The sequence below is a fragment of the Spea bombifrons genome, chromosome 6 (genome assembly GCF_027358695.1).
Source record: "Spea bombifrons isolate aSpeBom1 chromosome 6, aSpeBom1.2.pri, whole genome shotgun sequence".
Lineage (NCBI taxonomy): Eukaryota > Metazoa > Chordata > Amphibia > Anura > Pelobatidae > Spea > Spea bombifrons.
This window is the reverse complement of record NC_071092.1, coordinates 26554234-26698412: the sequence shown is the minus strand read 5'-3', so window position 1 is coordinate 26698412 and position 144179 is coordinate 26554234. Positions and strand designations below refer to the sequence as shown.

The window sequence follows — 144179 nt, the reverse complement described above, 5'->3', positions numbered from 1 at the left end:
TGGCCCCTACCCTTGGGCGTCAACATCTGTCATACACTGTATGGCAGCGGACACCAGTTTTAAAAGTTTTGGAGGCGATCAACGATCACCTCCTAAACTTCAATGGTGTGTCTGAAATGACTCGATCACGAGGCATTCAGCGACACTGAACACTCACCCCAGGATTTCGCCACTCGCAAGATGAAAATTGGAAAAGTTTGCCCGAATGTCTCCAGACCCTCTAGAAAACTCTGGCTCCACTTGCAGGTTGAATACAGGTAGTGCATTCAACCATGCAAGTCAATGGAGCCCAGCTTTCTAATCAATATGTGATTAGTAAGATATTAAATGTTATTAATGGTAACATTTCATAATTATTACTCATCAGAGGAACCATCCAATGTAAGAAAAAAAAAAAAAGTCCAAAAAGAATAACATAAAAAGTTTATTATTACGAGATAAGTGCTGAAATTAGCGCTGTAATCTTCCCAAAAATCTTGACATGGAAAGAGTTAAAGTAAAAGCATTTCAAATACCCAAGGGGTATCTAATTAAAAAAAATGAATGGTTTGATGGGGTAAATTTGAGTCACCGGGTTCAAAGATAGGGCATAGGCACAGACTGACCAAAATGGGGGGGGGGAGCGCACTTCCCAAAAAGTGGCCTTTTAACCCCAAACTCCAGACAAACCCATGCATGGGTGGTATCACTGTACTCGGGAGATGGTGCTGAAGACACATTGGGGTGTTGTTTTATAGTGGCGTATACCTGGAGCTATAAATTCATATCTGAAGTACAATTTGTTTTTAAAAAATACAGACAAAATTACTACCACAAACTTTAGCAAAGGCTGGTGGTAGAATCTTATGCCTGGAAAGGGTTAAAATACTAGCATTTGAAATACCTTGGGGTGTCTAGTTTTCAAAAATATATGGTTTGATGGAGTAAATTGAATTAGCCGGCTTCAAAGATGGACCTATTAGGACATGGGGCAGTAGGCCCAGATGTAAAAGTTCCAAGTTAAAAAATGCGCACTTCCTAAATGTGGCATTTTGGTCTTGGTGACTCTTTCAATGGATCCAGGAGACGTGTCGGTGCTTAGAATGTAGGCTTCCAGTCGGCAATCAAACAACTTGGTAGACATTTAAAATATTTCAGTTTCAAACTTCAAATTGTTGGTATCCATAACAGGATTTACAAAACCATGCTCATGCAGGAATGCTTACTATGTCATGTCTTACTATGATGTCAGTTGTTTACAGCTTTAGCGGTTGTATGCAGACTACATTTTCTGGCACTTCTATATCAACCCTGTGTTGGCTATTTAGAAGAGCTGTACCTCTACATTATTATTAGTATTATCTAAGAAATCCCAGAACGTGGGAATCCTTCCATAGGATATCGATTTCAGATTTCCATCATTACAAACCAACAAGCAAAATGTCAAATGACGGTAAGAGTACTATACATTAGTATTTTACTTCTTAGTACAATTCAACAGATAATCTTTGCATGTTTGTTTTTCCTGCGATTACAATTTTGGGGAGTCTATTGCCTATACCTATATTCATTGTCAAAACATTTTTAATAATTTATACATCGCTTCCGGCAGAAATAATTGACCGAAGACATGATGTTGAAGAGGGGGAACAAGAGTCTGAGGTCATTGACTTGACTGGGGGAGACCAGGGAGAAGAACTGCAACTGTCATTTGGAAGCGGTCCGATAACCTCCCCATCACATGGCACTCCGCCAGTTTCAAGACCCAGGGGCAGAGAGAGGATGAGAACAATGCCTAATACTCAAGACTCAAGGCAGAGAGCGAGAAGCCGTTCCCCAGTAAGGTCCATCGCAAACCCTCTTGTGGACGCGCACGATTATGTGAGGCATCCAGGGGCAAATAGGAACAACATCCGTCTGAGATTACCTGGCAGGATTGTTCAGAGACGGGTAACTGGAGAACAAGACATTCTTGGAGACTGCAGTATTTGCTTTATGGACTATGAACGTGGGCAGCCCATAATCGCTCTGCCATGTCAACATCAGTTCCATAGTCGCTGTATAATACGCTGGCTACAAGAGAACCCCAGCTGCCCTTTATGCCGCCACCGGATCATGCAAAACCCAAGAGGAGAGAGAATAGCTCTTATGGTTACAGAGACTACGACCATACGTCGGAGAGGCAGACCTGACATCGTCAGAATAAGAAGATATGAAGTTGAGGAATAAATCTGCTTTGGACTCATGGCCATTTCCAGCCGCTCTACTATGTGGCACTTACCATAAAAATAAAACATTTGTATTATTTACCAGAATTTCGTTTTTATTTATAACACTGTCAATCCTATTAATAGAATGATGTTATACAACACAATGGGTAAAATGAGTTCTCAGTTAATTATTTATTGTATAACTTTTTGGTGGAAACTCCTAATTTATAATGCTACAAAACGGGAGTCATATACCATACCTCCTATGTGTCGCATTTTTGGATGGGACAGTCCCTGCCGTTACAAGCAATGGTGATCATGAGCTGGTTGTTGCCAAAGAGGGGCCCTGCAAAACTTAGGCCGCGCACCCTATTAGGGGCAGCCCCGGCTGTAGAGATAAAGCCACTTTGGAATATTGCACCAGAACCTCATTTTAAGATGAAGCCTTTCTCCGTGTTTTGGGTCACTAAATCAATGTGTTCGTGGATTCGGATAGCTGTGTAACACCTCCAAGGAAAGCAGCTTGTGGACACAAACTCCGCGGCTGACGGGTAGGAAGTTTACTGTTGAAATACGGTTATGGTGCGCCAATCACAATAGAGTGTGCGGGGTATTTAGAGCACAAGGCAGAACCACGTGACTACTTGGCCGGTGAGCGAGCGCGGGCACGCCGTACTCTGAGGACGGGCACGGCATTTTTGCACGCGCCTCGGGACCAGCTGAGACGGGATCGCGTAGGGGAGCTGGTGATGGCGGAGGTTTCTGTCAGTGAGTGAGGTGCTTGCTCTCCTCTTCTTTATCTGTCGCTTGTTTAACCACTCACCTCCTGCCCTCTCCTCAGACCCACTGGAGAATGGGGAACGAGGCCAGTCTTTACGCGAGGGAGGGAGGAGCGGGAGTCGGGCAGCATCAGCCGCCTCCTTGCCCCGGGTCCGGGGGTTCAGCACCAACCCGTGGACAGCTCCCATTGCTAAGCACGGCTGGAGCATCACCGACCGGGGCTCGACATGGCGGTGTCAGGTATGGAGACAAGGGATTGGGGGTGAAGAAAAAAAGCTGTAGGGACACAGAGCAAGGGGTATGGGCTTGCCCCTTACAAAAAAATTACTGCAGTTTTTCTGCAGTTTTTTGGACATGAAAAAACTGCAATACTGTACTTTTACTGCAGTATTACTGCACGTTTACTGCAGTTTTACTGCATTTGTACTTCACTGTACTGCATTATTACTGCGTATTTACTGCGCTTTTTTTTTTTACTGCAATTATACTGCATTGTACTTCAATGTACTGCAGCTTTATTGCAATTGTACTTCCGTACAAAAATAACTGCAGTAAAACTGCAGTACAGTGAAGTACAAATGCAGTAAAACTGCAGTAAATGTGCAGTAATACTGCAGTAAAAGTACAGTATTGCAGTTTTTTCATGTCCAAAAAACTGCAGAAAAACTGCAGTAATTTTTTCGTAAGGGGCGGATCAGCTGGGAATGTGTAGCAAGGAGCATTAACATGGGCATGAATGGAACAGAGCAATGCTCCGCCTAGCGAAGCCCTGGGATTACGTGGAGTTTGTAATTCATGGTAGCATTGATTAGAAGACTACACCTTAAGGGTTTAAGGGCAATTACGTGTCTTCCACACGTAGCCTCGTGATGCAGTCCAGGAGCTGTCATGGGGGATTCAGAATGGGATACCTCCTCCCTCTCCCGTTTGTAGAGTACACCGCAGGGACATTGGATGTTATATTTTTAGTGCATAAGAACATAAAAACACATCACTACTAGAGCCAGTTGTTTTTTTTTTTAGTGAAGGAGTTCAACCAGTGGATTCTGGGAAATTGACCTATAATGTAACCTATTTTACCCACTCTGCATATTTCATTCTATTGATCTCAGGGCGGTTCTCCGAAGCATGGATTTAGTTCTGGGCTATCATTCTAAGGCAGGGGTGTCCGAGGTTTTTGTGCATTGGGCCACTTCATCAGAAATGTATATGTGCGTGGGCTGCACTCATTTGTCACTGTGAGAAAATATGGCCTTTAATAAAATATGCAGCTTAAAATAAAGTAAATGACACAAAACCTTTACTTTTCCTCTCAATGATTTCTGGGCCTAGAAAGTTTTGTCCTCTCAAGTCACTACAAATTCAGGATTCTGGATAAGTACAAATGAAATAGTTCTATTTATTCTAGGAATGCACCCGAAATGAAAATTCTAGACCAAAACCGTAAATTCAGGGTTCAAATTGAAAATGACCCCTCACCTTTAATAATAATTTAAAAAACCCACACTTTTAATTAAAGTAAGGTACACACCAAAATTGTTACTCGATTATAAGACAACCCTGATTATAAGATGACCCCCCAAAACCTGAATATTTATTCAGGAAAAAAGCCTGAAGATAAGACGACCCTATAGGAAAAAAGTTTTGCTAGTAAATGTTAATTCATTTTAACTATGTAAACGATTTTTTTTTAATAAAAGCTATGATTGAGAAAAATATATATTTTTTATTTTCCAACCTGCCCCAGTTATGCACATCTGCCCCCAGACTTGTCACTGTGCCCTAGAAATGCCTTATACCCCCATATGCCACTGTGCCCCATGATATGCCTTTTAACCCTCTAAATGCCACTGTGCCCCATGTTATACCTTTTGACCCCCTATGTGCCACTCTGCCTCCAGAAATGCCTTATACCCCTATATGCCACTCTGGCATTTACGGGGTTAAAAGGCATATTATGGGGTAGAGTGGCATATAGGGGGTCAAAAGGCATATCATGGGGCACAGTTGCATATAGAGGGTTAAAAGGCATTTCTGGAGGCAGAGTGTCATAAAGGGGGTTAAAACGGGGGTTTAATTTAGGAAAAAAAGAAAAAGTCTGAATATAAGACTACCCTTTAAGAAAAAAGGTTTACTAGTAAATATTAATTCACATGTAAACTATTTTTTCATATTTAATAAAAACTATGATTGAGAAAAATACATTTTTGTTTTTATCTCCTTTTACTTGCCAACCTGCCCACAGTTATGCACATCTGCCCCCTTATAAACCACTCTGCCTCTCCAGAAATGCCTTATACCCCCCATGTGCCACTTTGCCTCCCAGATATGTCTTTTAACCCTTCCTATATACCACTCTGCCTCCCTGATATTCATGTTAACCTCCATACGACACTCTGCCTCCTTGATCTTCTTGTTAACCCCTATATGCTAGTCTGCCTCCAGAAAGCTTTTTAAAGGCCCGTGTATGCCACTGTTACCCTTCCCCAACTTACCAGTGCTTCTTTAGACTTCTTCCCGTGCTCCAGATTCCTTGGTGTATAGTGGGGCAGCCGGTGGAGGTCCATGCGGTGCGCGCAGAGAACCTGAGCTGCTGTCGACACTTCCGCCAGGGCTTCTATGAATGAGCACCTGAAGGTCACGTGATGCCGGTGCTCCGTCATAGAAGCCCCGGCAGAAGTGGATGTTGCAGACGCCCACAGGCAGCACCGCGGGGGATCTGGATCTCAGAACACACCAAAGTTGGACAAAATTCAGCAATAAATAAATATATATATATATATATATATACACACACACATATATGGGGTCTGCACATCACTTACAGCCAGGCCCGGACTGGGACAAAAAATAGACCCGGGCATTTAAGACTGAGCAGCCCATTTTTATTTATTTATTTATTGTTAAAGCCCACCCTTCATGTACCATCTTTGCATTTTCCCAAATCACTTAAACATTCATGATAGACACAAACACTTACTCACTCATTCACACAAATCATTAGCACATACTCATTAATGCAGTCTCACAAATCATTCAAGCAATTCATCCACACATGAATTCATTAATTCTCTTACGCATTCACACAATTCATCCACACATTTATTCATTCATTCTTGTACGCATTCACACTACCCCCTCTCCCCATCCCCTTCTTGTCTGCCCCTTCTATGTTCCCCCTTATCACTATGTACCCCCTTCCCCACTTCTCAATATGTACCCCCTCTCACTATCTATCCCCTCTACCCCTTTCTATCTAACCCCTCTCCCCCCTCTCACTGCACCCCCTCCCTCACCCCCTACTTACCTTGTTGCCAGAGTAAGCAGCAACTGCGACCGGGTCCGCCACTCTAGGGGGCCGGCCTTAGGGGTTCGCAGCCGCACAGGGCTTAAATTAAAACATCAGGGTTTTTTGTTGTTTTTTAAAAGACTTTATTTAACATCCTCTATGTTAAATAAAGGTAAACAAACTTTATTTAACATGAAGGATGTTAAATAAAGTAAACAAAAAAAAAACCCCGATGTTTTAATTTAAGCCCTGTGCGGCCGCACACCCCTAAGACCGGCCCTGGTTGGGGCTGCCCGGCCCCCTAGAGTTGCGGACCCGGTCCCCTAGAGTGGCGGACCCGGTCGCAGTTGCAGCGGGCTTAAGGGGCATATGCCCCTTATGCTCTGTGTTAATGCGGCCGCATAGGCCCAATCAGTCCGGTCCTGACTGAGCCTATTTTAAGGTAGGGGCCTGACTTGCAAAAGGTCACTTCTCCATTATAATACTCTTGGATCTCTCTGCTGCTTTTGATACTGTTGATCACCACCTTCATCTTGACTCACTTGCTTCTATAGGCATTCGAGATACAGCTCTCTCCTGGATCTCCTCATATCTGTCTAACCATTCCTTCTCTGTCGGCTTCTCTGGCAAGACATCATCACCTCATTCACTTTCGGTTGGCGTCCCCAAGTCCTTGGCCCCCTGCTGTTCTCTCTTTATACTTAATTTCTTGGTAAACTAATCAACTCATTTGGCCTCCAATATCATCTACATGCAGAAATAGTCTCTGTATTACTAACTGCTTTTCTTCTATTAATGGATGTCACAACTCTTCCTTGGAACGTAATCTTTTAAAAAATGAACTCATTATGTTCCCTTCTTCCATCTCCTCTCCACTACCTGAATTCTCAAATATCACCATTAACAACACGACTATCTCTCCTACTAATCAGGCCCGATGCCTTGGGGCTATCCTTGACACCAACCTCTCCTTCTTCTCTCACATTCAGTCCCTCAACAGATCCTGCCGCTTGCAACTAAAAAACATCTCTCACATCCGCCCATTCCTCACCCAAGAATCCATAAAAACTCTGGTTCATTTACTTATCATTTCCCATCTTGACTACTGCAACACTCTTCTGGTTGGCATTCCACTGTCTTGACTCTGTCCTCTGCACAGGGGCGTAACTAGACGCCTCAGGGCCCGGGGGCGAGAATCTCCACCCCCCTCACTGCTGGCAGCATCAATACACAAGGGGGGCAGCTGGACAGGTTTTTAGCATGTACTGGCTGACTTGGCATGATAGGAGTGTGATTGCTAACAGCAATCACAGTCCCATCATGCCTAGGTTCCAGCACTTACACATCCATGCTTTCACACACACACACTCATTTATTCATATAATCATTCATTCACAGATTCATTCTCTCAATCACACACACTCATTCAAACACCCTCCCCACCCCCTTACCTGCACTGCAGCTCCTCGATGCCGCTTACAGACTTCAGCAGGGGGCGCGGCCTCCCTCTGCCTTCTCTGCTAAAGCACAGAGGAAGTAGGATGTCACGTGAACTCCGCTTCCTCTGTGCAGTCCAGAAGACCCTCCCACAAGTAAGTAGCAGGGCTTGAGGTGCGGCTCGCGTAAAATCGGTTGCCCTGGCTGCCGATCTTACGCGGGCCACACCTCGTGGTCTCGCGGGCCGCATTTGGCCCGCGGGCCGCATGTTGGACGCCCCTGCCTTATTTAAAAAAAAAAAAATGAATAAAGATTTCGGGCGGCCCCTTGGCTTGGGCCCCCCTGCCGCCGGGGCCCGATTTCGGGCGACCCCTTGGCTTGGGCCCCCCTGCCGCCGGGGCCCGGTCGCAGTCGCGACCCCTGCGACCCCGGTAGTTCCGCCACTGCCTCTGCAGTCTGTCCTAAATGCTATTTCTAGGCTTATATTTCTTGCACGCCACTCCTCTTCTGCTTCCCCACACTGCTCCTCCATACATTTCTGCTCATCCACTCACACTCAACAGTCATTGATTGTTGGACAAGCTGTGGTGTACTTGCCTTGTGTAGTCTCCATTTGTTTTTTCCCCGTGCCTCTATGCTGTTTTTTTATTCTCCTGGCTTTGGATCGTTTACTGGATTTCAATTCCTGACTGCTACCTGCCCTGAACTCTGATTGCTACCTCACTTCTGCATGAACTCTGCCGGTCCCAACCTTACGGTTGTTTACCATACCGCTTGTCCTCAGCCTGCCTCGACCCTCTGGACTGTCTCGAACATTCTATTTGCCTCACCATTGCCTGTAGGTTTGCTCCTCCTGCCTCAACGCTCCTGACCAGGATTATAGCAGAAGCTTTTAGTTGTCCAGCTTGTTGCTGTTCTATACAATAAAATGGATTGCAATAAAATGAATGTGGTCTCTATGCTTCTGGCTGAGAAATCTGTTTTTGGATGTTTCTGTCCCTGAACAGTTTCATGGAAGCCTGTTTACCTTGATGTGTTACATAGTGAGTACTTCTTGCCATTGCAGAATTAATTTCAGGCATGCAATGAAGCCTGTACAAGAGGTTAAGTACAAGCATGATTTATAACAAAGGTTTTATCTTTCTTTCAAAATGTATAAATAGCTTATTAATACATAAATGATAGTGCCAAGATTAGAATGAGGCATGGAGGCTAAATATATATGTTCACCATTTACAGAATCAGTAATTTTGTACACGGCTGCCGGGGAGTAGGAACCAGGTCCCCTGCAGCGCTGCAGGGGATCTGGATCCTAACCCTGCTGCTTACTTGCAGCAGGGCTAACTGGGAAAAAAAAAACACCTGCGTCGGGCGATATGAATTGTGGGTCCATCTTTAAAATCAGACCATTTTAAGATAATGGCCCCTGGCGCCAACGTTATGTGTTTTGTCCATAGAGCCCTTGGCAGCTTTAATCAGGAATTAAGCTCAAGTAAAAGGGATCACAGTTGTGAATCAGTCGTTTATGGTCACATTATACGCTGACCATGTGACTCTCACTATGACGTCTCCACTAACTTGTATACCTTCAGTTTTGGACATTATAGAAGAGTTTAGTAGTTATTCCGGCTATGTGTACAGATTTATCGACTACCTTGGAAATAAATTATGCTTTGATCTAAAATACTCTTTGGATTTACATTATTCGATTTTACTATCTGAACTTTGTGAATTAACAAACAGTTGGAAGCGTATAGAAGCTTCATAGTTTGGCAGATTTAGCAGACATTTCTTCTGATTGCACTATCCTCCCTTTCCATGAAATTAAAGATAGATTTGAAATCCGTAATAAGGAGTGTTTGCCTAATTTTAGAATCAGAAACTGTTTGGGATTAAACCCAATAACACCAGATATCCTAAATCAATGTATTAAAGCACAGGATGACTCAAAACAAATTTCCAGATCAAGACTAGTCCAATCTGCACAGGAGCTAACAAAACCTAATAAACTCCTGAAATGGAAGAATGATTTTCATAAGTCGTTCCCAGAGGATAGCTGGTACAGATCATGAAATATGTTCAGAGAAGCAGTTCACTGTGTCTTTCTTCAAGGTTTTCCATCGCTTGTATATGGTCCCTTCTATACTAAGGACATTTCAACCAGTAAACTCTGGTATATGTTGGAGATGTAAGAAAACAAAGGGCATTCTATATCATATATGATGGAATTGTGACCATATAAATCCCATTAAATATAAAATCTCCAATCTATTAAAACATTTTCTAGGCCACAGCAGGGATCTCCTCTCACCTTAGACATTTTTAATGTACTTTAGAATTCACTTCTGGCACTAAGCCTCAGCAATTATTAGCAATATATTAGTAAGGGCTAAATTATGTAAAGCAATGAAGTGGGTACCACAGATAGCTATTCCTGGGAACAGGTCTTAGAACAAATCAAATATTAATAGGCTATGTAAAGATATTTCTGGGTCTCCTACTCTTAAATAAATACCAGAAAAGTGTCTACCTTGGTAACAACACAATCTGCGTTGTTTTTTCTTTTACACCTTTTATGGGAACTATTCATCTGAATAATATTATACATTTACTCCAAGACTCCAGTAATTTTAACATTATATCAACTTTATTCCATGATCATTTGTCGTACGTGTGTGTTGAATAGATCAAAATATTGCAACATATTTATAAAAAGAAATTATTGCAACAAGTATTTTGGATATACTGTAATCAGGGTAACAGAACAGGGATGAGGAAGCGGACTCTTGCAGACTCAGGTCCAGAAACAGGTATGCATCATAACAGGCAGGAAGAGCTGAAAGAACACAGGAACCAGGATAGCACAGAAGCAGACGAGCTGAAAGCGCTGCAGTCTCCACTCTGAAAACCTCTGGCCTTTTGCCTGCGGCTATATGTCAGGGACTGGATCCATAGAGACGACTGTAAAGACCCAGAGCGCCCAAACATGGAGTTCAGGAGGTATTGAGCAGTAGTGGAGTTGGACAGGGCCTGGTGCAGGGTGACTGCTCTCTCCCGGTGGGCATCCAGGGTTGTGCGGCCACATACCAGGGCGCTGACATAGCAGCAGTCCGGAACAAAGCAAAACTAAACTTGGCTGGATGTGGAAATCTGAAACAAAACTTGGAGATATCCTGCAAGCTCCCTGGAGCAGGCATGAAACACTAGAGGCACTAGAATCATGTGCAGGATGCCACAGGCTGGGAGTAGGGAAGCTAAGCAGATTATATAGCGGAAACACAGCAAGCAAAGGGGACAGAGAAAGCAAGGGACAGGGAGACCAAGCAAGGGACATAAGCAGACAAGACATACATGATACAGGGCACAACAAAGGACAGGGAACAAGGCCCGGGAACACAGGGGAAGGAGTGAGGAGCCAGAAACCTCGGACGCTTCTCCTTTAAGCAAGGACATCTTAACTGGGACATGGGGAGAGGAGAGAGGAACCGAAATCCTCAGATGATTCAGGGAAAGGAGAGCAAAGGTACATAAAAGACAGACAAACATGAGTAGAGGAGCTAGCCTAGGACTATGTGATAACAATTGGAGATTTTGTCACATCATATAGCCATAGCATGCTTAGCCCACCACTACGCCTCCAATACTCTGTTGTTGGAGTACTCCAGTACTCCAATATTCGGTGGGTCCTAACGCTAAACCCTGCTTACTGAATCACTAATAAGCTGAAACCAAACATTGAATCTAAACACAAAACCAAGAACATACCTTTAGACTGCAGACTGAGACAAACATGACAAATGGGTGGGGCACACCTTATAAAGGAAACAGAGTTGAAGCAAAGAGCAAGACTGGAATAAAGGAATCATTAGCACAGAACAGAGCATATAGAAATCCAAAAACGGATTACAGCAAAACATGGGAACTGAGGCATGGCAGGGAAAAACAGAGGTATGCAGCTCCGCAGCCTGGATGGCCCCTGACAAAGAGGCAAGAGAAGGAGCAGGAATTTGGGAAAGGAGACAAAGATGCAAAAGTGGTTAAGATAGTGAGTAAGAGAGCTTGAGTAAGCGTGTGAGAGACTGCGAATGTGAAAGAGCATGATAGAGCGAGTGTGAGTGAGAGTGCATGAGAGTGAAAGTAAGAGCGAGTGAAAGTGAATGGGCAGCGCAAAGCAAAAAAAAAATGTTGATGGGAGTTATGCTGTTCCACCGTCTGACTTACTTTATAGTGATGGGAGTTATGCTGTACGACTGTCTGTGTCTCATACTTATGGGTGTCTGGCTTGTTATGTTATGATAGGAATCGTGCTAGATCTGGATCGCTATAAAATGATGGCATTTCGAACACAGTATTGATACAGTTAAAAAAATTGGTGTCCATAAAGGTTCTTCAACTCAGTATATGTTTTCTGATTGTAGATGAACTGATGCGTTTCACCTAATGACTTCCTCAGAGGTATATGAAAATAGGTAAAAAAATCATATCCTTAAAGACAAAACAGGAAATAAAGAAATGGAAAAAGGAAAAGACATGGGGTTACTAAATCAAAGGACTTAATTGTGTATATTTGTTACTAATGATACATCAATTGTGTTTTATATTATATACTTACATTTAAGTGAATAGATCATTTAATCATTATGGAAATAATATGAAAAAAAGATTGTTTATTTTATAAAATACGTTATGAAATATTCATGTTACTTACTTTGTTACTTGTCCCCTTCCCTTTTTGCCTTCTGTATCCCCTTTATTGATTTGTGTTTAAAAAAAAAATAATAAAAAAGGATATTAAAAAAAATATTGAATTTACTTACAATGCTTGATGAAACCTAAATTTTCTTAGTAGCTATCCGGATACCTTTACGTATCTCGGCACGTAACTTGGTACAGATATCAGTCACGCTAACTTCTCATTCCTTTCGGTGGAAAAAAAAACACTTCAGCTATCAACCTGCCCCTAATCACACTCTGGTAAGTGTTCAACATCATTGTCGGTTTTTAGGGACTTTAACAGTGAAGACGCTATCCTAGATCTATATTTAGAATGGTATCTCAACTCGATCACACGGGCATTATCCAGTTACATCTTCATCCATTCCTCCAAGAAACGAAGTGTATCCAACCCTGGATCCTCAGGTGTGACTAACAGTGCCACTATTTATATGATATACAAAGTGTAAAGGTAACCCACTTCTCAGGATATACGTGTACCTCCCAAATAAAATACTACCAAAATGATCAACCTTCAAATGATCCCAGAAGACATAGGAAGTGTTATTAGTATTAAAACTCAGCTGTTGCCCCCATGTGGACCAAGGATAGAATATGTATGCATAGTATGTATGTCACTTGTGCACTCATTTTCGTATGAATTTGATTTTTAAAGAAAATTGTATGTTTTGTGCGTTTGTATAAATCAACGAAAATGAGGAGGATCTTCAACGAAGCTAACGAAAACAAATTGCAAAAGTGACGAAAATCCGTTGCCACGCGTAGCCACCATTAGAAGCCATTTTGGTGCCATTACAAGCTCATTGATTGTTATGGCTGTGATTGGTAGGTCCAACAACCTATGGGAGTTTTTCCTTACTTTTTTCACGCTGGCCAATCAAGATTTACATTACCGTATTTGCTCGATTCTAAGACAAGGTTTTTTTCAGAGCAAATGCATTTTGGGGGGCAGAGTGGCATATAAGGGGGTATAAAGCATATCTGGGGGGCGGATGTCCATAACTGCGGGCAGGTTGGCAAATAAAAGGAAATAAAAATAAAAAATGAATTTTTCTCAATCATAGCTTTTATTAATTATGAAAAAAAATTTTACTTGTGAATTCATATTTACTAGTTAAACCTTTTTCTTATAGGTTAGTCTTATATTCAAGCTTTTTAGGGGGTCGTCATAATCAGGGTCTTCTTATAGTCGAGCAAATACGGTAGATCGATAATAGATTACATAGACGGTAGATATGCGATATTAGAACTCACCATACTCTCAGGGCATGGTTTCAGACCTCCTTGTGAAATCCTGCTGTTGCTTCTTTTGATGTTGTTGATTCTGGTGGTTGTGTATGACCCTGGCCCGGCTTAGTGATTTACCCGGTTCCTAATCCTGTCTTCTGTTCCTGACTCCACTGACTTCTGTGTTCCTGACCTAGCTCGTCTGACTACCTGTCTTGACTTTGACCCCTGGCTTGTATTTTTGACTAAGATTCCGGATTGTGCTTACATTTATTTTTGCTATTTTTCTATTATTTAATAAAAGCTATTTTTTATATCAGCATCTCCTGTTTCCGTCTGGTTTTCTTGGTACCCTGACACATACAGTGAAGGAAGAAGTTATTTGATCCCCAGCTGGTTTTGTACGTTTGCCCACTGACAAAGACATGATCAGTCCATAATTTTAATGGTAGGTTTATTTGAACAGTGAGAGAAAGAACAACAACAATAATCCAGAATAACACATTTCAAGTAAATTATACATTCATTTGCATTTTACTCTGGGAAAATTGTATTTGATCCCCTATCAATCAGCAAGATGTCTGGCTCCCAGGTGTCTTTTAGCTGAGATTAGGAGCACTTTCTTTAAGGAACAGGGCAACCAAGGGAACCAAGGCACACAATCCATTAAATAGTTACTGAAAAGGGAGATAACTCTAGTCGCCACTAGAGACATTAATTGTACATATTCCGCTTTCTTTAGAAACTTATACATGGCAGCAGTGGCGTACCTAGAGTATTTGGCACCCGGGGCGGATCCTGTATGTGCCCCCCCCCACACACTTTAAAACTACCTGGCCGAAACTGAATATGACCCCCCCAAACACCATAAAAAAATCTAACACTTTTATTTAAAGTAAGTAACACACCAAAATAGGACAAAACAATTAAATAACAATATATATATATATATATATATATATATAATTGTTAACAGCAATCACATTCCTATCATGCCCAGGCACACCCAGATTCCAGGAGGCACTCGCAGACTTGGCATGATAGGAGTATGATTGCCCTATCTACCCCTTCTCGCTCCCTTCTGCCCTATCTACCCCTTCTCACTCCCTTTTCCCTATCTACCCCTCCCTCTTTGAAGTTCACTTACCTTTCAGGAGTCCTGCGGTGGGGGTGCAAGGCCTCTGTCTCCCAGCTCTGCCACTGTATGGAACAGTATAGAGTGATGGGAGTTATGATGTACTTTAGAACATAATTATATAATGAAAAATACATTGGAAATGGTACAGCATAACACCCATCACTCTCACACACTTACCAATCCACACACATACACCAATCCACACACATACACCAATCCACACATATACACCAATTCACACATATACTAATCCACACACATATACTAATCCACACACATACCAATCCACACACACATACCAATCCACACACACATACCAATCCACACACATACCAATCCACACATATACTAATCCACACACATACACCAATCCACACACATACACCAATCCACACATATACACCAATCCACACACACATACCAATCCACACACATACCAATCCACACACATACCAATCCACACACATACCAATCCACACACATACACCAATCCACACACATACACCAATCCACACACATATACCAATCCACACACATACACCAATCCACACACATACACCAATCCACACACATACCAATCCACACACATACACCAATCCACTCTCACTGTATGCTTTCCTACCTTTCCTCTTTTCTCCTTACAGCTCCTTTTCCTGCTCTTCGCTCCTCATCTTCTTCAGTTCTTCTGTCTTCTTCCGAGGGCACGGGGTTCAGAGGGCACAGACAGCGGTGGGCGCGGCTTCAGTGTTGTGCGCCGGGATCTGACAACAAACCCCGGCGCACAACAGCTGTTGCCGCGCGGATCGCAAGGGAGGGGTATCGGAGGTCTTTAACAGACCTCCGGCTCCCTTGAGTGATTTTAACCCGGGTTCAAGGGAAATCCTTGAACCGGCTTAAAATCACTCAAGGGAGCTGGTGGTTTGTTAAAGACCTCCGATACCGCTCCCTTGCGAGCCTGCTCCTCCAGCGGCGGACATTACTGTCCGTCTCTGGAGGGGTGCCGGGTGCCGGCAAGTTGGCACCCCCCTGATGAGCGGCACCCGGTGCGGACCGCCCCCCCCCCGCCCCCCGCTAGGTACGCTACTGCATGGCAGATCAGGATGATAGGGAATTAGGTATAACATCACTGCAAGAAGTGAAATTAGACAAACTAACAAATTAACAAAGGGAAAGTCGAAATGCTATTATAACAGAGGAAGAGGTAAAACAAACTATCCAATCTCTATCCAACGGTAGAGCCCCTGATCCAGACGCCTTCCCCACTGAATATTATAAATTATTCTCCCACCAAGTGATACCAACCCTTACGACATTATACAACGATATCTTTCAAAATAATTGCCTCATACAGACATTGACTCTACTAATACCGTAATCGAGCAAAGGCCTAACAAAGGTACAATCTTATCGACCCATTTTGCTCCATAAGAGGACGTAATGATTTTAAGCAAATTAATTGCCACTAGATTACAAATATTGTTAATACACCATCGATTTTGTGAAGGGCTGCCACTCAGGCCGGGGTCAACCGTACAGACCTGGGGGCTGTAGTGGGGTCAGGGAGAAGGCCTTCAACACGGTGGCATGGCCACACTTATACAGGATATTGAAAAATCGATTCTTTGGACAGAACTTTCTGAACTTTACCTGCAATTTAAATGCAAACCCAGAAGTCATTGTCACAAATGGGTTGAAATCAGAGAAGATTTATTTGGGTCAGGGGGTCCAGCATGGTTACCCCTTGTCACCACTCCTTTTTGACTTGGCCTTGAACCCTTTACTCTGCACCCTGTTCGCCTCTTAAGATTTCAAAGCTATTTCATTCAGCACAATGGAACAAAAACTAACAGCCTCTGCTGATGATATTCTCTTACAGTATATATCTCTGACCATCTACCAACCCACATGTCCTCTCTTTATCACATACCTGCAGAGGGTAATACGGATTAAAATGAGAAAACCCTGTGGATTAAACACAGGGTTGCATGTGGTTGTTGGGATGGAAATTAGGCTGCAAGGGTTAATGCCAAGGGGTGAAACAAAGGACACCTTCAGAATGTGCTGGTAGGCGCTCGCACCACTTAGTTTTACCGCCTTTTTGTGTTGAAAAGCGCTCGCGAGCAGCTCGCGCCGCTTAGTTAGCCTGCGCTTTTGCATGTGCTGCGCTCGCGGACAGCTCGCGTTATGGTTTGGGCGGGTTTTTGCGCTATAAAAGTGGAACATCTGAGGCGTCCGTTTCACTTACCGCGTCTGGTGAGCGGCGGTTTTCAGCAAGGCCACGGGGAGCAGCATGGAAGAGCTGCTGAATTGTCGCCTGCCCGCCCTCCCATTTTTATTTATAAAAAAAAAAAGATAAAAAGAAAAAGAGTAAATATTGTTTTATTTGTCGTGGCTTTAATCGGAGTGAAGTTGCTCTCTGCAAAGGGAGTGAACAATGGGGGTTTTTATAGGTGTCAGGCTGACCGGCTTTGGGGCAGTTGGCCTGGTTTTAAATTATTTGATTACTCTGTGGTTTGGGCCAAGAGTTGTGGTTTGTTTGATAGTTGTTGATACAAATTGTTCTGATTGGTTATTGTGTATTAATTGGTATAAACTAAATAAAAGACCACGGCTTTTGTTCATCCAAATTGTTTCAGTTGTCATTTATTTATTATTGCTTACAATTGGTTACAAACATTTACACCATACAACCACATGAATAAAGACTGAAGCATGTCATTTAGACACATCTCTTTTTTCCCTCCAGACACTCAAAGTTTTGGATTTTGTTGGGCAAAAACCTCAATTAGTTATTCATCAAGGAGATTACAAATGAACTTAAATTATGGAAACACTACACTCTAACACTAACATAAAAAAATTGTTCCCCAAACTGCTTTACACTAAGCAATCCCTACCTTTACTAATTAAACCAACAGACTTCAAATTGTTAGATAAACATTTGAATTTGGATCTATGGAAGGGAAAAAAACATTTTCCCATAGATTCACAGATTCTCATGAAATTGCTACCTGTGCTTATTTGAGCATGTTCTGAACACCTGCACTGTTCGTTTTATTTGTGTGTCCACTATGTACAGTGAGGGAAATAATTATTTGATCCCCTGCTGATTTTGTACGTTTGCCCACTGACAAAGACATGACCAGTCTATATTTTTTATTTTAATTTTATACAAACAAATACAAAAAAGACTCAACATTAATATATAGAAAGTCTTAAGATTACTTAGTACAAAAAAGTTAAAATACAGACAATGGAACCTATGCCTAAGGAGGAGCATCGGTTTGCTTCAAACTTGATCAGTCTAGAATTTTAACGGTAGGTTTATTTGAACAGTAAGAGACAGAATAACAATAAAAAATCTAGAAAAACGCATTTCAAATAAATTACAAATTGATTAGCATTTTACTCAGTGAAATAAGTATTTGATCCCCTTTTAATCAGCAAGATGTCTGGCTCCCAGGTATCTTTTATACAGGTAACAAACTGAGATTAGGAACACTCTATTCAAGGTAGTGCTCCAAATCTCAGCTTGTTACCTGTATAAAAGACAGCCGTCCACAGAAGCAATCAATCACATTCCAAACTCTCCCCCATGGCCAGGACCAAAGAGCTGTCCGAGGATGTCAGGGACAAGATTGTAGACCTACACAAGGCTAGAATGGGCTGCAAGACAATCGCCAAGCATCTTGGTGAGAAGGTGACAACAGCTTGTGCGATTATTCGCAAATGGAAGAAAAACAAAATAAAACACTTACCCGTTATGCAGTAGAGAGCTTCGAGACGATGAATGGGGGGCACCACTATGTGGTGAAACCGAGAACAGGAACCAGTTCAAATAGCAATGGGTAGACAGCAAAAGATATAATCCAGGTCACTGTCCAGGGGTCAAGGGCAGGTGGCAGACACAAAGTAATCCAGGTCACTGTCCAAGGGTTAGAGGCAGGCGGCAGACAAAAGGTAGAAAACAGGGTACAAACCGGGTCAAAAAAGCAAGGTTCACAGGGACAGGATAACAGCAGCAGGGAGACACAGAATGCAATTAAGCAGCTCTGAATAACTGAACACCGTCATCATGGTTCCAGGGCTTTTATAGGACCAGCAGGCACCTCCCCCGTAGCTCCACCCCCCGCTTGTTCCAGCAAACAAGGGATTAATGGAAAAACACTGCCCCCTGCCTGTTCCGGCAACGAAGGGGTTAAGGGAGGTGGCCTCCTCACAGCACACGGAAGCACCGCCACCTCTGTTAGCAGCCGTGCCTCTCCATTACTGCGGTCTCCAGCTCCCTGCGAGTGAAGTACTTGGGGAGAAGAAGAACGACCGCCGCCTCGAGGACCAGCACCCCGCGACGTGACCGTGCCGCCCCTCCTAGTGCGTGCCATGGAGGTACGGCAGCAATGAGAGGTAGTTACATGACATTTGGTCTGGGGCTCCATGCAAGATCTCACCATGTGGAATTTCAGTGATCATGAGAATGGTGAGGAATCAGCCCAGAACTACACGGGAGGATCTTGTCAATGATCTCAAGGCAGGTGGGACCATAGTCACCAAGAAAACAATTGGTAACACACTACGCTGTGAAGGACTGAAAAGGTCCCCCAGCTCAATAAAGCACATGTATAGGTCCGTCTGAAGTTTGCCAATTAACATCTGAATGACTCACAGGAGAACTGTTGATAGTGCTGTGGTCAGATGACACCAAAATCAAGCTATGTGGCATCAACTCAACTCGCCATGTTTGGAGGAGGAGGAATGCTGCCTATGACCTCAAGAACACCATCCCCACCGACAAACATGGGGGTGGTTTTTGGTAAGGGGACAGGACAACTTCACTGCATCAAAGGGACGATGGATGGGGCCATGTACCGTCAAATCTTGGGTGAGAACCGCCTTCCCTCAGCCAGGGCTTTGAAAGTGGATTGTGGATGGTTATTCCAGCATGACACTTAGCAAAAACACACGGCCAAGGCAACAAAGGAGTGGCTCAAGAAGAAGCACATTAAGGTCCTGGAGTGGCCTAGCCAGTCTCCATACCTTAATCCCATATAAAATCTATGGAGGGAGCTAAAGGTTGGAGTTGCCAAACGTCAGCCTGGAAACCTTAATGACTTGGAGAGGATCTGCAAAGAGGAGTGGGACAAAATCCCTCCTGAGATGTGTGCAAACCTGGTGGCCAACTACAAGAAACTTCTGGCTTCCGTGATTGCCAACAAGGGTTTCGCCACCAAGTACTAAGTCATGTTTTGCAAAGGGGTCAAATACTTATTTCATTGAGCAAAATGCAAATGAATTTATAACTTATTTGAAATGTGTTATTCTGATTTTTTTGTTATTTTGTTTAAATAAGCCTACCATTAAAATTATAGACTGATCATGTCTTTGTCAGTGGGCAAATGTACAAAATCAGCAGGGGATCAAATAATTATTTCCTTCACTGGTGACAGTAGGTTCTCACCCTATTGTGAGTGTGCCTTGATGTGGCGGGTGAGCTTAATTATGCTTTGGCCAATTCATATTACCAAAACCTCTCATTTACAGTATCTCACAAAAGTGAGTACACCCCTCACATTTTTGTAAATATTTTATTATATGTTTTAATGTGACAACACTGAAGAAATGACACTCTGCTACAATCTAAAGTAGTGATTGTGCGGCCTGTATAACAGTGTAAATTTGCTGTCCCCTCAAAATAACTCAACAGACAGCCATTAATGTCTAAACCTTGGCGACAAAGTGAGTACACCCCTAAGTGGAAACGTCCAAATTGGGCCCAAACTGTCTATTTTGTGTGGCCACCATTATTTTCCAGCAGTGCCTTAATCCTCTTGGGCATGGAGTTCATATTATGTTTATATATACAGTGACCAACTTAATTAGGGTGAGATGCACAGACAGTTTTTGTTTTTGTGTACAATGTGCTACCTTTTAAAGGGCCTATATGCTTCACACGAAAAGTAACAGAAAGTTCCCGGGAAACAGTCTGCTAAGCATTTTCCTTTTGTGTCTTGTGCTATGTATAAACTTAGAGAAGGGATCAAATATTAATTACACATGCCACATCAGACACAACAGCAATATGTGAGATTTATGCATGTCCTTTAAACAATGGCCAATGTGGGCACCCTATTAAAGGGTAACCATATCTGGTTGTTAAATATATATTGATTTTATATGTTGCTAAAACAATGTCCTGCAGTATGTAGGATGCATAACTTATTCTAAGGAAAAACCTGAAATTGTAAGGACTTACCTACCTTTTCGGTCCCGCTCCATGGCTGCTCCCGCGACGCTTCCTCCTCAGGCGGCTTCCCGTGCAGGCAGTTTCCACCGCTACCCGGTCGGCGTCTTCACCGCATGGCCGACCATGCAGCAAACAGGTACCACCGTGTGGTCAAAACTTAATATTGCACGTTACATTTGTAACATGCTTTTACAACCTCGGGTGACCTCTTCATGCAGGACACGCCTCCTCCTCTCCCTACTTAAACCTGGACTTCCTCTACTGGGTCACCCTTGGTTGGTGTATTTTGCTTCTTGCTTGTGCATGTTGGCTTGTTGACCTCGTTCCTGTCTCTCTGATTCGGCTCCTGATTCCTGCTCGTGTGGTATTGATTCGGCTTGTTGACCTCGTCTCTGGATTCTGATTCGGCTTATCCTGATGACCTGTCTGACCCGGTTGGTTCTCTGACTTCCTGGTTCCTGTTTGGCCTGGCTCACTCCGCCATCCAGGGGTCCTACCTCACCATATCAGAAATACTAATAAAATGAAAGCACAGTCAACTTATTCTAGGGGAAAATTTGAAATATGAAAATTATTTTTTAAAGTATATATTTAAATAGAATATCCTTAAACAGTTTAGGTTAAATGGAAAACCCAGTTACTCTGCTATTAGATGATGATCACTTAACGGTATTATGACTGTGACCCAGTGACCAGACTTCTCCTTTAAGCACGGACACTCATGGAAGAGATATACTGTGCTGCATTAAAACCATTACTGCTCTGCATGACACATAGTTTTATTTCTTCTGAGCACATGGTTGCACTACTATATTTCCCTTTTAACTAGGGGTGGACATTAAAAATAGTCACTGGATGTGGTCCCCTTACCCAAGTGTGAAAAAGGTAGTTGTACATTTTTTATGTATAAATCTTGTCCTATGAAAGGATGGATAATAGGTCAGGGCCATGCTGCACTACTAATAATGAAACACAAAGATATGCAAAGCCAAAAACAGAACAGATAAACTTTCATTTTTTATTTTGATGATAATCCTGCAGTTTGGCTTCCAATTGCTGTGACAGGAGGTTGGGAAAGCATGATGCGGTTCTGCTGATGTTCCTGTGAAATGAAGATGAAAAGACAATTTATGCTGAAGAGTTGTATGTTATCAATTCACACAATTAAAAATGAAATATAGCTAAAGTACGAGTTTGGCCTGTGTAAAACACACACACTACTATTCCCATCACTGGTGGCCAGGATGACAATGGGGTTCATGAGATTTTTAGGCCTTAAAACATGTGCATTGTAGGTGCAAAATAGTATTACAAAGGTGTAAGTATCTATGATGTACCTATAGTTAAAGTTAAAGAATGTAACCCCTTATTATGCGTCCCTCTCTTTGATGTGTTGTGTAATGGCTTTGTGCACAATCTACACATATGTACAACTATATCATTTGAAAAAAAACCAAAATGGGGTTTCTTGAGAAAAAAATATTGTGCTACCATTACGCTTACTATTATGTTTGGTATACATATATATATATATATATATATATATATATATATGTTTTTTTGAGTACGTTGATCATGATAACTTGATGAGATTCACTTTAAAGTATTTCATAGGCTCTTTTGAGCTGGAGTTTGGTATATCATTTTTTTGGGAGTGGTTCCACCTGTAGTCTTTGGCCAAAAGTCTATGCTGCTCAATAAAGAAAACAAGCTTAACTTAACCCCTTAAGGACAATGGGGGGTCCCTAAACCCATTGAAAATGCATTTTGAGCCCGTACATGTACGGGCTTTGTCATTAAGGGGTTAATGGCATGGATATTTACCATCAGCCATGCTTTTCAGACCTGCTATTCGAACTGCTCCAGCCAGTCTCTCCGGCAGACGATGGCGTGCCCGGCTCGAACGCCGAAACTCCAATCATCAAGCGTGGCACTAAAAAATAGATTCTGTACCTAGAAAGGAAGATATGTTTGCCATTATTGAACAGGCCACCCAAGAAATACGTAGAAGCCTCAAGGAAATCGAGGCATTCAGCAACACCAAGATCGGCATCATGGGCCATGTCTGGCCCCTACCCTTGGGCGTCAACATCTGCCATACGCTGTATGACAGCGGACACCAGTTTTAAAAGTTTTGGAGGCGATCAACGATCACCTCCTAAACTTCAATGGTGTGTCTGAAATGCCTCGATCACGAGGCATTCAGCGACACTGAACACTCACTCCAGGATTTCGCCACTCGCAAGATGAAAATTGGAAAAGTTTGCCCGAATGTCTCCAGACCCTCTAGAGAATTCTGGCTCCACTTGCAGGTTGAATACAGGTAGTGCATTCAACCATGCAAGTCAATGGAGCCCAGCTTTCTAATCACTATGTGATTAGGAAGATCTTAAATGTTATTAATGGTCACATTTCAAAATTATTATGCATCAGAGGAACCATCCAATGTAAAAAAAAAAAAAAAGTCCAAAAAGAATAACATAAAAAGTTTATTATTACGAGATAAGTGCTGAAATTAGCGCTGTAATCTTCCCAAAAATCTTGACATGGAAAGAGTTAAAGTAAAAGCATTTCAAATACCCAAGGGGTATCTAATTAAAAAAAATGAATGGTTTGATGGGGTAAATTTGAGTGGCTGGGTTCAAAGATAGGGCATAGGCACATACTGACCAAAATGGGGGGGGGAAGCGCACTTCCCAAAAAGTGGCCTTTTAACCCCAAACTCCAGACAAACCCATGGGTGGTATCACTGTACTCGGGAGATGGTGCTGAAGACACATTGGGGTGTTGTTTTATAGTGGCGTATACCTGGAGCTATAAATTCATATCTGAAGTACAATTTGTTTTTAAAAAATACAGACAAAATTACTACCACAAACTTTAGCAAAGGCTGGTGGTAGAATCTTATGCCTGGAAAGGGTTAAAATACTAGCATTTGAAATACCTTGGGGTGTCTAGTTTTCAAAAATATATGGTTTGATGGAGTAAATTGAATTAGCCGGCTTCAAAGATGGACCTATTAGGACATGGGGCAGTAGGCCCAGATGTAAAAGTTCCAAGTTAAAAAATGCGCACTTCCTAAATGTGGCATTTTGGTCTTGGTGACTCTTTCAATGGATCCAGGAGACGTGTCGGTGCTTGGAATGTAGGCTTCCAGTCGGCAATCAAACAACTTGGTAGACATTTAAAATATTTCAGTTTAAAACTTCAAATTGTTGGTATCCATAACAGGATTTACAAAACCATGCTCATGCAGGAATGCTTACTATGTCATGTCTTACTATGATGTCAGTTGTTTACAGCTTTAGCGGTTGTATGCAGACTACATTTTCTGGCACTTCTATATCAACCCTGTGTTGGCTATTTAGAAGAGCTGTACCTCTACATTATTATTAGTATTAGCTAAGAAATCCCAGAACGTGGGAATCCTTCCATAGGATATCGATTTCAGATTTCCATCATAACAAACCAACAAGCAAAATGTCAAATGACGGTAAGAGTACTATACATTAGTATTTTACTTCTTAGTACAATTCAACAGATAATCTTTGCATGTTTGTTTTTCCTGCGATTACAACTTTGGGGAGTCTATTGCCTATACCTATATTCATTGTCAAAACATTTTTAATAATTTATACATCGCTTCCGGCAGAAATAATTGACCGAAGACATGACGTTGAAGAGGGGGAACAAGAGTCTGAGGTCATTGACTTGACTGGGGGAGACCAGGGAGAAGAACTGCAACTGTCATTTGGAAGCGGTCCGATAACCTCCCCATCACATGGCACTCCGCCAGTTTCAAGACCCAGTGGCAGAGAGAGGATGAGAACAATGCCTAATACTCAAGACTCAAGGCAGAGAGCGAGAAGCCGTTCCCCAGTAAGGTCCCCCGCAAACCCTCTTGTGGACGCGCACAATGATGTGAGGCTTCCAGGGGCAAATAGGAACAACATCCGTCTGAGATTACCTGGCAGGATCGTTCAGAGACGGGTAACTGGAGAACAAGACATTCTTGGAGACTGCAGTATTTGCTTTATGGACTATGAACGTGGGCAGCCCATAATCGCTCTGCCATGTCAACATCAGTTCCATAGTCGCTGTATAATACGCTGGCTACAAGAGAACCCCAGCTGCCCTTTATGCCGCCACCGGATCGTACATAACCCAAGAGGAGAGAGAATAGTTCTTACGGCAACAGAGATTACAACCACACGTCGGAGAGGAAGACCTGACATCGTCACAACAAGAACATATGAAGTGGAGGAATAAATCTGCTTTGGACTCATGGCCATTTCCAGCCGCTCTACTATGTGGCACTCACCATAAAAATAAAACATTTGTATTATTTACCATAATTTCGTTTTTATTTATAACACTGTCAATCCTATTAATAGAATGATGTTATACAACACAATGGGTAAAATGAGTTCTCAGTTAATTATTTATTGTATAACTTTTTGGTGGAAACTCCTAATTTATAATGCTACAAAACGGGAGTCATATACCATACCTCCTATGTGTCGCATTTTTGGATGGGACAGTCCCTGCCCTGTGTCCTAGCAGAATCAACACTCCTGCTGTTACAAGCAATGGTGATCATGAGCTGGTTGTTGCCAAAGAGGGGCCCTGCAAAACTTAGGCCGCGCACCCTATTAGGGGCAGCCCCGGCTGTAGAGATAAAGCCACTTTATATTATATTGCACCATAACCTCATTTTCCGATGAAGCCTTTCTCCGTGTTTTGGGTCACTAAATCAATGTGTTCGTGGATTCGGATAGCTGTGTAACACCTCCAAGGAAACCGGCTTGTGGACACAAACGCTGCGGCTGACGGGTAGGAGGTTTACTTTTGAAATACGGTTACGGTGCGCCAGCTACAATAGAGTGTGTGGTAATTAGAGCAGTAGGCAGAAACACGTGACTACTTGTCCGGAGAGCGAGCGCGGGCACGCTGTACTCAGGGGACGGGCACGCCATTTCTGCACGCGCCTCGGGACCAGCTGAGCCGGGATCGCGCAGGGGAGCTGGTGATGGCGGAGGTTTCTGTCAGCGAGTGAGGCGCTTGCTCTCCTCCTCTTTACCACCAGTTTATCTGTCGCTTCTTTAACCACTCACCTCCTGCCCTCTCCCCCTCTCCCCAAACCCACTGCAGAATGGGGAACGAGGTTAGCCTGGAGGCGGGGGAGGGAGGAGCGGGAGTCGGGCAGCATCAGCCACCTCCTAGCCCCGGGCCCGGGGGTTCAGCACCAAACCGTGGACAGCTCCAAGGGCCCAGCAGCGCTGGAGCATCACCGGCCGGGGCACGACATGGCGGTGTCAGGTATGGAGACAAGGGCTATGGAGGACACAAAGCAAAGGGGTATGGGCTTGCGGATCAGCTGGGAATGTGTAGCAAGGAGCATTAACATGGGCATGAATGGAACAGAGCAATGCTCCGCCTAGCAAAACCCTGGGATTACGTGGAGTTTGTAATTCATGGTGGCATTGATTAGAAGACTACACCTTAAGGGGTTAAGGGCAAATACGTGTCTGCCACATGTAGCCTCGTGATGCAGTCCAGGAGCTGTCATGGGGGATTCAGAATGGGATACCTCCTCCCTTCTATGTTCTCCCGTTTGTAGAGTACACCGCAGGGACATTGCCTCCCACTGCACACAATCCATCGCTGGGTACGTTACCGTCATGTGGCACATTGCAGGTCTGTGGGTCCCATAGCAGGAGCAATATGTGTGTCCACCTACATACTGTTACATACCCTGGTCCTTATATATTAATAGGCTCCACACATCCTTCCTGACTCTGTACACACCTTAGGATTCCATTTACTAAGTGATGGACGGAAGGTGAGTTGTAGTGAAATAAAAAAACCCCATCTCAAACGGTTGCATTGACTGGGTAGTAAGGGATCAGTCTGGCTTTCTCTTGACAGAAGGGGCAATTGGTATTATAAATGCATAAAATTACATTTTTCCTCTCATCTACTGATTAGTATTTTTACTGCTTCATGGCCTTCTGCTGAGCAAATTGTAAGAAAACAGAATATGCTGCAGCTATTTGGAGATATTCAAATTGTGTCCACAATTAATCAATGAACCAATTAATCTGAATGTGAAGTAGTAACTAACATGTTTATAACATGAAGCTCTAACATGAAGCTACCTAACTGCATTAAATTAAATCTTCAATCTTCTCCCCCTATAAAGGCATCCGATGGGCTAGTCTACATGACATTCATTTTTGATCTTCCCATGTTGGCATGTAACCTGTGGGCGAGCTTCATGCATACCATTAGGTTGGAGTATTGTTTTCACATTTAATGATTTGATATTTTATGCTTATTTTTCTTGTGGATTGTCATTTAATCCAGTCATGGAATATGTATTATTTTTATGCTATTTTTTGCTTCGTAAATGTATTGTTCCATTACGGTTGAATATTGACATCATTCCTCAGTGGAATAGCAACTCACAGAGGAGCCTGTTTTTCCATTGATATGGATTATTGTTCATTAACCCTTCCTACATGTCATATGATTCTTTAACATTCTTTCCCTGAGTGAGAGGGATAATTAAATATATTTTACAATTTACAATTTTACAATACAAATACTGCTGCAGCCAGTCATTGACTTGCGGTAGTGAAAGAGTTCAACCAGTGGATTCTGGGAAATTGACCTATAATGTAACCTATTTTACCCACTCTGGCTATTTCATTATAGATCTTCACAGGGCGGTTATTTGAAGCATGGACTTAGCTCTGGGCTATCATTCTAAGGCATGTTTCCACAGTACGAAATTTTACATTCACTGCATAGTTGTTTATTGAATATCTGGAAAGAAAGAGGCAGAGGAAATGAAAAGAGAGACAGGGAAAGTTGGCACAAGGAAATGACATGGTGAAAAGAGAGACAGGGCACTGATAAAGAATAATTGGAGTGCAAAATGAAAGAAGGAAATATTGAAATCCACCTTGTATATGTTATGATGCATATAACCTAGCTTCCACCTCCTTACTTATGTATCATGTTTTTTAATATCAAGTTAAACCTTGGATAAAATATCATGCACTTGACATACAGTGGCAGATACACATATGTGGTGTAGTGAGAAGCTTAATTAACATAAAGATCTTGTTCTGACACATTCAAAGCATTGCACAATAATATAACAGGGTGTTGCTTAAACCAGATGAAACATACCTGAGGGTTTACCACCCCTTTGCCTTGTGGGGTATGTGTTTAATTGTAGAATTGGTATATCTGGAAGACATCTTCCATACTAGAGTCTCTCTTAAAAGAAGCTTTTAGTTGTCATGTACGTTGCTCTTCTATGCAATGAAATGGATTGTAGCCTCTATGCTTCTTGCTGAGAAATCGCTTTTTGGATGTTTCTGTCTTTGACTTTCATGGAAGCCTGTTTACCGCGATGATTCTCCATATTGTATTTTTGAATGTACGGTTTTGCAACACATGCACAGATCCTTCTGAATAGATAGGAAGATGACTGGTGTTGCATAGTAAGCACTTCTCCTCATCGCAGCATTAATTTCAGGCTTGCAATGCAGCCTGTACAGGAGGTTGAGTACAAGCAGGCGATAAATGTTAAAGCAGGATATAACAAAGGTTTTATCGTTGTGTCAGAATGCGTACAATAGTTTATTAATACATAAATAACAGTGCTAGGTTAGAATGAAATGTAATTAATACAAAATATTAATAAATAATAGTGCCATGATTAGAATGAGGTCAATCAAACATTGACCATTTACAGAATGAGTAATTTTATACATATTTGTATGAAATCAGTGGTATTTGTATATACATGTATGTATGCACGTTTATGTGTACATGTATGTTTACATATTCCTAGTGTTTTTTCCCTTGCAGGGCTTAGAACTATGCCCACACAAGGCCAGGAATCAAGCATTAAATAAGCCAAACCTTGTGCAGTGTAAGAGTCCAACTCAAGCTTGGCTTGACAACCAGTGTTGTTGCCGAACCAGACCTGCCTGCAACAGGAGGAAAAAACTAACACGTATTTGACGGAAACCCTTATGTATAGTTGTTAACACGGGCCAGCATCTGAATGAGAGGTTTTGAGCCAACGTTTCTCTGGCTTGTACGCCTCCTCTCTTTTCTTAATAATTATGCAAGGAAAAGACAAAGATCAGGGAGAAGACTTGGCTCGCAATCTTTATTTCAGTTAATCCCAAAGGTGTTTGATGGGGTTGAGGGCCTGTGAGGACCAGTCAAGTTCTTCCACACCGTTGGTGTAACGGTCAGGTGTCCCAATACTTTTATCCATATAGTATAGCTTTTGGCATAACTAAATAAACAGTGGCAACCTTTGACAGAGGAATTATTTAGCCAGTATCCTGTCCTAAAGTTTTCTTACTTGTCTTTACACAACCTTACAAAGTGTGCCTGAACATATCAACAATCAAGAACTTAACAATGTTTTATATATATATATATATATATATATATATATATATAAATATATAACCTATTGGTGGGAATCATTATGCAGATGCTGCAGATTCTAAGAAAAGGAAGTTTACAAGTAAACAATATTTATTTAATGTATTGAACTGTAAATTATAAGATTTTGTCGAGAGTGGGTTTAAATGGTTTTATGTATCCTAAGCCTTTAACCTAAGTCTTTTGAACCCATTGAAATAGGAATATGATACCTTTTCAGCATGCTTTACCTTTTCGTTTGGCAGATTCACGCTAACAGCAGAATAATAATAATTGGATTGAGGTTACATGTTAGAAAACGCCAGTACTAGAAATTTTAAGCAAATTCTTTTAACTATTGTACATGAAATATGCATAATTCGTAACATATACATACTTCAAATGTATGTGTTGAACCAACATTTTATTACTTATTAAACTTATTACTCCTATCAACCTAAAACTGATACACATGATCTCAGCTGGTAAAGCTTACCTCATTTCTTAATATAGATGTGTTTTTTTTTTTACCACTAATTTAAAAGAAAGAAAATAAAAAAGCCACCTTATTGAAGCCATTATAAATTGCAGAGATAAAGCATTTAAATGTCATTCATTTTGTTTAGTTACTCATTAATGCTGAAACCTGATGATATGAGTGTTTTAATAATCATTGTTTTTTTCTTACTTTTGGGAAATGTAATGCATTTGCATATAAGTCATTTCATAGTAATACTTTTTTTTTTAAAGTAAAGGGAAGGGTTTTATAACAGTTTAAAAATAAAGATGGCAAATCACATGGGCTGTTGAAATGTGGCCTTTTTTTAAAAAAAACTTTAGTTGTTATGTTTATAGGTATATTTAATTATATGTGTTTATTATTACTAAAAAAACTACATACAGAAAGCCAGTTTTTATTAATTTATCTCCTAATGTCCCACTAATGGCTTCACGCTAATACCACTACGCTAGCACTGCATGTAATTTACCCCAGTAGGTTTCGTAACACATCCATTTCATTGTATGCCTGACAGAATAATTTATAATAGGAATCTCCCTCTATTTTAGCCAAGAGGCGCTTAGAGTCATGCTGATAAATCCTGACATGTTCAAAAGAAAGAAATATAAAGCTTTGTTCACAGATCATTGTTTATTTCATTAAACAGCTGTTATTTCCCAATGCTCAAAAAGGAAGGTTGTTCTTTCAATTAGGTTCGCAAAATAATTTGATTGATATAGTTTGTAACTTTTTTATTTTTAGGAAGCTATATAAGAGTCATGTCTCTTGCATCTCTTTTTTTCCTTTGTAATGTATGGGATCGAATGAACAACTCTTTTTCTGTCGTACACAATCACATCATGATCATAAACCATCATGAACCTTGCAGATGCCTATGTAGAAAGCTAAAGTAAAGAGGAGTGGCAGTAGGTGGTAATATCCTGGACCCTGGTTGTTTAGTAGAATTATGCAAATACTTATGAATCTCATGAAAATATATGTAAATGTAGACTTTTGAGTTGGTTAAAACAGCATGTCTCCTATACTCAAAGAAAACACAATGAAACCATAATGGGCCATGATTTTTGTTCCTATCTCATCATGCTGGACATACCAGGAAACTAAGCATAGCCTGTAATGGAAATGGACTGTTCTTTCCTTAACAATTGTTGTAATTAATATTTATTTCACATTACAGTATGGTTGAAAGGCACCATTAGACAGTAACAAAGTATTGTGAGTATCTGGAAATATAAGACATATAGGATATTTTAGACAAAGCTAAATTTTGGCTCTCGCTTGCCTCAGCCTTGTTTCTCACTATAGCAAATACTGTATGTTATGAATTTATGAGTAAAAGTTGCTATACAATCACACTTGTTTTATTGAGCAATATTTGGTTGACAGGCCTTGATAGACACTTATCTAATAATTTAAAGAGCTTGTTTAAAATGTTAATGACCCTTCTAAAACAGTCAAAACAACGGTATATCAATTGGCTTTACCAGATTATGACATATCGTGTATTTTGCAAATATGTTTACTTTTGTATCGATTATACTGTCAGGGCTCGGGTAAGCAGGTCAGGTAGGAGCCCAGTTGCAGTGGATACCAGAGGCTCAGTTTGTACCACACAATGCATTATTACCAGAAGGAAGGTATAGACAGGCGAAATGAAACACACCACAGGCTGAATAGTAATACAATATGGTCTGTATTGGAGAAGCTGGCAAGACATGCAAGTACAGGCTGTAAGTCTCTTGGCAGAGGGTGCTGAGGCTGGAATGTTAACACAGCAGGAACTCGGATAGGGGATAAGCGCCTCAGACTCGGATAGGGGACAAGCGCCTTGGACTTGAATGGGGGGAAGGCGCCTCGGACACACGGCTGGAAGGTCATCAGACCTTGTGCTCTGCCAGAGGGCTTCCAGCCGTGCTCCTGCTGTGTGCCCTGCCAGAGGGCTTCCAGCCGTGCTCCCGCTTTGTGCCCTGCCAGAGGGCTTCCAGCCTTGCTCCTACCTCTTGCCCTGCCAGAGGTCTTCCAGCGTTGCTCCTACCTCTTTCCTTGCCTGTGCGCTTCTAGCGTTGCTGCTACCTCTTGCCTTGCCGGTGCGCTTCCAGCCTTGCTTCTACCTCTTGCCTTGCCGGTGCGCATCCAGTTTCCTGCCTGTACTGAGCTTGTCACCCCAAGTTTATTTCCTGCTAGTTCTCAGAACACCTATAGATGGGGCCCAAGAGAAGGACTAAGGCTAAAGTGGAGCGCAGCCCAGAACTGGATGCATCATCAGCCTGCCTACAGCCATGCTCTGAATCTGAACCTGCCCCTGCATCGAGACTCCTACCTTCTTCGGCACCCAGTATCCTTACATATACAATATAAAATAGTGGCTCTGGGATACTTTCTGGCACTGACCAATGCAGCCATAGCTATGCTGTGATGGTCACAGTGGACAATTATGTGATACAATGTGATTGAGACATACAAAAACAACATCTAAATATGTACAACAACAACAGATCTACATTACGATCAATAATCTACACAGGATTACAGAAATTTACATTTATACTACTCATATCTACAAACATACTCCCTCTCACACCACTTAATACACATTCATGTTCACACACACTCCATCTCACACCACTTGCACATCTATGCTAACACACAAACACTTACATATTCATGCTTGTACATACAAATGCTTTCAGAAACACATTTATGCTGACATACACTTATATATACTAATTAATTATTAAATAAACTTATACATAGACATTTATGCTCAAATACACTTGAACATAGGCATTCATCCTCACATAGACATAAACATTCATGCTCACATACACTTATGCATAGACATTCATGCTCACATACACATACGTACACATTCATGGTCACACACTCTTATACATACACAGTAATGCTCACATGCATACTAAAATGCTTACCCCCTCCATTAAAATGGTAAACATATTTAATTTTGCCTTTCCTTTTTTATTGTATTTAGAAACAGTAAAACCAAGAACAAACTAGTTACATATAGGCTACCATCTCTCAATAGTTTACTAACTTAGTGACTGCATCGCAAACTGAAATGGTTCACCACCTCGTCAAACTGAATGTTAAGTAAGTCAAACTTAAGTCAAGAAGAGGGAATTCTATACTTCTAAATAAAGACTTATACTCAAGATTAAATAGAAGTCTTCACATTATACAGAGCAAACCAGTTTAAGAACATTAGTGAGAAACATTTACTTCCACATAAACTTTTTTTAATATATTAGTTTAAAAAGTTTATATAGTGTTTCAGCTTGTTTTCATTGTCATAAATAAAGTATACATATATATAGGGCTGCAACTAACGATTATTTTAATAATCGATTAATCGGCCGATTATTTTTTCGATTAATCGATTAATCGGATAAAAAAAAACAATATGCAAATTTTTCGTTTATTTAAAAGAATTTAATGAACTGGATGTTAAAAAACAACTTAAAATTTACATTAACATTCTTATTTTGTTATGATGTAATAAAAAACAATATTTTCAAAGTACAAGAACCCAAACACAATATTTATGAAACAAAATAACCCCAAACATTCTGAAAAGAGGTGGACTATTACTGTTCAAGAAACTTTGCCCCAGCACTTTGCACCCAGCACTTTGCACCCAGCACTTTGCACCCAGCACTTTGCACCCAGCCCTGGCACTTTGCACCCAGCACTTTGCACCCAGCACTTTGCCCCAGCCCTGGCACTTTGCATCCAGCACTTTGCACCCAGCATTCAGCACTTTGCACCAGCACTTTGCACTTTGCACCCAGCCCTGGCACTTTGCACCCAGCACTTTGCACCCAGCCCTGGCACTTTGCACCCAGCACTGGCACTTTGCACCCAGCACTTTGCACTGTGCCCCTGCACCCAGTCTCTAACTCTGCCCTGCACCCAGCCCTGCCCCCACATTCTGCCCTGCCCCCACACTCACACTCTGCCCTGCACCCACTCTGCCCTGCACCCACACTCACACCCTGCCCTGCATCCCCACCCCCACTCTGCCCTGCACCCAGTCTCCCACTCTGCTCTGCACCCACACTCACACCCTGCATCCCCACCCCCACTCTGCCCTGCACCCAGTCTCCTGCCCTGCACCCCCCACCCCCACTCTGCCCTGCACCCCCCACCCCCACTCTGCCCTGCACCCACACTCACGAACCGCTCTGTGCGAATGGAGCCACTCGCACAGAGCGAACCGCTCTGTGCGAATGGAGCCACTCGCACAGAGCGAACCGCTCTGTGCGAATGGAGCCACTCGCACAGAGCGAACCGCTCTGTGCGAATGGAGCCACTCGCACAGAGCGAACCGCTCTGTGCGAATGGAGCCACTCGCACAGAGCGAACCGCTCTGTGCGAGTGGAGCCACTCGCACAGAGCGAACCGCTCTGTGCGAATGGAGCCACTCGCACAGAGCGAACCGCTCTGTGCGAGTGGAGCCACTCGCACAGAGCGAACCGCTCTGTGCGAGTGGCTCCATTCGCACAGAGCGATTCGCTCTGTGCGAGTGGCTCTGTGCGATCCGTGCACATAGACATGAAGAATACTTACCTCCGGAACGCGTCACATCCGTCACGTAGCTAAAAGAAGGCGGAGACTGCAGAGCGTGTAGCAGAAGCGGGGAACGCTCGCGGAGGTAAGTAAAAGGAGCCGAGTGCTCCAACAACGAATTGATCACTCGATTAATCGATAACGGAAATCGTTATCGATGATTTCCGTTATCGATTATTATCGATTTTATCGATTCGTTGTTTCAGCTCTACATATATATATATACACTCTTGTGAAAAAGAAAGTACATCCTCTTTGAATTCTAGGGTTTTACATATCAGGATATACCGTAATAATAATCACATGTTCCTTAGAAGGTCTAAAATTAGCTAAATACAACCTCATGATTTATGTAACACAAATAAAGCCAAAATGGAGAAGCCATGTGTGAAAAGCTAAGTACACCTTATGATTCAATAGCTTGTAGAACCACATTTAGCAGCAATAACGTGAAGTAATCATTTTCTTTATAACTTTATTAGTCTCCCACATCGTTGTGGAGGAATTTTGGATCATTCTTCCTTACAATGTTGCTCAAATCATTGAGACTTGTTGCAGGTCCTGCCAAAGCACCTTGATTCTTTTCTTTTTCAGCCATTCTGTTTTAGATTTGCTGGTTTACTTAGTATCATTGTCCTGTTGTGTGACCTAACCAAACTTTAATTTTCAGGCAGACGGCCTCACATTTGACTCTAGAATACTTTGGTATATAGAGTAGTTCATGGTCAAGTAAATGACTGCAAGGTTCCCAGGTCCCGTGGCTGCCAAACATACCCAAATATCACCCCTCCACCACCGTGCTTGACAGTTGGTATGAGGTCTTTGTGCTGATATGCTGTGTTTGCTTTTTAACATTTAACATTCTAACTGAGGCCTGTAGAGTATGAGATGTAACTTTTGGATTTTTTGCAGTTTCTGTCCGGCAAACTTATATCACTGTAGAATGATGGACTTTAAATAGTTTGACACCGAATGCTCCAGACCAACAAACTGCTAAAACTTCGGCTTTTATAGGAGTGGTCAAACTTGCCGATGATTAATTAATCAAGGGCATTTTATTAGCAACCCCTGTCTGCTACTTAGCGTCTCAATTCTGATGGAAACAGCAATGGTGCACTTAGTTTTCTTACACATAGCTACTCCATTTTGACTTTATTTTGGTTGAATAATCCATGGCACAGTGTAATATGTCATGTGTTGTTGTTCATCTGAGGTATATCTGAGGTGTATTTACCTCATTTTTAGACCTGCTAAAGTCTAACTGTATATTCACTTAACATGTAACCAAATTTGAATAAGCCAGACCTGTATTGTTTTTTAGTGCAAAATAATTAAATTCATTAGTTGTTATTTAATTTCTCACAAGTAATGACCCTTCCATTTTAATTTGGATACAAATTACAAAGAAGATGACTCATGGATGTGGAGAAAACCTGCTCTATTTTACAATATGGTTTTAGGACTTCTTTAAAGACAATGCATAAATCAATTTTTTATTCTAGGAACCGGTTATCCATAAAAATGAGAATGACTTCTTCACTTAAGCAAAGAAGTTTGTTAAGACTGAAGCTGTGGAACAGAATGTTATGCTGGACAGATATAAATTTAGTACCTGCTCAACGTTTCTCCTTTTTCTTTTCCAAATTTAATGTAGCCAAATTAATTATTATTATTGATAGATATTTGGGGTCAACCGTTTGCAGAATTATGTTATGTCAACATATTATTAGATTTCAGCATATGATGACAGCACAAATCATTATGTTAAAGTTAAACTTTTGTAGTTGTTTTAACAAAAGATAACCAGAGACACTGGAAATGAAATTTTAAATAAACATTTCTATTATGACAGAAGACAGATGTACTCCTAGCGTAGTTTAATATCTTTAAATCACTGTGCAGCACTTGTCATGAGCACCAATTAGAAAAATTGAATTTCAATCTACAATGGATTTATTGCTTGCCTTTGCTGCCGGTGACAGCACAAAGTTTATTTGTTGTGCATGTTTCCTGAAAATGGCAATTAATAAATTGAGTATTATTATTGATATTATAGCAGTGTTTTGTTTCAGAGCTTTAGCTCCACGGAGCTCACCATGGTTGTCAGGGAACTGGTAAAGAGAGGCAGAATACCTGCCTCTCGTCACCCGTTCCCTGACGACCACAGTTGGGACAAAATGAAATGAGGGAGATACCAGTGATTTTAGAGCTTATGTTCCATGCAGTATCAATTTAATATACTCCTGGCCTGATAATCAGAAGTGTTACATACTGTGTCAATTTATTGATTCAGTATCAAGATGTAGATCCCATTGAAACAATGGTCAGTATTGCAGTGTGTATGATTGCTGATAATAAACTCTATGTAGGCAAGAGAATTTTGAGTCTTTAGGTAGAAATGCATGAGTGTATGTGTATGTGTAACTCTATTGTACCAATAGGTGATAGTGGACATGATATTGCAGAAAAGACAGAGTCTGTGCTGTTTGAAATATATTAATGTATAGTATTTACTATTTTTGTGATATAAGTTTAGTTTATCACATATTATCATCTAAAGAGAATGTTTACTAGGGATAGGCATAAGTGTCCTTATAAGGATACATGTCCTTAAAGAACATCAATAAGTTGTTCACCACAGACCCCAATAAATGTCCACCATGAGCAATGTTGGTATCTACCCCTGATTTGTACTTAAGTTATCCTGATAAACCCTAGCTTTTAATGGGGGGGGGTTAGACATTTTAATTGCATAATACATATATATAGCAGAGCCTGGAGTTTGTTTTAATCAGGAACACATGTATTTCTTAATTGAAATAGTAAGTATAGTGGTAGATTTGAAGGGCTTGGTTGACTGTTTTTATTAAAATGGTAGTGTTAAATTTGGCAATACTTCACCTTCCAAGCACATCTAAGGCTTTCATTAAATGTTTATGGCTAGTACAACTGTAATAGACCTTTGTCACCTTGTCCTATATACTCTAAATCACCCGAGTGAGGCGTTCATTTCAGCTGGGGGGTGCAACCTGCCACATGAGCATACATAAGGCTTTGAAGCCTCTTTAGTCAGCCGGGCCTGGGCTTTCTGACAAGTTTTCCCAAAAAGCATGCAAGGGACGGATGGAAAAAAAAACACATAAGTCATGGTCAAGGTGAGTTTGAAGAACAACAGCACAGACCTGAGGGATAAAAACAGGGCACAGAGACTGTGGGCCCAGAACCATACATTGATAATGGTTTCTACTGGTTGTTATCCCTTGCATCATGCATTGACCTTAGAGTTTATTGACATTTATGTACTAAGTATAATTTTCTCGCAGTTATAGAATGATATTTTCTTTTACATTTTTGTCTCAAATATCGCATTCTTTATTTGTGTGAGGTGGCATATCTTGTTACAGAGGAGATCACAATTCATGTATATAACCAGGCATGAGACGTGTACTTAAGTACATTTCACGCTGAATGCAATTGTGATGTTCCTTTGCCTGTTTTGGTTAACATTAGAAAAAAGCTTTCTTTTACAAGAGCCATGTTTTACCTAACATGGATGCCATTACCTGGGATTAAGAATATATGTGAATATATATATATATATATATATATATATATATATCCAGCCCTCCCAGTAAAAGATTTTTACAATTAATGGAACAAATCAACCAAGCGGAATACTTGCCAGATAACCATACAATACAGTTATGTGCGCTTGTAACATGAATGTCGTGAGATAACAGAAAACCAAATATTCATTGAATTTCCCCTCTGTCCTTTGGTTTGAAAACAATATGTTCCCTTGTTATCTTAAAAGAACGTGCCCTAATAGCCTTTTTTTTCTGGAATTATTTTTACATTAGTCTAGTGAAAGAAGACAGATCGCAGCAGCTCTTTGTTCTGCGCCTACAGCACAGAATCCAACAGCCTAATCTTGCATTCTACATTGATTTTAAACACATATACCTCTAAAAAGGCATAAAAGGGGAATCTGATTTGTTAGGTTGTGGAATCACTGTGCCTTTGACATTTTTTTTTAAATAGCAAAATGAAAGCAGACATTAAACACTCAGTCTCAGGATGGACAGATTTTCAGTGTCAGACAGTCTACGCTTACATCCACCATTTTCTGCACTTATTTGAAACATTGATTTCCTTTGCATTCTGGATTACAGAGGATTAAAACATGTGGTGCCTCACCATGTATAATTAATGTGATACAGAGGACTGTAGGATAACAGTTTGAGGATCTTATTACCAGTTGATTTTCGTATTTTGCGCATATATATTCAAGATATCTTTCACTGATTACATGGCTTTTTTCCTATTGGCTTTAATGTCAAATAATAACAGAATATCTAAAAACACCGGAAGGACATTTTTAAATGTTACTTAATTTTCCTTAGAGTGGTAAGAATAAAATTGCCAAGCATGAAAAATCACATTAAAAAAAACCTGATGAGAGTGAGATTTTCAGTGTGATAGTTTAAACATGATTAAGGGAACAGTGTCCTAATCACCCCTACCAATTGTTAATGCACTTAGGGTATATAGTACTTTACTGTTCATATTTTACTTTTTATGTAACATAAAAGTTAGGGCACTTGCAATTTTAGAAACTTGCAGCCACAGAGCTCTTAAGAGTCTGTATGGGATTCCCATGCTATTTGACAGAGGTTAATGTGCATTTGTGTGAAAGTGATTGTGCACATACAGTTTGATGTCATGTGAGGTGGCAGGCATTTGAATGTTACTGTTCACAGAATGTAGATGTAAACGTATGTGTGAGTGAACATGTTACATGCATGTAGGTGTGCTTGTGTGTGGCTGCTTGCCTTTCTATGATCGGTGAATATGTGCATTCCTGCCAGCGTGTCTTTATGGAGACAGTCATATAAATGACCAACATTATTTTTTTTTTCTTACAGTGCTCCTGGAAGGCTGGAAAATTCTGGACGTTTGGCTGGACAAAGTTCAGCCCCACAGTCTTTTAGACAGACTGCCTCAAGTACTGAAAGCACAAAGGAGACAAAAAGCCATGTCCCTTCATCCCTCCAGCAATCAGACTCCCCTCGGAGGACACTTCAAGTTGAAAGCAAAGGTCAAAGAGCAGGAAGGTCTCCTTCAGCATCTCCAGACAGAGGCACCACTCCCACTTCTCCGTATTCAGTTCCACAAATTGCTCCTCTTCCCAGCAGTACACTTTGTCCTATATGCAACACTACAGACCTTACCTCCTCTCCTAACCAGCCAAACTTTAACACTTGTACACAGTGTCACAATGAAGTGTGCAACCAGTGTGGCTTCAACCCTAATCCTCATCTGACCGAGGTAACCCCAATTACAATCCCAATCTTAATTTTTGCTAGTTACATGATGTAAAATATGATGTTTAAGTAAAATACATTGGAATTCATGAAAATCAGCGATGAAAGTACACTCTACAACTGAGTAATCATTGTTTACCCTAAGAGAAAATTCCATCATGTTACTTTTTATTGGTCATCACCAATTTCCAGTATAAATAATTCTAGACGCATGAAGTCATTTCAGAGTATGTCTGCCAATAAATTGATTTATCGGTCTTTGCAAGCAAGAGCATTTCCATCATTAACTGTAAAGGTTATACATTCAGTGATGCGGCCACTCTTTATCTACTCTCCAGTGTGCATAGTTTTACTGATTGACTGGTGACTTTTAAGAAAGCATAGGGGCTTATTATTATACAGGACTTCCCACGTTATTCTTTCAAAGCTAAATTCACTAGCAGAGGTCTCAAGTTTGGAAAATGGACTTCAGGGAGATTTGTAGAAGGTCGAGGGAGGAGCACCCAGAGGTCAGAAAGACTCACTTTCTCACATTCTCTTTCACTCTTACTCGTGCTCTCTCACAGTCTTACTCTCTCTCTCACAATTTCTCACTCTCATTTACATGCTTCCTCATGCTATCGTGCTCCCTCCCAATGTCTCCCTACATTCTCCACTGCTTCCTTGTCCCTGTCTTCTTTCTCCACAGCTCCACTTCTTAACCGGTCTCTTTTATGTTCTTCTGTCTTCTTCTCCCTGGTATCACCGCCTTGATAACAATGAGACAGAGAAATTATACAGTCTACTCAAGAATGATAAATTAAGTTGACACCTCAGTCTAGTGTATTCATATATTTCCTTGGGAAGTGGTGCTTTTCTCAAGGTAAATTCTACATGAATATTTGAAATGCTAGTATTGCCTGCTGCGTGTATTTTCCGATAGACTAGTTTTGCTGCTGTTATACTGTCCTGCACCATTAACATTTCATCAGCAGGATGCAGTTAAATGAAGTCTGACAAAGAACAAAATAACTGTATGTGAATCGGCCTTGTATGAAGTGCTTATGTTGGCATAGTTGAGTTTGTTCTCTGGTATCAAGATTAACCTGAGGGTAGTAAAGCATTAACATTTAATATAATTGTGGCAAGCAATGATATTTATGTCCCAAGTGTTTTTCTACTAGTATGGTTCATAGTTAATGTTTGTCTTTTTACAGATAAAGCCTAGGACTATGTTGGAAGGAAATTGCATAAAAGGAGTGTGGGTACTTGATGGGGAGGAACAAATTGTGATCTGTCAGAATAACAATACCATGTTCTGTTGTGGGATATATTTAAGCTACACTAAGATTAATAAGAAAATGTTTTTACATTATTAACTTGCATGCTATTCTTTACCCCATAAGTACCAAAGACTGTGCAACAATTGCTGTACAGTGGACTGAGCGGTCCTGCAAGAACCTGTTGTGAGATGCCACCTTGTGCCATTATTGTTTAAAATGGAGATAAGTGGACGTTTTGAGATTTGATATCTGTTAATGTCAGTTTCTTACTAGTGAAGACATTGCATGAAGTTGTCTACCTACATAAACCATTTTACAGACTTTCCCAGCAATGTTGCAAGTCGATAGTAGTGTCATTTTATTAAGAACTTGTAACATTAACTGGATTTTCTCGTATTGGTGTCATTAGATGAAAGCATTGCTTTCAATAGATACTGGCAGGCTTTAAAATCTCAGCCTTTCATCATTATGCTACTCCTGTGCTTTCTATTTTCTATTCATTTTAATTTGTCTGTTGAAAGCAGATGATATTTTTAAAAATCCGAGGCACACATTCAGACATTAATGGTTGGTATATTATATAGCAGTATAACTTAAAATGAAGACTAAATATTCTGTGTCTGCCATTAGAATTGTGTCCATCTATCAATCTATTTATATAGATCTCTATTGATATGTGTATAGGTGTATTTAAATATAGGGAGATCATAAGGCAATGTGTAAGGGCAAAATAGTATTTGTTTCCGGCTTTTGTTTTTGCTCGTTATTATTTCTTCTAGAGGATTTTAATGTTCTCCACAGTGGAAATGCTGTATCCATACAAATGAGGACATTTGCATAACGGTTGCTTCACGCCTACTTATGTAACATATTTGCTTCAGATGGAAAGGACTTGTCATTTAATTGGTATACATCCAATCTGAAGGAAATTGAAATAACAGATTGTGGAGTGGAAGATGTACTTGCCTCCTACACTTTGAACATTTATTCTAATATTATCATAAGGTATAATATCGATCACAAAATGAGGTGATTTCAGTGATGTTTTAAGTGTTATGGTCACTTGGCAAAAAGATGCATATGACATGTTACTGTTATATGTTGTTTTAGACTCTACCATAAAAACAAGATTTTCACGCTTCAGTTAGCTGCAGGTCAGTGCTAGCATAACATTTTACAGTTTTTGTTCATAAGCATGATTAGGAGGAATTGTTCCCAACATCACTTTCCAGTATCTACATGTTTACTGGGGAATGATTAACTGTTAAGAGCAGAGGCTGATGATTTTGTTTTATTATTCCTCCAGTCCATTGCACTTATAATGTTGTAGCATTGCGTGGATGTTCCCACATATACACAAACTTGTGACAAAGGAAGCAAAATTAGCCTGTTCTAACTTCCCCTTTAATGCAAACAATTAAGTAATATTAATTAGTCAATTATATTGAAAACATAGATATCAGGGCTCTACAAACCCCGGGTGCCAGTTTTTTGCAGGGCTGCCATCATGAATCTACCACCCTATACTTTCCTGCGGTGGCGTGGTGTAGCAGGTGCTCCTAGCGGGATCTCGTAATGCACGTCACCCGCCGCACTGCACCCTCGCAGGAAAGCATAGAGTGCCGAATTCACAATGCCTTCATTCTTCGTTGCATACTTTCTACAAGGAGCTGGAAACATTCCTAAAAGATGTTGGTCCATATGGACATGATGGCATCACGCAGTTGCTGCAGATTTGTGGGCTGCACATCCATGATGTTAATCTCCTGTTCCACCAAAGGTGCTCTATGGGATTGAGATCTGGTGACTGTGAAGGCTGTTGGAGGACAGTGAACTCATTGTCATGTTCAAGAAATCAGTTTGAGATGATGTGAGCTTTGTGACATGGTGTCCCCACACCTTTACACCACCACCAACCTGAAACGTTGATACAAGGCAGGATGGATCCATGCTTTCAGATTTTTTACACCAAAGTCTGACCCTGCCATCTGAATGTTGCAGTTGGAATTGAGATTCATCAGACCAGGCAATGTTCTTCCAGTCTTCCATTGTCCAATTTTGGTGAGCCTGTGCGAATTGTAGCCTCAGTTTCCTGTTTTTAGCTGACAGGAGTAGCACCCGGTGTGGTCTTCTGCTGCTGTAGCCCATCTGCATCAAGGTTCGACGTGTTGTGCATTCAGAGATGATATTCTGCATACCTTCTTTGTAACAAGTGGTTATTTGAGTTACTGTTGCCTTTCTGCCCATTCTCCTCTGACCTCTAACATTAACCAGACATGTTTACCCACACAACTACCGCTCACAGGATATTTTCTCTTTTTCGGACCATTTTCTGTAAACCCTAGAGAGGGTTGCGCGTGAAAATCCCAGTAGATCAGCAGTTTCTGAAATACCCAGACGAGTCCATCTGGCACCAACACCCATGCCACGTTCAAAGTCACTTAAATCCCCTTTCTTCTACATTCTGATGCTCGGCTTGAACTTCATCAAGTTGTCTTGACCACACCTACATGCCTAAATGCAGCGTGTGTATACTGTAGTGTATATATTTATAGTGTTGTAGTGCCAGATTCAGTGTGTATGTGTCTATAGTGTTACAGTGGTTCTAGCCTGTATGGTGTTGTTTATGTTACAGTATGGCATTAGCATGAATGTGTATGTTAGCATAGAGTGTTATAGGGTGTGTATAATTGTATGGTGTTAGCATGCCTGTACATGAGCGTAGAATGTTAGCGTGTGTGTGTTACTGTAAGATGTTAGTGTTTGCGAGCATAAGATCTTAGCATGTCTATTACTGTATGGCGTTAGAATGTGTAATTGTATCTTAGGTTATGGCAAGGCTCCACAAACCTTGGATGCCAGGGAAATAAAAACCTCACTGGGGAAGAAAAAAGTTGTCTCCTAGATCCAAACCAAGTTTGTCAACCCTGATATATCTTGCATTAAACATTTTGTTGAAATTGGTGCCTTTTATTGAGCAAAAAAGATGTAAAGCTACATTAACTTACTTGATCTCGTGGAAGAAGAGACCTCTGAGATCCAGAAAGCTTTTCTACCTTAATATCTTTTTCTATGTTGGCTCAATAAAAAGGTGTCAACCTCAACTAAGGTCTTATTGTCTCTTGGGCCAATACAGCTATATCCAGTTCTATGAAAAAATGCATATATTGCATATATCAAACCTTAATTAAATTATAACTTGCACAATGGCGAAATATACTGTAGGCATTTACAATATGACTGATTTCGAGAACATGTCCCAAGATAAAATGTATTTTTGTAAACAAAAGCTCATAGAAATTTTACAGTTTGACTCATTTTCAAAATTAAAATATGATATATATATATATATATATATATATATATATATATATACACACTACACTTACTATACTTGCCTAAGATTTTCATATTGATAAAATGCAAAAATACTAATTGGAACCATTATTATCTATGTAATAATAATGAATACACAGTAGTAAAATATGTTTTTCTATTCCGTATTTTAATTACACCCTGTATATTATTAATTTAAACATACAAATTATGTGTGGTATACACTCTGAGAGACCACATTAGACCAGCAGCTGATGAATTTTGTTTGTGCTACTTCAGTAATAGAACAAGTGAAATACAATACTTCTATAAAGGGAAAGTTAAGTGAGCCTGATCTCCTAGCCATTCAGGCAGTATATGGCAGTCCTGACTAATACAATGCCTTTCAGTTGTGACCTTATTCAAGCAGGGCAAAACAGCATGATGCTTGATTTCAATTACATTTGCTTTCTACGACAGTGCTCCTACGCCAGAAGAAACCTAAATAATCTCATGGAGACCTCAGTAGAAAATAGAATCTTTGTCCAGCAAGCTAATTGTTCTTGCGTAGCATTTAGAGAAAAAGGATTGTGATGAAAAGTTAACATTTCAAGGAGAATGGGGAATTATCTTAACAAAAAGATGTAAGGCTGGAATCACAACAGGTGATAAAGGTAGCACTTAGATTCTTATTAATGGGGTAACTCACAGCCTTCCAACAGTATCTTCTCTTTGTATTTTAAGTGTGTAGATTTTCCCAAACACAGCATATGGTAATCCCAAAGAGCAAGTGAGGGGGTCACTGAAATGATTTGTTCTTCTGAGCAAAGTGACACATACGAACAATTGCATATTTTTGATGACCAGTTTTTACAGGAAGCAATCTTGTCAAATTTGTGATTGCTCTTTTACAAAGAAAGGTTTTTTTCTCAGAAATATATTTTGATGATGAATATGTAAATTGCAAATGTTTTCATGCCTAAAGCCTGAAGGCACTTGAAGATGGTAATTTAAATTTACGTAAAACAATTATGAGACACCTACTAGCTTTTTTCCTGCTAATGCGTAAAGCGAATTGAGTCATAGTCTTTTACTCTACACACGTCACTCTAAATCAGCAGCGGCACCATAGAAATAACTTTAAAGTACCAAATTTAGTCATTGCTCACTGTTTGATCAACAGGAAAGCTCTGATTATTGCGACAAGAAAGTTGATTGCTTGACATGCTTTGGAATGCTGTAGGTTACACAAACTCTATAATAAACTAAGGAAAATACACTTTGCACAATGGAATGAATGCCATCCAGTTGCCACCCTTTTTCAGGCTCCAGTGTCTTTTGCTACGTCTTTTTTGCATACTTGTCATTGGTCCCAGCATCTTCACTTGCAATCTGCCTCCAACTTAATGTGTGCGACCCAATTTAAGCCCCGTACTGCCGGTCTCTACCCTTGAATATTCCCATTTGATTGGATTTCGCATGGCACCTTACTCTTTCCAGTTAGGGCAATCTTTAACACTTTGTAAAAGGGTCACACAGCAGATTTCCATGGGCCCACTCAACAACTATCAGCATTGTGTGCCCACTTGTTGCCAAGCACTGGTATTTGACAGGTCCCATAGCCTTCATCAGGCAATGCACAGACCAAAACAGAGGAATTGATAATGTTAAGGTCTTCACTCCACCTTGATTGCACTACTCCACCAGGGGCTGCGGAGCAAGTGTGAGTAGGCTGAGGGCGAGGTCCATTAGGTCTCAAAATGATTAAAGATGGCCCTGTTCTTAGTGCATGTACCAGAGACCCAGCAACCATAAGCTCGCAGACTAATGCTTGAGGGAATGTTAATTACAGGTGAAGACCTTCATTGTAGTGACCTTGCATTGGTTCTACACAGTCTATTATGTCTTTCATAATAAAGCATTGCAAATGACAAATGTGTTCACATGTAAGTGATGACCTGAAAAAAACAATGAAATAACCTGATTGATATAAATATGTAAATGATATTGTCAGATCTAAATTTGAACTCTTGTAGCTTATCAGTTTCACGAGCTAACAGTGAATAAAGCCCTCTATCTAATTATTGTCAGGCTAGTGGTAGTTAAGCACAGTAAAACAATGTCAGGGTAGCACTCAATATACGCTGCAAAATGATTAGGTTGATCAGAGATAATATACTTGTGAAACACTAGCATATTGGTTAAAACGAATTTAATACATTATTACAAACAGATGTATCCATCATAAAATTTGTTTGGACATCCACATCACTCTTTACTGCAGTCAATAAGAGAATAGCGTTGTTTTCCTTTTGCATTCAAGATGTAAAACATTCGTCAGAATTTTTTTTTTGAGGAAAAAAAGAGAAAGAACATCAATGAGAGTGTTAATATACTGTAGAATAATGGATGTGGCTGTGGTTTTGGCGAGGAGGGGTAGCATTTCCTACTTGGACCCAGGTAGCACCATTTCTTGGGCCAGCCCTGATTAAATCACTATTTTTTAGCATTGATAAAGTGCTACTACTTTCTGGTAATTTAGATTACTTGAGAGTTACACATTGTGCTAACCTAAATTTTTACTTTTTTACAAAAATTTACAAATCAGTAATGTAATTAAATGTAAAACTAATAATATATACGGTATGTATTTATTAATAATAGGTGCGTGTATGGTTGTTTTAACTGTAAGGCCTGGATGACCACTCTCTATGATCAGGGCCGGACTGGGACTGAAAGGCACCCCTGGAGACCAGCCCCATAGTTTATCTTGCGGTTGAGCGCTTTTACCCACACGCACCCCTTATACGTACCCGAGTCACACTATTTTCCATACAAATAACTATGAAACATTCTTTTTATCACATAATAAATGAAATACATTAGACATAGTGGAATCAAAACATTTGCTACTGCAAACATTTTTAGATGAAAAGGTTCCATTTTATTCAGCGGAACAAAGCAGTAATCACATTATTCTTCACGATATTCTTGTAAGAAACTTTTATTTCTTAATTAATTAATAAAAGCTGTGATTGAGAAAAATATTTGTTTTTGTGTTTATTTCCTTTTATTTGCCACTCTGCCCCCAGAAATGCCTTATACCCTCCTATATGCCACTCTGCCCCATGATATGCCTTTTAACCCCCTATATGCCACTCTGCCTCTAGAAATGCCTTTTAACCCTGTATATGCCACTCTGCCTCCAGAAATGCATCTTAACCCCCTGTCATAATGATCAGTTCACTTCTGATTGGCTGTGCAGCAAAGTCCCTTTGTTTTACTATGTTTAACACTGCAGAGCAGCAGCACATACTGCTCCTACATAATGCTTGGATAAATCTGCCACCAAAACGTGTTGTGAAAAAAACAACAGTGACACAGAAGAAAAGGAGAACACACACTGAAAAAGCACACTGAAAAAACAATTGACACATATACACCAGGAGGCAAATATGTACACGCAAGACAACAGTGGGTGGGTTATATATAATCAAGATCAGAGGAATCCATCCTGATCTCCCATTGTTCAGATCCCTCATGGTCTTTTGGTGACCTTGTAACCAATACAATACACAATAACAAGTATCGCATTACAAAAAAATAACAAAAATGAATTAGAAGTATAAGTATGGTAAATTGTGCATATATGTTAATTAAGAGGAGCACCATCTTATTTTTAAAATGTGTGATATTATGACATCAGTTTATAAACCAGTACATTTATAAAAATACGGAAATTATTATGTAGTACAGTAAGAAAACACAGCCAAGGACATATAAAGTCTTTCTTGTTATCCCATGCTGTGCAGAGGTCATTGTTTTTGCTGTGTGATTCTGCTAACTCTGTGATGTTCTCAGACCTTAAATGACTTGGAATATCAGGTCGGTGTTTTTCCAGTGAATTAGATGTGTCCTATGATCATAAGCTTTTTGGGATTGTTTTCTCTTACTTTGATTGCACGTTTTTGCCTAATGGAGTCTTTGAAAGAGGTAACTGAGCACCATTAGAGCAGTGTGATGCTGTGATGTGTCTGATTTTGTATTTCTGTAACGCAGCTTTTACTACAGAGCATAATGTGTAATTTGGTGTAATGAGAAGAAATAAAATGGTCCATATTTGCATGTAGATGAAGATGCCTGTGGGGGTTTAGTACCTATTTAGAGATGTACTGCCATATAAGATTTAGCCTGTAGGTTTTTCTGAATCTACTTATCAGCTGTTTGTTCTGTATACCGTAGGATTTGTTTCTTTAAGTGCCCAATATCCTTACAGAACTTGCATACGATTGGACATCTGCCCTGTCTTTTACTTGGCTGTATTATATATCAACACAATGGGTTGAATGCATGTTTTACTATCTTGAAGATGTTGCACCTAAAACATTATTCAGAAAAATTAACCAGGGTACTTCTGGTACACATATACACATGTACCCCATCATTTCAATTGAAGAGGGGAAGGGGTGTGGTTAGAAGGATGTTGGGTTGGTTTCTAAGACATTTTATTTGACATTATAGCCTATGAAGAAGGGAAAAATAAATCAACATATGTGTAAATGAGCTGCCCCCAAAACTCTTAAATTATTATGCCATTAATAGCCAATCATGAAAATTCAAGTAGTGACCTGGCAAATGTGTTAATTGTTAATGTAATGTCTCTAATGCCAGTCCACATGGAAACCTTGACTTGTCATTATTAAAGCTATGCTTAGTTGAATCACTTGCATTAAAGCAGGTATATCATTCTGGTAGCAAAATCACCAGGGAGCCTTACATATGATCAGATCCACTTACAATATGAAGACTTTCCAGAATGTGTGACACTGAGGATCTGTCCCTTTTACCCTGAAAGTTCCAAAGTCTGTAGTTCATAAACATAAGACAAATATGGAAAATGTAGAAATCTTAACCACCAGCAGAGATAAGTGTCACCTACTGTAAGTCATTCAATTGTATAAACAGTATATTTCTGTGGGTATAGTTAAAAGAAATACCAGCAGCTGCAATTCTATTACCAAAAAGTAAAATATGATTTCACTAATACAAAGACTGCTTGATCTCGGCCATTTAATAATTTTCAGAATATGGGTAATGTGACCTTGAAGTCTCTCTGAGAAGAAAATTATCGTATGAAAGATGTGGTCTAAAATCTGAAGTTTTTAACAATATTGTACCGTTTTCTGTTTTAATATGGTTCTCGTTTTAAGATAATAAAGTACAGTAGAATAAGGCAGCTGGTATTTGTCATGTAGTTCTATGACTCCTTATCATACTGCCTTGTGGAGAACAATAGAATACCTCAGTGTTAATCAACCAGCTGGACATTATGACTAATAAAAGTCTATAGAGGAAAAAATTAAGCAGGACCTCGTTAGAATTACCATAAAGAAACAGCTCACTATGGTGCTTGAGCGGGGTAAGCCACCCTATATATTACATGACTAACAGCAATGGAAATTTGCAATGTTTTTCTGCCAGAGGACCTGGACATTTTGTTAGGATACATGGCAAGTCTGTTGGGTTAATATGGCAATATGATTTTTTCTTATTGAGTACGTGGCAAGTTTTCAGAAAACATTTTATACAATCAATCTCAGCTGTCTTTGCATCATCATTGTATATCAATAGTAACCTAACTTGTCCTTTTCCTATTTATCATATGATAATGTGGTAGCTTTTTTTTTTTTCTTCACCAAAATTTACTGAATCTATGTGGCACTAAGCATTACTATTTTTTCCAACTTAATCGCTCTTCTTGCAGTGAGGTCCTATGTGTGCAGTGGTGATTATCCTATAAACTGTATTATATGTCAATATTTGTACAGGCTTTACGTGTCATGGGGATTATAGTAATCAAAAGCTTGCCGTTTTCATGCAGCCTCTTTAATTAAGTTAATTCGACATTAGTGTGTCACAGAGAATTTCTCTCTAGGGGCAAATATTTCATCTATTAACACTTATTCAAAATGCTGCATTCTGTTGCATTTGCATCCTGGAACACTAGTTTTCAAAACCAAAATGAGCATTCACCAGGGTTTAGATGCAGCCTAGGTGCAGTTTAAATAAATACAAAGAGGCTTATATACATGTTTTTAACAAAAATAACATTGCATTGTCCCTTTTCATTTAAATTATAAAATGCCTTAAAGTAGCACAAATTGCATTACCTAATTTATTTGTGTCCTATGTTTTGTTTTAAGGTGAAAGAATGGCTTTGTTTGAACTGCCAGATGCAGAGGGCATTAGGGATGGATATGACTACGGCTCCTAGATCAAAAAGCCAGCAGCAACTGCACTCTCCTGGTCTTTCTCCTTCACATTCCCCTGCCAAACAAGCAAAACCTCAAGCTTCTCCCCAGCATCATGCCCCACAAACCCAGCCCCCGGCTTTGCAGCATCCTCAGCCACAACCACAGCAACAAGTGAAGCAACCACAACAGCAACCACAATCACAAATGCAGCAGCAACCACAATCACAAATGCAGCAGCAACCAGTTCCTCAACCACATAATCAACATCAACAGAAGACCAAACATGAACCGCATGGCCAACATAAATCACAAGCTCAAAGTAAAACACAAACCCCCAATCAACCCCAAATTCATCATAAGTCTCAAACCCAACACCATCCATCATCCCAGATGAAAGCAGGAATGGATGCACCCATAGGAAATGGTCAAGGTTCAAATATAGTTCCCCCCCAGCAAGGAAAAGCTCAATCATTCCAACAAAAAGAGCAGATAAACCAAGGACATCCAAAACCTGCTGCCCCTCAGGACATTTCACGATCTTCTCCTCATCATTCTCAAGCAAAACCTTCTCCTGCTGAACAAAGGAAGATATTAGGGAGTTCTCCAGCAAAAACCCCATCCGCTTCAATTCATGGAACCCAAGATCAAGCCCAGGAGGGTCTGACCGGAAAGTTGTTTGGCTTTGGGGCTTCTCTTTTGAACCAGGCGAGCACACTAATTTCTGTTCCAGCAGAAACAACCCCACAAAGCCAGCAGTCCCCTGGCAAAGTGCCTCCGAAAATAGTCTTCAGTGATGCAAGCAAAGATGTTGGCATAAAGTCCCAGGGACCTGCTGTACCAAGCAAAGTGGAGAGTTCTCCTGTTCACAAACAAGGGAAGACTGAGCATGTTAAGCCAAAGGAAGTGCCGAAAGTCATGTGCCCATTGTGCAACACTGAACTTAATGTAGGCTCTACTGAGCCTACAAATTATAACACCTGCACATCATGTAAAAAGCAAGTGTGCAACATGTGTGGCTTCAACCCAACTCCTCACCTAGTTGAGGTAAGGAGAACTCTGCTTTTGTTCCGTAATATTATTTTAAAGTTTAATGACTGACGATATATGTCTAGGCAAATCATTAATGAAATCACCTATGAATACTTTTTGTTGCAAAAAATCTATGCAGTATATTCTTAAAAACCTCCACATTAACTGTAGTCATCACCTCCATAGAACCTACCCTGCAAAGATGTCATTCAGACCTTGAAACTACTTGTACACTGTGATGAGGTCGCTCCTCGGGCACCTCTTAGCTGCAGTTTTTTATTAACTAAAATCTCTCATTCCCTTAATTGATTTTAAGCCCTTTCTTTGTACTCTTTTAGTTTCAATCATATCTTTTTCTATGAATTTATGGCCAAATCTGATGTTCTTGATGCTTCTTGACATGCAAGTCGTATTTGCTGAGTAATAAACCTAAAAAAGTAACCATATTTTTAACTACAGGACTCACACACTCATATTATATATTTTAAATGATATATGGGAACTGTACTAAGAGTTGAAAACATAAATTATACGAAAAGCATAATGAGTCATTTTTACAAAAAACAGGGCTGCCATCAGAAATCTTGGGGCCCACCACATGCTTCTCATAACAGCCTGCCCTATGCTTCTCCCACCACCCTGCCCCAGATTCAGCCTCTCACTGTCCTGCCCATGCTTGCAATGGACCACCAGGTGCTAAAGTTGCAATGGGGCTACCAGGCCCCAATCCTCCTAAAAGGACTACCAGGCCACCCAGACTTAAATCCTTGAAACTGGGGTAATTCTGGCCCCAAAACACTGGCAGCAAGCTGTAAGGGCGCAGTCCAGTGTAGCAGGCCTCAAGGGCTCACTCTCGAGTAGCAACCAGTAAAGGGCCAATGAGGGGGCATATAACAGATCTGGTAGGCTGGGCCCAACTGCTTATGTGGGCCCCATACAAAGGTACTGGCAAGGGTTGTACCTTTTGATGGCAGCCAGGGAAACAGCTGAAATGATTCTACCACCAAGATTGTGAATTTGAGAGGTCACCATACAGTATAACAATGATCCTGCTGATTGTTCCAACATTAGCACTTTGCGCTATTGTTTTATACATATACCCAACTGTGTCACCACACTGACCAGTCTGTAAATCTAAACCTACTTCCTAAACTTTGGTTGCAACCAAAGATTCTGGGTAATAACATGTAAACAAACCTTTATGGTGCATTATACAAGATACAACCTAGATCACATAACGTCTGTATAGTTTACAGTGGTGCAAATGGCACAGAAACTACTCAGATTCCATGTGTTGTTGGAGCTGTCAGATGCCTATAATATTACTATACTAGCTTGGCCTAATAACATTGATTATATTGGGTTGGAATTGTATACAAAGGCAACTGTGTTAGTGTTTAAGTGTCATTCATTTGCAAACATAGATATGCTGTAGGCTGTACAGTGATTTTTGTTTTGTTACAAATCTTTTGACCTCATGTGCTTCGGTACGATTGGATATCGGCAACAAATATCTAGTATGGAACTTTCTCAACCTGTGGTATGTGATAGATCTGTGAGGTACTTCAACATAGAAACCTAGAATTTGACTACAGTTAAGAACAATTGAGCCCATCTTGTCTGCCCATTTTCCTTCTTTAACGACTCAAACCTTAATCAGTCCTCAGTCTTGACTTAGATGTGTATCCCATGCATGTTTATATTCCCTCACTCCTCTCCACCATTTCTGCTGGGAGGCTGTTCCACTTATCTACGATCCTCTCAGCAAAGTACAGTTTTCCTTACATTACATCCGAATGTCCGACCCTCTACTTTTAGATTATGACATCTTGTTCTAATGTATCACCACCCCTCCTCTACTTCGTTGGATCACTTTATCCCATGCCCTCTCTCTCTCTTTCCTCCTCTAAGATATTCATGTTTAGACCCTTAGACTTTCTTAATAATTTTTATTCTTAAAAACCACCATTTTTGTATCCCTTCTCTGAACTCACTGTAGAACATCAGTATCCTTCTGGATATCTTTTCCCACTGCGCCAGGGTAAGTTGTGCATAGGGATGCCAATGTTCAGACAGAAGAATCAGGTTCTTGTTCCCCCATATAAAGCAAAAGAAGCATAGTGCGAGCGGAGGTAAACAAAGTGTTATAAACATGGCAACATGTTAATGTTTACGTTGTTAATCCTGTCCATCCAAGAGATCAATAAAATGCACCAGAAACGTAGGTCCTTTTGTTGTTTTGATAAAAGTGGGGTGAAGATGGTATTGTTGGGAAGGATTATTGATCAGCCGTATGCCCAAATCTTTAATGTTGGCTCCACAATAGGTCAAAGGGAAATAATATGCTAAGTGTTGTCATCCAGGCAGAGACAGATTGATGTTCAGGGTTTTTGATTTGGAGGTGATGATCTTTAGGTTGGAAAGTTCTCAATAAGCACAGAACTCCTTCATGATAGGAGGGTGACTCTGGGGTGAGCATTCGCAAATAGTAGGTCCTCAGCATTACCAAGTACCTTGTGGTGGGTATTGTCCAGTGAGAGACTAGGGACAGTGGAACCTAGGGCCTCACAGCCTGTTATAAACCCTGTCTCATCAGGATGGATAAGGTGTGACATGACTTGTCTTGAGATGATATGATAGAATTTTGAGCTTGAGGTCAAACTTGAAGATTGAAATGGAGCAGTACCTCCCGCAGATCTCAGGGTGTTTGCCCTCCTTTGGGATGAGTGAGATTGTGTGGCTGTGAATCTTAATACCCTGTAGGATATAGTTAAACAACTTTAAATGAAATTCGGCTCCAGGGTCTTAAAAACAAAGCCTCAAATATTTTGATTATAGACCATCTGGGCCTGGGCATTTCGCAGTCTGCGGGAGCTAAGTAGAAGTGAGAGTTAGTATGGTAGAAAAAGTAGTCAATACGCGAGTATGAATTGTAGAGTAAACTAGGCAAAGGTGTAGAGCTCTACCAACAGTAAACTAGGCAAAGGTCAGTTAAAAGGGATCTTATTTTCCTGGAAACATATTGAGGAGTATGAAAATGGCCCGCTGATGTGCCAAGTGTGGGATCCAGGACTACATTTAGGTCTCATAATCTCCAAAATCTAAAGTGTCAACTTCAGTTTGGGGAAATATGTTTAACTCATCCAAGTGACCTTGATAACAATGGCACAGATGTTGCCACTAGCCATTGTGCTCAACAGAGTAGTAGAGAGTTATAGGGTATAAAAGTTGTACTCTTTTAAGGAACTTGTCACACTTTTATCTTTTAGATATTTGGACACAAAGTAATGCAGCTTTTTCTTTAATACTGCAAATGCTAACACAAAGGCATCGTAATCTCAGCCTTACTGTTTGATCTCAGAGATTGAAAATTTCACCCAGCTACTGAACTCTTCCAGCATTGAATTTTTTAAGATAAATCAAAGAACTGTGAAGTCGGTGTTTTTTTGCTTCATGTTCTTTGGTTAGGATCAATAATACGGCACCAGGATTTCTTACCTGATAAATATGGGGGGAATCAGAACTCAGCAACAGCCTGTTTTACAGCTCAAATAATTTTCCTTAAGAAAGTATAGATGTGGAGTCACTGTGTAGAACTTTAGAAATAAAGAGAGGCAACAGATTGACATTTTATGTACAACGTATGTGTTAAACCATAACTGATTAGACTCTGTTGAACAATGAAAAGTAAATTACTTAGAAACCATGATCATTTATACCTTTCAGAAGTGATAATAAAAGCAAAATAGGGCTTGATTGCAGACACTTACTTTCATACCGTGCCCCTACGCACAAACAGCTGATTGTCTACTGTGGAGCCCATAACTGAAATAAAATCTTAAAATATGTTAGTCTCACTGAATTTTATTTTTAGATTCTAGCCTCAAGCCTTCAAGAATACGTGGCCCTCTCGCCATGTTGGGAAGTACAACATTTCTATCATAGGATCCTTCAACTGTTAAGTTTCTGATCTTTAACCATTTGTAAGCTCTCAAATATCCAATTTTATTATAGTACCTTCTTGTGACCCAAACCACCTGTCTCTGTTTTCTCTTCGATGTTCTACTTTTCAATGTATCACAGTGTTCTGCTGCACCAAAGGTCACAATAGCATGTACATAAATAGCAGAAATTGTGCTTTGAATTTAAGTTAAATAGGTATCAAAATCACATAACAAGTCTATGTATCCCTAGTTGCTCATTACAGATATTAAGAGGTATGCATCATTCTAAATTGATTATGTAGCGTGTGTTATATTTCTTCCTTTCTTGATATATTGCACACTGAATATCATGAATACAACATTTTGGGTTATGTATTAAGTTTGAGTAAAGTGAACCACCAACCTTTAAACATATGGTGATAAACAGCTACTTAGGATGTTGCGGTTGCAATACCAGACTAATATTTATGCATGGGGTGCGCCACATTGGCATGGTTTTGCATCTACTTAGCCACAGATTTAAATTTTGGTGTGACTATTGCGATCTGGAAAATTATGATGCAAAACATAGTATAATTGTTCTCATTTTTCAGTTTTTATTAATGTAACAGTTTATATATATATATATATATATATATTTATTTATATTTATATATATATATATTATTTACACACACATATATGTAACCTCTTTCAATAAGAAAGCAAATATTTTACATCTGCATACTTTACAACTATTGTTTTATACCCCTATAGACTACACAATGCCAGAATGTAGTGATTTCTACTTCTAAAATGAAGTCTGTGCCACAGCTTAACATGCATACTTATCAAAGGCTCAGATTGTTCTGGGGTCAAATGCGGTTTGTAATTATATTATTCTGGAGGTGATATGTAAAAGAACTGATATCCTGCCAAGTAACCTCCTCTTGTTAGGTAAGACTATCTTCCAAGAAACCGGTCAAGTCTATCTGTGGTAAGCGTTCAACCATCGGAACAGAACATAACACCCTCCTACTGATATACAAGACTGCTTCTGTTATTCACCAGTACGCGAGTAACACTGCAACACAGTATTGTTCTCCCCGATATCAGTGCCACTGAAGTAGCTACACAGTGTTTATCTGCTTTAGAAGCAAAAGATACTATTATATTTGTTATACAGATCACATCCCTTTAGACTATCTCCGTTTGGTATGTAGGAGCTTTCTTTAGTAGGACCTGAAAGCCTGTTAAATTGTTATAGGTGGTGCATTAACTCACCTATCTTTTCATTAGCAATGTCTTCTCCATTAATTGACCAAAAATTACTGACAGTATATTTCAGAGGTGAGCATTACTTACTATAATAGTTTTTCCCTGTGTGTCAGCATCTGCATTAGACACTGCGGCAATTCTTTATGGCCTTTTTGTGCTAAAAGGGATGGCCTAAAGTCCATTAGTTGCTGGTAATGGAGGCAGACTGCAGGTTTATACAAGTATATTGAATAAAGATGTTAACAAGAGCTTGGAATGTTTTCGTATCTAGGCGGTTACACACTAGCCTATTAGAAGCTTAATGTTTAACATGTGCATTGCTGCATAACACAAATCTTCTAGGCGGTGATGTGCTTTGGCTGATTGCTGCACTAGGCCTGACTCTCGACAGCACTCCAGCCTTCCCCCACTACTTACCTCTACAGCCATTGTCCTCTATTCTAAGCTCTGGGATATACACTTAGACATATAGAGACATAGTATTTGACTGTAGATATTGCAATTATGCAGATATCTACTTGTCCCATTTAGTCTGCCTAATTCTTTTTAGGTTTTAGGTTCAGGGTAGCCGAATGCCTATCTCACGCATGTTTGAATTCCCTAACTTCATTAACATGTACTACTTCTGCTGGGAGGCTTTTCACTTATCTTCAACCCTCTCAGAAAAGTTACCACATGCTATGAAACTCGCTACATGTCAGGTTTATGGGAAGCAAAATTATAGATCTTGAACAGTCTTGAGAGCCCATTGGTTTGATATTCGGTAATCAAGCGGAGCTGTAGATTAATATTAAATTAATTTATTGATGTGCAACCACCTTGTTCCACATTGCTCCTGGTGCTTAGGAGTATCCCAGTATCTAACTTTTAAAAGAAGACCTACGTAGATTGGTGTCATGTAGTAACTTGCAAGGTTACTAGGTTAATTTAACTATGAAAATAATGAATGTAGGAAAAGCCTTCCTTAGTTTGAATGGTGGAACGGTGAACATGGAGAAGCTGACTGGAACAGGTGCTGCTGAAGGGCAGAAACAGGACTGGTAGTTTCCAAATGTGGAAAAAACAAGCTGCATCTGCAACGGTTAATCAGTCCAAAATGCATTGTAGACAGGCCGGGTCATCAACGGTTAATCAATCTGAAATGCAGCATAGTCAGGAGACAGGCCATGTCAGCAACGGTTAATTAGTCCGAAATAAAGTGTAGTCAGGAGATAGGCAACAGTTAATCAATCCAAGCAGGGTGTCCCAATACTTTTGTCTTCATAGTGGTATACAAAGCAAGGTCCATAAAGACATGGTTGGATGAATTTGGTGTGGAAGAACTTGACTGACCCGCACAGAGCCCTGAGAACACCTTTTGGGATAAATTAGAACCGAGATTGTGAGCCGGGCCTTATCGTCCAACATCAGTGCCTGACCTCCCAAATGCTACTGGATGAATGGGCACAAATTCCCACAGAAACACTCCAAGATCTTGTGGAAAGCTCTCCCAGAAGAGTAGAAGCTGTTATAGCTGCATAGGGGGGGACTTCATATTAATGTCTATGTTTTTAGAATGCAATGTCATAAATCTCCCTGTTGGTGTAATGGTTAGGTGTCCCAATACTGTTGTCCATATAGTGTTTTTCCCAGGCCGCTTTTCAGTCCCAGTCCGGCCCTGAGGAAATACGCTCCCACCATCTTTGTTTAAACTTGCAAAACATTTAAGTGTTTGCATCATATCAATTGCCTTTCATTTTCTAGCATGCTCAAATTCATATTCCTACTTGAAGTATGTCTATCTTTTTTTTATTTTTTTAACTCTGCCTTAATATATTTTTAATTATTTATTAATATTGTTATTATTATTAAGGGTTAATCTATAATATATTTTTTTATTTTTAACGATTCCTAAAATATGTGTGACAATGCCAAACTTGAGAAATATATTCCACTTAAAATACACTGAAACATGCAGCTTTTTAATTGTCAGAATTTTATGGGACCTTAATACTTAGCTAGTGGCTGACATTTTGTGATAAGAGAATTAACCATAAAAAAAAAGGGAAATCTGCTCTAGGATTAGGAGAAGCTATTTTTTGCAGCGATCACAATGAATATGGTGATGAAAATGAAAGCATCATAAAATTCACGTAATTCATATTTCCAAACCACTTTCCAAACTGCAGATTTTGTGCTTGGGGGAAACACTCCCTTGTTGTTTTTCCTATGGTGGACAGTTGACTTTCTACAAAAAATAAATTCCTTTCCCAAAAGAACCAGAACAAGGGATATATTCTGCATGTCCCTCGTGTATTGCAATGTCAGTACAATGCTAATGTTAACTACTCCAGAATGGTTCTATGGCTGTCATAAAAAGATCCCATTTGGAACACTGCACCAAGGTTTTTACATACTAACCCCGTTGTGTATAATGTATTCAATTATTCATCCAAGATTTATTTTGTATTCTGGCACCACTAGGCATGTTGGTTTATCAATGTTGGCAGTGATCCACGTTTTCTGTTACAATATGCTAGACATTCCATGAAAGTGCGGTAAGGATATGTGGGTACTTTTCCAGAACTCTGACCCATGCCACAAATAAAATATCTGATTTTCCCACCCAAGATGTCTACCTTACATCAAGGTTGCTGGGAATCAAAGGCTGGAACCAGGGCATACATTCTGTGTATCCTTGCCTGAATAAAAATAGTTTGAAATACCTGTACCCAAGCTAGGTTATCTGTTAATTCTGAACTATATGCAGCCCTCAAGGACTGCAGTTCTGCAGCCCTTCCTTGGGTGGTTTGTAAAGCTGTTGGTCCAGGTACAACCAGGGGGCCAACAAAAAAGGAAAGGTGCAAAAAATATTAATGAGTTGAATAGGGATTAGCCAATCATTACAGAAGTGAGATAAATCTGCCAAGTACTAAACTGATGTACTCAGTAACACTATGTGCAGCAGGTAAATGTTCTTTTATACAAAAGGCTTCAATGTAGAAACCGTATGCCCTCTCAATCAATTTGTCAGATACTTATCTTCTGTCAGATTTCCCTGTGAGAAACACAGAGGTAATAATTGTAGAATGGCCTAAACAAAAAATAATGAATGTATCTATATTTCAGCCCTGAGGGAAAAGACAGCACCATCGAGTTTCATGCTCTGCCGTTGGATCCATGTTGCTAAAGGCATAATGACAAAATGGCAAAATAAGATGAAATAGAAAAAAAACAGGTTTCTGGTAACTCATCTGAGCTTGAACAACTGGTTTTGTCTCAGCGCTATCATGCACCCAGTGGGTTAATCTAGTTACATAATAGTTTAAAATGATAAGAGATTTTTCTCTTTGTTTTGTGTAAAACCTGGGGGATATGTTTTCCTCATGGTACCCTCCATGGCAGATGGATAACAGCAGGGTCCTCTGCTTTTTTTTTTACATCTGTTAATATTTCTAAATGTCAGAGATGGCAATCATGATGCAGAATTCTTCATTTGTTAAATGTAAAGGCCCCTGTAATGAATGGCACTGTGAGATTCAGCAGAAAAGGATAAGCCATTAGTCTTTCATCACTCTTGTGCGTAGCAATGTTATATCAAATATAATGTATTAACCCCTCACATTGTAACAGTGAGGATACATTTCTATTGCTTCATAAATGCGTACCGTACATAGTGGATAATTGGATAATACATTGGTTAAAAAGAGACCTTTGATTTTGAAGTATGACTTTGGTCATTCTCCCATCGTTTTCCTTCTCTCAAATTAACAAAGCGATGAGCCCTGTTTTAATCTTATGCATGTTTCATGGTAATACCTGACCTAAAACATACATACACCCCCAACATTTCAGGTTCCTAGATGACACACATTTTTTTGGAAACATGGTTAGAGGTGGGGTAGGGGGCTTATTAGAGAAGGAGCTGGGGTCAAAACCATCAACCTATCTGTCTTTGCAATATATATAAATGCAGAACAATGGGACGTGGTGTCATATTGCAGAACTCTGCTTCAATACACTGCAAGGTGACCATGCGGGTGACCAGTCAGAGGAGATTCTCTGATGTCCCTAACCAGCTCACAATCGCCTACAATCGATATGCACATACACCCTTCTCTTTGTACTGACTCCAATATGCCGACCTTACGTGCATGTGATGTTATTTACTGAAATATGTTGGTTCACCACCAGTCTCCATAACTATATGCCCTCTTAAATTATGTTGATTTTTGGTGTTTAAACATGGATGCTTTTGAGCAGCAAATAACATGTTAAAATACAGTCTTTAGATGTTTGTGATATCTATTTTCAGAGTTAAATTGCAGGATGTAAATCTGTAATCCGAGCACGAAAAGTGATATAATGTCAGACCTACAAGGAGCAGAGAAAGAGAAAAAAATACAGCCAACACCATGCATGACCTTGATTCTGTCTGGAAATATTGAACTTCATTTATTTGCAGAAACTGTCTCATTCCCACAGCTAATAGTTAGTTGTGGGCAATTGCAAGGAGTTTGTGATATCCCTTGATACTTGTGATATATTCGTTGATTTTCTACCTTGTCTGAGATAACGTTGAACCATATGTTAGTTGAACCTTTGCTTTATAGAGGCTTAAATATGAGTTTTACTTTTTGAAATGTTATTAATTATATGAAATGTTTCAATATTTATATTGCTATTCTTCTTCTCCGCTGTGTTACACCAGCCATGTTAACCTATATTTTGACTCCACTTCTTAAATCCGGACACATGGAAACTTTCTGGTACACTTCTGATTAATAACATTATTAACCCCTTAATGACAAAGCCCGTACATGTACGGGCTCAAAATGCATTGTTTTCAATGGGTTTAGGGACCGCCCATTGTCCTTAAGGGGTTAATACAGGCATACCCCTCTGTAAGGACCTTCACTTTAAGTGCACTCGCGAGTAAGGACATAGTTACAGCACAACCGTTTCCCTGTTTATTTAAACTCCCTTTGCAAGAGCGGACACATAACGGCATGACGCCAGCATGTCTGTTCATCGTTTATGCGCCTTTTGAGCGCTTCTCGTTAACCTGATGATTGCAGTGCAGTGACACCTTGATAAATGAAAAAAGGTAGTGCTTCACTTTAAGTACATTACTGTTTTACATACATGCTCTGGATGCACTGTGGACGTTACTGTCGGGTATGTCTGTAATATACTTAGGAGAAAGGAAGGCTTGTATGAAGGCCAATATGCTATGATCTTGTTTTTGCAACCCCATCTGCTTTTTGTTTATATGCTTCATTTCTTACTGCCCTGTACATGTATGATTGCTGAATAGCAACCAAGACAGAAACTGCTCAACTAAATCATCTTTTTTACTGCACTCAACCCTGTTTTATAGTGCATTATTATACTTTCCACCCAAGAATCCTTTTTTGTCTTGCCACCATTGCCTGTTTCATCACTCCATGGCATGAATTCCAGGTGCTGTTAATTAATGCTGAACGAAAAAAACTTGACTGGCACACTAAGGCATTTCCTGACTGCATTTCAGTAAAGTTCCTACAATCCTCCCAGATGTGACTTGATAAATGTATAACAGTATTCATTTCATTAATGCTCATGGCTAATGTAACATTTCTATGCTATCTCAAGATGTCATACTCGTATTTAATTTCCTTAATGTTTTATAGTTTGAATAATGTATTTTATTATAATATGATTTAATTAAAGAGGGCTTGATGAAAAACACAAAGTCACAGGGTAATAGGGGGGCAGAAAACATACCCCTTCCTAATTTTGTGACACCCTCTTACCTTTGTGACTTTAGTAGGAATACAGAGAAGCACATGGAAGTAAACTTAGCAGACCAGCCATGGTCAGCACGAATATAACCTGCCTTTAATTATAAAGGGGCCTAGAGCTACTGTATGTCACCTGCACGGGACCCCCAGCCCACCTGCACATAGCAGAGGTCTGTGTAGTTGGTGTGGTCTGTGTATTATCTGATGCCGAACGCCAGCATACGGTGTCTTATCTCAATGTGCTCAGCAACACAACACGAGTGCTCAGGACATGAGAAAGGAAGCCTTAGGGGGAGATCTATGCCTTCAGATGAGCAGGCCTCCACCAGACTATGGGGGCTGTTGAAGTTCCACTAGGGGCAGATGCAAAGGATCCCTAAAGTAATGCTTAGGCTGAAGCTGCCTCTTTAGCCATTTGTTAAAGTTGTACCCGGAGTATTATGTGGGAGCAATTTCCTACCATTACTCTAAGTACCAATGTTGTTCTTTGTCTATGTTTTTTTATTGTCAGTCATTGATTTTTGTTTACTTTTTCCTAATTTTTATTGTTACTATTATTTGCATATTTTATTTTAGGGATATTACTGAGATAAAATAGGCAAACCAATAGTCTATCACATACACACAATTCTGGCGCTATTAATTATTCTAGGACCACACCCACAGGATGAATTCAAAGAGTTACCCTATCTGATCCTAAATTATTTCAGATCACACCAAGTGAAAATTCAAAATGAGATATTATATCACCACAATAGTTAATCAAGATATTATTTATTGTAAAAACACAATCTACAAAATATCTGCATTACACTTGCTTTCCAGCCTTAAATATCCGACAATATTTATAAGTTTATGGTACCTTTGTACACTGTGGGTGAGAGAACAGACCTGTGGACCATCATAGTTAATGAAAAGAGTTTGCTTTATTTATACACTAGACAGGAATCACCTTGATACTGTTGATTTTCTGTTTTTTTTTCTTTCTTCCAGTCGATTGTGGAAAGTGAGGCATCTGTGTTTCATAATAGTTATCTGCTTCTGTCACCTACTGAACTTTAAATCTTCAAGAGCAGTAGTGTTATGCAGGACCTCCTTACCACAAGTCGCTTAATCCATTTATGTAGCTGTAATTAACAGCTTGAACAGAGTTGTGTTGGACAGCCTTCCAAGATGACTTAATTAACTTTCTCTGCCAAATGCCCGATTAGCTAATCTATCTTGTGATCAGTGACTCTAACCTGTATGTTATATTAAAGTAAATGGCTCCTCTTTTGGTTCCCTTTTACATTTAGCTTTCGTTCTTCTTCCCTTTACTTTGAATATAGCTGGTATTTATCAGCACTAATCCCTGCTATGGTGACATTTTAAGGTCACGTGTCAAAGTTTGAGTCACACAAACATGGGAACAGTATTTATTATGATTTCCACTTTCATAAATGATTCTGCTTTATATTGGTAATGCATACAAGCTTTTTACTTTTAAATATAAAAATAGCTTTCTTTCTTTCTTTAAATCTATTGCATGTGTTGATATTTTGTTAGTTGAGTTAGTTGAATTTGCAAGTTTCAGTCTTAGCATCCAGGCAAGCTTGGTTACACTTGTCTTGGTGAACAGACCCACAAGTGTTACCTATAATGGATGTACCTATAATGGACGGATGGTATAATCATGTTGTGCAGAGAAGGAGCGATGTAAGTGCTAGTTTTATTGTTTATGAACATTTTATGGATCTGTAATTCTTGCATGAAGAGATTACATTTGTCTTTGTAAAAGACATCCCTTGTTCACAAGTTATACGTAATATGTTATATCAATAATGTAAGGCATTATATACTCTGTCAGTAATAACAAGTATTGTTTCCAACTAAGGGTAAAGCTTTATGGAAGAGTATTCCAACATATATGTATTGTCCTGGTTATGTATATTCTGTGAAATACTATCCCAGTGCCTCGTTATTTTAATTAAAGCTAAGAACAGTCAAATATACTTGATGTGAAACTTTGCTGTGAAAGCTATGCTATAGAAGGTGTCAATATGCTATGTTAAGCTAGTGTGAATATTAGCTTTTTTACAGGTTTTTTTAACTCAGCAGAAGTGTTGCCAATTTGATGCATTTCCAAATAATAGCAACACTAAAAATATCCACATCAAATTATTAATAAAATACATGTATAATTTTGTATTATGTCTAACTATAACTATATTTACTTTTGGATTGTAAACATTGCGTCCCTCTTTCCTTCCCTTGAACACAGATCTCATGGGCAGTATAATTCTAGTGTTCTAGTGTTCTTCAGCCCTATCATGTAAAATGTACACTATAGTGGTCTAGTGTAATAGTGTTCTTCAGCCCTACCATGTAAAATGTACACTATGATGATGAGGTGGCCCTGGTATGCCTGATGACATAAGTGCTGCCTGATGGCGATAGATATGTGTAGCCCAGGCACCGTGAGCATAAAAACATAGCATATCCAGCCACTGGCCGCGCAATGTAGTAGATGCCCAGTCCTAACCCGAACCACAGTCATATGGCTAAAGTCTGTGAAGTTTATATAATAAAACAGTTTGCAAAAAAAAAGAGTTTGTGATACATCTTCAACTTTATAATTCCAGCAAGCTTCCCCCTCAAGAAGGCTGAAGCTGAAACCACCAACAATCCCAGAATTCCATTTATGACCATTTACCACCTACTGTATCAGTTCTTCTCAGCTTCCATCTATTAACACTGAGGAATCATTTTCTTTTATTCCCTTATAATCATACCTGGGAACTTTTCAGCTCCAGCTACCAGGAGCCTTCCCTTGCGGGACGTGGCCAGGACTGCACACTGATGTCAGCAGGCAGTCCCGCTTACATTGGTGGGCGGTCCCGCTTACATTGGTGGGCGGTCATGCTGGCGTTGGTGGGCAGTCCCGCTGACATCGGGGGAGTTCCCGCTGATGTCGGGGGAGTTCACGCTGACGACTGCGGGAAACACCCCCATTTCAAGGGAAAAATGGGCGGAGAACGGGGCTTGATGATTTGTAGTGCCCAGGGGTATACATTTGATTTACTTTCGGATTATATGACATTTCTTTGTATATGATTTTACATTTCAGAAATAAACTTTTTCTGTAATCCTGTTATTTGTATCCCTCAACAACTCACCAGTTATTATTGGGGATTGGTAATAGATATGGTTCTTTCACTGCATTTGACTTGCATACTCAGTTTACTGGAATTTAAGATGTATTGGCTTTTTACAGTTAAATATAGACAGTTTCTCAGAATCAGTATTTCTGATCAGAAATTTGAGACTGTAACAAATTTAAACAATTCAGAAAACGTTCCAGAATTGTAATGTGTTTCTTAAAAATTCATCAAAAACATGTTTTTAACGCTTGGGAGGCGGAGACAAACATGTTCACCTTTATATGTTATTGAATGATGTATTGTAAGAGGATATGTTATTCATTGTACAGCATAAAGGATTTAATAGAATGGAAGAAACGACAATGACTAATAATATTCTTGAGCATCAAACACTGTGAGTAGTAAGGGCATTACTCACAATCCGTTTTCATAAAATAACACATTAACATTTAGGTGGTCGATAACTGCTGCAGGTTACGTTACCATGTATCTTGTCCAAATCTTTTAATTTTTTTAACATTTCAGAAGGATAAAAATAAAATAATGTTACTGCTACTGAAATGTCTCTGAAACTTCAAACACAGCTAAGGATTGCTATTAGAGCTTAAAAAGCCTCACTTTTAAGAAGCTAGGGTGCTTTTTATGTGAATATGTACCTTTAAACTTCATGACCTTAAAACCCTTTATTAAAGTAGCGCTACAGAATCCGTTGCTGCTTTAGAAAAATGCAATGATATTCATAATAAAATACAATCCAGGGCTATTATAATTATAACAAACAATTTATGCAACTCAACCTAAAAACTACAATTTATGCAGCCTATCAGCAATGAGCTATTCCGTAAAGCTTTGTAAAATTATGTTAATGATTTTAAAAATCTAACTTTTTACTGTTTTTCTTTTAAGACAATCAAGACTATTTATCCGTTAAGGACAGCTCATGAATATCTACATTCGAGTATCAAATAATAGATTTTAGCCTGAATTGTTGCATTTCCACATGAGATCTCTCCATGAAATTTTGATTGTTTAATGTAGCTGACTGCTTAATGTTTTAACACTGCCTTTAATTTGTCGTGCTGTAAACCATTCCCAGCAGGCTTGAAATAATATTGGCAGGAAAAGCATGTTTAAAAATGATAATAAACATTAATGACTTACCTTTAAATTAGATTTGGCATTTCAAATTTAGCCAGTCTGGGTCTTCCATAGTTGCACACACAATTCTTAATGTGGATTTTGCAGTCTCATAGCTGCCCGTTGACTATCCTTCTGTGTAGAGAATGTTAGCAATAGGTTTAAGATTTCATGTAACGTATGTATATTTTATTGTCTTATTTATTTAAAATACTATTATATTATAGTTACTCTTTGGAGTAGCAATTACTGGGATTGGCCATTCATGTAAAATGAAGTCAGAAACTGCAACTTTTATGCTTCACTTTAGGGAGTATAGCAAAACAATACAAGGAATGTGACATCCTGCAATCTTGCTAACCGCCCATTTTAGAGACTAAACCCCAAAATTTAGTAAAAAAAAAAAAAATGTAATGCAAAGTCGAAAGGTCAGTACAGGTAAGGATTAACTGTGAGTTGTTTGCTACGGCTTGCAAGTGTCTATGGCTTTAAAATTTGCAAGTAATAGGTGAGGGCATGCATGGGTATGCAAACTTAGTTTGATCTATATGTCCACTATATTTAATCTCTTAACAACCAATCACGTCATGGAAAAATGGTCAGTTAACGACCAGTGACATGCCTGGCACGTCATGTTATAAGCATAGAAATCAATCAAAGGTTGCTTTCTTTGCTTAAACAGTGTTCCTGTAACATCTCCTTCACCGAAATCTGCAGCTGGGGCTGCAGGAGATATTGATGAATACATATTGGGGTGTTGTTTTAAAGTGATATATACAAGGAGCTATAAATTGATACCTGAAGTACACTGTATGTTAAAAATAACACAAAATAAATTACTACCACAAAATTTGGCAAAGGCTGGTAGTACAATTAGTACATGGAAAGTGTTAAAATAACAGCATTTGAAATACTCTTGGGTGTCTGGTTTTCAAAAATATATGGATGGATGGAGGTAAATTGAAAGAGGACATGGAGGACATGATTACTTCAAAGATGACCCGTAAAGGACATGGAGGACAGGATTACCAAAATGTTTTGGAAATAGGGGAAAATACTTATTCCCCTATAACTTGCAAAAAACCCCCATAAACTTAAAAGCAGAAAAACTTGGGTATTTCTAAAATCAGGACAAATATTGAATCTAGTTAGCAGTTTTTTTCTTTAGGTTTCGTAGTTGAGTAAAAGTAAATACATAAATGAAACAAACATCCCCATGACCGCTATTAATTGGGGGAGGGGGAGTTGCTGTATGTTGTGGGGGTAATTAAATAAACATGGGTGGCATATGCCCGTTATGCTTTTTACAACTCATAGATCTTATTGTATTTTGCTTTAATACTTTTTATGGTAAATTGATTGTTACCTTTCTAGAATTTGTTTTATTGAATCCTGAGACAAACCCCTATTATAAAGAGATTTAAAGGGGGCATGAGTTTCTGAACAATCACCACTCATTTAAGGGAATATTAACATGAGATTGCAACTAGACAGGGACAGGTGTTCACGATGGTGCACAGGATGATTTAACTTGTGCTGATCTATAACATGAAGTGCTAATAGAGAAACACCCAATTAAAAACCAGAGCAGAGGATTGAAAACAGATTATCTGAGAAGTGACTGAGAGCAGGTTGTGATCGACTTATAAATCAGTACAGGCTGAAAGCCAACACTGCCGTAGTCCACGTTTAAAGCTGGCTGAAATGAGAAAAACTATTTAGGTTTAAAATGCCCCACTGCAATTAAAGATTAAATCCATTTCCAGTACTTCTGCAATTGATTACACAAGACATGCAAGTAACCAATTAAGAGCAATTGCATATCCCTAGATAATATTACCATCTAGATCCCTTATTGCACTTGAAGTTTGGATTAAACCCAATATTGGTCTACACGATATGGTTATGTTCACCAAAGGCTGTTGTGATGGAATGTTTCATAAATTGAATTCTCCGCTCTGCAATTTTGTTTGCGGGCTTTGTGCAGTGTACACAACTTATTGTATATAAATGTTCATGCTGATTTTGTTATATTACTACATTAAAACTAAAAAAAAAACAACTCAGCTGTTAATTAAACATGCCAGATGTTATGCGCCTGTCCTATAGACATTCCAAAATCCACTCTTGGCAAAAATAAAACGGATTTCAAGGGGTAGGGGAAATCACATGTGAGAATGTAAGGGAATGTTGTATTAAAAAGGGAAATACACAAACAATCAGACATATTCATATGACAAAAACGTAATAGAACATTAGAAAGGGTATATTTCAAACCACTGTTTGTAAAACACCCAGGATAGTCGCTGTTCACCTACACAGTCATTGAAGATCCTTGAACAATTAAAGTAAGAGCAAAAGAGCATAGTGCTAGTCCATACATCACAAGCAAAATAACTGAAATATAGAAATGTATTTTTATTGTGATATTCAATACTCTGGGTTTCAGATGACCTGCGGAACCTTAACTAAATCTTCTTTTATATTGTTACACTTCCAGTTAATTATTTAGTATTTCCTTTTCTGGAAAATAAATATTTTAGCACGGACATTTTATTCTAACATATTGTCTAATATTTTGCTCTCCATATCTGTATTACATATTTGCAAAAATCAGTTGACATGGAATGCTGGAATATGACATATTTTGCCAGTATGCATTACAGCATCATGTTAAGTGTGAGAGACCTTGAGAGAGTGAGAATGTGAGTAAGAGTGAAATAAAGAATGAGTAATAGTGTGGGAGAGCATGAAAGAGTGAGAGTGAAAAAACAATAAAATGCCAACAAAAATTTGGAGCTCTCTGTTTCGAGTTTGTTTTTCTTATGGTTCGTCCTCGTTTTTGGACATGCGTACCAATTAATGATATTTCCCAATTTTGTTAAAATTCATACAAATCTGAATGCACAGGTCTAATTTGGGCTAAAAAATATCACAAGCATCTATAACAATTTGAAGAAAGGGAATATTCTTACTGAATTGACAAATAAAATTTAAAATTTGTGTTCTAAACACTATATTTATGTAAACTTTGGCAAAACACCACAAATATGTAAACTTTGGCACAACTGTTTCTTTGACAGCATTACATTTATGAAGTCTTAAAGTGGGAATTATATGTTTCTTTCTTCTCCTATCATTCCTGCTCCACCCCAGATCTATATTAGGTGCATTTCGAGGAGGAACTTGTTTTATCATAAATATTCTGTTGAGTCATCCCAATTGCCTTGCATCCAGTCATTTTCTTTACTTAACACAATACATTTTTAAATACAAATATGGAATATTTACTTAAGCTGTCTCTGTAAATCCATCCTATAGTGCTGCTAACTTTACAGGAGAGCATTTAATCATGCCTCTATATTAGCAGAAGTTCTAGAAAACATACATTTACAGAGTTTAATGATCCTGACTGATTTTTATCCAAAATAGTGTCAAACTTATTACTTCAAGAAAAGATAAAAACTGCAATTTCAGTCTACAGCAGCAATTGGATTTTTACTACGATGAACTCTAAGGCAGCAAATACTAAAGCCCACAGAGCTTCCTGTAGTAACCTTGGGTATGGGTGTATGAAATATTCCAGCTACATTTACTGTAAGACTGTTACCAAACAAATACAATGCACATAAAACACTATGACTAGAAAACCTCTCTTACAAGTAATTTTAAGGCTTTTAAGACTCATATCTAAAAGGGAAATGTTCTGTCACGCTTGCTCATTAACCAGTTCTCAAACTATTAAGTCAGTGTCTGTACCCAAGAGTGCTATTTATCACTCAGGTGATGCTTCTACTCTACTGCTAAAGATCGTTTTCCTGACATATTCTGCTTACCCTCAGAGAGTTGGAGGCACGGAAACAGCCACTGTCCAAGTCTAGTGTTTACAGTGTCTGGTATATGCAGAGAATAAATTTAATATTGCAAGATCAATAGTTATTTTTTGCCCTGGTGTGCTCTAGAATACTTATCTGTTAGACTTGTGCATTTGGATTCGTACGAGATTATCATTATTATTATTATTTATTGTTTTATATAGCACCATCAAATTCCGTAGCGCTGTACAATGGGTAGACAGGACATAAATAAGTAGTATGTAACATAACAAATTGGCCTACAGAGACAACAGGTGAGCTTACAATCTAGAGGTGCATGTGATATTTTGGTAAATTAGTCGATTCATGCGAAGCACCAAAAACAAAGACAAATCGGACAAAAATTAAGAATTAAGCTCAGAATTGTCTCTGAAATTTGTGGGTCTACATTTACTCACACTCTTACCCACTTTCTCACACTTGCATTCTTGTTCTCCCCCTCTCTAAATGTTTCCCTACCTTCTCTTCTGGCCACTTCCACTTCTGCTGGCCACTTCTGCTCCTGCATCGTGTTCGTACTTCTCTTCTATCTTAAATCTGCTATTTTTGTTTCTTCGCCCGCATCTCTGCAGACATAACCGGGGGGAACTTGAGCGAGCGCTTGAGGTGACGTCCTCCTCTGATCCCACAAGGTTATGTCTGTGGAGATGTGGACAAAGGCCGCACCCGCCTTTAAAGTGGGGGGGTGGCATATAATCTAGGTTTAGCACAGGAATGCGCAATTCATATGGCCCGACGCCCAGGGCCTGCAGTTCCCAGCGCTGGGCAGGTGTTTCTTTTTCATTTAACCGGCACAGCCCTGCTGTGGGCAAGCAGTAGGGTTAGGATCCTTCTCTCTGGCACGATGCAGACAACCCCTGCTGCTGCCGGCACTTCTGCCGGGGCTTCTTTGATGGAGCGCTGGCGTTACATGACCTTCTGGTGCTCCATCATAGAAGCCTCAGTGGACGTACCGGCCAGCAGCAGTGGAGGGTGCATCTCGCAGACGTTCACTGGCTGCCAGAGAGGAGGATCCCCTGCAGTGCTGCAGGGGACCTGTATCCTCCTCTCTGGCAGCCAGTGAACAGAAATACATTTTTCTTTAAAATAGCACCAAACTTTAAGGGTGCAACCTATAATTGTTTCAGCTTTGTGACATTTTATTTGCTTATAGAGTTGTTTTGTTTCCAATTTTGAGTCCCATTTGTATTTTATACTCTAGTGTTACTATATGCAAATTGTGTCATTTATTCTGGTAACATGGAAATAATCTATATTTCATTTACCATGATTTTTCAGAAGAAAACGATGACATTCTAAATGCTATATATTTTTCGAAATTTTCATCCCCCAACGTAGAAACTTCATTTTCTTCCAAAGTGCTACTATGGCACACTGCAAATGGGGGCTAATTATACACACCGCTGTGTGAACATAGTTAAAATATAGACAATTACATCCTCTGATTTAGTGAATTGTGTCATAAGAGCAAATTTGAGAAATGCCTTTAGGAAATAGTCTATTCATCTGGGAAAATAGGACATTAAGCTTGATTTTAATCTGAAAATTCAGCAGATGAATGTATAACATAAGAAAGTATATTCAGCAGTTAATGCTTGCTGGCATAATGGAAAGGTTAAATTTAGCACGAGGAAAAGCTGAATGTACTGTCTTTGCGTGTGATATTTTTACAAGTTTTATTGGTTTCATAGTGATTGACATGATTTGTAATGCTGTAACAAAGTTTGTGTTGATTGTGATTGTTTCTGTTCCTTTGCCTTTACCTCATAATTGACATTAACAAAAAAAAATGTATATTCAATTGTAAAAAAAAAATAAAAAATCAACTAAGGATACACATGTGACAGATACACATGGGTAAAGCTTATGACATGACGTATAGACACAACATGTGACTTGGCAGAACATTCTTGTAGTCAGGGCTGGTGCTACCTATAAACAAGGTAGGCACCAGATCAGTTTGGGCTGCCTCCTCTGCGGAGGACTAATCTGCCTGCCGCTGGAGAAGCAGGACCAGTTGGAGAGATTATATATGCTGCTTCTCAGTATTATTAGCTGGCAGCATTGCAAGGTAGCAGTGATACACAAGGCCTGTGATGCCACCAGGGATGCTGAGCGCCGGAATATGATGTCATATCGCGGGGTTCAGCAGTGAAGTTGGACGCCCTGCTGTCTTGCAGTGCTGCCATTGATTAATGCTGAACCCTGGGATATGATGTCATATTCCGGCGCTCAGCATCCCTGGTGGCATCACAAGCCTTGTGTATCACTGCTACCTTGCAATGCTGCCAGCTAATAATACTGAGAAGCAGCATATATAATCTCTCCAACTGGTCCTGCTTCTCCAGCGGCAGGCAGATTAGTTTTTTTTTTTTATTATTTTAATATAAACATACAAATACATAAATACATTTATAAATACATACATACATATATATATATAATAAATGATGTCATATTGTAAGCCCAGACAGATCCATAAAAAAATAAATATAATATAAAAAAAATAATAGCATTGTTATGGAAAACTTAAGAGGCAGCAATGTCAAAAATGCTGCTTGGATAATTGATCATACACATTGGCAATATTACATGCTGAAAATGCACAAAAACAGTTTTCCAGGAATGATGCATTGGAAAAGTATTCTTTAATTTGTAAAGGGTATGCAAATGCAATTATCAGTGCTAGACATTGCAAATATTGACTTTGACCCACACAAGTCAGTATCTTTTTCAAATGCAGACATACCGTATATCACAAGCAATATCAGCTGATTAAATCTGCCTCATATCTTTATTCTCTTTTTCAATATATTTTATACAAGGGAAGAAATACAGTTGAGAAATTACCTTCCTTTTCGTGTATTGCACTGTCTGCATTTTAATGTTGCTGAAGTTGGAAGGAGAGAGCCATGGGGACTTATTTAGCTGTATTGTATAATGGCCAGCATGTTTTTGTAACATTACTAAAGTAGTTCAGTTTTACTTCAGTTTCACGGCATTGTGACATTATCAAATTAACAGATGTAAGAACTGTTCACAAAGCAGTTGGAAGCCCCATTCTAAATTTAGAGATTTGCTTAACACTTCTGTCTTGAGTGTTAAATGTGTTAAATATAAGTAATAGAATCTTGAAATGTTCTTGCACAAAATAAATTGTCAGCATTGAAAAAAAGGAACAAATAGGATGAAATCAGGTGGCTACATATAGAATGCATAAGTATGTAGGAATTTTATGGCACAGCTTGTTAGGCTTTCCACCTATTGGGCTTCAGGAGATAATTGGCAGTTTTTAATCTTTAAGGAGCAAACCCCCTGAATGACCTAGTAATGTGGAAGGGACTACGTAGCCCATTAAAGGGGCACAAAGTCCAGACATGATATACTTAGAAACTGTAGTGGTTATATGCAAGATTGCTAAAAAAGGAGAAAAAAAAATACACTCAGAGCTATATTGTCTTAAGCGTCACCTAAGAATATAGTTTATTCGGTAGAGGTTTGAAAATTGATTACAACACACCATTTTAGGGTATTTTAATCCATTATTTAAAGACAAATCCCATCATACTTTTTATTTAATTTAATACTGGTATTACCTAAAAACATTAAAAATATAATGTCATTGTATATTTTAAAAATGCACTTTCACATTATTAAATGTTAAAAATTGTATAGTTTTCGCAAGTCTACTAGACACACACTGACTCCTTGGTCTTAACCACCCACTCTGGTCAATGAAATGTTATGAAGGCATAGGCATTGCCTTAAATGGTGTTTAATTATCTCCATCTAAATTTATTTTTATTTCCAAGAAAGTACTAACGATTCTTTAGCTTAAGCTTTCAGTTTAAGCCACAGAAAGGCACTATGGTTGTACAAGGTGAGATATATGTACCCCTGCAGGTGTGAGCAGAATTGTCAGGCACTCTTACTTCCTCTGCAGCTATGAGGTCTACTATGAGTAGACTATTACTATTAGTTCTGCCATAGCTGTTTACATACTTGTACCTGTTACCTTCTTAGTGCTTTATGGATATTAACAGTTTTCTTGTCTACTCAGTCATAACCTCAGCCATACTCTTCCTGTTTGCTCCTCTTCAGTTCTGGACTTTCACTTCTGTTATTACATATCCTCCACGGAGATAAGCATCGATCTTTCCTCTACAGAGTATTGGTACCCTAATACCAGTATGCTCTTCCTTACTTCTAGAGCCATGACTCCAAACTAGTCCTACAACTTCCACCAAACAGTTTTTTTAGAGGTCTATAAACATTTTTTTTTTGGTTGTTTCAAAAATAAACTAATTTAAATCGTTTCTCATATTGCTCATGGTTCATGCCCAGGAGCAAAAATAGCTCACATTCCAAATTCAACCTTTTCTAACAGTCCATCAAAAGGATTTATAATCAAACGTCACAAAGAGGGTTGCTCACCAAAGGTGAATTAAACTTGATTGGTTAATCAAACTGAATAAATCAATTGCTATGTGGAACTTTTTTCTGAACCACTTTATTCAATAATTAACAATTTCAGTGTATGCTTTATTAGGAATGAGAGACAATAAGTATATTTTTGGCAGGAAAGTTGTATCTTTTAACTGTAATTGGTTATTGATCTGAGCAAAGACATGAGAGAGAGTTTGAGAAAGCCCTTCGAGACAGCTAAGTAAATTGAAATCTGTTCAGCAGACAAAGCACAAAGTAGTCAACTGAAAAGAAACCAAAGGAAAGGGAAAATGAAATAACAGTGGGGAAAACTAGCTAAATGTGATTACATTTGAACTTTTGGGAAGCGTATTGGGAACCAAAATCGATGTAAAGCCAGCACAATACATTCACAATTTTAGCTATTTACGGAGGAGCTGCTAGAAATATAACTTAACTTATTAAGGGCAAGGACTATTAGTGAGACCATATATATATATACATATATATATATATATATATATATATATATATATATTTATAAAACACTATTTATGATATTAAAAACTGGGGCTAAACGTTGAAAAAGAATTAATTTTTTTAACACTGCATTGTAACCGATTCCTGCTACACTACTTTCGTCAGCCAATAGCCAGGGGAGACCATTCCTTCACTAAGCTCCCATCTCCATTTAAACCCTTGGCTCGATTCCACCACCTTTACATCAGGTTATAGCAATTTAACATGTTGGAACATGTATCCATTAGAGGACTCCTGGCCTTAAAGTGCCCGGAAATATTTTTATTCCAAAACTGAATAATCATGCAGACTAGTGAAATTCAATTAGCCCTATTTTAGTTTAGTTTACATAGTGTTTGATTTATATTGAACTGTTTTATTATATATATTGGGGAAAAAATGTGATCTCTCCTAGACCTATCAGCGTGACTTCAGCTCCCGCACCTGTGCCTGATATGTGCATGCAAATATCCCAGTAAGCAGGACATTTACCAGGACTGTCAACAGCAGGATATTAATTCTGTGAAAGGTCTGTTTGCATTACATGGCCCTTTGCAGGTCCATACACACTGCATTGTCTCCCAGTTGTTGCACAAAGAAATCCTTGATCAATTTTTATATTACTGCTTTCTGTTGTATCTTTAGTTGCAGAAACTATCTGGCACCAACAACCATGCCATGTTTAAAGTCACTTAAATCCCCTTTCTTCCCTATTCTGATGCTCGGTTTGAACTTAAGCAATGTGTCTTGACCCCGTCTACATTCCTGAATGCATTGAATTGCTGCCATGTGGCTGGCTGATTAGCTATATGTGTTAACAAGCAATTGAACAGGTGTACCTAATAAAAGGGCCAGTAAGTGTATATGCCAATTCATTTCAATTGCTTAGGTCAGTACCCACTTTTTAATCACACTAGCAGGCCTCTTGTTGAGTGGTATATTTAATTAATGTTACTATCATACTTTGTGACTTGAAAAGTAGATTAAGTGCTCCTTGTGTATCTAGAGATCTGTATGGGTACATTTTAGGGTAATACCATTGTTGAATATGTTATTAGCATTTGCTTACCTACTTGGACCGTGATAAAGTTAATTTGTGATGTGGGAGATTTTGTGAACTCCTTGCTGCTATTTTTGAAAGCTTATCTTTATTATTGACCCTGGTGACAAGGTCAAGACTAATATGTTGTGGTTTGAAGAAAAGCAGAAAGGTGATCTTGTGTTGGTAGTCTCTGACAAGAAGCCTTTTATTGATTGGAGATCTCAGACTGCAATTGATGTGAACAATGGCAGACAAAAGATAGACTACACAGTATTATGTACAAAGCAATACCCTTCAAACATCTGTTTATGTTTCTTAACATTGTGCCCATTATAGGTGATACAAGATTATTTTGCAATATGATTTCATAAGTGATTCTTCAATGCAAATTTTAGTGAACTTTAATAGTGATTGACATATATCACTGTGCAGTATAGGCTGAGGGTTATTATAAATATTATTGATGACAGAAACTGTGCTAATGTTCTTAAAATCCATTGATTATTCTTGTTGAATAATATTACATATAGATTTCTAAATAATTAATTTTCAAAATGCTTCCTAAATGGGTTAAATACCAGTCATACAATTGAAAGGCAGGGATATGTGGGACAATGTTTGCTTTACTAATTCATCAGCAGAACAAAAATGGACAAATAACAAATGTAAGGACCCCTTCATTGTGTGACTCTTACCACACAAGTTATATCTCAGATATACTGTACATATGTACCACATAATATGGGTTAAAAGTAATTCCACATTATCATATTTAACTAGCATTTGTTTACTTTTGGCATTGCACATTTATAAATAATGTACCGTATATTCCTGCATATAAGACGACTTTTTAACCCGAGAAAATCTTATACGTCTTATACGCCGGGTATACTTACTTACCGAGCCGGAGATTCCCCACGAAGCCACGAATCTCTAGGGGAGGGGCGAGTGGAGAAGCCGCCTCCCCTGGGCCGGTCTTCAGGGCTGCGCCGAGGTAGGTGCAAGAGATCACGACCTCACGACCTCCCTCTAACTAGCCCAACATTAGGGAGCTCGAGGTCTGGCACTTCAGACCTCAGCTTCCGTGCTCTCTAATCACTACGCGCCGGCTATTGATTCCGAGCGCGGGGATGATGTCATGTCCCGGCGCTCGCCATTAATTGCCGGCGTGTAGTGATGAGGGAGCAGTAAAGCAGAGGTCTGAAATGACAGACCTCACGCTCCCACAACTGGATGGAAGAAAGAAGATGAGAAAGGTAAGAGATAGGGAGAAAGGGGTGTGAGTGCAGTGTATGTGTATATATGTTGGTGTGAGATAGTCAGTGTATGTGTATGGTCAGGTGTGTGTAATAGCAGTGTAGGTATTTGTGTGTTTGCAAGCTGCTGTGTGTATATATATATATATATATATATATATATATATATACCGTAACAAATAATCGAGCAAATACGGTATATATATATATATATATATATATATATATATACACACACACGCATATACCGTATTGGCTCGAATATAGGCCGCACTTTTCCCCCCCACTTTAAGTCTTTAAAATGGGGGTGCGGCCAATATTCGGGGTCTAGCGCCCGACGCCCGGGACATGCAGTCCCGGGCGCCGGGCAGACAGCGGGGTTAGGATACAGATCCCCCGCAGCGGTGCAGGGGACTTGCATCCTACTCCCCGATACGCTCAGACAGCCTCCCCTGCCAGCACTTCCCACGGGGGAGGTGCCGGCACGGGAGGTTGTCTAAGCGCATCGTGCCCCCCCCCGGCCTTACCGGCACCGGAAGTTGTATTGCGTAGATGTCCCCCGCCGGCCCCGCAAGACACCCGGGAGTCTGCTCCGGTAAGTCGGGTGGGGGGGCAGAGGAGGACAGTGGTAGCATATCTCGGGGAGGGAGGACAGTGGCAGCATATCTCGGAGGGGGGACAGAGTGGCAGCATGTTTTTTTGGTGCTTTTTTAAAGAAAAAAAATTTTTCTTTAAAAAAAGCACCAAACTTTTAGGGTGCGGCCTATATACGGGGGCGGCCTATATCCGAGCCAATACAGTATATATATACACACAGATCAACAATAACATTTATGACCGCATGCCTAATATTGTAGGGCCTCCATGGATGCATCCTGGTGCCATGTGTTCTCCAGGTAAGCGATGCACACACACCCAGCCATCCACAAGATGTAAAAGAAAATGTGATTCATCAGACCAGGCAACCTTCTTTCATTGCTCTGTGGTCCAGTTCTTATGCTCATGTGCCCATTGCAGGCACTTTCGCCAGGGGACAGGGGTCAGCATGGGCACCCTGACTGGTCTGAGGCTATTCAGCCCTATACGCAACACACTGCGATGAACATTGTGCTCTCACATTTTTCTTTGAGAACCAGCAGTAACTTTTTAAGATATTTTGCCCTCCTGATGTAGATCAATGAGCTTTGGGCGCTCATGACCCTTTCATTGGTTCACCGGTTTTCCTTCATTGGACCACTTTTGATATTCTACTCACTGACAGGTGCCATGATAACAAGATTTTCAGTGTTATTCACTTCACCTGTCGGTGGTCATAATGTTACGGCTGATTGGTGTATGTTGGTGTATTTTGTTAATGGAAACAAATGTAAACGTATCCTCAAAAATGAAGCTCATCAATGGTGGTTATCGCAGTTTGTGATGGCATGATTGAAACAAGATTTAAATTCATTTGTTTTAATTAGACATGAACCCCTTCAGCCTTAATACATGAACACTTCATTACTGTATGACAGAGTCAGTGCCTTTATATATATAAAAAAGTAAGATAGCATCAAAGCCAATAAAATGTACTGCTGTTAAGAGATTCTGAAAGTGATGTTGAATCCTTTATGTATTGAAGTCTTGTTCTGACAAGTTTAGGATCAGAGTTTGCAGCAAGGCCACAAAACATAAAGCAGCCTAAAATACTTCCCCTTGCCTAACTCTAAGTCTTGCTAATCAAAAGAACATTTCTAGGCCGAATACAGCATTCTAGAGGAGGAGAAATCACTTTGATTAGGAATATATTGAGCACGTTGGCCAGCTGCTGTATATGAATCGGCAATGCTGGTTTTTATATTCCGCACTTTTTTCCTTTTCAGTTATTTGTCACAGTGCCTCCTGATACACTTAAATTGCAGGCATTCAGTTAACATATATATGTATGTGTGTGAATTATTATTTAAGTAAAAGAGAACACATATACTGCATTTCCCATTGTGTCTTTTGAAGTTGGAGTGATGCCTACTGCCATTTTAATCCCTTTGACAGTGAATTTCACCACTGCTGCATAGGCCGTTTGATGACATAAGAGAGCAGATTCAAAGAGAAATTGCATTTTTCGCATACCAAATTGTAAGCCTTTGTTTCATCCATAGCCTGATTTCTCACATACTGAGAAATATCAGTAACATTTTCTCCCATTGAGATAAACAATGTGATAACAAGATCACCGTATGAATATTCTTGGCAAGAGGCTCACCATTTTAACGTTCTTATGCTTGTAAAGCAGTTATAATTATTTTCCCTCCACATAAACAGGATCACACAAAGAGAAATTATTATCTGGCTACCATTAGGATTTTAAAAATATTTAAATTGTAGTGTTTGATGTGAAGTGTCTTGCACCCCATTCCCCTTGCAGCACCATCCACCTCACTGATTAAAATATGCACAATGCAGGCTCAGTTTAGCCTTTTGTGCAGGAGAAACATGCCAGGGATAGTCTTAATGAGGCCTACTAAGTTGAATTGAGCCGTATGGCTCAACCTCAACTTTTCCTGAATGTACTCATGTTACCCCCATTTTAGTGATTCAAAATGCTTATTAGTGTAGGAAATCTAAAAACAGCAACAAAGACAGCTAAAAGTGTGTCAATAAAACAAGGAGGGTGTATACCTTCCTGTTTATTCTGAGTGCCCTGGCATCCCATTAGTACTCCACTCAGACGCCATGTGCAGTAATTTTACTTCCACCACCTCCAAGTGGCAAATATGTCTTGGCATCCGTCCTCAAACAGGGAGGCAGCAACTGCTATGTTGTACTCCCTACTCCCAATGGAGTGACCTGTATTAATCAGAGTTTCTGTTAGACTTTGCTGTTGAGTTCCAATCTTGTGCCCTCTTTTTTTGATAGAAATATTATTCTACTTAATACATGTCCATCGAAAGCATCCAATCTGCCTTATATATAACATGCATGGTAATATTGATGTGTTTCTTTGTAATAACATAGCAAATATGTCACATAGAGTTTCAACAAACATAATGATAGTACAAGAATAATTATTATAGACAGGCAAGAAAAATATAGTAACACTCATCGTAGGCGCCAGAGAGGCATTTGCTCTCATTTTTTATATATACCGTATATATCCATGGCTGGCATTTTAAGTCTGCTGGCTGACTGTTGAATACATTTTCCTTTCTGTAAAGCGAGACTTCCTTCTCTCTCTGTCTCCCTACAGCATGAGAGAATGAATTATCTGTGTATGGCTTCTTGTTATCTAAAATATGATTAATAGAAAATGTCATGCAAGACTGGAATTTAAGTCTAAAATTCCCACTGTTTTGTGTGTGTAACAGATACCACCTGCCTGAATTTGAACAGATTTCAGATGTTTTTTTGCTGCCTTAGCTAGCTCACTTTTCCCTGAGATGAAGTATGCTTTCCGTTTGTTAATCTGGATAGCTGCCTGCTGTGTAAGAGTGAGTATAAACACAAGATGGAGGGCATGTTGCAAATGAAGGACTCCCATCTCCATGGGTTAAAGAATTGCTAACTTTTAATGCATTGAAATTTGATTACATGCAAGGAGCGCATTTGAAATGCACATTAAAATGCGCTCTAATTACATTTGGAACATATTCAGAAGTTACATTTTTGCAAAACAACAGTGCACAGCCTTTACTGCAAGCATTTACAAAACGTATGCATTTTAAAGGATTGATATACAGCCTATATCTTGTTTTGGGCTACAGTGAGTGTACGTGTTACTTAGGTAAAACCTTTTTCATAACAAACCATTTCTGTTTATTGCATGAATATGAAAAATGTGAAAGTCCTGAAGTATATGTTTTCTTGCTCCTTTTCCATTAGTTGTAGTGGTTCACAAGGTTAGCATCTGAATACCAAATAATGTTGTCATCTCTCATACATTCCAAAAGGGTTGGATCGGAGACTGGGTTTAAGACCCCACTGAGGTGCCTTGAAAAAAAAGTAACATCACTTATACTACTGAACCACTATCCAAGATGGTCTCTCAATGTTAGACATATGTAGGAATACAAGAAAACAAAAGATCAGATCACACCCAAAAAAACCTATATAATAGCGCCTATCTGAGGCATAAATATTGGGGATTCTGTCACACTATAAGCTATTTGTTGCTTAGGCTGCCACCCTGGAATCCGAATCATGTGTATGCTTTTTTAAGGGTTTGGCTTGTGAGTGGCCCTACCAAATAACTTTTAACATAAAATGTGTTTTATAATCTGTGTATATATAATACAATGTTTTTTAAATGCTTTTCTCACTTTTGTAATTAACTACCAATGGTCACAAAGTCACATAAAAAGTCTTGCTAAAGCTCTTTTCCTTCTAACCGCACCTCTTAGAAAACTGTTCCTTCCACTATTTGAAATTTTGGGAGGTATAGCACTATAGAGTCATTTGCCAGTCCCCTCTTATACCCAAATAGCAATCCTTCCAAACTCAGAAATATTATCTATAGAATTTTAAGTATGTTAAAAGATGGGATGTAACATGTGAGCTGTAACAATGGTGATTGGGAGACACCATCATGCATCAGCCTATACTGGTTTTGTGTGATGGCCAGTCTAGACCTGACTGCATTGCACTGTACAAACAAAATAACTTTTGTGTAACATATGATAAAACTATTATATACGCTATATAAGTTATATAAAGTGGGCTATTTGGTACTTCTATCAAAACAAGTTCAATGGTATTCCCTGTTGGAATCAGTTTATGACCTACTTAATTACAATTTTGTTGTATTCCAAATTAAAACAGACCTACTCCAATTATTAAATAAAACTATCCACCTACATTAGATAGACACCTAACTGTTGTTTCAATAGCTGTTTATCTTTTTAAATGTTTATGAAGGGGAACTCGCAAGGTGTATTTGTTGAGTTAGAACTAAGTTAAAATTAATAAATCAGCTTTTTTTTCAACATACATAAACAAGTGCTGATCCAAGTTGACTTTAGTACAAACTGCTGCAAATTCACTATTTGCCAACAGGCACTTGCGAACAGGCTCAAAAGAAAAGATTTCTTCTGTTTGTTTTGTATATCTCCTACTACGTTGTAAAATTAACAAAGGAAAACAAAAATCCGATATATGTTTTAAAAACGAATACTTTGGCACTTTAATTTATAGTGTCACTGGTTTCCCCTGAGAATGTTCTGCCACTGTTACTCCTTATTAGCCCTGTTGTGTGGAGATTGTAGAATGTTCACAGTAGGAGAGCGTCCACACCAGTATCATGGATTATTTGCTGGTTGTCCTGGTCCTGTTCCAGAAATGTTCAGGATAGGTCAAGGACATCATCAGATGGGATGGAGTAAGAAGAGTTATCAAATTCCACCTAATGTTTAACTACTTAATGAGCTATTTTTGCAAATGTTTTACCCAAGTGCAGTATTAAAAATCTATATAAAACTGAATATTGTGGAGGATCAGCAAAAGTTAACCAGTTGAGGGCATGGTTCCAAATGTAGAGAATAGTAATGTTTCACCACGGTGTATAAGACAGGAGTAACACAAAAAAGCAAACCATTAATACTTACGGCAACTACTACAGAAACTACAAATTACATTAAGTACACATATTTTCACATTGGTAAATGTCAAATCTATGTTTATGGGGTTTAATTTGTGTAAATATTGCAATTTCATCAAATGAAGTACCTTGCAGTAATTGTCATTATGACTTAATTACATTACTAAAGGGTAATGCTAAAGATGCCACTATCATTTATTTTACGTAGGGTGAGGCACTCATTTGTAATTTAACTACAAACTAAATATTTTCATGCCATACATTCATTATAGACAGTTCTTGTCAATGACCAATACACTCTAAATAATCTATGTCATATACTGTAAATAGTGGCCAGGTACAAATATATCTGGGTGATTATACATACATATAAAAGCAGCGCTAACTTTTGTAGGAACGTTTAAAAATGTTAACAAACAAAGGTGTTACATTATAATATGTACAGTATCTAAAATACATTATACTGTTTTCAAAATTTTAGATGTGTATGGTAGCTGGAGCCTCTATATCTTAACAAAGTTGAAATTCGTCGAAGAATTAGCACTGTCCTAAACCAGAAGTTTTTTGTTGTTTTTTTAAGACACTGAGGTATGCATAAACCAAGATGCCATCTTACACATAAACCTTGTAGCATACGGAGCTGATTCTCTGTGTGGGTTCCAGACAGTTTTTTTTAATGTAAAAATCCCATCCCTACCAAACATTATATGCAGTAAACAATTTATCTGGGTAGTAACAGATATGAATGAATTCAATTTATATTGTACTATGTGTAGATGAGATATACATTAAATACTGTTTTGAACATATTTTATACATATATAATACATATATTTACAGAGATGGCTTTTAATGTGCTGGTAAATTATTATCTTGGATGTTTTTCCTGAAGATATGCCACATCTATTCTAGTCACCAAATTAACAAATATGTCTGACATTTTAATCCAATCTAAATATAGATTAAGGCTTTATCATTCATCATTTTATCTTATTTTCCCTGGAATATTCACTCTTTAATTGTGTTATTATTCTCCAGTAAGATGATTTCTGCCATAGCTCCATGTTCCCTTCCACCCTAACAAGTAGCAAATAGAATTATCCAGTGGAAAACATAGAGAATATATTTTAACAAAGTATTCATTAAGGAGAGCAGAAGACATTACAACCATGTTTTATGACTTGATACATTTAGGCAACTGTACAGATTACACAGTGTTTTCTGCCCGAGAAACAAAAAAAAAACATACAACATTTTAACCCCTTCAGGCCCAGGGCTTTTTGGTAACTTACGGCCCAGAGCCATTTTCACCATATGTGGGTGTCTGATGTACCCACACAAATCACACATTTTTTCAGAACAACAAGGGCTTTCATTTGACACCATGGAAACTTGCGAAAAAGAATAATTCTGAGTGCTGAACTCAAAACACTGAGCAAAACATTTTCTTTGTTGCAATTTTCTTTGAATTTTTCCTACACCATAGGTGCCACTGTTGAACAATGACCAAATTTAGGTTCTGCAAAATCCCCTGATTACAGACCTACCCTACATAGCTATTTTTAAATTTCCCAGTGGGCCACATTCATCCCTTACATGTTATGGCTTCATGGGTTTAGGGGTAGTGAACTGGATTGGGGGGTATACTTTTTGCATGTAGAGCTAGGGCAATGGGTTTTTTACATTTTTAAATTATTATTATTATTTTTGCAGTGTTATCAGTGCAATATAGAGCCTCTCAAATATGGTTTTATGCAAGTGATGTCACAATAACAAGACCTAGCTCGCTTTATTGTTTATTACAGGATCTTTACATAATGTTTATTATAATAATTACATAAACATAAAAATACATCATTAATAATTACATAAACATTACATAATTTGTAACATTATGTTTAGCAACTTATTTATCTTCTGTGCTGCCCCAGGCTTAACCCAGGGCAGCACCCCAGGTCACCTTCTCTATAGCAGCTTCTGATCTTCAGGATATAATATCATATCCTTGCACTCTGCCTATCAAGGGGACGTGATGCCTTGGAACAGCTGTTGATGATATGGAAGCTGTTGACCTAGATGGAAGGATCAGAGAAACTGACCAGCAGCTCACATTGAAGCTCGATCTCCCAATAGCATGATCTGTGTTTGGTATGGTGGCAGAGGGGCTGCCTTTGCTAGGATGATCATGTAAACTATCCATGATCAGTTGCTGCTATTGATAGTGCCATAATAAAAAATGTCTTATATAACTATAATCATATAATAATCATTCTTGCCCTTAGTGTCAAATCATTATTTAAAAAAAAAAACAAAAAAAAAAAAACAAATCATTATTTATGAGTGCACCTTGTGTCCTTTAGCTATTCTAAGAAATATCATAATCTGTTACATAAACAACTATCAATAGGACATAGTCCCTGGTGCAACTTCAAGGACCGTGCCGCTATGGGGCCCGGTGTGACCTCTTGTTCCTGTCTCCTTGTACATGTTCAAAATTGTTTAGAAATGTCCCTTCCGACCAGGATCAGTGCCGTCCAGGTTGAAAGGGTCCTTTCTAAACAATTTTGAACCAGCACGGGGAGACAGGAGGGTATCGGGGGTCACATGACATCACGTGACCCCATGGTCAAACCGAGGCTGCTCGCACAGTGTGTGAGAAGTCACATATTAAGCTGCAGAAGCGTTAAGAGGTAAGTGGGGATGGGAGGGAGGTGGGATGTATATATATGTGTGTGTGTACAGTATCTCACAAAAGTGAGTATACCCCTCACATTTTTGTAAATATTTTATTATATCTTGGCAACAAAAGTGAGTACACCCCTAAGTGGAAATGTCTGAATTGGGCCCAATTAGCCATTTTCTCTCCCTGGTGTCACGTGAGTCGTTACAAGGTCTCAGGTGTGAATGGGGAGCAGGTGTGTTAAATTTGGTGTTATCGCTCTCACACTCTCTCATACTGGTCGCTGGAAGTTCAACATGGCACCTCATGGCAAAGAACTCTCTGAGGATCTGAAAAAAATAATTGTTGCTCTACATAAAGATGGCCTAGGCTATAAGAAGATTGCTAAGAACCTGAAACTCAGCTGCAGCATGGTGGGCAAGACCATACAGCGGTTTCACAGGACAGGTTCCACTCAGAACAGGCCTCACCATGGTCGACCAAAGAAGTTGAGTGCACGTGCAGATGTATGAGTGCTGCCAGCATTGCTGCAGAGGTTGAAGGGGTGGGGGATCAGCCTGTCAGTGCTCAGACCATAAGCCGCACACTGTATCAAATTGGTCTGCATGGCTGTCGTCCCATAAGGAAGCCTCTTCTAAAGATGATGCACAAGAAAGCCCACAAACAGTTTGCTGAAGACAAGCAGACTAAACACATAGATTAGTGGAACCATGTCCTGTGGTCCGATCAGACCAAGATAACCTTATTTGGTTCAGATGGTGTCAAGCGTGTGTGGGGGCAACCAGGTGAAGAGTACAAAGACAAGTGTGTCTTGCCTACAGTCAAGCGTGGTGGTGGAAGTGTCATGGTCTAGGCCTACATGAGTGCTGCCGGCGCTGGGGAGCTACAGTTCATTAAGGGAACCATGAATGCCAACATGTACTGTGACATACTGAAGCAGAGCATGATCCCCTCCCTTCGGAGACTGGGCTGGAGGGTAGTATTCCAACATGATAAGGACCCCAAACACACCTCCAAGACGGCCACTGCCTTGCTAAAGATGCTGAGGGTAAAGGTGACGGACTGGAAAGCATGTCTCCAGACCTAAACCCTATTGAGCATCTGTGGGGCATCCTCAAACAGAAGGTGGGGGAGCGCAAGGTCTCTAACATCCACCAGCTCATGATGTCATCATGGAGGAGTGGAGGAGGACTCAGTGGCAACCTGTAAAGCTCTAGTGAACTCCATGCCCAAGAGGGTTAAGGCAGTGCTGGAAAATAATGGTGGCCACACAAAATATTGACACTTCGGGCCCAATTTGGACATTTCCACATAGGGGTGTACTCACTTTTGTTTCCAAGGTTTAGACATTAATGGCTGTGTGCAGAGCCGTAGCTAGCTCCTTTTCCACCCGAGGCAAAAATGGAAAATTGTGCCCCCCAACTATTTTGTTGTGTTTTTTTTAGGTTGTTTTACTTACACTGCCCTACACACTGCCTTTACGCACACCTGTTCATAAACACACATAAAACACATACATTCTGGTTTTACACACGACTGCCCATAAACACACATATCCACATACACTGCCCTACACACACCTGCCCATTAATATGCATATACACATACACTGCTCTTACACACAACTGCCTATACACACATACCAGCTTACAAACATACAAATACATACACTGCCCATTACACACACACTGCCCATACATACACCAGCTTACAAACACACACATATATACACACACTGCCCATACACACTACTTTACACACACCTGTCCATAAACACACAAACACACTGCCTTTACACACACCTGCCCATTAACACATATATACATACATTGTCCTTACACAAGCCTGTCCATACACACTGCCTTTATACACACATACCCATAAACACACACCTGTCCATAAACACACAAACCCACTGTCTTTACACACACCTGCCCATTAACACGTATATACATATACACTGCCCTTACACAAGCCTGTCCATAAACACGTGTATACGCATACACTGCCCTCACATCTCCCTGCCTTTACACACCCACACATATATACACACACAACAGCTTACACACACACATATACCTACACTGCCTATACACACACACACACACACTGCCCATAGACACACAATCTGCCCCTACACACACACACACTCTGTCCATACACACACACTCTGCCCCTACACACACTCACACACACTGCCCACATACACACACACACACACACTGCCCATACACACACACATCCTTGAGCTCCCCAACCAGTCCTGGAGGCTGCAGCTGCTGATCGGGTGGCTGTGCGCCCCCCTCTCAGCTGCTCCCGAGGTGAGTGCCTCACTCGCCTCACCCTTCCTACGGCCCTGGCTGTGTGTTGAGTTATTTTGAGGGGACAGCACATTTACACTGTTATACAGGCTGTACACTCACTACTTGACATTGTAGCAGAGTCATTTCTTCAGTGTTGTCACATGAAAAGATATAATAAAATATTTACAAAAATGTGAGGAGTGTACTTACTTTTGTGAGAGACTGTATATATATATATATATATATATATATATATATATATATATATGTGTGTGTGTATATATATATATATATATATGTATATATATATATATATATATATGTGTGTGTGTATATATATATATGTATGTATATATATATATATATATGTGTGTATGTATATATATATATATATATGTATGTATATATATATATATATGTGTATGTATGTGTATATATATGTATATATATATATATATATATATATGTGTGTATGTATATATATATATATATATATATATATATATGTGGATGTGTTATTGTGTGTGTATAGCCTGTGTGTGTGTGAGCATGGGTGTGTACTTGTGTGTGTGTGTACATGTGTACATGTGTTGTATGTTGGAAGGGGGCAAGGGGCAAAGAAGGCACAGACCAAATGTGTGGGGGCAATGATGGCACAGACTAGCTGTTAAAGTTGGGGGGCCTAGTGACACAGTGACATTTCCAGGAAAGTTCTGCCCCTAACCACATCTCTAATGCCTCTTTGGCAATTTGAAATGTTGAAAAGTATGCTCAATATCTCAGTTTTAGTAAGTAGGTAATCCTATCGTCATCTGAATCATATTTAAATTATATTGAAATTTCTTGTGACATGTGTAAGCTTTAACTAGAGATATTTGACACTTGTTAAATACCTTCCTTATATTACTAAAAACATTCTTATTTAGGGTTTGCTCCAACATATTTCTTGACAAAAACAAGCTAAACTTTTCTTCCAGAATTTTGCTTATTATGTTCATTGTTATTGATACAAGTAATAAATGGTTGTAGTACAAAAATAATAACGAATAAACGAGTAAAACACTGGTAAGGTTGGTCTATCGCTGGTCGCTAAGCAACTGTCTGCAAATCTCACATTATGCTATCAGATAGCATTCATCATACACACTAAAAATATAACTTTGGAATTAAAGAAAACATTTTCCAAATGTGAGAAATCTGTACAGCAGATTGTATGCCATTAGTTTTGCATTTGTTTTGTTGATCCACCGACATGCTCTGAAGCTTCAAATAATTAGATGTTGTTTAGGGACTAATCCTCTTCTGGCACATTTTATGTACAGATAAACACACAATTAACTTCCAAGAAAGATGCAACACACACTAGATAACAAGACAATTTAAAATGACAGATCATAGGCTGTTATCTAAGTGCTTACTTGCAATGAGGGGTGAGTTGTGGCAAGATACTAATGGTAGACCAGGTGGAACCCCTTTCAGACCCGAGAGGCGAATGTCTGCATTTTAGAAAAGACAGGTAGCCATTAAACAGTTGGCCCTGCCTATGCTCTTTGTGGTTTTTGTGCCTCACCTTGGTAAACAGGTAACCCCTGTTTTTTTTATTGTATTGTTATGAAGCATAATAATACATCATGATTTTGAAGTATAAAGCTTATTATTGTACCATACCTAGTGCCTTTTCTACTGTTCTTTATCATGCAAAGAAGTACAGAGAACTCGTCGGTCTGTGTGTATCATGTGCAGTAAGAACATTGTCATTGTTGTAGAAATTGCTGTCATTTGGTGACCATTTCATGTACCCACAAGTAAATACCAATATTACATATTATAATCCTTGTGTGGGAAACAGAAAAAAAAACACAAAATGACACACCATGCAAACTTGAATCTTTTTACATTTGACTTTGTAGACTACTAACACCGGTTGCAAAAATCAATGCAATGTGTGCTTTCTTCTTCTGTATACTTAGAAATGCAGATAATAATAATTAGAATATAAATGTGCCACAAAAATAGGGTATGTAAAATGATACTGGATGACATACTTTTACCAGATGTACTGAGCATTCAGAATCTTTCTCTCATAACAACTGATGCCCATTATGCTGGTATAATAGAAATGTTTACATGGAAAGTCTCAAAATACTCAATATATATAAACTATGCCACCCATATTATCTTGGTGTAAGCATAAGGGTTTTGATGGAGCAAGAAATAACCTCTGTTAATTGTGCTATAATTACAGTTTTCCAGGCTAGAACATTGCTTCTGACCAGTAAATAAACAGGCACGCCTTACTATAAATGGATTCTGCAAAATAAGTTCACAATCTTCTTTGTGATTTTTGTCACTTAAGGCTTAAAAATTCATTATGGCAGCTTCCCTCACCTGAAAAAGAAGTACACCATTAAAATATTCCGATAAAATACTCATTGACTTGTTGCATTATCATTCATCAAATGATTTAAACCATAAAATATACAAGATAGCTTCAGTATACATAGGAGAACAACTTATTGAATTTTACTTTAAAAATGTAAATTTTTGCAATAAAAAGCTTCAAGGAGTGTTGGAAATTATTTTGTAACAATATGAGACTGTCTACTCACCATTCTTAATTAGTGTAAGATATCTATTAACTATGACTATGACTTGTTAGCAACCAGTGGATGATGTTTTGTCCCTTGTCTCTTTCAGTCTTTTTCTATTGTTTTTTCTTCTGGAGTCTCTTCTCCTTCAATTCTCATGTTTTCCAGATTTCTAGTATTTCTGACTCCTCATGATGCACCTTTTTTACCTCAGCCATTGACCATTGCCCCGGCCATTGGCCATTCACTGGGCCTGTGATACCTTCACTGGCACTTGTTTTGGCACCGACACTTTTCAGTTTTTTCAGATTCAGAGCATGATTGATTTCAGGTTTCGGATGAGTGAAGCTGAGCCCCTGAAGATTCAGTCCAGTATTGGTGGGGTGAGTGGTGTGTGCCTTCTGGCCCCCACTCCCCCTTAGAAAGTTTCTCATATGGGAGGACAAGAAGACTTCAGTGGATCTCCTTTCAGGGAGATCCTAGAAGATCCGGCCCACCCAAGGCTTCTGCCTGGGTGGGAAGGAAGGGGATGCATATCCTTTCAGGGAGTGCATGCCCCAGAAGACAAAGATTGGGGACTCTGCTCCACTGTGGCTTCTACAGTTTAGATCACAGATCACTTTCTTCACATTTTGATTAACGCACGACAGAAAAAGACAGAAGAGCACGACCTCGGGCTCTCAAAATCAACAATCTCATCTCATCAACTCATCTGTTTCTTTCTTTTATATATTATTTATTTCCCCAGACCTACCTCATGCTTTGCACAGTCTGTTTATGCTGAGTAGTGGGATATGATGTCATATTCCAGGGCTTCTAAAAAAAATAAATATTTCGTTATCACTACTTTGATTATTTGGCTTGGTATATAATGAGAAAATAATTATCTTTTTTTCTGTGCTTTTTTTGCTATATCATATGATATATGTTAATTTATGAAATACACAGTTATTAATAGCTTAACTTGTCCTGAAAATGCATAGTTGTCTATACTTAGTTAGTGTAAGCTTTCAATAAGGTTGTTACCTAAAAACACAAAAAAAAAATGCAAAACTACAAAAGCCTTTGTAGCTTTATGCCATGAATCATTTGTGGCAAAACACGTTGCATATACTGTACATTATTTAAGTAGAGTCTAAATTCCCACACACAATGCTCAAAGCCCCCAAAAGTTTTTTACTGCAAAATAATTGTGAAACATAAGCTCAATTGCAATTTCAATTGCTACATATGGATTGAAAATTCTAGTTATAGAGCCATGCAGCTGGAAGCCAAAGATCCAATGATAACTCTACTAACCCTCTTTAAATTATTCCAAGGGATCACACAAAATACCGTATATTCCGGCGTATAAGACGACTTTTTAACCCCAAAAAATCTTCTTAAAAGTGGGGGGTCGTCTTATACGCCGGGTACTTACCAAGCCGGAGGTTCCCACGAAGCCACCAATCTCTCTAATCACTACGCGCCGGCTATTGAAGCCGAGCGCAGGGATGCCGTCATGTCCCGGCGCCCGGCATCAATTGCCGGCGCGTAGTGATGAGGGAGCAGGGAAGCCCGAGGTCTGGCACTTGAGACCTCGGCTTCCCTGCTCTCTAATCACTAGGCGCCGGCTATTGATGCCGAGCGCAGGGATGACGTCATGTCCCGGCGCCCGGCATCAATAGCCGGCGCGTAGTGATTAGAGAGCAGGGAAGCCGAGGTCTGAAGTGCCAGACCTCGGGCTCCCACAACTGGATGGAAGAAAGAAGACAGAAGATAAGGTAAGAGATGGGGAGAAAGGCACAAAGGGGAGATATATATATATATATATATATATATATACTGGTGTGTGTATATATATATATATATATATATATATATATATATACATATATATATATATATACATACGTGTGTGTGTGTGTGTATATATATATATATATATATATATATATATATATATATATATATATACACATATACATATACATGTGTGTGTAAAGGCAGGGGTGTGTGGTGAGGGCAGTGTATAAATGTGTATGTATGGACAGGCATATGTGTAGATATATATATAGATATATATATATATTATATATGTGTGTGTGTGTGTGTAAGGGCAGTGCATGTATGTATATGTCAGCAAATCAACCAGCAAATCACCGGTAAGGTACATCGCTTGCCGTGATTGGCTGGTTTTTGTACGCTGGGTAGAGGGGTAGTCTTATACGGCGAGTATAGTCCAAACTCTATATTTGGACTGTAAAAGTTGGGGGTCGTCTTATACGCCCAGTCGTCTTATACGCCGGAATATACGGTATTTCTTCTCTACTAACAGCATTGTAGGCCCTGGGAAAGGCAATGCACTGGGGCCCATACCACTCCATACACACACACACACCACCACATACACTGCCCTTGCAAATGCCTGCCCATACACACAAATATGCACTGCCCATTTACACACATACACCGTACATACATGGCCCTTACACACACATATATGCATACACTGCCATTACACATGCCTGCCCATACACTGCCCTTACAAATGCCTGCCCATGCACACACATACACTGCTCTTACACATTCCTGCCTATACACACATATACATACATACACCTGTCCATACACACACTGCCTATCTGTTCGGTTGAAAATTCAAGGGAAATTTAGATGCAATGGAATTTGTTGCCTGGTGCCCAGATTCACTATCTCACACTCTCTCTTAATGTTTCCCTACCTTCTCTGCCGACCTCTTCCGCTACTGCTGACCACTTCAACTTCCACGTCTTTTTCTTTTATCTTCTCCCTTTTCTTCTCTCTTCAATACTTAATCTTCATTCTTCATCCACATCTCTGTGAACATAACCCCAAAACTTCTGCGAAAATGGCAGCGCTGTGGTGACGTTCTTCTCAATCCTCCATTCGAGGGAAAGGACATCCTGGCAAGCGTGAACTGAGGGCAATATCACGGCACTTGCAGGCCCGATGAGGATCAGGAGAGGGCATCACCAGAAGCCACCATATTGCCCTCAGGTGAAGCCACCATATTGCCCTCAGGTGCTCCAATTGGAGGAGAGGACATCACCACAAGCATCACCATATTTCCTTCGGTTGGCGTTTTCGGTGACACGGTCTTCCTCGAGTGGAACATCGAGTGGAACTTTTGGCAGAAGTTGCTGGGTTATGTCAGCGAAGATGAGGACAAAAAGGGAATTCAAGATAGAAGATAGAAAAGAGAAAGGAGAAGATAGAAGAAGAAGATGTGAAAGCGGAAGTGGTCAGCAGAGGAGTTAGGGAAACATTTAAAGAGCGTGAGAGATAGAATGAATGAGAGTGAGTGAGTGTTAGTGAATATGGACCCACGAATGTTGGCCGAAAATTGGAAGCTTTTTGCTTAATTTTTCCTGCAATATGTGGGGCAATGTATATGTATGTGTGTGTATGGGCAGGTGTTTGTAAGGGCAGTATATGTGTATTTTATGGGGAGGAGTGTGTTAAGGCAGAGTGTAAGGGTCCTGGGAGGGAGGCTAACATTAGCCTTTTTTTAATAAAAAAAAATATCTGCTGCTGTGGACTACTCTTCTAAAGATACTCAGCCAGCATTATGGCGGACACCTGGCTGGCTGAGAATCATGGGAATTGAAGTTCACAGCTAGCATCTGCAGCTTTACTGTTGACTGCACTTCCCATGACACTCAGCCAGAGCTGGCCTTAAGTGTTCTGGCGCCCTGTGCGGACTACTCCTGAAAGGAAAGGAAAACAATCTTGTCACAAAACTCCCGTATCTCTACCACCTCTGCCCATTCTTACTGCCCCCCCCTCTGCCCCATCTCACCGCCTCCCCTGGTTGCTCGTGAAGTTTTCAGCAACCGCTCAGCGCCCCTCACTCTCCGTGACTCCGTCGTGGTGCCGCTCAGCATGAAACGCCGGCACCGCAACAGAGTCATGGAGAGTGAGGGGCGTTGAGCGGTTGCTGAAAACTTCACGAGCAACCGCTCGGCGCCCCTGCCCGGGACTTAAATTAAAGCATCGGTTTTTTTAGAATGGTGGTGTGCGCTAGACAATTCTCCTTGTGTGCTCACATGAAAAGTTATGTACTTAACTTTCACAGACGTAGTAAGGGAATGTCCAGTATAAATAGGAAGAAAGGAACAAAGACAAAGCAAAGAGGAAAGCTATATATCTCATGAAAAAGTTTAAATGGTGAAGTGTGGCTGAGAGCTTTGCACAAAGCAAAGTTTTAATTGGATTTGGAATGAAATTAAAATATTTCCCAATGTTGTTAGAAGCTCTTTATCTTCGTTGGTTGAACATTCACAAGGTGGTGAGTGGGAAGGACTGACACAGATCCTGTTAACAAAATATCCAGGCCTCCTCCGCAAAAAAACCTGGAAATATAAGCCTTTGATTAAAAGGAACAACAGTTATGTTACACAAACGTGTTAGAAGGAACATAATGTTCTCTGAAATTTGCTTTTTAACTGCCAAGTGTCTAATATTTTAGAGCATATTGCATTGAAATACATGTTTTGTTTTCTGAAATGCAGACCATAATCTGAGAGCATAAAACAATGGAAAAATTATAAGGCAAAATGTAAAGCAATACCTTAAATATACCATTATTGTATATATGATAGAGTCTAAATTCAGCATGTGATCTCTGTATTCTTCCAGAGTTACTAATTATGAAAGGTAGCGTCCCCTAAAGCAGACTCAGGATGGTCCAAGAACATCACTTATGTAGGGTTACTGAGGAGGCAGGTACGGTGGGGGTTCTTGTTACCTATTAACTCAAATGGTTGGGCTTCTTGGGCTTGGCAGCAGGGAAGTGTCCAGCGGGTCACGTTATTATATGACTACGAGGTAGTAGAGACACTGGTGTAAAGGAGGCCCCCACTTGCCCCTTGCACCAGCTCCCCTGCCACCGGACATACTGATATAACCCGTTTTACCAGCATCATAGCTGTATTTAGTTCCTCGATTGATCTCCTCATCACGATCCAGAACCTTGTACTGCTCGTGTTGTGACTGATCTTGCCCTCCGCCGGTAGCCGGGTGGCTGCATACACAAATCCACACAGTGATGACTGAGAGCAAAGTTTATGCCCTTAATTTCAAGATTGAAAATCAGATAGGGGGTAAGAGGGGGTAAGCCAGTGGGGTCTATACAAAATGTGATACATGTGATGTGACTTTAGACAGTGACCACAAGCACCCCTCTGACTGTACAGTACTGTACAGTACTGTACAGTACCAAACACCAGGATCAGATGACATAGCATCAGCATAATGAAACCATTTTTATTGTTAATTGAATGATTGGTCTACACTATAAACACTAATTGAATGATTGACCTAATTTACCAAAGGCTTCGGTTTAGTTATGTAGCTGATACTAATGTAGGGTTAACAGCCATCTGACAGCCAACAAGACTATTACTAAAAAAAAATAAAGTTAAGTCTAATTCCTTTTGATATAATGAAGCCAATGAATAGTTAATGAGACTGCATTTATTTTGTAACTGTTAATACATTTAATACACTTACAATTTTAATGATCTTGATTGTACATTCTTGTATTGTACTAAATATTTTGATTATGCACTGCTTGCACAACAATACAAATTAGAATTTTATACATGTTATGTAGGCATATTTTACCACTTTAATATTATACATCGATTTTTCATCAATGCACCTGGATTCTTTAATATTTCTAAAATAGTTACAGACGTAGTGATAAATCACATTGTTGTGGTTTTTAATTATTAGGGTTTATAGATGTCACAAACAGATTCACTAATCAGTGATTAATTTAATGTACTGATTACCTAATTATACCTCGTATTTATTTGCACAAAAATGTCAGCCTATGAGTAAGCGCCATTTAAGGCGTAAAGCATGTTAAGCTTTGTGCCTTTTTCTCCCACTGTATATGCGTGTATACCAGCACTTTTTTGTAAATTAAAGCACCTACATTTGCAGTAAAACGCAGTAACATCTATAGTAGTCAGGTTTGGTATATTTATCAACGACCCTTGATCTGTTGCCGCAATGTTGCAGATGTTGTGATGCTGTTGTAAAGGTGGTAACAAACACCGGGCAATCCATCATTGTTTTGGGTCTCTTCTATAAAATGTTTGTCTGGCTCGAATTAAAGCAGCTTGTATGGTGTTGGAGGCATACCCCTGCTGTTGGAATCTACCAACCATTACATCCAACTGTGCCTCACATGTACTTTGATTGGAGGTATTCCTCATAACTCATACATACATTTCTATATCCAAAACTGTATACCACACTGAGCAGAGTGTTCTGTAGGTCCAATTGTAGAAGGCAGCCTCCTCTCTGGCAGCCGGTGGGTGTCTACGCTATGCATACAACCTCCCTGCTGACGGTGCTTCCGCCAGGGCTTCTGTGATGGAGCGCTGGTGTGACATGACCTTCGGGTGCTCCATTGAAGAAGCCCGGTGGCACTACAGGCCAGCTCTTCCGCCAGGGCATAGAAGCCCCAGCAGAAGTGGCATGAAGCAGCAGAGGTTGTCTACGTGCAACACGCAGTTAGTCTGGGGTGGCATATCTGGGGGGCACAGCGACATATCTGGGGTCTATATATATGGTGCATTATGAATTAAGCGGAAGGACCTTAAAATGGCTGTTGGCTTTCCAAATTTCTGTTTGTATATAACCTGTACTGACTAACTGCATAATAGATACCAAACATGATAAAATACTGCTTTACCATTCCACTCATGTGTATTTTTTCCTCTAAAACGATTTTTTTCTTTAAAATAGCACCAAACTTTAAGGGTGCAGCCTATAATCGGGGACTCTGAGTTAGTGCTGTTCCTAAAGGCTTCAACTTTCCAATAATGCCACTTGCAGTTGACCGTGGAATAGCAGGGATGAAATTTCACCAACTGAATTATTGCAAAGGTGGCAAAGTTATTCCTATCACAAAACCACACTTAAATTCACTGAGCTCTTCAGAAAGACCCATGTTTTTCACAAATGCTTGGAAATGCAGACTGCATGGCTAGATGTTTGATTTAATACACCTGTGCCGATGGGTGTGACTGAAACACCTGAATTCCGTAATTTAGAGTTGTGCCCCAATTCTTTTGTCCATATAGAGTAGCTCAAACATTATAGTATTTATAAATTCCCACACACAGTGACATTTTAAAGTTCTCAAGTGAAAGTTTGTATTCGCTGGGGGAAATATGGAAAGCCAGTACTACACTTTTTAGACTGTACCTTTGCAATGTAATTTGAGTCAATAGGTGGTAGAGGTGCCTAGGCCATTGTTAGGCTACACAGGAACATCAGGTCTTCTTCTCTGGTAAATCCAAGGATCTTCTTACCTGTCCAAATAGGGGAACCACTGAGGTGTTCAAGGGGATGTGGGAGCCCAAAGGTCACCTTAGCTCATAACTGTAAGTGTTAAAGTATGTAAGCTTTAATCACAAAATATAGTGCTATAAGACTGCAGAATTTGCTGGGTTATCATGATGTCTTCTTATGTTAATGGTATGAAAAAAATGTTTTCTTCAGAAATATAGAACTTAGAAATTTGATGGCAGATGAGGACCATTCACCTCATCTAATCTGCCCGTTTAATATGGGCAAACTAAATCACATGTGATACTAATGGAGCATGCCTTTACCATTTAATTGAGATATTTAATAAAAAGGAGTTAATTACTTAATTTCATTTGCTTCCTGTTTTAGCTCTGAACAGCTGGGATTGTCAAAGCTGTTTACATTAGACTAATGATATGGTAATCAGATGCATGGACAACTAGGTGTATATCTTCAGGTTGTTTAGATAAAGGAAAATTTTCCTATAAAAAGCATGTTAAATCTAAAACACATGTGCCCATTATAAAGCACGTTTTATGATCCTATATACAGATATTTTTGGAAAGTTTCTTTAACTTGATTGCTAAATTTGAGTCATGTTGATCGATGTGATGACCAATCACAGCTATCATATGACTTTAAGCCCAGATGCTCTGCCTCCCTCCTCTATCTTTGTGATCTGGAAGAGAGAGAAAGAGCATTGTGTTGTTTGCTCTGGAATATTGTATAGAAAATCATAGATTTTCTAATATCCTTCGTACCCATTCTAATTAACCCTTCCATTGAACACCCAATCCTTATATGTATATATATATATATATTACATTTAAAAAAAATAATAATAATTACTTGGTTACTTTGCTGGGTGGTTGGAGGGAATTGGGGATAGCGTTTTGGGTTTTAGGGAGGGAAAAAAATGTATTTTGTTAATTTAAAATGGAACACTTTTACAGCGCACAAGAAGTGTATGATATTCTGGCAAAGACAGGTTGCCATGGAAAGAGCTACAGATTCCAAGAGTTGCAGTTAAAAATCCTGAGAGACATCCTCAGGATGTCATGTGACCTATTTTCACCCACTGGTGCCAAATGAAAGGCACAAAAAAAAGAAAGGTATTAGGAAATACCTCTGGTATCACTGCCCTTCCTGTGCCTCTCTGCCAAGACTTTGCATCAATGATTGTTTTATGGCATATGATACAAAAGTATTTTATTCTTTTTTTTAATGGTTTGTCTTTTTTTTGGTTAGTTGGTGTGGACGCAAAAATACTATCTATTCATTTTTACACTGCATATTCTAAAAAGAAAACCATTTAAAAAACTATGCATGTGAAGTATTTCTGTATTCCTGAAGTTGCATCTGAATACATTTTGCTGAATTTTCCTGTCATAACAAATAACCCGTAGAAACAATCTTTTTTGTCAATTTAATTTAATTTAGTGAAGATTTATGTGAAAAATATATTTTCAGATTAAGCAGCTCAGGGGGTCAAAAGATTCTTGGGTTTTGCTAGTCCTGGTCCTGGGTATCACAAGCGGGTGAAGGGGTGCAGGACGAATGGTGGAAAGAGGGTAGAGTGGCAGGGGGTGTGCTTCTAAGGACACAAAGGGTAACCGTGCAGAGGATAAATGTTTTGTTACACATGGGGGGGGTCTCTGACTATTCCCACTGTCAAGTTCAAGCTTCGATTGGGGCAGTACAGTGCGGTCCTACCAGGCTTCACACATGGCTATATTACTATGATGGAGGGTCATTTGCCAGGTATCTTCGATGCTGGGTTTTTCTACATTCCCCTTTAGTTCTACAACTGCTGCCACTCAATAACCCTTCTCCTGTGCTCTCAGCCTTCCGGACTGGTCCCTTAATTCACATTATCTGGGGGATAAAAAAAAAAAAAAAAGAAGAAGAAAAAGAAATGTCTTCAAGTTCATATCAAGCTTAGGTGTTCTTCATATTTTATCAGGGGTCTTTCTTTTCCTCTTGGTACGAGCAGTTGCAGTTTTTCATGAATATTCCAAATAGAGGTTTCCCCAAATAGAAATTGCAAGAAGGAATGGAGTCACCCCTAGATTATTAGACTATTTTTTTTACTTATTTTTTTATGTTGCTAGGTGACAAAGTCAGTCCAGTCAGATCAGGAGGAGATTCCCACTACCCCCTATTCCCAGATCTCAAATCCTGGGCTATCCCAGACTAATGTCCGAACTAGCCTGCAAAGGCAACCCTTTCCCAGCGACCACTCGTAAAGAAGAACCTTTTAAACTGTTAATCCCTTTGGCTATTATTATTCAGCTTCCCTGTCTCGCCCATAATTTCTGGAGCTATAGGGGATTTTTCCCAAATACGGACCATGCTGGCCTTCCTGGTGAACTTGATTCAGGACATCCAGGAGAGAGAATAACAGCTATAGAAGCCCTTAGACGTAGCATCAGCCTCAGGCCCCATAGCCCAAGTTTTCGGTTCGCTAAACCCCCAAATCATCACCCCCGCCCACTTCATACCAGCCGATTTGAGGAAGGGAAGACATTTAACTGATCTCCCTTTTTAATTGCATCCCGCAAAGAACAAGGCTTTCGTCTGTAAGGGATTTTTCATTATTTGGTTAAAACCAGGGACCCCAGACTTGCCAAAAAACTGTCTATTCCAGAGTTCATGCTAGCATTCAGTTAATATAGACATGTGACATGCTTAATCTACCTGCACTACAGAGGGAAATTGGATCTGTGTTTATACAAAACCATGGAGCTAGGCTACAAGTTTTCCACTGTAATTATTCCATCGACAGGAGGAAAGCGGACATTAAGCTATTCTGCCGTCACTTCGCAGGTTTAAAGATCCACAGCACACATGGTGAATTTATGTCCATTGCTAGAAACGGGACACCCACCTAGTATAGATATTTCACAGCTTACAGCTTATAGCTCATCACAAGACATCAGCTGCCACTAGCACTTTTTTTTCTAGATTCTTTATGCATCTAGTTAGACTTCTATAGAATGCAATCTAGTATCCCTCCCACCAAACTGGGACAGAGAAAGGAGAAGGTGAGGACGGTAGCCAGGTGTCAGGGTCTGCTAGAATTAATTTCAATCACTATTAGGCTTCTTCAACTTTGCCATGTGGATAATCCCCCAGGGTAGGTCTTTCATCTCTTACTTACTTTGGGTTCTTACTGGGAAGCTCCTGTAGATGGCAATGTTGTCATAGACCAGGCTGCCAAAGCCAAGCTAGGTATGTGGGACTTATTAATAATTGGAATGGTAGAGCTATGTTTATCTCCCAGCCATCTCTGCACTCTCTGGAGATTGTAACTGATGCAGTGTCTTCCATGGGGTGTGAGGGAATATTTGATAATAGTTGAGTGGCAGATGCCTGGCTAAGGAAACTCCTGTCAATTCTTAAGTTCAGAGAAACCTGCCCAATGTTTTAAATGTATCCTATTGTGGTGGCAGACTGGGCAGCACAGTCTGTAGTGTTCACATCATACATCATACAACCTAGTTTAAAAGTAATATGGTCAAATAAGCTCTGCACACACTTTTGCATACTCACCAACATTTCCCTCCTGGATCCTGGGACAAAGGAGGCATGACCCTGGCTGGCAAGGATCTAGAATGATCTAGATTTTTTGAATTATTTAATTCTAAAAGGTAAAAAAGTAGATTTTATTTATTTGTAATATGCAAAACATAACATAGCAGCATGCCCATTCGCAAAACTAAGGCAAAATTAAAATTACAATATAAATACAATGATATAAAACATTATATCACATGGTAAAACATATAACACTTTGACATAGGAGAGACATTTAAGAGTAACATTCCAATATTTCTAACATCTCTCTGGGCAACAAATACAGTAGAGTGCAAAAGAACAAATTATACAGTGCAGACCCTAAATACAATCAGTAACACGAGCGCCAATCTTTGGTCCCTGAGCTGTTAATTATTTCACAAAGGCTATAAAAAATGAAATTTTTGCTTTAGCAAAGTACTTAAGAAATATTCTTAAGTCAATAGCATGAGGAGTGGCATTCTCAAGGGAAAGACCCTTCAGACGTTTTATATTTTGAAATTAGGGGCACAGCAAAAGCTTTATTTTGAGGTTTGGGGCATCATAAACATTTTTTGAGGTGAGGGGACTGCATAAACTTTATTCTGAGGTAAGGGAGGACAGAATCAACTTAATTCTGAAATTAGGGGAGAGCATTGCTTTTATTCCAAGGTTAGAAGGACGGGATCATTTTTTTTATGAAGTTAAGTGGACAGCATCAGTTTTATTTAGCAGCTAAGGGAACATCGTCATATTTGGGGGGCAGCATCAACTTTATTTAGAGTTTAAGGGGCTGCATCTACTTTAGTTAGAGGTCAGTATTTTTACTTTTATAGGAATTGCATATATGTCACTGTCAATTTAAAGGCATCATACTCCTATTGTAATTTTGAGTTAGAGAAAAATAAGACTTGGTTCTTCTTTACGTATCTCATATTGAATTGTTTTAACTTGGAAAGAGCTGAACTGGAACTCTGTCATTAAACTTGACTAAGACCAGCTTCTGCAATTTGTAGAGGTTAAATGAGTGCTTGTATATTAATATGAATATGAAACAAACAACAACTGTAAGCTTTTGTGCTAGACAAAAATGACAAGTGTAGAATGAATGAGCTGGTTTGGGGTATAGTACCAGCCTTTTGATTTTAAACAATGGATATCCTGACTGAATCAAGCCCATGATACAATCATACTATTTATTCCACATCTGTTATTACAATGCCCTATGAATATGCCAGAGAAAAATGGCATGTTCCAGTCATTTTCCTTTTTATATTCCAGGAACAGCAATCTTAACATGGTATTTTGCCATGCACAGATTTGTAATCTTTTACACCATTGCAACTCATTTGCCAACTTTGTGCAAGGGCAGGATTTTAGATGAGAGAATAATGAAGACGTTATGTCGAGAAAAACTTATGGAGTGGTTATATCTATATCATTGTTTCAGCCTGTTAGGATGTGATATTACATCTATAAAACCAGAAACAGACATGCAGATTGGAGATGTATCACTGCTTTTCGATTACTTTAATAGATTTACCTCCAGCCCATTGCTTAAACCCAGTGTCATTATCAAAATGAATGACTAGGCCTTCAAAACCCGTAGTAGAATTTTGTTTTCCACTGCTCGTTTATAAGGAAAAAACATTCTAGTGGGCTCATTTTATGCCATGTTTACAAAAGTGTGTAAAACTTTTCTCCTGTTTTTGTTTACCTAAAAACTAATGTGTATAAAATACCAGTCCATATTTTAAATGAGTGTCGTAAACTGATATGAAAATGTTTAAGATAATGTTAAAAAATATTTTTTCTCACTTATTCTAGAAAAATGAATGGCTGTGCTTGAACTGCCAAACTCAGAGGCTCTTAGAGGGAAGTCTTGGCAATGCTGTACCTTCTCCCCTACCACAGTCAAAGCCACAACCTTCAGGTTCTCTTCGACATCAAGGCGTTACACCGTCAGGATCACCTAAGCATCTATCAAGTGCCCCAACAAAAGGATCACCACTGCACCAACCAGCTCCTAGCCACACAACATCTCCACGTCATCAGAAGCTGGGACCTACATCGACCCAACATCAAACAGGGACAGTAGGTCAACAGCAAAAAACAGTGTCATCAGGACATCAAGTGGAGACAAAACTTGACAAGCAGATTTCCCAAGCAAACTATCTCAGGAGTTCTGAACAGGTTAAAACTCAAACTCATAGTCAAGACAGAAAACCTGCAGAAGACATAACCCAATCCAAAACTCCATCAGAGTCTCAAAAGGTGTCAAAGCAGCTGGTGCCAAAACAAAAAAGCTTGGGTAGTAAGAAGGAAACAGGGACAAAAAATACCAAGTCGGTAGAGGCCCTAAAAACAAAAGATCAAGAGGTGAGTTTCAGTTCAAATTATAAAACAAAAGCATGGTACCCTTAACTGATTTAATAATTCTTCAATAAAGAGATTACATGAGCAGTAGACGTGTTTCATAATAATCCTGTGTGATTATATATATATATATATATATATATATATATACACACATATCTTTTGACAAGATGTAAAAAACACAATTGCAGTTTGCAATAATACCTTTTTATTGGACTAATATGATATTTAAAAGACAAGCTTTTGGGAGTTTTGCTCTCTTCAAGTCTAAAGCAATACTAGTCAACATAACAGAGTTTACCACTTTAAACAAGTGATATTGTTAGAGAAGGGGAGGGGGTGAGTAGGTTGTTATAAATGATGCACCTAGGAGTGTAAACTGCAGAATTGTTGAGAGATAACCGAGGGCCAGAACAAATAAACATAGGATAACCAATAAACACATTAACTCATCAGATATAAGTATAACAATTAGACATACATTGGACATTAAGATGTAGGTTCATATAAAGTTATGGTAGTGTGTCAGGAAACCAGAATCCACATTAAGTCCCTTCTTTGTGGTATTGAAAATTGTTATTATTTTCATCTTAAATATTTTCCGTTTGTGAGAGTCTTTACAATTCCGTTTCAGTATTTTAATTTTGAGGTTTTGCATGGAGTGATCATTCTAGGTAAAGTGATGTCCTACCAGTGCGTAATATTTGTCTTCCTTGGGGTTTTTGATAGAGCTTCTGTGCAGGTTCATTCCGAGATGCAGTTTAAGGCCAGTTTCTCCAATGTAGCACTGATTGTCACATGCTGAACACTGTATCATGTACACTATAACTGCAGATGTGCAGGAATGTGATTCCTTAATGGTGTATGTTTTGTTGTTGTAGCTGGCTGTGTGATTGTCACATATATATAGGACTGCAACTAAATTTATTGAAAATAACTTCCAAACCTGCCCCCCCAGTTATGCACATATGAGCCCAGGCTTGCCACACTACCTCCCAGATATGCCTTATACCCCATGTATGCCTTATAACCCCATATATGCCACTCGCCCCCCCAGATATGCCTTATATCCCCTATATGCCTTTTGCCCCCCTGATATGCCATTGTGCCCTTTGATATGCCTTATACCTCCCTGATATGCCTTATACCCGCTGATATGCCTTATACCCCCTGATATGCCTTATACCTCCCTGATATGCCTTATACCCGCTGATATGCCTTATACCCCCTGATATGCAACTCCGCCTTCCCCAGATATGCCTTATACCCCAGATATATCCCTCTGCCCCCCCCAGATATGCCTAATACTCCACTATATGCCCTAGTGCCCTCTGATATGCCTTATACCCCAGATATGCCTTATATACCCTATAAGCCTTAAACCCCCCTGATATGCCACTGTGCTCTCTGATATGCCTTATAGCACCTGATATGCCACTCTGCACACCCCCAGATATGCCCTTCTGCCCCCAGATATGCCTTATACCCCCCTATCTGTCACAGTGCCCTCTGCTATGCCTTATACCCCAGATATGCCACTCTGCCCCCCCCCAGTGTTCCATACTCCTTAGTGTCTAGTAGGGGCAGCCGGTGAACACCTGCGCCATGCGCGTAGATAAACCTCTGCTGCTGGCCGACAATTTTGCTGGAGCTTCTATGAATGAGCACTGGAAGGTCATGTGATGCCGCTGCTCCATCATACAAGCCAGTGGAAGTGCCGGCAGTAGCAGAGGTTGTCTGCGTGCATCGCACAGACGCCCACCGGCTGCCAGAGAGGAGGATACAGGTCTCCTGCAGCGCTGCAGGGGATCCACCTCTCCAGCAGCCAACTAACGTTGTGCAATGCGTGCAACCTCCGCCACTGGTACTTCCGCTGGAGCTTCTATGGTGGAGCACCGGAAGGTCATATCACACTGGTGCTCCATCATAGAAGCCCCGGCGGAAGTGGAGGACAGTAGCGGATGATGTCTGTGCGTATCACACAGACGCCCACCAGCTTTCAGAGAGGAGGATCCAGGTCCCCTGCAGCACTGCGGGGGATCTGGATCTTAGTGTTATTATCTGACCTCTATTTGCCCTCATCTTATATTCCATAAAATCGATTAAACTAATCGATAATGACATTCATTTTCATTATCGATTATTATTGATTAGTTGGTGCAGCCCTACACATATATGTTGGCAAAGTTGCAGTGAGATTTGTTGCATGATACAGTGCCATTCTGTGTAAGCTCCTGTTCTGGGGTCAGTTTGTTGTAGACCAATCTTTTTCTCAGGTTCGGTGGTTGTTTAAGTTCCGGGGCTGAGATAATATTTTTTTAGGTATGGGGAGTCCTCTAAGAGCACTGGCTGTAGGTCTTTAATGATTTTTAATATTTCCCCTAGAGTTGGGTTGTTGGTATCTACCAGAGGGACCCATGTTGTATTTTCCTTTTCTTTGTACTGTAGAAACCTTTCTTGTTGTGTTCTTAGGACAGATTCTTCAGATATATTTTTCCCTGTAGCCCTTTCTCAGAAATTACTCTGCCAGTGTGTTTGTCTCAGTTCTCTGTGTCAGTACAAATGTGGTAGTATTGAATTGCCTGGCTATAGATGACACCTTGTTTTGTGTGATTGGGGTGAAAGCTTGAAATGTGGAGGTAGCTGTACCTGTCTATGGGTTTTCTGTACACAGAAGAATGAAATTAGCCATTTGTGACAGTTATGGCTAAGTCCAGGAAGCTCACACTATGTTCTGCGAAATTCATTTTTTGTTTTATTGATGGCTGGAATTATTCATGGATATTTCAAAGGTTTAAAAGGTTTATTTCTCCTTCTGTCCATATTATGTAAATGTCATCAATATAATGATAATATTAAAAAGGTTTGTGGGGCTAGGAATCTCTGTTCTAGGTCGGCCATGAAGAAGAGAGAACTCTCGAAAGCTTGTCTTTTAAAATAAAACAAGTATCACTGCAAACTGCAATACTGCAAACTGCAAAATGTTTTTTTGACATCTTATACATATACATATAAATGTCTCCTAGGGTACCTAAAAGAGCTGTAAAAAAAACAATTTCTTCAAAGAAGCATACTAGCTATCTGAGTTACATACCCTGTACAGCTGTCTGCATATCATTTATCTTAACCAAAGCTCTTTAACTGTCCATGTTTACCCTTAAACACATACCTGCATCACCCCATTCTTTTCTCTGTCCTTTAAGCATGCAGTTCAGCCCCCTTCTCCTGTTCCAGCCTTCTCATGCATTCACTATTAAATTATTTCTATTGTGTATAATGATGTATTCATATAGCAAACTTGCCAGTGTGTCAACCCCAAAAGTGTGTGTTTCATAATCATATATGTAAAGCAAAGAATATAACAAAACTATATTGTGTATAGGTCAGTGAAAAATAATATTTGATATTGATATTGATATTTGTCCACAGGAGATAAACAAGCCCACGACTTATGCCCATGACTTATCACGCAGCCCTCAAAGCTTAAGTGACACTGGTTATTCTTCAGATGGAATTTCAAGCTCACAAAGTGAAATTGCAGGACTGGTACAACAAGAGGAAGAGAAGCTGAACGCAACAGGCTTATCTCAACGTAGCCCACCAAGTCCATCTGAGCTCACTAAACTAGAAAGTTCTGTAAGACCTCTTTTAGAATCAAAAACTACATCCCTTGGTGATAGTGGGAAAATGTTCCATGGCTTACGAGAAGACCAAAAGCAAAAACAAAGGCCAAAGTCCCTATCTATTACTCCTGAAGCCTTTGATTCAGATGAAGAATTGGAAGACATTCTAGAAGAAGATGAAGATTCACTGGAATGGGAAAACCAAAAGGATCACAGAGAAATTGTTGAGTCTTCAGATGATTTTAGTAGTAAGTTACGACATGACTATGTTGAGGACAGTAGTGAAGGCTTTTCACCGTTGCCAACAAGGCAAATTAAAGGAGAATTCACAGATGAAGAGTTTATGAGGCGACAGATTTTAGAAATGAGTGCAGAAGAGGACAATCTTGATGATGAAGAAGAGGAGTACAACAATTTAAAGTACATCAGTGGAAAGAATGGCCAGAAACCTGATTCTGAAAAAGTCAAAAGTACATCCTCTTCTAAAAGGAGACTGGCCTATAACTCAGGTTATGAGGAAAACAGGAAAGAAACTGAACCTGATGAGGAGGAAGACTTATCGGCATCACAGGGAGGATTGAGACGGTTTAAGACCATTGAGTTGAACAGCACAAACAGCTATGGCAGAGACATGGAACTTGACCATGAAACAGACATAAGCCTAGACCGAGAGCCAGAACTAGAAATGGAAAGTTTGACTGGATCACCGGAAGAAAGGTCTAGAGGGGAATATTCTTCAACTTTACCTGCCACAACACCTAGTTATACCTCTGGTACATCTCCTACATCTATGTCATCCCTAGAAGAAGATAGTGATAGCAGTCCTAGTCGAAGACAGAGACTGGAGGAGGTTAAGCAACAGAGAAAGGCACGTCATCGCTCCCATGGTCCATTGTTGCCTACTATTGAAGATTCCTCAGAAGAAGAAGAACTACGGGAGGAAGAGGAACTCTTAAGAGAGCAGGAAAAAATGAGAGAAGTTGAGCAGCAGAGAATTAGAAGCACTGCACGCAAAACTAAACGAGATAAGGAAGAACTAAGGGCACAAAGGAGAAGAGAAAGGTCAAAAACTCCTCCCAGTAACCTGTCCCCCATTGAGGATGCTTCCCCCACAGAGGAACTTAGGCAAGCTGCTGAAATGGAGGAATTGCATAGGTCTTCCTGTTCAGAATACTCACCCTCTATAGATTCTGAAGCGGAAGGATTTGAAATGATAGGTTCTAAACTATACAAGTCTGGCAGTGAATACAACTTACCAACATTCATGTCCTTGTATTCTCCAACTGAGAAAACAGCAAGTTGTTCTAGTAGCAAGCCTTTAAAGAGTGCAGAAGAGGTGTACGAAGAGATGATGAGAAAAGCAGAAATGTTTCAGAAACAACAAATGGAACAGTCACAACAAAGCATGATATATGGTAGTAGTTATCAGGAGGTTGGGTACATAGGTACAGAAAGTCAAAATAATTTTGAATATCAGTATATAGATGAATACAGCTATGATAGTGGTAGAATAAGTTCATTACAAAATGATTACAACATGGAATTATCAAAACCTGGCACACTATATGATGAAATTCTGCAGACATCACAGAATATCTCAAGGATGCACCAATCATCATCACTTGATTTATCTGTACAACAGGAGGAAAAGAAGACAGACATCTATCCAGAGAAACAATTTCTGAATGCAGAAAATGCATACAATGAAATGTTGAAGCAGACAAGTGGGCCACTCACTCCTGGAACAAGTCCTACGCAACTCTCAGCACCAGTGTCATTTGCTTCTTCTGAAAGTAATGCAGGAAGAGTTATACCAGATGTGCGTGTAACACAGCACTTCAGTAAAGATGGACAAGATCAGGCCAAATTTCACAGTTCATCCACTGTCCCCAGTTCAAAAACACCTAGTTATCAGTACGGCAGAGTATCTGCTGCCATCACATCCACATCATCTAGTGCAAGTACATCTCTTTCATATTCTGATTCATCATCTTCTTTCCCCACTCAGAGAAGTTATGGACAAGTAAAAGAGACTCCAGATTATAAATCCAATGAAGATGTATATAGAAACAAAACTACTACAGAAAACAGTGTACAAGGCGAGGGGGATATAAGGTCAAGTGTATCTTTGACATCAAAAGTTATTTCTTTTTTTAAGAGCTCAAGTCCCCCCCTTTCACCCACCTCTCCCACACAAAGCCCCACTCACTCTTCTCCAAGAATAAGCATGTCACCTGTAGGCAAACCAACATCAGAATTTTCATCTCAAACACAGAGTATTAACCGATCATCTGATGTCTCAACAGCCCCCTCCACACTCTCCTCTTTTAACATGGTTGCTCAAGGCACACAGACACCTGACCGTACTAGATCACCTCGCCTTTCTAGACAACAGTCTTCTCAAGAATCTCCTTTTATGGTTATTACCTTAGCGTCTCATTCATCTAGTCAAACTAAGCCAAAAAGTGTCAGTTGCTCTACCTCCCCAGTCACCTCCCCAACTAGACTTCGCCATCAAACACTTCACTGTAATAGTCAGACATCAATCAGCAGTTCACAAGCCCAGCAAGAGCAAATGCAGTCTACTTATACTAATTCACACACAATCATAGAAAGGCCAGCTTCCTCCGGTTTGCAAATGAGCTCCAAAGGAGAGTCCATCTCTGGCCTAGATCCCTCCTGTGCTACTTATAATTGGGGCTCTTTACCCTCTGAGAACATATCACTATGTAGAATATCTTCTGTTCCTGGAACTTCTCGGGTGGAGCCTGGTCCAAAACCCAGCAGTAGTGTTGTCGATTTACGAACTGCGATTAAAGCAGCCCCTGTCATTATGACTGACCAAGGTATGGACCTTACATCTTTAGCTACTGAATCTAGGAGATATTCACTCCCCATGGACCAATCTCCAACACGTCATTCTACAGCTGTGCAGCCTCTGATAGTAAATTTAAATGCCCAAGAACAAAACCATGCTGTCATTGGCACAGTCACAACAGTTAGCATAACTGTTGCCTCGTCCATGATTGTTTCACAGCCAAAACAACCAGTAGTTTATGGCGATCCTTTTCAAAACAGGGTAGACTTTGGGCAAGGAACTGGAAATGCAATGTGCTTGACTCAAGTTAGGCATCTTGAACAAACAAGTCAACCTAACATTCTGAGAGGAAGCATGAACAATACTGTCTCTAGTTCTGTTTGTAAAACTGATGAAACTAGTGGAATGCAGAAAGACATATTTTCAAGGTATAATCTTCCCAGTCAAGTGACACCCATGGTTAAAAGAGATATAGTTTCTCAAACCAGCAATGTTCAAAATATTAATAATATTGGTAGTGTCCCAAGACAATTCCAGCAGGAACAAAGCTTAGGACCTGTGGAAGCATATAGAGGAGTTCCTGATTCCAGCACTATTCGAGCTCCAGTTAATCCGGCTGGAAGCCAGTCTCACGCAATGATGGTACAGTTGGATGAGATGGCATCTGGTACAGTTACTAAATTAATGAATGAAGAGCCAGCGTCAAATGCATTAGACCTAACGGGTATGAAACCTGAAAGTCAGGTGGTATGCTGTGATGTTGTATACAAGTTTCCATTTGGTAGTAGCTGCACTGGTAGCTACAGCCCTTCTAAAGTCCCTGAAAAGGGTACCAGAGAAGCTTCTCAGCCTATAAGACCTGGGCCTCAGTATTATGGTCAAAGAGAACATGAACCTTCAGATAACTATTCTTACAGAGAATCAAAACCCTTGCCACCACCTGCAGCCTCTGCCCATAATTCATATGAGGAACAGAAATTTCTTTCCTATGGACCCCCAGGGCGGCTTTTTTCATCAATGTCAGAAACCAATCTGTCTGATATTGGTTTGTATCAGCCATATCACGCTGCTGGAAGTGAAGGTGCTATGGACCTGTCTACAATGAAAAACTCATACAGCATGAACTTCAGTGATGGGAATTATCTTAGTCAGGGAGCACAGTACGGCTCGTTCACTGACTTAAGGCAACCTACTGACATATTTAATAATTCACTACCCATGAGAAGATACAATTCAATGTCCAACATCTACTCTGATTACAGATATTCTACAAGAGATCTGTCCAATTTTCAAGAATCTAACCTTGCTCAATATAGTGCAACAACAGCTCGGGAAATTAGCAGAATGTGTGCAGCCCTTAATTCTATGGAGCAATATGGAGGAAGACATACAAACAGTTCAGATATTTTGCAGTATGGGCCCAGCTCCATAAGCGCTGGACCTAGAGCAAACGCTATTATACCTAATCAACAGACCATTAGGCAAAATATGCTGTATGGCCCTCATTTCACAGATGCAAGAAATTTAGCACAGTATAATATATCTGGGCCACGTTCTGGACCTATTAGACAAATGTATGCATCTGCTGCTACCGTAAGGGCAGCTGATGGTATGATTTACTCAACCATCAACACTCCCATAGCATCAACACTCCCTATTACCACACAGCCAGCCTCTGTGCTACGGCCAATGGTCAGAGGTTTGTATAGACCTTATGGTCCAGGAAATTTTACACCCGTACCTTTAGCAAGTCTAACCAGAGTGCCCCTTGTTGCACCAAGGATGCCATTGGGACAACAATCAGTATATCGTTATCCAGGCGTAAGCAGGTTTCCAGCTGCCTCCACAGCTTCATTAATGGAAACTCCAGTTTATTTAGGAAAGGCTGTAACTTCCATTGCTACTAGCACTTCTACAATAAGCACCACTACAGCCACTGCTGTATCAACAATATCTTCAAATGTTGCTGTCTCAAATATACAGTCAGAGCAGACTATTGCAGGACCTCATGAAGATCCCACATTGGTAACTTCTGTGATTCAGAATTCTGCTAGCCACTCACAGCAACAACAACAGCAGCAACCAACTCAGAAGCCTGGACCTGAATCTCAGTCATCTGGGATGACCCATAAGCCTGGAGCAGAAAAAGAGGAAAAGGAAAAAGAAGAAGAGAGACAGAGGAAACAACAGGAGCATTTTTTACAAATTGAAAGAGAAAGAGTAGAGTTAGAGACATTAAGGCAAATGCGTTTACATGAAGAATTGGAGAGGGAGCGGTTAGAACTACAGCGGCACAGAGAAAAGGAACAAATGCTGGTTCATAGAGAACTACAAGAATTACAGTCTATCAAGCAACAAGTGCTACAGCAACAGCAGGAAGAACGCCAGGCACAATTTGCAATGCAACGGGAACAGCTAGCACAGCAACGTTTGCAGCTCGAGCAGATTCAACAGCTGCAGCAGCAACTTCAACAACAGCTTGAGGAGCAGAAACGGCAAAAAAATACTGGGCCTCCTGCATGTGAGCAAACTGGGAGAATTCCACCACAAACAGTATCTGAAATAGCAATTGAAATGCAGAGGACCCTTGCGCAAAGTGGGCATTACTGGCCACCAGTTAATCCACCTTTTATTGCAATGGCTCCCACAGTACCAGATGTTCAAGGACCATCACGCTTCCCTGTACCCCAGAGGCCACTTACCAATTCTGCCTCGGAGATGTCACTCCAGACAGATGAGCATTGGGAGGTCAACAGGCCCATTAAGAAAAGAAACTCAATGCCACGTCTTAGGGATACATATAATACAGAAGATAACAATGAGTCATATGTTGTAAAGAAGATAACAGATAGCAGTGTACAGACAGATGACGAGGATGGTGATGATAGGTTTTACATGTCAAGACGGCGCAGAACAAAAAGAAGTACTGACTGCAGCGTCCAGACAGATGATGAAGACAATGCAGAATGGGAACAGCCAGTGAGAAGGCGTAGATCTAGATTTTCTCGTCATTCAGATTCTAGTTCAGATAGCAAGCATGATTCAAAAGGAACTTCAAGTATAGCTATTCAGACAACTAGTGATTGTTGTGTTCAGACAGAGCCAGACCAGCTTCAAAGAGTTTCACCGTCTATTCATATTACGACCCCAGATCCAAAAGTTGAGATTATAAAGTACATATCAGCCCCAGAGAAGACGCAACGAGGTGAAAGTCTTGCATGCCAGACTGAGCCAGAAACTCAATGCCATGGCATAGTTGTTCCTCAGATCAGCGTGCCTACAACTGTAACTCCCTATTCTTCTAACATGCAAATGGTAACTTCAGGGCCCCTAGATACCAATTTCCCAAGACAGCAAGGAGCAGCAAAGTTCGACAAAAAGAAGCCTGATCCTCTTGAAATCGGTTATCAGTCCCATTTGCCAGCAGACACAATTTCTCAGCTAGTTTCTCGTCAGCCCCCTAAGTCTCCCCAAGTACTCTACTCTCCTGTGTCTCCACTTTCACCTCACAGGTTACTGGAATCGACATTTGCTTCAAGTGAAAGACTCAACAAAGCCCATGTGACCCCTCAAAAACATTTTACAGCTGACAGCACTCAACGGCAGCAGATCTTACCTCGTCCAATCAAAACCATGCAAAGATCCTTGTCAGACCCTAAGCCTATCAGTCCTACCTCAGAGGAAACTTCCAAGGATAGGTTTTCTTTGTATCAGCATCAGTTACTACAAGGTAGCCAGGTAAGAGAAATGCCACCATATTATAGATAATAGATTAAGTACTGGAAATAAACACGTAAAATATTTTCTTGATAAATCACAAAGTGGCCAATTTACAAAAAGGAAATCTAAAAAGACGTAACATCAAACTGCTTATAAGTACCCTAGGTTGATGTTCCCCAAAATGAAGGAAATAATATCAAGGTCTGGATAATAAATATTTGAGAGAAGCAAAATTTAAAACTCTAAATTCTGAATGAGGAATATGCATTTGCCTTTTTCACAAATAATAAGGCTTTCTGGTCTCTTTTTAGCCCACACATGGGGTTTTTTGCAGTTTATTATGTTCCAAATAATTATACACTTCATTCAATAGACACACCATTGATTTATAAACAATTTATATTTATAAACAATTTATATTTATAAAGTTTATACTAATATCTAATAAAGGCTCTGATTTTTTTCTGCTTAGTTTTGGGTAACATCAACCTGGGTTAATTTAATTAAGTATGACATCTTTTGCATCAGAATGCTGTAAATATAGTCATTGTAACTTGCTTACAGAAAATTAGCAGCACTTCTTTTCATTCCATGGCATATTTACTTAGATACTATAAGAATCATTACTTTTGTAATGACCACATTTATGTTTGGTAAATTGGTATTTGTATTTACTGTATATTGCATTGTGGTTAAGATGTAATGATTTTATATAACGGGGCTGATAAATTCAAGTTGGTATGTAAGTTCTGGTTTTATTTCCCTTTAAAAGAAAGAATGCACTGAGAGAAAAAAGTGAAAGTTGAATAATGACTAGCGTCTTGGTGTGTTGCACCAAGCAGAATGCTGGTTTTAATTAAAGCTATAATTATAGACCGTAAAATGCCTGAGCACAAATAAAAAAAACAGTCTCCTATCTGTTTAAAACTGGAACAATACGTATATTGTATAGTACACTCTATGACCAAAAGTGTGTGGACAGCCATGTTACTTATTGAGTTTAGATGTTCCAGCCACACCTATTGCTAGCAGGTGTATAAAATCAAGCCACCCATCTCCATTAACAACAATGGGTAGGAGAATAGGTTGTACTAAAGATCGCAGTGACCTTATATGTGGCACTATCATAAGTTTTATACGAAGTCAGTTCGTGAAATTTCTGCCCTTCTAGTTGTGAAGTGGAAACTTCTAGGCTTAACAACAGCTCTACCACAAAGTAGTAGATCATCAGAGCAAGGCCCTGAGTGCTGAAGCAAACATTACCTGTCCTCTGTAGTATCACTCACTTGAGAGTTCCAAACTACCTTTGTAAGTAACATCAGCACAATGGGTTTCCATTTCTGCACACAAGCTGAAGATGACTATGCCCAATACTAAGCATGAGCTGGAATGGTGTAAAACACATTGCCACTGGGCTCTGGAGAAGTGTAAATGTGTTCTCTGGAGTAACGATTCACACTTTACTATCTTAATCTGTGTTTGGCGGATGCCAGCAAAATGCTACCTACTGAAATGCATAGTGTCTACTGAGGGATGATAGCCTGGGCTGTTTTGCAGGGTTTGGGCTAGGCTGCTTAATTATAGTAAGGGGAAATATTAATGCTACATCATACAAATACATTTTGGGTAATGCTTTGCTTCCAACTTTGTGGGGAAAGTTTGGGGAAGGCCCTTTTCTAGTGCAGCCTGACTGTGCCCCAGTGCACAAAGCACAGTCCATAAAGACATGGTTTGATGAGTTTGGTATGGAGGAATTCAAGTGGCCTGCACAGGGCCCTGACCAAAACCCCAATGAACACCTGTAGGGTGAATTGGAAAGCTGATTATGAGCCTAGCCTTCTTGTCCAACATCATCTGTTGAAAGAGGAAATTACTTTCCCTCTTCCCTGCTCCAAATACTTTACAGTTGGCAGTGTGCATTCCAGGAGGTAGCATTTTCCCGGGAATCTGCCAATCGCAGATTTGTCCATCTGACTTCCAGATAAAGTGTGAGTCATCACTCCAGAGAACATTTTTCTACCGCTCCAGTGTCTAGTGGCAGTGTGCTTTACAGCACTCCAGCAGACACAAGGAATTTCCCATATTCTGCAGAGGATGGGTGATTTTTATATGCACAAGCTTCAGCAGTTTCCCCATAGACACTTCCACTAATATCATTTACAGTGGACCTTGAATTTACACATGTTGGCAATGGGTGTGACTGAAACGCCTAAATACAATAATTAGGAAGAGTGTCCATATCCTTTTGGTAAACTATTGCCTAATAGGCACAGTATATTTGTTGTTTTAACCTGGTACAGTCATATCTTTCTATAAAGCACTTAACAGGATCCAGCCATTGATTTACTGTGAAAGTTTAGTAATTAAGGTGCTGCACAGGAAAGCAAGCCTATCAAATTAGAATGCCTAATAGGTAGGTACAGGCCCGGACTGGCCATCGGGCACACCAGGCATTTGCCCGGTGGGCCGGGCCGCAGCAGGGCCGGATTGACTTAGGGGCTGATGGAGCTGCAGCTCCAGGCCCCTACCTTAAAATAGGCCCAGTCAGGACCGGACTGACTGGGCCTATGCGGCCTCTACGGCCGCATTAACGCAGGACATAAGGGGCACCTGCCCCTTAAGCCCGCCGCAACTGCGACCGGGTCCGCCACTCTAAGGGGCCGGCCTTACGGGTGTGCGGCCGCACAGGGTTTAAATTAAAACATCTGGGTTTTTTTTTACTTTATTTAACATCCTCCATGTTAAATAAAGTTTTTGTTAACTTTATTTAACATGGAGGATGCTAAATAAAGTTAAAAAAAACGCCGATGTTTTAATTTAAGCCCTGTGCGGCCGGAGACCCCTAAGGCCGGCCCTGGTGGGGGCTACCCGGCCCCTTAGAGTGGCGGACCCAGTCGCAGTTGCGGCGGGCTTAAGGGGCCCTGCGTCAATGCGGCCGTAGAGGCCGCATAGGCCCAGTCAGTCCGGTCCTGACGGGGCCTCTTTTAAGGTAGGGGCCTGGAGCTGCAGCTCCATCAGCCCCTAAGTCAATCCGGCCCTGCCGCGGGCCCGGTCGCAGTTGCTGCTTGCTCCGGCAACAAGGTAAGTAGGGTGAGGGGGGGTGCAGTGAGAAGGGGCAGAGGGGGGTTAGATAGTGAGAAATGGGGAGAGGGGATAGATAGTGAGAAGGGGTACATATTGAGAAGTGGGGAAGGGGGGAACATAGTGAGAAGGGGCAGATAAGATGGGGAGAGGGGGTAGTGTGAATGCGTATGAGAATGAATGAATAAATGTGCGGATGAATTGTGTGAAAGCGTATGACAATTAATGAATTCATGTGTGGATGAATTGCTTGAATGATTTGTGAGAATGAGTGAGTAAATGCACAGATGGTACATGAAGGGTGGGCTTTAACAATAAATAAATAAAAATGGGCTGCTCAGGCTTAAATGCCCGGGCCTATTTTTTGTCCCAGTCCGGGCCTGGGTAGGTAACACAGCCAGGAATGTGGTTTAACTATTTACTCTTAAAGGATGGCTTCCATTATGGCTTTTTAAATGTTTGTTTGGTCTAGTAAATAATAAATATTTTAATTAGAATAAAAAAATGTTAAGCTTTACAAATTCCAAGTAATTCCTGATACAACATAATGATGCCTTAAAAATGTTTTCTGCATTTTTCAAATATTTAGGATACAATTCTGAGCCTACTCAAACTCATCAGCTTGTTGAGATACTATGTTAAAATTAAGAGGTTATGTAGCTACTTCTGGGAAGCTCTGCGCCATTAATACTCCTTTTCTGTAGTAGTCTTGGTGAGGACTATGACTTCCTCCTCCGTGTCCAGTAGAAATATATGCAAAGTATAAACTGTTCCCCTGAGTCTTTGTATATGCTGACTGCTACCAATCATGCTGTCTCCCAGAAAAAAAACAAAAAAACATTAGATGAATTAAGCAAATCATATTTAGATCTTGGGTTAACCTCTCATATTAAAGTTCATGGTGTGTTTTGTTTAAATGTGCCAAATATAAATACAGCTTTAGTTATAAGTCTCAAGAATCTGAACGTGCACTTGATTCGTATCAAGCTCTGCCTACTCTTCAGGTGGAATTACAGATAATATATTAATAATGGATCTATATTTTGTGTTAGAAACCTGAATAGGTAGTGTAAAAATGCTATAGGTTATATATTAATGCATGAGTAAATATATGTCTATGTGGCCACCCCACATAAGGAGTATTTTAGTTATGCATCACCCTGGGATTTGATTAGTTCAGTGCACCAAATAGCTGCCCTTTAGAGTATACTTTTATCACAGGGGTTGATACAGCTAGGGTAATCGTCAGGTGGTCCACTCTACATGGTGTATTATTTTCCTACCTATGATTATTAAGTATTTTTCATAGTTTTAAGGTAGTAACACTATCCTATACATGAGTAGGTTTTTTTTACTTTTTGCACATACATGACAGTTTTTGTGCTTTTTTTCTGGATATTTATCAGCTTTTTATTTTGTGTTAAACTGTTGGGAGGTCTCTACATTTATGTTATTCGTTGTAGATTTCAGCCTTCCAGCCAAATACTTTGACACGCAAGGTGAAGCGAACTCTGCCCAGCCCACCTCCTGATGAAGCTCATCTTCCCCTTACAACCAGTCAGGCTCACTCGCAAATCAATTTGCCCAATCTCAATCAGAAGATAATGGGAGGTCAAAGCATTCAGCTCCCAAAAGTTGGTTTTCTTAAAAATATTGATCATGACTTGAAGATTGTTGAGCAAGAATCAACAAAGCTCCGTAAGCAGCAAGCTGAGCTTGAAGAGGAGGAAAAAGAAATTGATGCCAAGCTGAAGTATTTAGAACTTGGGATCACTCAAAGGAAAGAGTCTCTGGTAAAGGACAGAAGAGATTACTCATATATCAGATGCTTAGGGGAGAACAGGGACTACATGTCAGACAGTGAGCTCAACAATATACGATTTTCAGGGTACGAAAGCAGCAGTGTCTTAAACAGGACAAGCGCCAACTCTCAGTTTTCTGAATTTCAGACCACACAGCAATTTCAGACATCTACTTCCTCTTGTACACCTAGCACTTATCATTACACCACAGGCCAAACAGTAACTCCAGTATCCACCGCCCTTCAGCAACCAAGATTTCCACAACCCCAGTATCCAGTGTCTAGCAATGGTCCTTCACAAAGTACCTTCCAGATACAACACTCTAGCTACCCAGCACAGAGTTCCTATCAGTCTAACACAATTCCTCAAAATACAAGTTATCAATCAGATTTAGGAATGCAAAACCATACAGGTTTCAGGCCACCAAATCCTTTTCCAGCTCAAACCAGCTTTGCAAATCAGGGTTCTTTGCAATCCACTATAAATGCAGGCTTTCAACCACCAGTCGAAACCCATAGCACCCACCAAAAGCCAAGGCAAACAATGCTAGCTGACCTAGAACACAAAGTTCCAACAAACTATGAAGTGATTGGAAATCCTACAGTAGTCATATCATCAGCCACTCCAGATATTGCCTTCAGTAGCACTACAGTGGCCAGCAGTTTTGACCAGTATAAGAGAGAGGTAAGAAAAACAGAACGGGGCAATGGAACAGAAAGCCCCTCAAATAGTTATTCAACTGATTCTCTTTACACAAACCTAGAACAAAACATCCCCCGCAACTATGTAATGATTGAAGATATAAGTGAACTGACCAATGAAAATCCACCTTTCACAGAAAGTCAGAAAGTGGAGCCCTTGAATCAGTCTCAACAGCAAAATATTAATGGGCGTCACATAAAAGACAAAAATGGCCATATTGAAGCAGACAGTTCTGTCAAGCCATGTTGCTATTCCAGGGCTGAAGAGGAATCTGAAGAGGATGTTTATGATCATCATAGTTCAGATTACAGAGGAAAAAACAGCTATCACAGGAGCACTGATAGCAATGGACGTGACTCTAGTACCGGTAGCTACTACTATGGAAATGGTGATTCTAGACACCCCACACGTTTAGACAAACATGGATCCAATTCTGGGGTGCAGAAACTTTCCTCGAAAAATCTGGCACCAGCTGTGGTGTCTTCCAAACGCAGCAAGCACCGCAAACAGGGAATGGAGCAGAAAATTTCAAAGTTTTCTCCAATTGAGGAAGCAAAAGATGTAGAGTCTGACTTGGCAGCTACTTACCCTACAACACAATCAGTGAGCAGTAGCAGTAGTGTTTCATCAAGAGCAAAAAAGCTTCAGGATGAGATTACATATGGATTAAAGAAAAATGTTTATGAACAACAAAAATACTATGGTGTTTCCAGCAGAGAAATGGAGGAAGATGACAGAGTTTATGGTAGTGGAAACCGCTCAAGATCAGCATCTAGTTATGGACTGGAAAAATCAAGTCGTGACACTGGCAGTAGCAGGAGCAAATCTTATGAAAGAGACAGTACAGATAGATATAAATCAAGTTCCAAACCATCTACTCTTACCATGAGTCAAAGCAGAGGCAGAGCCCCAATGCGAACACAGGCTTCTGAAGAGGAAAGTCCAGTAAGCCCAACTGGAAAGTCTGTAGGTGTGTGTCGTACATCAGGTGGCCCAGTGCCTCAGTCTACAGGGGACAGCTGTCCTCAATTCTGTTCCAGTCACTCACTGCCTGATGTGCAGGAACATATCAAGGAAGTGCCAAGAAACCACATATACAAGCAAGAAGAAAATTACATGATGGATGACTCACATTGTGTTGTGTCAGACAGTGAAGGTAAAGACTTTAAGTGGTGATATTTCAGCATGCTGGAGATAATCACCCTGTTTTTATGTCACATACAAATCATAGAACTGTCTGAGTTTGCATGACGTGCCTTTCCTCTTCATTTTTCTTTCTCTTTTCTTATATGTTCGTGGTGCTTTCTGCAACCTTTGTTGGTGTTAACTGTTTATTATGTGTAATCACATGATGCAAACAAACTATCGCATGGTGTGAAAGTTCAGCAATCATCCTGTGCTGTCTCTCAAATCCTTTATGCATGTCATTGTTGCATGGCTTCAGTTTGACATACAATCAACAAAGGTCACGTGAGTTGACCATAATTTGTTTTTGGTTCCCAAAGCCTATCATTTGGGTCAGGAGGAAACTGATTGGTTTGATAAACCGAGAGAGGCTCGTTCTGAACGATCAAGATACTACAGTCACTCATCACAGAAAAAAATGCCTGTTAAGCATACATATCATGATTATGATGAACCTCCAGATGAGGACATGTGGCATCATGATGATTATTCTCAGCCTCGTCACTCATCTTCAAAAGACCACAGACATCATGGGGAAGCTGGGAGACATTCTTCTCGTCATCTTGAAGAGCAATCCAGGCGGTCATCTAAGCAGCACCCAAGAGAGCAAAGCAGACACGAGTCACGTCAACATTCTCAGCCATCATCCTCTTTGAAGAAGTCTCAGCAGTCGGATACAAGATCACAATCTGGGTATCCATCAAGCTCCTCTGACTATTCCCAACAATCAAGACAATCATCAACTTACCACCATACGTCAGAATCACAGAGGTCACAGAGGCAGTCACAAACATCACAGCAACATAAATCTGAATCCCAGACGCACCACCAGGGATCACAGCAAATGAGACAGCAGCAATCGGGGCAGCAGCAGCAACAGCCAAAGCAACAGCAATCTCAACAACAAAACTCCAGACAGCAGCAATCAACGGGCTCTTCACAACAAGTCTCTCACCAGCTCCCAACCCCCCAAACAACCCATCATCAAACACAACATCAACAAAGCTCTCATCAGCCAGGGAGAACACATCTTCAGCAACAGTCACAGCCTCAGCCACAGCAGCAGCAGCAGCAGCCACAGCAGCAGCACCCACAGCAGCAGCACCCACAGCAGCAGCACCCACAGCAGCAGCACCCACAGCAGCAGCACCCACAGCAGCTACCTGGAACCCAGGGTCAACCATCTTCACGCTCACACCAACAGCAGCAACAGCAACAACAGGAGCAGACACAGCAAACTGTGAAGCCAGAACAGACCACTCAGTCTAGTGCTCAGCCACCAGCACAAGTAAGCAAAACAAATATACATAATAATAATGATAATATTATGAGTAAAATACAACTCTTAATTCACTTCCAACTCCTTAGGTAACTTGTAAATACATATCATATTTTCTTGTTGTTGTGCATAATGGATACCCACCAGATTATTAAAAATTGTGAAAGGCTTTATGAGGTTTTACAGTAAAGGTTCAGTCTCTTTATTTTCATTCTTTTTATAGAATATATAGTAGATTTGGGGTTGCAGAGGCTGGAGAACACTGTTTGATTCTGTTTAAGCCTTAACATTACCACATTTCATTATGGCTTTTAGATAAACACAACATTTTTACCTGGTATGGAGTATATATCATGACACTCATTAGCAAGGGACTGCATAAAAACGTCATTATGGTATATTAACAGGGTAATATTTAGAATTTCTATAAGTCTATCAGGTGTCTTCATTGTCTTCTACCCTTTACTATGCTCAAAAGCCATGATAAAAGTAAACAAGTTGACTGATTTACTTTGTATTACCATACTTCTTTAGAATGTATATCTAGAGCATTTGCATGTTATATTTTACTAAATATTTGAATCTTTACAATTTTCAGCCAAAAGTTGAACCAGTTGATAGCTCAAAGACAGCAGCAAAACCTGTGCCACAAGCAGGGAGAGGGCCACAGGCTCAGTTGCAAGGTCCACCAACAGGTGGGTTATCAAACTTCAAGTACAGAATAGTGACACCCATAGTCTCAATGCCACCAAAAAGTAACTATACAAAATTGCATTATTTTACATTCAAGCTTCTTTTCTGCATGTGATCTTCGGTTTTGATCACATTGTGATCAAAAAGCATGACTCCTTAGCCCTGCTTTGCTGATCACAGTACCTGTGATTAGCTAGCAGATGGAGTGATCAGCGATCCCAGTAAGGTCTGAAAAATCCTCCTCTGTGCACAGCCTTAATGGGACCCATCTTCCAAACACAGGTTAGCACATGTGGGCTTGCAACCCTATTCAAATTCATCACTAGATTGACCACTAGACTGACCGCTTGACTTAACAGTGAATATACACAACTGTTTTCTTACTATTCCATTATATTTCTGTTTAATTTTAATCTATATGTATTTTTTATTGTTGCTTTTAACGATTACCATATATGTATGCATTGTTTCATTATGCCACCAGTAATTTTTAGTCGAGAATTTCAAATAAAATTGCATATTCCAATATAAATCCTGAGTAAAATCTACTTATTAAGCAACGATGAGAATGTAAAGTCTCAGTAGAAAACAACATGATAAAAAAAAAGTGAATACATGGTGATTATAGTATTTAGTAAGTTCTCATATTACGAGTATTTTGTCAATGTTTAACATATTATATCATCGGTTCATAAAAATGTTACATATATTCTCTTATCTGTAAGTAACAAAGTAAAACTCAGCAATAGCGTGCTCTTTCATCATTTTAGATGTCATGCATAATATGGCAAGGTTAAACCATTGTAGGGACAGTAGCAGTACCTTTAATGTGTTCTCCATTAGGTATCAAATTGGGTTCAAAACCAGCTGCAGCACCTGCTGGAACAGCACCAGGACAGCAAGGCACAGAGGGAGAAAGCATGTTCTCCAAGATTCTACCAGGAGGTGCAGCTGAACAAGCAGGCAAGCTAACTGAAGGTAAGAGACACCAATGACATTTTTCCAATAACAATAGTATAATAGTGAAGATACAGCATAGCACATATATGTAGTGGAAAGACGTCTTTTTTTAAAGGCTATCAGGCTTCAGGGCAAATATGCAATGTTTATAAATAAATTACTGAAAACAGGAACAAAAATGAAAAACAGCCCATCAAGCTTTTGGCCGTACAGTAACTTACTGGACATGATAATAGTCTGATAAGTTGGAAACATTAAAACTTACATGATTTTCCGTATCTATACTACTGTATTACTTTAACATAGCAAATAATCCTGCGTGAAAACAACAACAATCCCACGTGAATAGTTAATAGAAACAATGAAAGATGGTCACGTTTCTAAAGTACTGCTACAGCCCAAGAACACTCCCTCAGTGTTAAAATAATGATCAAAACAGCATGTGGCACATGTACATGGGAAAAAAGAAAATCTAAAAGTGCAATATTGTATGAACAAAAAAACTATGAACATTCACAAACAAGAAGTTTGAAGCAGGCTCGTCAAGAAATATAGAAAAAAGACTTCTTTAATGTCTTTAAAATCTGTAAAGAATATAATCAATTAATTAACTTGATGTTTTATATATTTATGTATCTATTTATTTACATTATTTTTTCATCCTATATTTATACGGTCACTATTTATAATTGATAACTGACTCTGTGAGAGGTGGATGTTTCGGGGCGGTTTTTTTCGGCTCTTGCAGACAGCATTTTAGTTCCCGGGAGGAGTCCAGAGGACTGTCCAAACGTGCCGTCCCTCTCTGCAGGTGTACGATGGTTTACTACACATATATTTTGCCATTACGCGAAGTGGGCTGTCCATGTGAACGAGGAAGTTAATCACCTAGCCAATGTAAATGGGCATTTGATGGAACGAAAGTGCAATTTTTCTTCATTTAATGGGAGACTGTTTTTCAGTAGATTTTCTATTATTATTGTTCCTCCTGAGGAAGCCAGGTTTCTTTTACTGTTACAGATTTTAAAGAATATATTAAAGAAGTATTTTCTCTATATTTCTTGACGAGCCTGCTTCAAACTTCATGTTATTAATCCATTATTTTTTTTATTTTTTCATACAATATTGCACTATTATATTTTCTTTTTTCCATGTACATGCCCCCCATGCTGTTTTGATCGATAATCCTGTGTGACAAGTGGGCTGTTATTTATTCCTGAAGCTATTTTGACCTCATCACACAGTGCAGCACTGTGGACATGGTAAAATGACATGCAATGATAGAAGGTTTCAACAACAATAGATTTAACTCTGTTTTACTTTCATAAATTTTACTAAATGTCATTACTATGGAGAGAAATAAATTGTAATAACCTGCTGTATATGTAGTATAAATAATAACTAACATAAGTTTATTGTCCCTTGCTTAGCTGTCTCTGCATTTGGCAAGAAATTTTCCTCCTTTTGGTGAGAGCTCTGAAAGGTAAGTTATAATTTGGTGAATTTCACTGCAAAGAACTTTGCTAAGGAATTTGATACTGATCCACACAAAAAGGTTACTGTACAAACTGACTGAATTAGGCTTAGAGCCATATCTTTGTCTGTGGACCGAGAAGTGAGAAGGGTCTAAGAACAGAAAGAAGTGACCTTTTCTTTTAGCTGTGAGGAGGTCATTAGTAATTTTAGTGAGTGCAGTCTCAGTGGAATACACTGTTGTAAAGAGAGGGATTAACCCCTTCCGTACCAGTGACATACCTGGTACTTCCTGGTTGGGTGTCACCCACAGACCGGCATGTACCAGGTACGTCATCGATGATGCGCGATCCAGCGTCGCTATGGATGCTGGGATCGGGAGAGGCGGCTGCTACTGACCATTGGGTGTCCCCAGCGATCCGTAGCAGCCACTCCCCCTCAATTCCGTGCATGATCGATTTGAAGCGAATCACGAGCATGGAATTAAAATATTTAACTAAAACTGCGGTCTTCAAGGGAAGATGCAGTACAAGAATGCCGGTACGGAAGGGGTTATAGAGATTGGTTATGGTTGGGGTAAGGACATCAGAAAGGGATGATGGGAGATGTAGGGGGTACAGGGTTGAGACTTCAGTAGGAGTGACTGATCTGAAGCAGCAAGGTGGGAGGTTGGGGTACCATATGATTGACACCATGGGGGAGATGTTATCCCTGATAGTGTTAATTTTGTTTTTTAAAGTAGGTGTCAAGCTCTTGGGAGGGGGAACTGGGTAGGCGAGGGAGATGCTGGGAGGCAGAATATGGAGAGCAGAAATTTGGGGTTATAGAAAAGGGAAGATATAAGTGAAATAAAATAGGTTTGGAGAGATAGACGGCTGATGTACAGGAATATGGCATGAGTTTATAATGCCTTCACAGGTGCTCAGAGGTATGTGATTTTTCATGTATGTACGGAATACTGCAGATGATGATCCATGTTTATAAATTCTTTATAATGTGTATATTATAAAAATTAACTACATGGCCAAAAGTATGTGGACACCCCACCTAATTATTGAGTATAGGTGTTAAAAAGTGACTTTAAACGTGGCACTGTCATCAGATGCCAAATTTGCCAGTCTGTCTGTGAAAAGTACTTTTTTTGTGAAGTTAACAGCTCAGCCATGAAGCAGTAGACCATGCGCACTCACAGAGCATTGCATGAAAAAAAAAATCACCCGCCCTTTGTAGCATCACTCACTACAAAGTTCCAAACTACATCTTTAAGCAACATCAACACAAGCAGTGTGCATTTGAAGCTTCATGTACTGAATTTCCATGTCAGTTAAAAGCACACTGCCACTGGACTGTAAGTAAGTGGAAACTTGTTCTCTTGAATTATGAATCATGCTTCACTATCTTGAAGTATGATGGATGAATCTTGGTTTGCTGGATTCCAGGACAACGCTACCTACCCAAATGTGTAGCACCTTCTGTATTGTTTGGTGTAGGAGAGATAATGGTCTGGGACTGATATTGTTTGGTGTAGGAGAGATAATGGTCTGGGACTGATTCCCTTCATTCCACTGAAGGGTAATGTTAATCCTACAGCATACAAATACATTTTAAAACGCTTGCATGCTTTGTGGCACCAGTTTGGGAAAGGCCCTTTCCATTTCCAGCCTCATGCACAATAGAAGGACCATAAAGACATTTAACTAATTTGGTGTGGAAGAACTGAAGTGGCCTTCACAAAGGTCTGACCTTCATCCATCTTTGGGATGAATTGGAACTCGTATTGCGAGGCAGGCCTTGTCGTCCAATATCAGTGCCTGACCTCATAAATGCTCTTTTGGTTGCATGGCCACAAATTTTCACAGACACACTACAAAAAATAGGGGGCCAATAATATGCAATGAAAAAAAAACACAAAAAAATCCCACCACACATTTAAAACATTTACTATTTATAAAATAAAAACAATAAATGAACTAGATTATTTCTAATGTAAATGTATCAGCTCTAAATGACTAACTTGCATCCTGATAGAAGAGATATATAACTGAACTCTAACAGGTATCCTCTGCCTAATTGCCAAACACCAAAAACCCCTGTCACTCCTAGCCACAGTTAATATAGCGATATACATACCTGGGAACTTCTGGGCTCTGGGTAGCCGGAGCCTTCCCTTGTGGGACGCGGCCAGGACTGCACACTGACCTTTGCGGGCGGTCCCGTGACATCGATGGGAGTTCCTCCACACCAAACTAGTTAAACCATGTCTTTATGGTCCTTCTATTGTGCATGAGGCTGATGTCAGTGTAGGCCCCGCTGACGTCGGGGCGTTTAAAGGGAAAATGGGCAGGGAGTGGGTGTGTCAAGAACCTGCTCCCGCGACCCGGAGGATTCGGGTCTTGACCCGGAGAAGTGGTGCTTCACCCGGCAATCTCCGGATCAAACCCAGAGAGTTCCCAGGTATGGCGATATATAGTCAGGGCTTATCCTAAGGAAGCCATGTGTAGCATTAGGGCTTTTATAGGGACCCTCCTAAAATGTATGAGTTTTTTGTTCTGGTATTGTTACCAGCTATGAGGAATGTGGCAGAGACTTGCAGGGGTAGGAATAGAAAAATAAAGGAAAATGTTGAAAGCTGCTTAGAACACCAACTAGATCCGTTCCCAAGGCTCACAATAAATTTATTTTATGCCATATTATCCAAGAACATTTTTTTATCTGCATATTCTGTATATTCTACCACCAAAGTTTAGCCATTGCTTTTACAATTTTTTATTTTGTAAATATTAAAAGTTTTAGATATTTAGTGTGAAAGTTTTCTTTTCTTTTTCATTTGTATATATTTGGTTTAGGTTGCAGTACCTTTTAATTATTCTTACTTTAACATATTAGGAAGATATAGGGTTACACTATATTAACTATTTCTTTGCTGCTGGAGGTTTGTCTTGCCATAAAATTGCTCCCTCCATTGCAGGGGTGTGATGCAATGATTTAACTCCTGTCTGATCTTCAAATTGTATATGAATTTGCTAATTGTACTGTTTTGTTTTCAAGAGCTGTGTTGCCCTCTCACTTATCTTTAAATCTCTCAAATATACCTTTTTTCTGTTTTTTAAATACTGGATGACAGCAGAGTGGAGATACCATAATGGAAAAACCCATGAAACATCTTAACCAATAAAGATAAGTTACGGCGCGGAACTCTGAGTATAAAAGTAAGTGTATTAATGGGACAATATAGCCATATACTTACTTATGATAATATTCTGTACGTAAATATTAATATATATATTCAATTTAGTTTTCCTCCTAATTACATATTTAATTATTTCATTTCATTTACTATCAATTGTTAAGGATCTTTATAAAAGCATATAATAAGGCTTTTTAATCTACCCACTCCTAAACCTATCTGTCTGTATAGAAACAGTACAGCCAAAGGTGGTGCTACCATATAAGCATAGTAAATAGTAGACTTGGGGGCCGGCTAACTCTTTGTGTTCGTCTTCATAGGGGAAAAAAATATTTGTATTCCGCGAATATTTGCCTGTTCCTGTCTTCTGTTCGGGCAAATATTTGTGTGTGTTCTTCGTGTTCGTTTTTTTAGGGGGTTAATACAGGGTTAAGGCAGTACTTACGGACTACGCAGCAGCTTTGGCACCAGGAATTGAAATGTCTGTACAAGTAACTTTATTGGTTGCCTGCAGGGGCTTCCTCTGCCATCCACCAATTAAGTACACCTGTACTTCATTGGTTGATGGCAGACGAGCCAATAGGGTCGCTTGTAAAGACTTTTAAAATCCTTTCCCAGCAACTTGGCCAGCAGAGAACCCTGGTCTCCCTGCTGCAACAGTTTAAAGTCCGTACGAACGACCACTAAAGTCGCTTGTACAGACCTTTAACCGTTATAGCAGGGAGACCTGTTAACCCCTGACGGTGAACCTACGGATTTCCGCTCCCGTTACCTCCGTGCGAGTAAGCCTATTGGTCGCCTGCAGGGTCTTCCTCTGGCATCAACCAATTGGCTGATGCCAGGGGAGGACCCAGCAGGTGACCAATAGAGTCGTTTCCACGGCCCCTTAACCACTGACGCCGAACCTACGGATTTCCGCTTCCGTCAACCGCTGCGATGCTGCGGAGATAACGTAGGCTAGATGGGGAAGGAACCAGGGAGATTAGTAGATGAAGACTAACATGAAGGTTCTTTGCGTTGTGTGTCTTTGTCTTCGTGTACGTTTTACCGGCGCTATATTCGCTTGTTTGTTTCTTCGGGGTGAACAACGAAAATGCACTCTTCGTGTTCGTCTTCATGTTGGCCTGAAGACAAATGCACAAGTCTAGTAAACAGCTGCTTAGGTCCCTCGGTGCAATACGTAGCCCCATAGACGATGAGAGGGGCATTTAGATTCCTCGTAAAGTTATATGATATCACTTTAATTGAATTTTTATCTTAGTTTTTAGTTTATGCACATTTATTGTTCTCAGGGTAAAGGGAGTTCAAAAACACCCTAAGCAGCCCCCGAGTGCAGTCCCAGTCCTGATCCACTTCTAGATCTAGAAAATACAGCAGCAGGACCCATTTTAATATGGCCAGCCTGTCTTTAAGCCAGGATTACATAAGAGCTGTGCACGGCCATTTTTATCTTGCTGTTTAAAACACAGCCACTGGCATTATCATGCTTTTATCTGCACAATTGATCAGAGTAGAACCAAAACACAGTAGAAGCTACTGGCTGCTACTGGCCCTTAAGATATCACAAACTATTAAGTGGCCTTATTTCACAAATTCTCCACAGTATAAATCTGTGTTTGTTAAAGCAAAAACTATAGCTAAACAATAAAAAATACAACTTATTTCATTCACACTGGTCATTCTACTTTATGGCAAGCCTTTATTTATGTCAAGTACAGAATAACCAAGAGTAATCACATAGTATTCTAGAGATATATGCATGTACCTGTTTGTATTTAGCTCCATTAGTATCAGAGATTTATATCTATATATTTTAAATGTTTACCTTTGTTAGATCTATATATTTTAAATGTTTACCTTTGTTTTCCAGCCAAGCGCCCTTATTAACAATTCCTTCAACGTCTAACTTATACTATATTATGTTAATAGTTTATTTTTTATCATTTAGCAAAATGCAAACTGAATGAATAACATTTTTGCTACTGTTTGTACTGAATTGGCAGCAGTATAATCCTCTTCAGTCTCACTGTTACAGAGCTGCAGTTGTGCTTTTCTCTGCCTCCCTCTAATGGCCTTCAGATAGCACCTGATTCTCACTGCTCCCCTCTACTGACAGGTCCTCAGATTGCAAGTAAGCATAACAGAATATCAATGCCTCTGAAATTAAGCCAGCAGCTTAATCTCAGACACTTGACAATCATGGACTTCGATACTTAACAGAGTCTGTCAACAAAAACAGTTCAAACAGACTTTGCAAGAACTGCAAGCCATTATACTTTGTCCATTACCACCGGAACCATAGATTCCAATCCCTGACAAGTTCAACTGAGATTGTGCAATCTATAGGGGTTTTGTGAATTCATTAAAACCAAGAACTTATCATTCAAAAGACACAGATCAGCCATAACATTATGGCTACCTGCCTAATATTGTTTAGGTCCCCCTTTTGCTGCCAAGCCAGCCCTGACCCATCAGGGCATAGACGCCACTAGACTTGTGAAGGTGTGCTGTGGTATCTGGCACCAAGCCGTTAGCAAACGAAGGTGGGGCCTCTTTGGATGCATCCTGCAACTAGATCAGCATCAGGGGCCTCATGTGGCCCCCTCCATGGGGCGTCAACGTCCATACACTGTATGGTGGCGGACTCCCATTTTAAAAGAGCTTAGGAGGTGATCATGGTACCATTTCTCTTTTTCTTCTACAGTTGCATAAAGAAAAGGCCAATAATAAGGCAATGGTTGACTTTGGTGCCAGCAGTAACTTTATTGACAAAATCAAATCCCTGATTAGCTATTTGTGTTAACAAGCAATTGAACAGGTGTACCTAATAAAGTGGCCAGTGAGTGTAGTATTCCAGCTCTTTGTGAACCTTGAGTTTCAATCACCATGGACTTCATTGTCGACCTCCCCCCTTTTTTTATACCCCTTTAAGGTCTGCCTTTATCCTCCATCTAAGCTGATATGTTTATAAAAGAAATTATAAGTCTACAGGGAAATAATTAAAAATTGTGAAACACAATTCAATTCAGTTTTGGAAGGCCCCCTGTTCCTCTCTCTAAATTTATCATGGACCTTTTATCTTCAAACAAACGGATAAACAGGATATCTAAATCAAACACTGGAACAGGACCTGTGTTGTTTCTTCCAACCATCTACAGAACAACTTGACTGATCCTCTTCCTGTCACAGGTTTTGCCTACAACAACTCAATTCACTCTACCACCAAGTATATGGATTTAACCCTTGTTCTTTTCCAATTTATTGGGGAAAAAGACACCTCAACAAGACCTTCAGCAAAAGACTCTCGTCCATCCAGCTTCCAAGCATTGCAAATAAAAGAAGCTCAAGAAAGATACAAGATGAATTAGAGATTGATCTAGCCTTGGTGCAGTATTAACCTAAATTTTATTAAAGACAGGAGGCGAGTATTTTGCATAAACCTTCTTTACTGTTAACCTCCAGCAGCAAAACAGCTAACAGAGAAACAAAAAACAACCAGTCAGAACACAGGAACAGTCTGCACATCTTGAAACTCTTGAAACAACAGGAGGACGACCTGAAAAGACAGAACAATGTGACAGTACCAGGCAAATAATAAACCAATCAAAATACTCGCCTCCTGCACCAAGGCTAGATTAATTCCTAATTTTATGGCAAGACAGGAGGCTTCATATTTTGCAGTTTTAAACCAAAGCCAACGCAGCGTGAGCCGGAGGCCGAAAGTAGAATGTCGGAATGTAGATTCCCGGGACCAATCCGGCGCTGACAAAAGATCCGAAAGCCGGGCCACGGAGCGAATGAGCCCCAAAGGATCCCTCAATGCCGGCCAAAAGGAGGATCCACCGAATCCACCTGGAAAGCGTGGGAACAGAGACAGGCACGTAAGAAATAAAAAGCGGACCTGAAGGGGGCAACGAAACTGAGACGACATAGCTAAATAAGACTGGACACATCGAGCCACGCAAAGACGTGGCCGATCAGGGAAATAAGGATAGGAAACAGAGGCCAAATTAGATTTTGTTCTACGAAAGACGGAGACCGAGACACCTTCGGGTGAAAATGAAAAAGACAAGACATCGAAAGCACGAACGTCAGAAACCCGTCGAAAAGAGACGAGACACAAAAGAAGTGCTGTCTTGGCGGAGGGCTGGCGAAAGGACAAACTATCGTTGTCCGGCCATGTCTCCAAGAAACTGAGAACCCAGGATACATCTCATAACGAACCCTCGGAGGTTTGAAAAGCCGAACACCGCGGAGGAGACGACAGACAGAAGGATCCTTGCCGACTCCCCGGCCCTGTACCGGAACATGAGCTGCCGAAATGGCAGAGTGAAACAAAGTAATGGTGTGGTAGGACCTGCCAAGGGAAAAAAAATGCGCCAAAAAATCGACCACTGTCACAGGCGCCGTAAGGGGATCAAGGTGTTGAGCCAAACACCAGCCACTCCAGGTGTTCCAAGCCTGGAGTTAAAATTTTCTGGTGCCAGAAGCCCAGGATCCCCAGAGTAAATCTCTAGCTGACCCCGATAAGCCTGGCACATGCCAGGATCCCCGGAAACTGACCAAGCCACCAGATTCAAACGAGCCTGGAAGATGAGGGGAGGATCAGAGAATCCTCGCACGACAGCTCCAGCAGCAATGGGAACCACGGCTAAGTCTTCCACATGGGGGCTATCAAGAGGATCGAAACACCCTGACAACTGACGGAATGGAGAGTCCGGAGGATCATGGCAAAGGGGGGAAACGCATAAGCTTCCCGGAGCGTCCACGTCTGCAAAAAGGCGTCCCCCGTTGAAGACAGCGGATCTGGAAGCCAACTGAAGAACGCGTCAGTCTGAAGATTCGCCCTGGACGCGAACAGGTCCAAGTGGAGTGGACCTCTACAAAGGTGGAGAGTGTGGAATACGCTCGGGAGGAGATGCCAGTCGCTCGCATCCCTCTAATGCTGGGAGAACCAATCTGCCACAAGATTTTTCTTGCCGGCAGATACTCCGCCCGGATGGACAAGTGATTGTCCAGGCAGTACTGGTAGAGCTCCTTGGTGAGCTCCGTGAGAAGCCTGGATCTCGAGCCCCCTAGCCTGTTGCAGCACCAGAGAACAATGGGTGACGCCCTTCATGAAGCTGCAAACTGCAAAGGAGCCGGCAATGAGCTCCAAGCAATTGATATGGAGATCTCGTTCCTCCGGGGTCCATGGGACCCCGGTAGCCACGTCCACGCAAACCGCCCCCCAACCACACAGGCTTGCGTCGGAGTCTAGGACAAAATCTGGGCTTGACCCGAAAATGGCACGGTCGTTCCACGCGTCCAACCACCAATGGAGTTCTTACCGAGCCTCGTCCGACAATGAGATCATTGTGTCGTAGGAAGCCAACTTGCGGAGGTGCCGCGTCTTCAGACGCTGGAGGGCCCTGTAGTGGAGCGGGCCTGGAAAGATAGCCTGAATGGACGCAGAGAGAAGGCCTATCACCCTGGCAAGAGAGAGACCAGGCCACAACAAAGGAGCTTGCGAATCTCCTTCTTTATGACTAGAACCTTCTCGCGAGGCAGCTGGAGGAGCGACGCTACCGAGTCCACCGAGAAATTGAATGCTTTGTGTCGGGACCAAGACCAACTTGGCTTCGTTGATAACGAAACCCAAGTCCTGAAGAAGATGAACCGTGAGGTAAGTATCGCGTCTAAGAGACTCAACATCCTGAGCCATGAGGAGGATGTCGTCTAGGTACTCAGTGACCGGCTTCATAAGTTTGGTGAAGCACCATGGAGCGGAGCTGAGGCCGAAAGGGAGGCAAGTGAATTGCCAGAGGTGACCCTTCCAGCGAAACTGTAGAAACCCCCGATTGCCGCGATGAACGGGAACTGTGAATTATGCATCCTTGAGGTCGAGGCGCGAGAACCAATCGTTCTCCCTGAGAAGGTCGCGGAGGAGATGGATACCCTCCATCTTGAAATGTCGGTACACAATGTACCGATTGAGAGCCCGGAGGTTGATGACGGGACGGAACTCCCCCGATTTCTTGCACACCAAGAAGATGTTGCTGAGGGGGAGTTGGCCCTTTCAATGGCACCCTTCTCTAAGAGGAAAGAGAGTTCGGAATGAACTAGGGATGCTGCGTCGCGGGATAACCTGGAAAGTGGAGGGGATGGCATTAATGAGGAGAGGAAAGAAACTCCAGACGGAAACCCTCAACGGTTTGAAGGACCCAAGGATCCGATGTAAGGCGTGACCAGACATGGAAAAAATGGGCGCGACAGGAATATGGGGAAGAATAGAAACGAGTCTTACCTCAGGCTGATCTTCCTCGGGCGGACAAATATCCTCTCTGGGAGCCGGAACTGAGACGTAGGCGGTGGAGAAGTCTGGAAATCGGGGTCTAGCGCCAAATGAGGCCGATCTGCTGGCGGCACGACCCCTCTGCCGGCCAGCTCTGGAGAAAAAACGATTCCCCGTACGGAAGACTGGCCTCATGTTGGTCTGGGCCTTGGTGAGAGAGGTAAACAGATTGACATGTTGGCTGAGGTCTTTAATAAACTTTTTGCCGAAGAGTAAACCCTTGGCGTCTGCACCCAGTTCTTTGGGGGCCAGCTCAGCCAAACAAAAGGCGGCAGGGGTTCACCCATGTGAAAGGAATCAGGGGATCACCTGAAATAATAATAATACATAAAAATTGTAGTACAGTAAACAACCCTGGACTAGCAAGGGTTAAAATCTAAAAGGAGGAAAAACGACCTAAAGGAGAAAAAACGCCATGCGGCTGTTCAGGCCCAACTGAAGAAAACGCAGCACGATGAGGGCCGCCGGACACGCCACCCGAGCCGGACAGGGGCCTGAGGGAAGAGTCCAGAGCAACCACCGTGCCGCGGGCGATGGCAGACCAACAGCCTCGCAGGTAGCCAAGTGGCAGCATATCTCGCTGGGGCAGAGTGGCAGCATATCTGGAGGGGGCAGGGTGGCATCATATCTGGAGGGGGCAGAGTGGCATATCTGGTGGAGCAGAGAGGCATATCTGGGGGCAGAGTGGCATATCTGGGGACAAAGGGGCATATCTATAAGTAAGGTGCATTAAAATGGCTATTGGTTGTCTGTTTGTAACATATGTTGACTAACTGCATAATAGATACCAAAAATGTTAAAATACAGTGTGTTAGTTAGAATACTGTTTTATTATTCCACCAATGTGTATTTAAAAAAAAAATCTACATTTTTCTTTTAAAAAAAGCACCTAACTTTTAGGGTGCGGCCTATAATCGAGCCAATACGGTATTTGAATGCAGAGTATATCAGTGCCATGTCACAGTAACATTTTAAATGTAGTTATTTTTTTACCTAGAGACTGGATGTGGTACAAAATTACATTTCTGTTGCTTAAAGCCTGCCTTAATCATTTTGTTGTTCTGTATTGAAGTCATAATTAAATGCCCCCCCCCATAATAAATTGCCTTTTTCACATGGGCTAAGAGCTGCTGTTTGACTCAGCAATGCTATTATTATGACAGAAATAGTTTATGTATATTTTATAATCTTATTTTTTTTTGCAGTCCATAAGGAATATGGTGAAACACAAGATGACCTTTCTCTTGATGGGATGTCTGCAGAACTGAGCAAAAACTCCAAGTAGAAAAATGGTTTGGCAGTATTTGGTATGCCAGAGACATGACCTCCATATATTTATGAATCAAATCAACAGATAGAAAGCCACTGTGAACAAATTTCCTTGTGATTCTATCCTTCAGAAAGTAGCAGAACCTCTTGCAGACTATTGTTACTGGCAGCGAGATGCATTCTGTCACTTACTATTACTATTCCTGGTTTGAAATTATACTCAGAGTTTGCAGATATTAGTACTTGCTTTTCTATGGTTTACCTTCATATATTTTTCCATGATCTCCACTTATGAACTACCAAAAGAGGGCTTGGAGCAGCATGTTCCACTTTTCCAATTACATTCCACTTTTGACCAACAATACTTTGCGCATCAGTACTATGATCCTATGCTCCCTTTTAATCTGCGGGGCATAAATCCAAATCCAAGACTATGTGTGGCTGCAAAGAAGAGAACTTTGAAATGAGGACCTAACACTGTTCATTGTACAAAACACATGAGGCCATAGGATTCTGAAAGGCAGTGTGTTGACTGGCTGACTTATAAATCAAAATACTGGCCAGACATGTCTGTCAGCAATCAGTAAGCCATTACCTAGCCATGTAAATGGTAAATCCCTTGTCTGTCCTTTCCCTTATAGTGTTTTGAGTTTTTTGGTAACTTTTTATTTACTTTTCAGAACAGCCTTAACCATCTCAGTTTAATTTACTCATATACCTCATATTTATTTTGCCCTCCAGTGTATTTAATGTGGATTATTTTTGTATGTTTTTCTCTTTTATTTTGAAATCACTTTAGCACATATGGTATCTCTAGAAGCAATAGAGAGCAGACAAAGAGCACAAAACAATGTGAAGATTAGGAACTTGGCTTTCTTAATCTTCTTTTCTAAAGACTGTGCAATTCAAGTCCTAAGCCATCACCAGTGGGCATGCTCAGAAGTATAACACAAGACTCTTCTTTATCCTGAAGCGTGTAACCATACGGAACAAGTCATCCATACCTTGAACTACACAACTCTTGTAAAGTTTGTTCTATGTCCTGCTTTAAAGCTGGGCCTTCTCTGTCCTGTTGAGCATGCTGACAGTCTCATTGCTCTATCCATTGGCGCTTCCACTCCTTTTGGGTTGCAGCAACCAATATTCATGTCTAATTGTCTATGCAACAAATTACAAATTTGAGGTAGGGGTTGGAGAGTAATATTGTGTTCATGATTAAAACAGTTAAATGTTATGTATAATGATTTAATTTGACTATGTGAGAAACTTAATTAATGTTTATCTCTAACCCATGTGTGTATAACATTTCAAAGTTTGTGGCATGTTTGACTCCTTTGAGGACACTTTGCCAAAGGCTAGTAGCCATATAGCCTGTAAGTTTTGTCTTGTCCTACTGCATGGCTTGCTACTTAAGTACTTTGCACGGTTTCATCTTATTTTAATGATTGCAGATTCTTGTTAGAAAAAGATTTTTAATTTTTTTCTCTGTAGATGATCCTGATGTTAAGTATCCTTGTTTGCCAATCTGTGCACTTGATGTTATTGTGAATGAGAGCCAAGGCCGACTGAATCAAATAATGTGATATTGAATGTTGGACTACAGTCTACTTTATGGATTGTTTTTATCTAGCCTAAGCAATGTTTGAATCATATGTTTATCCTTTGAGTTCCACAAGGGCACAGCTCATTATAGTTTAATGTTTCCTATGTGGAATGCTGTTGAGATCACCATTTCTTCCTGATTGTAAGAAAAGTATACTAACATACACTTACATAAAACCCATTACTTATGTTTAATAGCAATCTTTTTTTTCTTGGGCCAATGCTCTAACTTCAGTAAGTAGAGCTAATTTATCATCAGACACTATCTTACAAAGGATCTAGAGTCAATGATTGTTATATTCTCACAATATGCAAGTCTCTCAACATTTGTAATTTATAAATGTTGTATTAATATATAAAAGTACAGGGATATTATGTCTGTCACAAATACCCCTATTTTACCATGTAAATTGGAACAGTTAAATAATAATGATTATACTTAAATAGTATTTCCTTTTCTGAAGCTGATTCTAGAAAATATATAATCTGGTAATTCACACAGAATATGTGGCAGTACAAAATTGAATATATTGTATATTGATATAGTATGTTATTGCAGAACTGCTAAAAATACACTTGAATACTTTTCACCCAAATTTCATCCAAATAATAATCTCTGGGAGCATGTATTTTGAGATAGCAGTGTTCAGAACAAATGCTTACCTTCCCTTTTTAATGAATTTGTATTTTAGGATGTTTTAATACCTAAATGTTTTCTCTAGGCTTAACTATACTGTGAGCGCCATGCATGAGGCATATACTTGTTACTTGTAAAGTACTGGCTTATGTAACAAAACATTGGTGATAAGAGGTTGCTCTGGGAATTGTTATGTTTCCAAGAATACGAAAGTTATAAAATATTTGGTGCACAGACCAAGCTAATGCACCACCTTGTAATGACTTTTTTTGCACCTACAGTAAATCTGTATTCATGACAGTCTAAGTTGTGTTATCTATGGCTATGACCATTGTAAATAGTTGTACAGTGTGTAAATGTTCACAAGCAAGACAACAACAAACAAATCCAGCATGATGACCAATAGCCATCTGTACTGGTGTGTCATCTGTTTGATCAGTACATTTGCCAACCTTAAGCTTTTCATGTATAATAAAAATAAGAAATTAAATATATCTATAGAGACAGTTTAAAGATAATATAGTGGCTGACTTATTGAGACTGTTGTACGGAAGTACTGTCCCGCCTCTTTAGTTATTCACATAGGATAAAATAATTTTTTATGATGACCAACTCCCCATAACTTATTTATTTTTGGGATAAGATAAGAGTGAGTGGGATTGGTGAAATGCATAAAGTTATGGGAAAGTTATAAATAAAAAAATAAATTATATATATAAAAAAAGAAACTATAACGTTTACCGTTAAGTGCAATGATCCGAATCCTGTATATGAGCATTGTAATTTGTGTCTGTCCTGCTGTGCCCTTTATGAAATTGTAGTATTTTAATGTATCACATCATGTATTGTGAATCAGTTGGCTCCCCCTTACAAGGTATTTCTGTGGCAGCGGAATAAAAAGGACTTGATATGAGGGTGTCATGGCTCTAGATTCATCACTTTTAGTCTTGAATGTGTAAACCTTTTTTTGATGATGAAAAATTCTCTCTTTTTTACATTTTAGCTGGTTCACCCAAATAGAGCACACAACCCTAGGGCCCTAAGAAAATAAACAGTTTGGTTCTTGTTTACTGTAAATCTAATACAAAAATCTGAATGACTGCTGATCCATTTGCAACATGGTTTACTGATTAATGTAAGCAGAAAAGGAGAAAATTAAAATTACATTTTTTTTCCTGCCTCTAAATAATACATTTATTCTCCAGCCTATGGATCAAGGAGTGATTGCAACCTTCAAATCATATAATTTAAGAAAAATGTTTGCTGATGCTATGACTGCCTTGGATAATGATACATCTGATGGGCCCAGACAGAATACATTAAAAGCCTTCTAAATTCTAAATGTTATCAAAAAAGATGTGAGATTCCTAGAATGAAGTTAAAAAATCAACATTGAAAGGTGAGTGGAAGAAGTTATTTCCCGCCCTTATGGACGATTTTGAAGGCTTTGAGACTTCAGTGGAGGAAGTAAATGCAAATGGTGTAGGATATATCTAGTGAATTGGAACTGGTAGTGAAGCCTGAATACATTGCAGAATTACTTGCATCTCATGACCAGCCTCTGACAGATAAAAAATGTGCTTATTTTTGAAGGGCAAAGAAGATTGCTTTTTTGTTTCAAAAGTATTTTATTCTTCTCTTTCCGTAGTAAAGGGCAACTTAATGTAAAGTGATTGCAAATAATAGGTGAGACAAGGTAAGACAGTTTTACATCAGCTTAATATGATTACCAATACACTATGTAGTACTGCATAGGGCTTAGTCCATCTCCATCTAACCCCTAGCAGGACCACCTGTATACTCCCTTGGGGCACCACACAAAAATCCAGCAAAACTGCACGAGACAAAGTCCTTGGGCACCAGGAGGGCACAAGAGACCAAGGAATTTAAATAAAAAGAAGCCTAGGCACCTACAATGCAGGCATAACAATAACAATCAAAATAATAAAAGAAAAAACAATAACAAAAACAATATGGCATGGATTCCGGATGAACAGTTGCCAAGATCAGGAACCAGTAGAATCAGTCAACCAAGCCAGGATCATACACAGGAAGCAACAAGATAGCACAAGGAGGTTTACCATGCAGTTTAAAAAGCCAGAGACCACTGGAAAGGGGATGTTTAACAGCTAATCAGGTAGGGGTGTGATGTTTTTACCAGAGGAAACTCCAGGAAAGGAGTAGGGGAATACTGAGAACCCTGACAGTACGGCCTCCTCAACGACCCCTACCCAGTGGAAAAGAGCCAGGCTTAAGAAGATATCATAGATGAAAAGCCTAAAAGAGGGCGGCTACATAGACATAAGTAGAAGGAACCCAGGATTGTTCCTCCAGGCCAAAACCCTTCCAGTTAAGTAGATATTGAAGTAAACCCCTGGACATGTGGGAATCAAGAATGCTGCTTATTTCATACTCCTCATGATTGTCGAACATGGATGAGAAAGCAAGGTTGTGGACTGATTGCATACAAGGGATTTGAGGAGTGGAAAACGTTGGCGATACACATAGACGGAGGAAGGCCTGGAGCGTATGCAACTGGGTTTACCTTACGGAGTATACAATAAGGCCCAATGTAACGGGGGGCCAGTTTCTGGGAAGGCACGCAATGTTTCAGGTTTCAAGAAAACTACAAGACCCCTCTCCCTGACCTGGTAGGAAGGTGCAGATAGGTGTCTGCAGTCAGCCTGAAGTTTTAGGCACTGCGTGGATCTACGTATGGTTTCTTGAATCTGTACCCACGTGGAATGGAGTTCCCACTATGATCCTTCAAAGCTGGAATGTTCTGAGGCATAAACAAACTGGGTAATGGTGATGGCTGAAACCCATAGTTCGACAATAAAGGAGACAATTGAGAGGGCAAGTTAATAGTGCCGTTACAGGCAAACTCTGCCGAGCGCAACAGATCTTACCAGTTATCGTGATGATCCGAGATGTAGTAGTTGGACTGCTGATGGTAAGCTGAGGAGAAAGATAGTCAAATTTCCATCACATTCCTATATGGCTACAGAAGGAACACCACAATCTAGAGATGAAATGGCTCCCATGATCTGAGACTATCTCCTTGGGTAACCCATGAAGACGAAAGACCTCCCATATAAATATTGAGGCCAGACCTTGGGCATTTTGGAGATACGGTCGACAACCATGAGGATGACAGCAGTGAATTTGTTTCTGAGGCTGAGCCAACAGCAGAGACAAGAGATGGACCATAGCATCTGATTTTTGCCCAAGTGACAGCTTTCGTTTTATGATAGGTTCATCGTAATTTGACCCAGAGGTTCTCTGGTACAAAGCATTTACTGTTAGATTGCCCAGCCAAGATCTCTTTACCCAGAGGAGAAGTGATGTTAGTACATATTGTGGCCAGGATATGATCAGGCGGAATGGCAGGTGTGGCATTGCACTCCTCTTTAGACAACGTGGAGAATTGGCGAGACAGGACTATATAATTGAAACAAGATAGGAAAAGGGCCCACTTGGCTTGTCAGGGAGACAAACACTTGGCTTCAGAGAGATAGGTTAAGTTCTTGTGGTCAGTGAGAAATAAAATGTGCACACTACCTCCCTTGAGTAAGTGTCTCCATTCTCGGAGTACTAGGATTATAGCCAGTAACTATCTATGCTCGATCTCATAATTACACTCTCTGTTGAGGATAATTGTTTAGAAAAGAATCCACATGGGTGCAAAGGACTTTCCACAGTAGGACTTGAGACAGGAGGGTGCCTACACTTGTCTTATATGCATCAACCTCCAACACAAAAGGTAGAGGGGGTTAAGGGTAAAGCAAAATAGGAGCCTTAGCAAACACTGCCCTGAGGCACTGGACTCCTTGTGAGTGGGACAGCATTCTTTACAGATCATGTCAGTAGGGTTCTTAATAAATTTCCTTTAGTAGTTTCCAAAACCCAAGAACCGTTGTGTAGGCTTAAGGCCAATGGAAAAAGGCCATTGTAGGAATGCAGAAAGATTTTGTGGGTCCAAAGCAAAAATATGGCAGAAATCACGTACTCCAGAAACGTCACTTGGAACTGGTGAAACTCGCACTTTTCAATTTTGCAAAATAGACCATTTTCACCCTAGTGACATAGACCGATCAAGTTGCCATCAGCCAAATTGATTGAAGGGTATATCCAAAGGGGAACTAACTAGCATACCTGGGAACTCTCCAGGTTTGACCCGGAGATTGCCGGGTGAGCACTGCTTCTCCGGTTACATAGTTACATAGTTATATAGGCTGATAAAAGACATGCGTCCATCAAGTTCAGCCTTTCCTATATCTGTTGATCCATTGCTGTTGATCCAAAAGAAGGCAAAAAACCCCCGTTTGGCTCTTTCCAATTTTGCACTAACCAGGGAAAAAATTGCTATGATATCCTACTTTAGAATAGGTTCTCCGGGTCAAGACCCGAATCCTATGGGTCGCAGGGTCTTGACATGCCCCGCTAATTTTTTCTTTAAATTGGGGTGGTACCCGAACATCAGCGGGACCGCCCCCGGAATCAGCGGGAACTCCCATTAACGTCAGTGGGACCACCCACCAACATCCGCAAGAACTCCCATTAACGACAGCGGGACCGCCCAGTGTGCAGTCCTGGCCACGTCCCACAAGCGAAGGCTCCGGGTAGCCGGAGCCCAGAAGTTCCCAGTTATGCTAACTAGAGTTCGTAGGAACTGTTTTCTTTCAAGAAATGGAATTTAATCAGGTTATCTCACAAGAAGGTACTATATAAAATAATTTAGTAATGGAGAGTTTTAAAGATCATAAAAACGAGACAATCAAAAGTTTTGAAAACTTTGTGCAAGAATAAGGGAACTTATATACAATATTAAAATAAAGTCTCTTAAATATCCAGTGCCCATATGTTGTAATACATATCCTCATTTTAGTTGGCAAAATTTAGTTTTTTTGAGAATTGAGAGACTATGGGTGTGAGAGGAGGAGATCTCAAGAAAACTTTCACAAATAGAATGATTTTGGATTCATAAATTAAAGACCATGGTCCCAATAGGCCTTAACCAGGATTTTGCCATGATTTGCATTCTATAAATAAATAATACAAAATTAATAAAACTATTATATATACATAAATATTTTAAGAATGATGTATGAAATTTCTTACCTTTTTTTTATATATATAAAGTGATGTATTTCTGTATCCATCATGTAACAAATTTTATATAACAAAAAATTGGGCATGTTCCTTTTATTCCTTTCATAGAAATGCTGGTAGGAATGTTTAATATATCTTTTGAGCCTC

At 39.9% G+C, this 144179-nt stretch overlaps 1 protein-coding gene across 1 annotated transcript; it reads left to right on the top strand.

Moving 5' to 3' along the window:
• Window positions 1–26092: 26092 nt before the first annotated feature.
• BSN (bassoon presynaptic cytomatrix protein) lies at window positions 26093–136773 on the top strand. The gene is made up of 12 exons (XM_053470261.1): window positions 26093–26354; window positions 39522–39924; window positions 50701–51795; window positions 104007–104558; window positions 107985–114734; window positions 119261–121457; window positions 121807–122774; window positions 123364–123460; window positions 124302–124436; window positions 125849–125901; window positions 129016–129100; window positions 136618–136773. The coding sequence occupies exons 1-10, from the start codon at window positions 26188–26190 to the stop codon at window positions 125887–125889; spliced, it is 12405 nt and encodes a 4134-aa protein (XP_053326236.1). The 5' UTR covers window positions 26093–26187; the 3' UTR covers window positions 125890–125901; window positions 129016–129100; window positions 136618–136773.
• Window positions 136774–144179: the final 7406 nt, after the last annotated feature.

Excerpts from the sequence above, each read along its gene's own strand:
- BSN (XM_053470261.1), top strand. The coding sequence starts at position 26,188 with ATGGGGAACGAGGTTAGCCTGGAGGCGGGGGAGGGAGGAGCGGGAGTC. Across the intron at positions 51,796-104,006 it reads CAACTCCTCACCTAGTTGAG|AAAAATGAATGGCTGTGCTT; the intron begins GTAAGGAGAACT and ends CACTTATTCTAG. Across the intron at positions 122,775-123,363 it reads GTGCTCAGCCACCAGCACAA|CCAAAAGTTGAACCAGTTGA; the intron begins GTAAGCAAAACA and ends TACAATTTTCAG.